The sequence below is a fragment of the Oncorhynchus nerka genome, linkage group LG5, assembly GCF_034236695.1.
Source record: "Oncorhynchus nerka isolate Pitt River linkage group LG5, Oner_Uvic_2.0, whole genome shotgun sequence".
Lineage (NCBI taxonomy): Eukaryota > Metazoa > Chordata > Actinopteri > Salmoniformes > Salmonidae > Oncorhynchus > Oncorhynchus nerka.
Window position 1 is genome coordinate 62,711,681 of NC_088400.1, and position 126,084 is coordinate 62,837,764.

At 44.7% G+C, this 126,084-nt stretch overlaps 6 protein-coding genes and 2 gene segments (V, D, J or C); 3 read left to right on the plus strand and 5 right to left on the minus strand.

Moving 5' to 3' along the window:
- Positions 1 to 5,985: 5,985 nt before the first annotated feature.
- Positions 5,986 to 7,156, minus strand: LOC115129883 (Ig lambda-2 chain C region-like; the record flags this gene model as incomplete). The annotated part of the segment is given in 2 exon segments: positions 5,986 to 6,490; positions 7,015 to 7,156. Coding segments are annotated over 2 exon segments (462 nt in total), but the record flags the coding sequence as incomplete, so codon positions are not given.
- Positions 7,157 to 20,956: 13,800 nt separating this feature from the next.
- Positions 20,957 to 21,508, plus strand: LOC135571706 (immunoglobulin kappa variable 3-15-like). The segment is given in 2 exon segments: positions 20,957 to 21,008; positions 21,174 to 21,508. Coding segments are annotated over 2 exon segments (387 nt in total).
- Positions 21,509 to 32,910: 11,402 nt separating this feature from the next.
- On the plus strand, positions 32,911 to 52,282 carry LOC115129816 (excitatory amino acid transporter 5-like). The gene is made up of 9 exons (XM_029660552.2): positions 32,911 to 34,986; positions 36,377 to 36,456; positions 39,493 to 39,708; positions 43,483 to 43,736; positions 43,957 to 44,056; positions 44,416 to 44,844; positions 45,126 to 45,260; positions 45,378 to 45,492; positions 49,446 to 52,282. The coding sequence occupies exons 1-9, from the start codon at positions 34,822 to 34,824 to the stop codon at positions 49,605 to 49,607; spliced, it is 1,656 nt and encodes a 551-aa protein (XP_029516412.1). The 5' UTR covers positions 32,911 to 34,821; the 3' UTR covers positions 49,608 to 52,282.
- A 1,071-nt stretch (positions 52,283 to 53,353) lies between these two features.
- On the minus strand, positions 53,354 to 60,086 carry LOC115129823 (ELAV-like protein 1). 3 transcript variants are annotated; one of them, XM_029660566.2, is made up of 7 exons: positions 59,970 to 60,086; positions 59,011 to 59,222; positions 57,453 to 57,636; positions 56,358 to 56,461; positions 55,306 to 55,459; positions 54,992 to 55,217; positions 53,354 to 54,910 (listed from the first exon to the last, which is right to left on the minus strand). In XM_029660566.2, exons 2-7 carry the CDS (start codon positions 59,044 to 59,046, stop codon positions 54,586 to 54,588), a joined length of 1,029 nt encoding a protein of 342 aa, XP_029516426.1. In that variant the 5' UTR covers positions 59,047 to 59,222; positions 59,970 to 60,086; the 3' UTR covers positions 53,354 to 54,585. The 3 variants fall into 3 exon arrangements, with proteins under 3 accessions (XP_029516426.1, XP_029516425.1, XP_029516427.1); XM_029660565.2 differs by having other exon boundaries at positions 57,420 to 57,636; XM_029660567.2 differs by lacking the exons at positions 56,358 to 56,461; positions 59,011 to 59,222; positions 59,970 to 60,086 and having other exon boundaries at positions 57,453 to 57,540.
- Positions 60,087 to 64,034: 3,948 nt separating this feature from the next.
- tspan37 (tetraspanin 37) lies at positions 64,035 to 68,095 on the minus strand. 5 transcript variants are annotated; one of them, XM_029660573.2, is made up of 8 exons: positions 67,779 to 68,095; positions 67,517 to 67,600; positions 66,771 to 66,962; positions 66,563 to 66,637; positions 65,861 to 65,959; positions 65,628 to 65,780; positions 65,409 to 65,492; positions 64,035 to 65,246 (listed from the first exon to the last, which is right to left on the minus strand). In XM_029660573.2, exons 2-8 carry the CDS (start codon positions 67,577 to 67,579, stop codon positions 65,121 to 65,123), a joined length of 792 nt encoding a protein of 263 aa, XP_029516433.1. In that variant the 5' UTR covers positions 67,580 to 67,600; positions 67,779 to 68,095; the 3' UTR covers positions 64,035 to 65,120. The 5 variants fall into 5 exon arrangements, 4 of the variants coding, with proteins under 4 accessions (XP_029516433.1, XP_029516432.1, XP_029516434.1 ...); XM_029660572.2 differs by having other exon boundaries at positions 65,577 to 65,780; XR_003863691.2 differs by having other exon boundaries at positions 65,157 to 65,246; positions 66,563 to 66,681.
- Positions 68,096 to 68,250: 155 nt separating this feature from the next.
- Positions 68,251 to 84,494, minus strand: LOC115129884 (phospholipase D1-like). Its single transcript, XM_065018863.1, has 26 exons — positions 84,334 to 84,494; positions 80,596 to 80,826; positions 80,338 to 80,507; positions 80,126 to 80,268; positions 78,222 to 78,330; positions 78,034 to 78,099; positions 77,238 to 77,296; positions 77,020 to 77,112; positions 76,716 to 76,868; positions 76,439 to 76,588; positions 75,624 to 75,707; positions 74,168 to 74,253; positions 73,549 to 73,658; positions 73,277 to 73,468; positions 72,931 to 73,153; positions 72,699 to 72,827; positions 72,008 to 72,126; positions 71,798 to 71,911; positions 71,621 to 71,731; positions 71,017 to 71,105; positions 70,764 to 70,877; positions 70,636 to 70,685; positions 70,282 to 70,419; positions 69,807 to 69,960; positions 69,544 to 69,661; positions 68,251 to 69,428 (listed from the first exon to the last, which is right to left on the minus strand). Exons 2-26 carry the CDS (start codon positions 80,792 to 80,794, stop codon positions 69,204 to 69,206), a joined length of 3,198 nt encoding a protein of 1,065 aa, XP_064874935.1. The 5' UTR covers positions 80,795 to 80,826; positions 84,334 to 84,494; the 3' UTR covers positions 68,251 to 69,203.
- Positions 84,495 to 90,847: 6,353 nt separating this feature from the next.
- On the plus strand, positions 90,848 to 95,725 carry LOC115129821 (growth hormone secretagogue receptor type 1-like). The gene is made up of 2 exons (XM_029660562.2): positions 90,848 to 91,770; positions 92,314 to 95,725. Exons 1-2 carry the CDS (start codon positions 90,921 to 90,923, stop codon positions 92,625 to 92,627), a joined length of 1,164 nt encoding a protein of 387 aa, XP_029516422.1. The 5' UTR covers positions 90,848 to 90,920; the 3' UTR covers positions 92,628 to 95,725.
- A 7,535-nt stretch (positions 95,726 to 103,260) lies between these two features.
- The window catches only part of LOC115134167 (fibronectin type III domain-containing protein 3B-like), a 161,905-nt gene continuing 139,081 nt past the window's right edge, over positions 103,261 to 126,084 (minus strand). The window contains 3 exon segments of the mRNA XM_065018861.1: positions 103,261 to 105,471; positions 106,253 to 106,380; positions 112,122 to 112,288. Coding sequence (XP_064874933.1) covers positions 105,160 to 105,471; positions 106,253 to 106,380; positions 112,122 to 112,288 — 607 coding nt within the window. The 3' untranslated portion in view covers positions 103,261 to 105,159.

The window sequence follows — 126,084 nt, forward strand, 5'->3', positions numbered from 1 at the left end:
CTTATTTTCATTCAGGAAAGCGTCATAGTGGTTATGAAGATGGGCAAACATTGTTGTCGTGGCGCCATTTTGAACTTGTTGATTTTCGGCTGTGTAGCCTACACAAACACAAATCAAAATGTATTGTCAAGTAAACCAGCGATAAAACAAGCGTGAAACAAGCTTCACTACAGACCCAGGTTCGATCCCAGGCTGTGACACAACCGACCGGGAGTCCCATAGTGCGGCGCACAATTGGCCTAGCGTCTTCCGGGCTAGCGCTCTATTGACTCCTTGTGGCAGGATGGGCGCCTGCAGGCTGACTTCGTCGTCAGTTGAACGGTGTTTCCACCAACACAACAATGTTTGCCAGAAGCTGGCGGGTGCTAAGGAGTGTGGTTTGTCAGGTCATGTTTCGTAGGACACATGACTCGAACTTCGCCTCCCGAGCCCGTTGGAGAATTGCAGCGATGAGACAAGATTGAGATTGGATATGATGAAATCGGGGAGAAAAAGAGGGGCAACAAGGTACAATATTTATTTTGGTTGAAGTTTGTCATATTATCATTTGCGCGTCTACAAGCTGCTGGGCATATGGTTCCAGGTGAAGAGAAAGAGCGAGTGGGAGGAGTGTGTTTAAGATACAACCAATCAGACAACTCTTTTGTTGTCACCTAGTTTTTTCCTCAAGTTATTATTTCAATTCATAGGATTCATACAATATATTTATAGATATATATTTTTTTTACCCCCCCCCACTCCCCACAGGAGATCTGATAGCATGTCAAATAAATTAATGTTACATAGTAAATCTACTGAACAATACATCATATAGCCTCAGAAATAGTGACAAATTACTGATACAAATTCATGGATGTAAGGTCCTGTAACGATTTTCGTTGGTGGAAGGAGAGGAGGACCAAAATGAAGAGTGGTACGTATCCATAACACCTTTTAATCAGGAATGAATACAAAATACAAAAGAACAACAGAATAAATGAAAACCCAAACAGTCCCGTATGGTGCAAACACTGAAACGGAAAATAATCACCCACACCTCAAAATGGGAAAACAGGCAACCTAAGTATGGCTCTCAATCAGAGACAACGATCGACAGCTGCCTCTGATTGAGAACCATACCAGGCCAAACACATAGAAACAGAAACCTAGACCTACAACATAGAATACCCACCCACATCACACTCTGACCAAACTAAAAACAGAAACATCCAAAGCAATCTACGGTCAGGGCGTGACAGGTCCGTTGGTTAAGGGTTTGGAAATATCCCCTGCTGCTTTTTTCCACGTGTCCAGTGGACACCTTGGCCCTATGGATCCTGACTGTGGAGAGCTCCATAAGTACAATTTCCTTAAATTTGAGCAGCCATTGTTGCAATGGTAACTGATGAGGTGGAATCCACCTTTGTACAATCATTTTCTTAGTGTGGTTCCTGCCAACCACACTCTCTGTTGGTGTTCTGACAAGTGCCAATCAGAGTCATCACAAAGCAACATCCCTATTGGATCTAATGGCAGTATTTTATCTAAGTACAGACAAGACATCGTTGACTTTCCCCCAGAATGCATCGACCCCCGGGCATTTCCACAGCACATGCTGAAAAGTACCAAGGTCCCCTGTGGTACAGAACTCACATAATGGTGATGGAGTCAGACCCATGTGATGTCTTTTTTGAGGTGTTAGATAGGTTATATGGCAAAATAAATATGAATGAATTGGTGATTGGGGTTTCTAGATGATCCAAATATATTTTTTCATACTGTCTCCCAATGAATTTGTCTGTCAGCAAGTCTAAAATCATTTTCCAATACAGTGGATAGACATAATGGTTTTTGTGCTGCAAGAATGAATTGACTATAGATATCAGAAACAACTCCTTTTGAGGGGCGCCTGTCCGTTGGAAGTTTGACCAATGGGTGTACTGCTAGTTCTGCTCCCCAGGGGACCCCATAGGCTCGCGTGGACTGGCGTCGTTGAAGGTAAACACAAAATAATGAACCTGGGACATTAAAACACTTTCCTGGAAACTGAGGAGTCCATTCACATTGAATATGTCTTTGAAAATATAAACACCCTTCTTAGATCAAGATTCTGATATAAATGGTTTCTTACACACTAAACATTCCATGTAAGATTAGAGCTCACGTGCTTCTCTGTAGCTTTCCACACATTTACTAGTATGCTATAATGGGTCCAAACAAGAAGTCCACCTGATGATTTTGTTGTCTGTGGTGTTGCATATTTAATCTGTGGTCTCTGTGGTATAAATTATTGGAGACAGGTGCAGGAATATGTAATCGTTTTTTTTTAATACTCCACCCAAAAATACAACATGCCATGAAAAGGCACGGGGACGAAGCCCAAAACAAACATATACAAAAACACAGGGATGTAACCCAAACAAAAGAGCGAGTTTAAACCTCTGATATATACAGGGGAAGGGAACCGCAATAACAATACACGGTATGAGACCCGTAATAACGATTGCACAATACACACAGCACAATCGCCAAAACAACAAAGCACAGGACCTCACATGACCAACGGACATGGGAACAATAACCCACAAGACAATGGTGAACAGAGGGCACATACATACAATTACTAATCAGGGGAATTGGAATCAGGTGTGTGTAATGAGACAAGACAATGGTGAACAGAGGGCACATACATACAATTACTAATCAGGGGAATTGGAATCAGGTGTGTGTAATGAGACAAGACAATGGTGAACAGAGGGCACATACATACAATTACTAATCAGGGGAATTGGAATCAGGTGTGTGTAATGAGACAGTTCAGTGATGCCTAGAGGCCGGTGACGTAGACCTCGGGAGCTGGTGCACGGAATGGGGAGCTGGTGCACGGAATGGGGAGCTGGTGCACGGAATGGGGAGCTGGTGCACGGAATGAGCAGCAGTACCGGGGGAATCTGAAAGTCTAGGTCTCGCCCAAATTAACTTCTTTATGACAGAGTCAAGTTTAGACCAATAGTGTATAGGAGGAAGCAGTGGTAACATGGAACTCATAAAATTGATACGAGGGAGGACATTCATTTTAATCATTGAGATTCTAGCATACCATGAAGTTGCCATAGCAGACCATCTTTTTATTCTCAAAGGTTTCTAAGTAGTTCTTCCTGAATGTAGTGTCAGTAGATTGGGATATGGTCATGTCTAAGTAGGTGGTTTATTTCTTCCCTGGTATCATGGGTGGTAGTTGAACTCTTCCCATAGCTGAGTTAAGAGGTTGTAGAGCTGATTTAGACCAGTTGATCTTGTAAACAGACCATGTTTAATGTTTAAAGCTGTGAAAATAGACATTATTGGCTGGAGGGAGTTTTGAGCACTTTCAACACAGCTTTCAGTTCAGATAAAGTGGTAGGTTCCTCTAATACAACTGTTTCTTCTTTAGAGAGTCTGGGCAACGTAAGGTTCCCTGAGAACTGCGGACAAGCAGAAGTTTCAAAGCTATGTCGTCTGAATACAGAGAAATTACTTTTTCACTTTATTTGATTTTGATGTGAGGAAGCAGAATGTTGACGTATGCTTTGTGGCAGCGGTTCAAGAGAGAGAGCAAATAGCAAAGGGGATGCGGGACAACCTTGTTCGCATCCTGGTTGCATGGGGAATGGATTAGAATGGGTAGTACCAGTAGATATACATCCTGGTTGTATGGTGAATGGATTAGAATGGGTAGTGCCAGTAGATATACATCCTGGTTGTATGGTAAATGGATTAGAATGGGTAGTACCAGTAGATTTAACAGAAGAAAGATTCATAAACATGGTGAGAATCATTTGTATAAATCTTACCCCGAAACCAAAATGTTCAAGAACAAGCCATAAATATTCCCACTCTAAGCGTTCCAAGGCTTTCTCTGCATCTAATGATAACACAGCACACAGGGTATCCAGATTGGAAGCCTCAGTAACCTCATGAAACATGCAGTTTATGTAATCGGCTGCCTGACAACCCTTAATAAACCCTGTTTGTTCAGGATGTATGGACTTGTTAATAATGTTCTCTAGGCGCATGGCTAGAACTTTGGCATACATCTTCATTTCTGTTCAGATTAAACTGATTGGCTGAACATTTTCACAGTTTGTGAGGTCTTTTCCTTTCTTAGCGGTTAGGGATATAATAGCTGTATTGATGTCTCTGTGGAATTGTCTTTTATCAATAGCAATGTTAAGCGATTCAAGAATAACTGGTCCTAGGTCATCCCAAAAGTTGAGAATGAGTTCAGGAGGTATTCCATCAATACCAGGCACTTTATCTTTCTTCATATTTAAAAGAGCAGCTTTCAGTTCACATAAAGTGGTAGGTTCCCCTAATACAACTGTTTCTTCTTTAGAGAGTCTGGGCAACGTAAGGTTCTCCCGGAACTGCCGACAAGCAGAAGTATCAAAGCTGTATGAGGAACTGAATGAATCTGAATAATATGCTCTAAAAGTAGTATTTCTTTCTGTAGGATCAGATATCCGTCTGATCAACTGTATTGATGATCTTGTTTCAGCATGTTTAAACTGCAGTGCCAGTAAGTGTCTAGGCTTCTCGATTGAAAATAGTATTGTTGTCCCACGTATCTAGATATGAATGTCAAAAAGCGATAATAGTATTGTTGTCCCACCTATCTAGATATGAATGTCAAAAAGCGATAAAACAGCTGGCAGACTCAGTCTGTAGTTCCACCAACAGCTGAACCTGATACTGTTTGACTAATAACTCTTTATTTTCTGTCTGAAACATAGACTTAGATAGACCACGTCGTTATTCTATATGTCCCATTATGGTGTGTGTGAGAGCACAGGCAGTGCCATTGAGGCCATCTCCATTTTGAAGTATTCTATTTTCTTCTGCTACTACTCCTACTGGTAAACAAACTGACAGGGTGCAAACTGTCACCTAGACTGTGTTGTTTAACAGGTATAGAGCCAAGGTTGGCGAGTTACTGCCACCTGCTGTAATGTAATGTTTCCTCATGAGTATAATTCATTGGCTGATCCCTCCTGATGACCTGGATGGAATTATGTGATCATTCCTTAACCCATAGGAAGTACCACTCAGTTGACTACTTCAAAATGGTGGAATACTTCAAAGGCAATATCCATGCAAAAACAGTTATATCCATCTTAGGCCTCGATTATTCTTTATGGCCTGAATTGAACATCAGCATGACGCCATTTTAGCAAAAAGGCTAGAAAAGCCAGTATAGAATAGCTAAACAATAGTATTGAATTAATACACTAACATGTAACCAAATGCTATGGTAAATTACTGGGACTGCTGTTGAAAATTAGCCGGCTGGCTAAAACCGGCACTTTTACTGAAACGTTGATTAATGTGCACTGTCCCTGTAAAAACAAAATAAACTCAAACTCAAAATTACAGGCCTTCCCACAGATTTAGGTCAGGTATTTCCTTCCATGCTTAAGATTATTGTGTTTATGTCATTCCATTAACAGTTTCATTGTCTGTCCTGAGGTCGGGTATTTCCATAGAGCAGGTGCTTTGCATTGGCAGCTCATGCTTCAGTGCTCTGAGAGTGTTTATAGCCCTGTGAGTTTCAGACTGTGGCACTGAGATCTGTCCTGACACTTTAAGACTTCAGTGTTATCATTGTTGTGTCCAGTCTGTTGTCTTCTCAGAGCCACAGATGATGAAAATGAGGAAGATGATACCACTGATTCCCCTGCTGACCACTCTGGGGTTCCTGACTCAGGGTGAGAAAGTCTCAGCATCTCTCTCTACTGGTTCTAATAGGTTTGAATGGGAAAGTCTTCTCTCTGAGCTGTTGCTTCAGACAAGATCTGTCGTATGTCGATAATGGTCAGATAATGTGGCTCTGCTCCTGTCCCCAGATATTTACTGCCCCAAGGTGGTCTTCCCACTACCCACCCTCCCTCACCCCCTACCAACCTTCTAATGTCCATTTTGTCACAGATATTCACTTCTATTTATTTTCTAATACAAATCAGGGACACCTTGTTTGACATGAATACAAAGTATTTTATTTTGTTAACATCTCCAATCTAAAATTAGAAGCGATGAAACACACGTACAGATTTCATGATGCAGAATCCCAGATTGATGACCAGAGCTGAAGCTCTAGATAGATATTTAGAATGATAGAATGACAGATAGGTAGGTGTTCTCTGTGTACAGGGTGTCTACTGGGAGCAGTGGTGTGGCTCCAGTGTGTGAGTGACGGGGGTCTGGTCCTTTAGGGTGGCCTCACAGGTGACTGAGCCAGCCTTCCTCCACTGGTCAGTGGGGAGGGTGAGGCTGCTGCTCCAGCTGTAGTGACCGTCCTTCTCCAGGACCTCCAGGCTCTGGCTGCCCTGCAAGGCCCCCCCGGCCCCCAGCCTCCAACCCAGCTTCCAGCCCTCCGGGAAGCCCCTGTTGGCCAGGCACACTAGAGCCACATTCCCCTGGTCCTTCTCCTCACTGGAGGGAAGTAGGACGGTCAGGGAGGGAGGTACCACACCCACTAGGAGAGAAGATGAGATGGAGAGATGACATGTAAGGGTTAAACTGGACAAGACCCTTGAGGAACTTTCAGCAACTTGAATATAAAGAAACAAATATGTTATTTGTGTTGTATAAAATAGTCTGTAAAATGGCAGGTTATCTATAAACATATGTTACACACTATTTAACTTCCCTCCAATAACATCTATGAAGTGTGACCACAAACTACAATCAGTGATGTGTTAAAGTACAGAAAGAAAACGTACATGTCTACAATATAACATGTTTAATAATGCTGCTGAACTGGTTTTGTGTATTTAAAGACATCGAACATGTCAACCTATTATTTTCTATTTGAGGATATTTCGTATATGAAGTTTTTGTCCTTGAATGATCATTAGAGTATATGGAAACACCTCAAATGATCGAAAATCAAATAAATTAAACATTCAAATTTAGAACTATTTCTCAATAATGACTTTATGTGACTTTATAAATGTTCAACTGAATGTATTATAATAAGGATAAATCTCTTGTACTTACAGTCAACGATGAGTTTGGTGCCGCCACCGAAAGTCCACCACAATGATACAGACTCATTAAACAGCCGTACAAAAACCTCCTGCACTTTACACACCAGTAACTCTCTACACAACACACATTCAACCCTACCACTGATTGTCTGTCAAAACACCCTACATACGTAGGTCATAACTTTCAAATGAATTTACTTTGTTGTTTTAGATTTTTCATTTTAGCTGATTTCCCCCCTGACTATAAAATATAAATGTTGTAGATGTCAAATATCTCTGACAAACTCACTAAGTAACTAAGTACAAGAAGGCAGCAATATAGAATAGCAATACAGTATTACTGAATGAAAACCCTTACATGTAACTAAATACTATGGTCAAGTCCTTCCACAGACTTAGTCAGCTATTTCCTTCCATGTTTAATATTATTATTGTGTTGCAGTAACAGTTTCATCATCTGTCCTGAGGAAGGGTATTTCCATAGAGAAGGTACTTTGCATTGGCAGCTCATGCTTCAGTGCTCTGAGAGTGTTTATAACCCTGTGAGTTTCAGACTGCAGGACTGAGATCTGTCCTGACACTTTAAGACTGCAGTGTTATCATTGTTGTGTCCAGTCTGTTGTCTTCTCAGAGCCACAAATGATGATGATATCACTGATTCCCCTGCTGACCACTCTGGGGTTCCTGACTCAGGGTGAGAAAGTCTGCTCTCCGACCTTTCTGAACTGCCGTCTTCAGAGAGCATCAGTTAAGAACCAGAAAAGTTTTGAGAACAGGAGTTTGAGAAGCCTCTATGATACTGCTTGTACATGGTGCGAGAATACAGTTATTTTATTTACGATTATTATGACTTATCCTCCACCTCTCATTTCCAGAATCATCTGGGGCTGGAGTTGTGACTCAGTTAGTCTGGGAGAGACTGTGTATCTGAGCTGCACAGCCAGTGAGGGGGTGGATGATGACCTGAGCTGGTACCTGCAGAATTCAAGAATAACTGGTCCTAGGTCATCCCAAAAGTTGAGAATGAGTTCAGGAGGTATTCCATCAATACCAGGCACTTTATCTTTCTCCATATTTAAAAGAGCAGCTTTCAGTTCAGATAAAGTGGTAGGTTCCTCTAATACAACGGTTTCTTCTTTAGAGAGTCTGGGCAACGCAAGGTTCTCCAGGAACTGCCGACAAGCAGAAGTATCAAAGCTGTATGAGGGACTGAATGAATCTGAATAATATGCTGTAAAAGTAGTATTTCTTTCTGTAGGATCAGATATCCGTCTGATCAACTGTATTGATGATCTTGTTTCAGCATGTTTAAACTGCAGTGCCAGTAAGTGTCTAGGCTTCTCGATTGAAAATAGTATTGTTGTCCCACCTATCTAGATAAGAATGTCAAAAAGCGATAAAACAGCTGGCAGACTCAGTCTGTAGTTCCACCAACAGCTGAACCTGATACTGTTTGACTAATAACTCTTTATTTTCTGTCTGAAACATAGACTTAGATAGACCACGTCGTTATTGTATCTGTCCCATAATGGTGTGTGTGAGAGCACAGGCAGTGCCATTGAGGCCATCTCCATTTTGAAGTATTCTATTTTCTTCTGCTACTACTCCTACTGGTAAACAAACTGACAGGGTGCAAACTGTCACCTAGACTGTGTTGTTTAACAGGTATAGAGCCAAGGTTGGTGAGTTACTGCCACCTGCTGTAATGTAATGTTTCCTCACGAGTATAATTCATTGGCTGATCCCTCCTGATGACCTGGATGGAATTATGTGATCATTCCTTAACCCATAGGAAGTACCACTCAGTTGACGACTTCAAAATGGTGGAATACCTCAAAGGCAATGTCCATGCAAAAACAGTTCTTGCACCCCAGTATCTCTACATCCATATTCATCTTCTGTACATCTACCATTCCAGTGTTTAATTGCTATATTGTAATTACTTCGTCACCATGGCCTATTTATTGCCTTAACTCCCTTATCTTACCTCATTTGCACTCACTGTATATAGACTTTTTGTTTTATTTTGTTCTACTGTATTATTGACTATGTTTTTTTTATTCCATGTGTAACTCTGTGTTGTTGTATGTGTCGAATTGCTATGCTTTATCTTGGCCAGGTCGCAGTTGCAAATGAGTACTTGTTCTCAACTAGCCTACCTGGTTAAATAAAGGTGAAATTAAAAATAAAAATAAAAAGTTATATCCATCTTAGGCCTCAATCTTTCTTTATGGCCTGAACTGAACTTCAGCATGATGCCATTTTACAACTTCTTATGGCTGCAGTATTGAGTAGCTTGGATGAAAGGTGCCCAGAAGGGCCCAGAGTAAACGGCCTGCTCCTCAGTCTCAGTTGCTAATATATGCATATTATTAGTAGTATTGGATAGAAAACACTCTGAAGTTTCTACAACTGTTTAAATGATGTCTGTGAGTATAACAGAACTCATATGGCAGGCAAAAACCTGAGAAGAAATCAAAACAGGAAGTGAGAAATCTGAGGTTGGTATATTTTCAACCCATTCCCTATTGAAATCCCATTGAGATATGAATGAAGATTCACTTCCTATGGCTTCCACTAGATGTCAACCGTCTATAGAAATTTGAATGAGGCTTCTACTGTGTTGTGGGACTGAATAAGAGGGGAATGAGTCAGACTACTGGCAGTCAGCCATTTCCCGGTCACACGCATACCACATGATATCTTCCTGCGTTCCGTTCCTCCTCAAGACACAAAGGAATTCTCTGGTTGGAACTTTATTGAAGATTTATGATAAAAGCATCTTAATGATTGATTCTGTACTTAGTTTGAAATGTTTCTTTGACCTGTAATATAACTTTTTGAAGTTTTGTCCGAAGATATGGTCGACCAGTACCAGCGTTTTGATAGGTGTACCAAACGCGCTAACAAAAGTAGCTAATTGGACATAAATAACGGACATTATCGAACAAATCAAGCATTTATTGTGGCCCTGGGATTCCTGGGAGTGCATTCTGATGAAGATCATCAAAGATAAGGGAATATTTATCATGTAATTTCTGTTTTCTGTTGACTCCAACATGGCGGCTAATTTGACTATTGTTCTGTGCGCCGTCTCAGATTATTGCATGGTTTACTTTTTCCTTAAAGTTTTTTTAAATCTGACACAGCGGTTGCATTCATAGGGAGAGGTATATCTATAATTCCAAGTGTATAACTTGTATTATCATCTACATTTATGATGAGTATTTCTGTTGAATCGATGTGGCTATGCAAAATCACTGGATGTTTTTGGAACTAGTGAACGTAACGCGCCAATGTAAACTCAGATTTTTGTATATAAATATGAACTTTATCAAACAAAACATATATGTATTGTGTTTATTTTTTAAATTTTTTTATTTCACCTTTATTTAACCAGGTAGGCTAGTTGAGAACAAGTTCTCATTTGCAACTGCGACCTGGCCAAGATAAAGCATAGCAGTGTGAACAGACAACACAGAGTTACACATGGAGTAAACAATTAACAAGTCAATAACACAGTAGGGAAAAAACGGGAGTCTATATACATTGTGTGCAAAAGGCATGAGGAGGTAGGCGAATAATTACAATTTTGCAGATTAACACTGGAGTGATAAATGATCAGATGGTCATGTACAGGTAGAGATATTGGTGTGCAAAAGAGCAGAAAAGTAAATAAATAAAAACAGTATGGGGATGAGGTAGGTAAAAATGGGTGGGCTATTTACCGATAGACTATGTACAGCTGCAGCGATCGGTTAGCTGCTCAGATAGCAGATGTTTGAAGTTGGTGAGGGAGATAAAAGTCTCCAACTTCAGCGATTTTTGCAATTCGTTCCAGTCACAGGCAGCAGAGAACTGGAACGAAAGGCGGCCAAATGAGGTGTTGGCTTTAGGGATGATCAGTGAGATACACCTGCTGGAGCGCGTGCTACGGATGGTTGTTGCCATCGTGACCAGTGAACTGAGATAAGGCGGAGCTTTACCTAGAATGGACTTGTAGATGACCTGGAGCCAGTGGGTCTGGCGACGAATATGTAGCGAGGGCCAGCCGACTAGAGCCTACAAGTCGCAGTAACATGAAGTCCTATGAGTGTCATCTGATGAAGACCATCAAAGGTTAGTGATTAATTTGATCTCTATTTGTGCTTTTTGTGACTCCTATCTTTGGCTGGAAAAATGGCTGTGTTTTTTCTGTGGCTTGGTGGTGACCTAACATAATCGTTTGTGGTGCTTTCACTGAAAAGCATATTTGAATTCGGACACTGTGGTGGGATTAACAACAAGATTACCTTTAAAACGGGATAAGTATTTAAAACATGTATGTTTGAGGAATTTTAATTCTGAGATTTCTGTTGTTTTGAATTTGGCGCCCTGCACTTTCACTGGCTGTTGTCATATCATCCCGTTAACAGGATTGCAGCCCAAAGAGGATTATTAAATAAAGGTGAAATAAAATATATCCATTTTAGGCCTTGATCATTCTTTATGGCCTGAACTGAACTTCAGCATGGAGCCATTTTAGAAAAAAGGCTAGAATAGCCAGTATAGAATATCAATACATTAGCATTGAATGAATACACTTTCATGTAACTAAATTCTATGGTCAATTACAGGTCTTCACAGATTTAGGTCAGCTATTTCCTTCCATGCTTAACCACAAGTTCACAGATATTCACAATGATTTATTTTCTTAATAAAAAGCTGGGACACCTTGTTTGACATTAATATGAAGTATTTTATTTGGTTAACATTTCCAGTCTTAAATCAATAAAACCACACGTACAGATTTAAAGATGCAGAATCCCAGATTGATGACCAGAGCTGAAGCTCTAGATATTTTGAATTTAAAAATCTTGTCACCCCCTATTATTTCACATAGAGTGAGTGTATGTATCTTATTATGTGACTTATTTAGCCACATTTTACTGCTGAACTCATTTGGGCTTGACTAAACTATTATATTTTAGTGCAAGGCATTGTGTTGCCATGGGGCAGAGAGAAAAATGTGCAGTTCTATAGATAATCGCTGTTTTGTAATAAGGCTGGAATTGTCACGACTTCCACTGAAGGTGGCTCCGCTCCCTCCTCGTTAGTTCATGTTTAACAGGTGGTTTTTCCCTGGACTGTGTCTGAGTGGGGTTTCATGGCTACTGCTGTAGTCCGATGTCCTGTGATTTTTGAGCTGGTTTAATAAACGCCCTTTTCATTCGGAACTTGTTTCTCCTGCGCCTGACTCCACACCCACATCTCCTTGGGGAGTTCTGACAGAATCCCGCACCGCAAATCATGGAGTCAGCAGGCGTGGATGCGCCCAACCCCGTCCATGGAGGAGTGTGTTCAACAACATACAGCGGTATTACACCGTTTGGGGACAGCTATGGATCAGATGTTGGTGAGAATGGAGAGATGGGAAAGGAACGGCCGCCCTATCCCGTCTTCAGCCACTCTCCACCTTCTCCGGCGGCGTCCGGCCCCAGCGGGATTTGGCTCGCTCTCCCGAAGGACTACGATGGGACGGCTGCCTGGTGTAAGGGGTTCCTGCTCCAGCTGGAGCTTTACCTGGAGACCGTTCACCTGACTCCCTCGGGAGAGGAGAGTGTCAACGTCCATGCCTCGCGCCTTTTGGGTAAGGCCCTGGAGTGGGCCAACGTGGTCTGGGAGGGCCCGGACTTGGCGAGGGACCATTAATCAGAGTTCACCCGCCGCTTCCGGGCGGTGTTCGATCACCCACAGAGCGGCGGGTGAACGGGCAGAGCGGCGGGTGAAAGGCTGTTTCACTTAAGACAGGAGACGAGGAGCGCACAGGATTTCGCAGTGGAGTTCTGGACCCTGGCCGCAGGCGCGGGGTGGTATGACAGGGCCCTGATGGACCATTATAGGTGTAGCCTGCGGGAGGACGTCCACAGGGAGCTAGCCTGTCGTGACACCACTCTCACACTGGACCAGCTAATAGACATGTCCATCAGGCTGGACCCTGCGCCCCTGCTCCGACACCCATGGAGTTAGGGGGTGCTGCTGCTAGGGCCACCGGAGGAGGAGCCTTCTCCTGCACCAGTTGTGGTTGGAGAGGACACACTGCTGACCGGTGCTGGAGGAGCTCGTCTGGGAGTCGAGAGGGCAGGCAGATCACGGCTCGAACACCTCAGGTGAGTCAGCATCCGGCTCACCCAGAGCCCACTGTTGGTCATATGTATGTGTTGATTTCCTTTCCTGAGTTTTCCCCTTATTCCCAGCATATGGCACTAGTCGATTCAGGTGCAGCGGGGAGTTTTATGGACCATGGTTTCACGTGTAAGTTAGGGATTCCCTTGGTTCAGATAGACCAACCTTTCCCTGTGCACGCCCTAGATAGTCGACCGTTAGGGTCAGGGCTGATCAGGGAGGCCACGGTTCCACTAGACATGGTGACGCAGGGGGGTCCTGAGGACCGGATTAGTCTCTTCCTCATTGATTCTCCTGCGTTTCCAGTGGTGCTGGGTATTCCCTGGTTGGCTTATCACAATCCTAAAATTTTGTGGAAACAAGGGGCTCTTAAGGGTTGGTCAGAGGAGTGCTCAGGTAGGTGTGTGGGAGTGCAACGACGGTGGAGAGTCCAGACCAAGTCTCCACCGTGTGCATCCCCCCCGAATATGCCAATTTGGCAATCGCCTTGTGTAAAAAGAGAGCGACCCAATTACCACCAAATCGACGTGGGGATTGTGCGATAAACCTCGAGGTAAACGCCGCACTTCCCAGGAGTCACGTGTATCCCCTGTCACAGGAGGAGACGGTGGCTATGGAGACATATGTCACCGAATCTCTGGGACAGGGGGTACATTCGGCCCTCCACATCACCTGACTCCCCGAGTTTCTTTTTTGTGAAGAATAAGGAGGGAGGTCTGCGTCCAGGCATTGACTATAGAGGTCTAAATTCCACCACAGTGGGGTTCAGTTACCCGCTACCTCTCTTTGCCATGGCGGTGGAGTCATTCCACAGAGTACGCTTCTTCTCAAAACTTAGGAGTGAGTATAACTTGGTGCAAATCCGGGATGGAGATGATCGGAAAACCGTGTTTAGTTTGGGGGGGGTGGGGGTTGCGGTTGCGGTGGTCGGCAGAGGCGGACAGAGCTTTTGGTCGTCTGTAGGCATTGTTTACCGGCTCTCCCGTATTGGCGCATTCGGACCCGTCTTTGCCATTCATGGTGGAGGTGGACGCATCCGAGGCTGGTGTTGGAGCCGTGCTATCACAGCGCTCGGGCACGCCCCTGAAGCTTCGCCCCTGCGCTTTCTTTTCGAGGCTATGACGTGGGGGATCGGGAGTTTCTGGCTGTGGTAAAAGCTCTGAAGGTGTGGAAACATTGGCTTGGGGAGGCGAAACACTCTTTTCTCATCTGAACTGACCACCGTAATCTGGAGTACATCCGGGCGGTGAGGAGACTGAATCCTCGTCAGGCAAGGTGGGCACTGTCCTGTCTCTATGATACCGAGGAGCGGCCCATCGATCCCACCCCAATACTTCCGGCCTCTTGTCTGGTGGCACCGGTGTTATGGGAGGTGGACGCGGACATCGACTGACTCCTTGGGGAGTTCTGACAGGAATAATGTTTAATTTTTTTAAGCTAGTTTCCTGCTATCCTACACATATTTCCATGGGGCAGAGAATAACATTTACAGGTTATAGATAATCTCATGCTATTCTACACATTTTGCAATGAGGCTGAGAGAATTTTGCAATTTAAAGCTAATTTCCTTTTTCTAAAGATTTTTGCCACGGGTGTGATGTGTATATATCCTATCTGAGGAGGGTGGGGTGACCAAAGAGCTTGGTTAAAAAATATAATGGTTTAGACAAGAGGATTCTAATATCCCATAACTCTTTGCAATTCATGGGACCATCGTTGCTAGTTAGCAACGGTGCTAGTAGTTATCAATGGTCGCACAATTTTTTTTTTAATTATGCCTCCCCATGGAATTACTTCATTGTCTTAAACTTCCCATATTCAACCTAGCCATTGAAAGTCCGTACAAAAACCTCCTGCACTTCACACACCAGTAACTCTCTACACAACACACATTCAACCCTACCACTGATTGTCTGTCAAAAACACCATATATACATTTACATTTACATTTAAGTCATTTAGCAGACGCTCTTATCCAGAGCGACTTACAAATTGGTGCTTTCACCTTATGACATCCAGTGGAACAGCCACTTTACAATAGTGCATCTAAGTCTTTTAAGGGGGGGGTGAGAAGGATTACTTTATCCTATCCTAGGTATTCCTTAAAGAGGTGGGGTTTCAGGTGTCTCCGGAAGGTGGTGATTGACTCCGCTGTCCTGGCGTCGTGAGGGAGTTTGTTCCACCATTGGGGGGCCAGAGCAGCGAACAGTTTTGACTGGGCTGAGCGGGAACTGTACTTCCTCAGTGGTAGGGAGGCGAGCAGGCCAGAGGTGGATGAACGCAGTGCCCTTGTTTGGGTGTAGGGCCTGATCAGAGCCTGGAGGTAGTGAGGTGCCGTTCCCCTCACAGCTCCGTAGGCAAGCACCATGGTCTTGTAGCGGATGCGAGCTTCAACTGGAAGCCAGTGGAGAGAGCGGAGGAGCGGGGTGACGTGAGAGAACTTGGGAAGGTTGAACACCAGACGGGCTGCGGCGTTCTGGATGAGTTGTAGGGGTTTAATGGCACAGGCAGGGAGCCCAGCCAACTGCGAGTTGCAGTAATCCAGACGGGAGATGACAAGTGCCTGGATTAGGACCTGCGCCGCTTCCTGTGTGAGGCAGGGTCGTACTCTGCGGATGTTGTAGAGCATGAACCTACAGGAACGGGCCACCGCCTTGATGTTAGTTGAGAACGACAGGGTGTTGTCCAGGATCACGCCAAGGTTCTTAGCGCTCTGGGAGGAGGACACGATGGAGTTGTCAACCGTGATGGCGAGATCATGGAACGGGCAGTCCTTCCCCGGGAGGAAGAGCAGCTCCGTCTTGCCGAGGTTCAGCTTGAGGTGGTGATCCGTCACCCACACTGATATGTCTGCCAGACATGCAGAGATGCGATTCGCCACCTGGTCATCAGAGGGGGGAAAGGAGAAGATTAATTGTGTGTCGTCTGCATAGCAATGATAGGAGAGACCATGTGAGGTTATGACAGAGCCAAGTGACTTGGTGTATAGCGAGAATAGGAGAGGGCCTAGAACAGAGCCCTGGGGACACCAGTGGTGAGAGCGCGTGGTGAGGAGACAGATTCTCGCCACGCCACCTGGTAGGAGCGACCTGTCAGGTAGGACGCAATCCAAGCATGGGCCGCGCCGGAGATGCCCAACTCGGAGAGGGTGGAGAGGAGGATCTGATGGTTCACAGTATCGAAGGCAGCCGATAGGTCTAGAAGGATGAGAGCAGAGGAGAGAGAGTTAGCTTTAGCAGTGCGGAGTGCCTCCGTGATACAGAGAAGAGCAGTCTCAGTTGAATGACTAGTCTTGAAACCTGACTGATTTGGATCAAGAAGGTCATTCTGAGAGAGATAGCGGGAGAGCTGGCCAAGGACGGCACGTTCAAGAGTTTTGGAGAGAAAAGAAAGAAGGGATACTGGTCTGTAGTTGTTGACATCGGAGGGATCGAGTGTAGGTTTTTTCAGAAGGGGTGCAACTCTCGCTCTCTTGAAGACGGGAGGGACGTAGCCAGCGGTCAGGGATGAGTTGATGAGCGAGGTGAGGTAAGGGAGAAGGTCACCGGTCTGGAGAAGAGAGGAGGGGATAGGGTCAAGCGGGCAGGTTGTTGGGCGGCCGGCCGTCACAAGACGCGAGATGTCATCTGGAGAGAGAGGGGAGAAAGAGGTCAGAGCACAGGGTAGGGCAGTGTGAGCAGAACCAGCGGTGTTGTTTGACTTAGCAAACGAGGATCGGATGTCGTCGACCTTCTTTTCAAAATGGTTGACGAAGTCATCTGCAGAGAGGGAGGAGGGGGAGGAGGATTCAGGAGGGAGGAGAAGGTGGCAAAGAGCTTCCTAGGGTTAGAGGCAGATGCTTGGAATTTAGAGTGGTAGAAAGTGGCTTTAGCAGCAGAGACAGAGGAGGAAAATGTAGAGAGGAGGGAGTGAAAGGGCAGTGTGGGAAGTGTTGGATGAGAGCGAGAGGGAAAAGGATACAAGGTAGTGGTCGGAGACTTGGAGGGGAGTTGCAATGAGGTTAGTAGAAGAACAGCATCTAGTAAAGATGAGGTCGAGCGTATTGCCTGCCTTGTGAGTAGGGGGGGAAGGTGAGAGGGTGAGGTCAAAAGAGGAGAGGAGTGGAAAGAAGGAGGCAGAGAGGAATGAGTCAAAGGTAGACGTGGGGAGGTTAAAGTCGCCCAGAACTGTGAGAGGTGAGCCGTCCTCAGGAAAGGAGCTTATCAAGGCATCAAGCTCATTGATGAACTCTCCGAGGGAACCTGGAGGGCGATAAATGATAAGGATGTTAAGCTTGAAAGGGCTGGTAACTGTGACAGCATGGAATTCAAAGGAGGCGATAGACAGATGGGTAAGGGGAGAAAGAGAGAATGACCACTTGGGAGAGATGAGGATCCCGGTGCCACCACCCCGCTGACCAGAAGCTCTCGGGGTGTGCGAGAACACGTGGGCGGACGAAGAGAGAGCAGTAGGAGTAGCGGTGTTGTCTGTGGTGATCCATGTTTCCGTCAGTGCCAAGAAGTCGAGGGACTGGAGGGAGGCATAGGCTGAGATGAACTCTGCCTTGTTGGCCGCAGATCGGCAGTTCCAGAGGCTACCGGAGACCTGGACCTCCACGTGGGTCGTGCGCGCTGGGACCACCAGATTAGGGTGGCCGCGGCCACGCGGTGTGGAGCGTTTGTATGGTCTGTGCAGAGAGTAGAGAACAGGGATAGACAGACACATAGTTGACAGGCTAGAGAAGAGGCTACGCTAATGCAAAGGAGATTGGAATGACAAGTGGACTACACGTCTCGAATGTTCAGAAAGTTAAGCTTACGTAGCAAGAATCTAATTGACTAAAATGATTAAAATGATACAGTACTGCTGAGGTAGGCTAGCTGGCAGTGGCTGCGTTGTTGACTTTGTAGGCTAGCTGGCAGTGGCTGCGTTGTTGACATTACACTAATCAAGTCGTTCCGTTGAGTGTAAAGTTTCTACAATGCTGCTATTCGGGGGCTAGCTGGCTAGCTAGCAGTGTTGATTACGTTACGTTGCGTTAAAAGAACGACAATAGCTGGCTAGCTAACCTAGAAAATCGCTCTAGACTACACAATTATCTTTGAAACAAAGACGGCTATGTAGCTAGCTATGTAGCTAGCTACGATCAAACAAATCACACCGTTGGGACTGTAATGAAATGAAATGAAAATGTGATACTACCTGTGGAGCGAAGCGGAATGCGACCGGAATGCGAAAGTTCTATTCAGTAGACGTTGGCTAGCTGTTGGCTAGCTAGGAGTGACTCCTACGTTAAGGACGACAAATAGCTGGCTAGCTAACCTCGGTAAATTAAGATAATCACTCTAAGACCACACACTCTAAACTACACAATTATCTTGGATACGAAGACAGCAATTTGTCTCATTGTTAACCTACAGACGTACGAGCTACCGGACCCGGGCTCAGGGATGGCCAACTCTTACGGGTGGAACGATCTACAATACACTTTCAAAATGGAGGAATGTGTGCCTCTAGCGCATTTCAGATTGTTAGGGGGCCTTTTCACTGAAGATTGTGTCTGTTTCTATTGATTGTGTTTGGCTTTTCGTGTACGGTAATGTGTAGTTGAATGTGTTTATTGTATTGTGCATGGTGGTGCTATACAGGCCTCATCTGGAAAAAGAGACCTTGGTCTCAGCATCGACTCCCTGTCAAATTAATATAAATGTGGGATGCATTTGGGATGCAGAATTGCAGTACAGATCCTAACAGTGACGTCTAAACAGCCCGTCTTCCAGAGGAGTAAGGGACCTCTCTGGAGCGTTGGTGACACAGACAGACAGCTAGGGGTGTTTGATCATAGGTAACGACTGGCCTGGTCGGACACCCAGAGGAGAGAGTCTGACGGGAACACGACATGTGGCCTCTCTGCTGTGGAGGGAAAGGGACGGAGGAGGAATCCACAGACATATGGTCAACTAGAATGCCTTCTCTTATTTAAAGCAAAGCCATGACAGCACAGAGCGGAAAAGCGAGCTCACAGACTGCAGCACTGCTCAACATCAAATGGGATCCCATGTGTTGCGAATGTGATGAGGGAATGGTGCATAGCAGTGGTGGCACTGCAGAATAGCACATGGCAGCTAGAGGCAGTCGGGCTGGTGGGTGGATACAGTGTCTGTATCCCAAATGTCACCCTGTTGCGTATATAGCGCACTACTGGTCAAAAGCAGTGTACTATATAGGGAATAGGGTGCCGTGTGGGATACACACAGTATGTGCAGAGCACCCGTGCGACAGGGTAGAAGAGCTAGAGCCTAGCCCTAAAACCACTTGGCCTGGTGTTAAGTGGTGGATTTGGCTTTTCAGGAAGTCACGGATGCCAGTTGAGAGTTTGATGGTTTTAACCCGGGGCTTACATCACCCGGCCAAACCATGTTACCCAGGAGATGGCAACAAACAGCAGCAAACAGAAGTTTGCCTTACAGATCTCCTCTCTAGCTTCCGAAAAAACCCTCTCCTTTGCCCTCGCTCAAAACGCAGCATCACATGATGCAAAATGCAGCATACCGACGTTATGTATCTTGACAACTTGATTGCTGACATGCAAAGCGTTCTGGGACTATATCAACAATGGACTAAGCACCCAAAATACAGTTTTTGGGCGGTTTTCCTTTAGCTCACTAGCCATCAATGTGTCCTCTCTGCTTCATTCAAAGATGTCTGATGGCACAGTACAGTATCATCTGTCAATATCCCACTGTCTAACTTTCACATCAATCTATGTCTTAAGGGGCAAGGCACAACCAGTCTTTGGAGGGGGATCCCATTGGTACCGTGGTGCAGTTCACTGCAGGTGAGAATGCAGTCCGGACCAAACACAGGAAAAGAACCAGAGTATTATTGGCTGTTTGACTGAGAGCATTTCATGAAATGCACGCAGTGTCTCAACTTGGCACCTCTGAAACATTCTGTGAGTAGCAGCACATTTATGATTGCATCTGATGCGGATTAAGGGAGAGGGGAGGGGGCTATACCCGGGGATATAGGCTATGGAATATAGTTAGTGACTATTGCTCTGTTTAGTCCCGCATGTTGCTGGAAGACCAAAGCGAAAGTAATGTGAAGTTTGGGACACACAGGTTATGCGCCTTGACATTTGGCGACCAAAAGGAAAAAAATACCACATATAATGGAACTCTAATTCGAACTATAACTCAGAACTGTGTGATAACGCCCTAAATGGTGTGTGTGTTTGCTACCAGTACAGACTCACAATACTGCGTAGCGTTCTGCCCCCACTACTGAAGGTGACAGCCAACATGGAGGCACACTCCTCAGCATAGAAGGGCATCTTCCCTTCCTCATTTACTGCTCCAATGGTAACAGTATACGTAGGTCATAACTTTCAAATGAATTTACTTTGTTGTTTTAGATTTTTCATTTTAGCTGATTTCCCCCCTGACTATAAAATATAAATGTTGGAGATGTCAAATATCTCTGACAAACTCACTAAGTAACTAAGTACAAGAAGGCAGCAATATAGAATAGCAATACAGTATTACTGAATGAAAACACTTACATGTAACTAAATACTATGGTCAAGTCCTTCCACAGATTTAGTCAGCTATTTCCTTCCATGTTTAATATTATTATTGTGTTGCAGTAACAGTTTCATCATCTGTCCTGAGGAAGGGTATTTCCATAGAGGAGTTGCTTTGCATTGGCAGCTCATGCTTCAGTGCTCTGAGAGTGTTTATAACCCTGTGAGTTTCAGACTGCAGGACTGAGATCTGTCCTTCAACACAACAGAAACCACGACAACCATGACTCTGATCACCATCTTCATCTGGACACTGGTCTGCTGCTGCCTCAAAGGTCTGTTGGTTTCTAACTCTTACAATGGAAAAATACATATTGTTGTTTACCTTGTATAATCATTGAAATGGATCTCAATTAATAAATGTCCATGGATAAAATTTTATGAAATATAATTTATCTATTATTTCTACTCGTTGATCACTTTATATTTTTCCTCTTCAGGAACCAGAGGTCAGGTGACTGTGACTCAGCCTCCTGTAGTGACATTTTCTCCAGGAGACCCCGTCACTCTGACCTGTACAACCAACCCTAAAGTGCACAAATGGGATAGCGGAAATGAGGGTGCGTTCTGGTATCAACAGAGACCTGGAGAAACTCCCAAACTCCTTATAAAATACGTAAAGACACGGTTAGATGGGATTCCTGCTAGATTCAGTGGCAGTGGGTCTGAGAGTGACTTCACTCTGACCATCAGTGGAGTCCAGGCTGAAGATGCAGCAGTTTACTACTGTAAGAGTTACCACTATCTCAACAGTAGAAGTATCTTCACACAGTGATTTAGAGCCGTACAAAAACCTCCTGCTCGAAATGACACACATCACTGGTCCTCTGAACACAGAACTAAGGGTCTTGTTATATGACATCACCAAGTATAAACACTTTACTAAAATAATGGTTACAACCTAAATCTTCCAACCTCCAATATCTACAAATCCTCATCCTTATCAGAAAGATACAGGTGAAATAGTCCCATTGAGGATGAATAATCCATATCATGTCAACATAAAATCATGTGTGGAGCTAAATGTTCCTAAACGTTGGTGTGTCTCAATGCTCGGTTGACCAACCAGACACACAGAGCTGGCCAACACTTCACGGGAGCAGTGTGTGTGTGTGTGTGTGTGTGTGTGTGTGTGTGTGTGTGTGTGTGTGTGTGTGTGTGTGTGTGTGTGTGTGTGTGTGTGTGTGTGTGTGTGTGTGTGTGTGTGTGTGTGTGTGTGTGTGTGTGTGTGTGTGTGTGTGTGTGTGTGTGTGTGTGTGAGTGTGTGTGTGTGTGTGTGTGTGTGTGTGTGTGTGTGTGTGTGTGTGTGTGTGTGTGTGTGTGTGTGTGTGTGTGTGTGTGTGTGTGTGTGTGTGTGTGTGTGTGTGTGTGTGTGTGTGTGTGTGTGTGTGTGTGTGTGTGTGTGTGTGTGTGTGTGAGTGTGTGTGCGTGTCTTTACAGAGAGAGAGCCCTGTGAAACAGAAACTTAGATTTGCATAGCTCCTCTCCCAGAATAGAACAGTACACTCCCCAGATGTTCCCCATCCTCAACATGACACCAGTGGTAGACCAGAGGAGGTTGGCCAGTGGACATCAGCCATACTGGCAGAGGTCAAAGATCAAATTCAGAAGTCAAATATCAGTCACAGGTCATTTCATAAGTCAGTTCACTAGTATTGTGGTGTGGAAAGGGTTCGGCACCGAAAGTCAGCCACACTGGTTGAGTTAAAAGGTCAGAGGCAGTGACATACCGCAGTTTGGCAGGCCCTTGTCAAGGGGGTTACCTTCCTAAAATTCTTTGCCATGGGGCAAAGAGAAAAATGTGCAGTTTTATTGCTTATTTCATGCTACTCTACACATTTTGCCATGAGGAAGAGAGAAAATGTTGCTGTTTTAAAGCTAATTTCCTGCAATTCTACAATACAGTGACAAACAAAAGTATTTAGACCCCTAAGATTGTTTCACATTTAATTGTGTTACAAAGTGGGATTGAAACTATTTATAATTTTTTGTCAACAATCTACACAAAATTCTCTGTAATGTCAGTGGAAGAAAAATGATATTTTCTTTAACTTCTTAGAGATAGCATTTCCAATTTTGGATAAATAGCGTGCACAATTTCAACTACCTGCTACTCATGCCAGGAATATATTATATGCATATGATTAGTATGTGTGGATAGAAAACACTCTGAAGTTTCTAAAACTGGTTCAATCATCTCTGTGACTATAACAGAACTTATGTAGCAGGCAAAACCCCAAGGAAAAACTGTTCAGAATACTTTTTTTTCCCCCTCTGACAGTTCCCTCAGTTGTCTTTGCCAAGGGAAATTAGATAGCGCCCATTTTACAGTTCCTACGACTTCCACAGGATGTCACCAGTCTTTGGAATTAGGTTGAAGTTAATCATTGGTGAAACGAAGAATCCTGGAACAACGTTACACTGTTGATAGTTACGCAAGAGGGAAAATGGTGCATGTTTTGTTTACTTTCTCTATCGAATACAGATTGCCACGTCTACAATTTGATAGATTATTAACGTTTAAAAATACCTAAAGTTGTATTACAAAAGTAGTTTCAAATATTTTGGCAAAGTTTTTAGGCAACTTTTGAAATGTTTTGTAGTGACGTTGTGTTTTGGAAAGCTGTTTTTTTCCGGATCAAACCTGTTTTATAAATGGACATTTTGGGTATACATGGATGGAATTAATCGAAAAAAGGACCAATTGTGATGTTTATGGGACATATTGGAGTGCCAACAAAGAAGCTCGTCAAAGGTAATGCATGTTTTATATTTTATTTCAGCGTTTTGTGTAGCGCCGGCTACGCTAATTATTTTGTTTACAACTCGTTCAGGTGGTTCAGGGGGGGGTGCATGCTATCAGATAATAGCTTCTCATGCTTTCGCCGAAAAGCATTTTTTAAATCTGACATGTTGGCTGGATTCACAACGAGTGTAGCTTTAATTGAGTACCCTGCATGTGTGATTTAACAAAAGTTTGAGTTTTATCGCGTTTTATTTGAATCTGGCGCTATGCATTTCCCGAGGCTATTGGCCACTTGCGTCTCACTATCCCTAAGAGGTGATACATTTTTTTTTCAGAACTAAAATATTATAATTGTTGCATAAGTATTCATCCCGTTTGTTTAGGCAAGCCTAATGTAGTGCAGGAGTAAAATGTGGCTTAACAAATCACATAAAAAGTTACATGGACTCAAACTGTGTGAAGTAATAGAGGTTGACATGATTTTTGAATGACGAACCCTTTTCTAAAGCCTCATCAAGAAGGGCAGTGATTGGAAGACAGGTAATAATAAGAAATCAGACATTGAATATCTCATTAAGCATGATGGTTAATAATTATGCTGTGGATGATGCATTAAACCACCCAGACACATCAAAGATACAGTCGTCCTTCTGAACTGAGCTGCAGGACAGGAATGAAACGGCTCAGGATGTTACCATGAGGACATAGAACATCTACAGAGTTCAGTGGCTGGGATGGAAGAGAACTGACGATGGATCAACAACATTGTTGTGAGTCCACAATAATGACCTAAATGACAGAGTGAAAAGAACAACACAAATAAGCAGAATAAAAATATACCAAAACATGCATCTTGTACACAACAAGGCAATATAGTAATACTGCAACAACAACAAAATACAGCAAAGGAATACACTTTTTGACCAAAATACAAAGCCTTGTGTTTGTGGCAAAGCCAACACAACACATCACTGAGTAACTACCTCCATTTTTTCAAGCATTATGGTGGCTGCATCATGTTATGCGTATGCTTGACATCGGCAAATAATGGGGAATTTTCCAAGATAAAAAGAAACGGAATGGAGCTCAACACAGGGAAAATCCTAGAGGAAAACCTGGTTCAGGATGCTATACACCAGAGACTGGGACAGGAACTCACCTTTCAATAGGACAAGAACCTAAAACCCAAGACCAAATCTACACCAGAATTGCTTACCAAGAAAATAATCAATGTTCCTGAATGGCCAAGTTACAGTTTTTTTTACATAAATCTGCTTGAAAATCTATGGCAAGTTTTGAAAATGGCTGTCTAACCATGATCCCCAACATCTAGACAGAGCTTGAAGAAATGGTTTAGAGTGTTACCCAAGAAGATTCACAGCTGTAATCGATGCCAAAGGTGTTTCTAACATGTATTGACGCAGGGAACTGAATACCTTTGCAACAACTATATTTATATTTTACATTTTTATAATTGTTCAAAATAAAAATATCTGGTACTTTAAAAAAGGTACTTTTAAAAATATCTGGTACTTTAAATCCATTTGAATTCCACTTTGTTATACAATAAAATGTGAAAATATCCAAGGGGTCTGAATACTTTTGCAAGGCACTGTAATGCCGTGGCGCATAGAGACAAATGTGCAGTTTTATAGATAATCTTATGCTATTCTACACATTTTGTAATGAGGCTGAGAGAATGTTTTTTTTTTTTTAACAACCACAAGCCCACAGATATTCACTTCTATTCATTTTCATAATACAAATCAGGGACACCTTGCTCAAAATGAATAAAAAGTATTTTATTTTGTTAACATTTCCAATCTAAAAGCAAAAACAAAACACAGGTACAGATTTCATGATGCAGAATCCCAGATTGATGACCAGAGCTGAAGCTCTAGATAGATATCTAGAATGATAGAATGACAGATAGGTAGGTGTTCTCTGTGTACAGGGTGTCTACTGGGAGCAGTGGTGTGGCTCCAGTGTGTGAGTGACGGGGGTCTGGTCCTTTAGGGTGGCCTCACAGGTGACTGAGTGATAGAGGAATTCTAAATTCCTTTATGCTTTAATTGCCCAAATCAATTAGCACTCATTTCTAATTCATTAATGAATTGTAAGTTCATTAATTATGCATGAAGTAGATCGAGACCAGTCTTAAAAGCCAGGTAAAGAGCGTTTAATTCCAGAGAGTACTGAAGCATACACATTTTTCCACAGGTTATAAACTGAACATGACATCATCAGTTTATCCCCCCTCTCTCCGATTCTCACAAGAGCCCATTGTTCATCAGGCCTGGAACGTCTCCCAGACATTTCTTATCTGTCGGACAAGCTATAGCCTGCTCCCCCGTTAACTTCCCAAGAGGCCCAGACAATTAATTCATTCTGCTTACATTTTCAGTAACAGCTTAACCAATAACTTTTACTTTTCATACCATAACATAATAGTATTAGAATAAATGGTTCTAATCAATAATGTATACATAATTAATCATCTAAACTATAATTTCCTCTAACACTGAGCCAGCCTTCCTCCACTGGTCAGTGGGGAGGGTGAGGCTGCTGCTCCAGCTGTAGTGACCCTCCTTCTCCAGGACCTCCAGACTCTGGCTGCCCTGCAAGGGCCCCCCGGCCCCCAGCCTCCAACCCAGCTTCCAGCCCTCCGGGAAGCCCCTGTTGGCCAGGCACACTAGGGCCACATTCCCCTGGTCCTGCTCCTCGCTGGAGGGAAGTAGGACGGTCAGGGAGGGACGTACCACACCCACTAGGAGAGAAGATGAGGGGGGAGAGATGGAGAGATGACATGTAAGGGTTAAACTGGACAAGACCCTTGAAGAACTTTCAGCAACTTGAATATAAAGAAACAAATATGTTATTTGTGTTGTATAAAATAGTCTGTAAAATGGCAGGTTATCTATAAACATATGTTACACACTATTTAACTTCCCTCCAATAACATCTATGAAGTGTGACCACAAACTACAATCAGTGATGTGTTAAAGTACAGAAAGAAAACGTACATGTCTACAATATAACATGTTTAATAATGCTGCTGAACTGGTTTTGTGTATTTAAAGACATCGAACATGTCAACCTATTATTTTCTATTTGAGGATATTTGGTATATGAAGTTTTTGTGCTTCAATGATCATTAGAGTATATGGAAACACCTCAAATGATCGAAAATCAAATAAATTAAACATTCAAATTTAGAACTATTTCTCAATAATGACTTTATGTGACTTTATAAATGTTCAACTGAATGTATTATAATAAGGATACATCTCTTGTGAATTCATGAATTCATCAGGAATCAGCACTGAGACAGAATCAACATGAATCTATCAGGAATCAGCACTGAGACAGAATCAACATGAATCTATCAGGAATCAGCACTGAGACAGAATCAACATGAATCTATCAGGAATCAGCACTGAGACAGAATCAACATGAATCTATCAGGAATCAGCACTGAGACAGAATCAACATGAATCTATCAGGAATCAGCACTGAGACAGAATCAACATGAATCTATCAGGAATCAGCACTGAGACAGAATCAACATGAATCTATCAGGAATCAGCACTGAGACAGAATCAACATGAATCTATCAGGAATCAGCACTGAGACAGATTCATCACGAATCTATCAGGAATCAGCACTGAGCCAGATGGAAGTCCTTCTTCCCAGTCTAGAATACCTCCATGGTCACTGACAGGTCAGCCAGTGGCAAAGGTCAACACTTCCAAAGTCACATGCTCAGACACACACATACAACCTCCTAATGCCTCCACCAGTACCTGTCCTGTACCACACTGGGGCATCTCCCAGACCCAACCCTGAGTAAAGTAGACTGGACATCAGACAGAGGACAACATTCACCTCCAGGTGATAAGTCTGACCTAGCAAGGTCATCAAATAAAATCAAGCTTTATTTATACTGCACATTTCAGACATGGAATGCAACACAATATGCTTCACAGGAAAAACAAATTAAAAACATGAAATATTTACTACACAACAAATACAAGAGGATAAAAAAAATAATAATAATAACAATAAAAACTGAAGACTGAAAGGGAAAGGTAAACATTGTCCAGATGTGAAAGGTTGGGCCTCTATGCTACTAAGCATTACAGACCATGACCATTCCTTACATCAGTGGAGGGTTTGAACAGGCTCCTGCAGTGGACCGGACAAGGACTTACTGATAATCCTCTTTTCTTAGGAGTCAAGGAAGGAGGTCACAATGAATCACGCGTCTCCTCACCCACACTGTGTGAACGCTAGGGTCAGGAGATACAGGAGGGTCAAGACGTTTGTCTACATACAGGAGGGTCAATACTTTTGTCTATATACAGGAGGGTCAAGATGTTTGTCTACATACAGGAGGGTCAAGACGTTTGTCTATATACAGGAGGGTCAAGACGTTTGTCTATATACAGGAGGGTCAAGACGTTTGTCTATATACAGGAGGGTCAAGACGTTTGTCTATATACAGGAGGGTCAAGACGTTTGTCTATATACAGGAGGGTCAAGACGTTTGTCTATATACAGGAGGGTCAAGACGTTTGTCTATATACAGGAGGGTCAAGACGTTTGTCTATATACAGGAGGGTCAAGATGTTTGTCTATATACAGGAGGGTCAAGACGTTTGTCTACATACAGGAGGGTCAAGATGTTTGTCTATATACAGGAGGGTCAAGATGTTTGTCTATATACAGGAGGGTCAAGACGTTTGTCTACATACAGGAGGGTCAAGATGTTTGTCTATATACAGGAGGGTCAAGACGTTTGTCTATATACAGGAGGGTCAAGACATTTGTCTACATACAGGAGGGTCAAGACGTTTGTCTATATACAGGAGGGTCAAGACTTTTGTCTATATACAGGAGGGTCAAAACGTTTGTCTATATACAGGAGGGTCAAGACGTTTGTCTATATACAGGAGGGTCAAGACGTTTGTCTATATACAGGAGGGTCAAGATGTTTGTCTACATACAGGAGGGTCAAGACGTTTGTCTATATACAGGAGGGTCAAGACATTTGTCTACATACAGGAGGGTCAAGACGTTTGTCTATATACAGGAGGGTCAAGACTTTTGTCTATATACAGGAGGGTCAAAACGTTTGTCTATGTGTGTGTCCTGTTTGTGCAGGTGTGTGTGTGTGTCCTAGCGGTCATCCTGTCCATTGTCCATTTAGCTGATTGAATTGGAGTTAGTGACCATTGCCTGATCAACAGGTCACGTGGAATGGACATGGCATGTCTCTACACGCAGACAGGACACACAGATAGAACATGGCATGTCTCTACACACAGACAGGACACACAGATAGAACATGGCATGTCTCTACACACAGACAGGACACACAGATAGAACATAGGATGCCATGACATAAACATGGGAAAGCACATGGTACAGACAGACATGGGACTGACATGGGATACTCAGATCAGGCTTCACCACCTAAAGCAATTTTTATTGCCATGTGACCACCCAGACGAGGAAAACAATGTCTCTGACCAAAGCCCATTCTAAAGCTCTGACTTAGGAAAATGTCCTGGTTCTAAACCACTGTCTGTAAAGGAAACACGAGGCAGTCATCAAGGTCCTTGGAGAGTACGTGTTAACAGATCCTTAGGAACTTTTACAGCTGCACCATCGAGAGCATCCTTACTGGTTGTATCACTGTCTGGTATGGCAACTACACCGCCCTCAACCGGAAGGCCCTACAGCGCATCACTGGGGGTGAGCTACCAGCCATCCAGGACGTACATGACAGGCCGTGTCTGAGAAAAGGCCTGAAAATTTGCCAAAGACTCCAGCCACCCGAGACATGGACCAATAGACTTCTAAACAGCTTCTATCCCCTGGCCATTAATGTCTAACTACTACTTCTCCCCCTCACACCTACAAATGGTTATTGATTAGATGTCTAACTACTACTTCTCCCCCTCACACCTACAAATGGTTATTGATTAGATGTCTAACTACTACTTCTCCCCCTCACACCTACAAATGGTTATTGATTAGATGTCTAACTACTACTTCTTCCCTCACACCTACAAATGGTTATTGATTAGATGTCTAACTACTACTTCTCCCCCTCACACCTACAAATGGTTATTGATTAGATGTCTAACTACTACTGCTCCCCCTCACACCTACAAATGGTTATTGATTAGATGTCTAACTACTACTTCTCCCCCTCACACCTACAAATGGTTATTGATTAGATGTCTAACTACTACTTCTCCCCCTCACACCTACAAATGATTATTGATTAGATGTCTAACTACTACTTCTCCCCCTCACACCTACAAATGGTTATTGATTAGATGTCTAACTACTGCTTCTCCCCCTCACACCTACAAATGGTTATTGATTAGATGTCTAACTACTACTTCTCCCCTCACACCTACAAATGGTTATTGATTAGATGTCTAACTACTACTTCTCCCCCTCACACCTACAAATGGTTATTGATTAGATGTCTAACTACTACTTCTCCCCCTCACACCTACAAATGGTTATTGATTAGATGTCTAACTACTACTTCTCCCCCTCACACCTACAAATGGTTATTGATTAGATGTCTAACTACTACTGCTCCCCTCACACCTACAAATGGTTATTGATTAGATGTCTAACTACTACTGCTCCCCCTCACACCTACAAATGGTTATTGATTAGATGTCTAACTACTACTTCTCCCCCTCACACCTACAAATGGTTATTGATTAGATGTCTAACTACTACTGCTCCCCCTCACACCTACAAATGGTTATTGATTAGATGTCTAACTACTACTTCTCCCCATCACACCTACAAATGGTTATTGATTAGATGTCTAACTACTACTTCTCCCCTCACACCTACAAATGGTTATTGATTAGATGTCTAACTACTACTTCTCCCCCTCACACCTACAAATGGTTATTGATTAGATGTCTAACTACTACTTCTCCCCCTCACACCTACAAATGGTTATTGATTAGATGTCTAACTACTACTTCTCCCCTCACACCTACAAATGGTTATTGATTAGATGTCTAACTACTACTGCTCCCCCTCACACCTACAAATGGTTATTGATTAGATGTCTAACTACTACTTCTCCCCATCACACCTACAAATGGTTATTGATTAGATGTCTAACTACTACTTCTCCCCCTCACACCTACAAATGGTTATTGATTAGATGTCTAACTACTACTTCTCCCCTCACACCTACAAATGGTTATTGATTAGATGTCTAACTACTACTTCTCCCCCTCACACCTACAAATGGTTATTGATTAGATGTCTAACTACTACTTCTCCCCCTCACACCTACAAATGGTTATTGATTAGATGTCTAACTACTACTTCTCCCCCTCACACCTACAAATGGTTATTGATTAGATGTCTAACTACTACTTCTCCCCCTCACACCTACAAATGGTTATTGATTAGATGTCTAACTACTACTTCTCCCCCTCACACCTACAAATGGTTATTGATTAGATGTCTAACTACTACTTCTCCCCCTCACACCTACAAATGGTTATTGATTAGATGTATTACTACTACTTCTCCCCCTCACACCTACAAATGGTTATTGATTAGATGTCTAACTACTACTTCTCCCCCTCACACCTACAAATGGTTATTGATTAGATGTCTAACTACTACTTCTCCCCCTCACACCTACAAATGGTTATTGATTAGATGTCTAACTACTACTTCTCCCCTCACACCTACAAATGGTTATTGATTAGATGTCTAACTACTACTTCTCCCCCTCACACCTACAAATGGTTATTGATTAGATGTATTACTACTACTTCTCCCCCTCACACCTACAAATGGTTATTGATTAGATGTCTAACTACTACTGCTCCCCCTCACACCTACAAATGGTTATTGATTAGATGTCTAACTACTACTTCTCCCCCTCACACCTACAAATGGTTATTGATTAGATGTCTAACTACTACTGCTCCCCCTCACACCTACAAATGGTTATTGATTAGATGTCTAACTACTACTTCTCCCCCTCACACCTACAAATGGTTATTGATTAGATGTCTAACTACTACTTCTCCCCCTCACACCTACAAATGGTTATTGATTAGATGTATTACTACTACTTCTCCCCCTCACACCTACAAATGGTTATTGATTAGATGTATTACTACCACTGCTCTGCTGCTCAAATGGTTATTGATTGTCATTACCATTATTATCTCTGTTTATCCTGTTACTGGTCACTATTACTCCTGTTTACATGTATACGTTACCATTAGTATTTATCTATTAATCCTGTTACTGGTCACTATTACTCCTGTTTACATGTATACGTTACCATTATTATCTCTGTTTATCCTGTTACTGGTCACTATTACTCCTGTTTACATGTATACGTTACCATTATTATCTCTGTTTATCCTGTTACTGGTCACTATTACTCCTGTTTACATGTATACGTTACCATTAGTATATTACCATAAGTATTTAAATATTCCTGCTCACCATTCAGCCCTGTTTACAGCCCAGGGGCCTCATTTATAAAACGGACTTCCGATCAATTTGGATCTTAAGTATGACTCACGCAGAAAACCACGTATAAGTAGTTATTTATAAAACCTTACTTTGACTTGGATATGATCTTATCTCTACTCAAAGTCTCGACGTGACGTAAGTGATTTTCGTGCTGGTTATGTGCGGATGTTCTTTTTTTTCCCCTTGCAGTTTAAGGTCAGACCATTTCTTCTTCACATCAGACACAGTTCTGTCTTGCTGCCCCACGTCGTTCCCTGCAGCGGCGACACTCCCAAGATCCCCGTTTGGCTCTGTTTGTCAACCCACTGTTTAGTCCACCAAATAATACCTGTTGCCTGTCTTCAATCTCCTCTACCATCGCCGGGATCTCGTCTTCCACAAAGTTAGCTCTTCTCTTTCGGTCCATTGCTATTCCTGACTAAACCCTCATTTGTGCTAACGTTCTATAAGGGGAAATCGCTGATTGTAAGGCACGTTCAGGTGACGTCAATTTCTGGTTAATTTGAGATTTATAGATGCCAGGTGCGTAAGTTACAAATGGGCTTCTTAGAAGCTGCGTAAGCAAGGTCTTTTATGCTCAGTATCTTTTATGAATCTTGAAATGATCTTGTGGTACTGAACACTGACCCTGTATATAGCTTCCTCTCTGTGGTGCTGACACTGACCCTGTATATAGCTTCATCTCTGTGGTACTGGCACTGACCCTGTATATAGCTTCCTCTCTGTGGTACTGAACACTGACCCTGTATATAGCTTCCTCTCTGTGGTACTGGCACTGACTCTGTATATAGCTTCCTGTCTGTGGTACTGGCACTGACCCTGTATATAGCTTCCTGTCTGTGGTACTGGCACTGACCCTGTATATAGCTTCCTGTCTGTGGTACTGGCACTGACCCTGTATATAGCTTCCTGTCTGTGGTACTGGCACTGACCCTGTATATAGCTTCCTGTCTGTGGTACTGGCACTGACCCTGTATATAGCTTCCTCTCTGTGGTACTGAACACTGACCCTGTATATAGCTTCCTCTCTGTGGTGCTGACACTGACCCTGTATATAGCTTCATCTCTGTGGTACTGGCACTGACCCTGTATATAGCTTCCTGTCTGTGGTACTGAACACTGACCCTGTATATAGCTTCCTCTCTGTGGTGCTGACACTGACCCTGTATATAGCTTCCTGTCTGTGGTACTGAACACTGACCCTGTATATAGCTTCCTCTCTGTGGTGCTGACACTGACCCTGTATATAGCTTCATCTCTGTGGTACTGGCACTGACCCTGTATATAGCTTCCTGTCTGTGGTGCTGGCACTGACCCTGTATATAGCTTCCTGTCTGTGGTACTGGCACTGACCCTGTATATAGCTTCCTGTCTGTGGTACTGAACACTGACCCTGTATATAGCTTCCTCTCTGTGGTGCTGACACTGACCCTGTATATAGCTTCCTGTCTGTGGTACTGGCACTGACCCTGTATATAGCTTCCTGTCTGTGGTGCTGGCACTGACCCTGTATATAGCTTCCTGTCTGTGGTGCTGGCACTGACCCTGTATATAGCTTCCTGTCTGTGGTGCTGGCACTGACCCTGTATATAGCTTCCTGTCTGTGGTGCTGGCACTGACCCTGTATATAGCTTCCTGTCTGTGGTGCTGGCACTGACCCTGTATATAGCTTCCTCTCTGTGGTGCTGGCACTGACCCTGTATATAGCTTCCTGTCTGTGGTGCTGGCACTGACCCTGTATATAGCTTCCTCTCTGTGGTGCTGGCACTGACCCTGTATATAGCTTCCTGTCTGTGGTGCTGGCACTGACCCTGTATATAGCTTCCTCTCTGTGGTGCTGGCACTGACCCTGTATATAGCTTCCTGTCTGTGGTGCTGGCACTGACCCTGTATATAGCTTCCTGTCTGTGGTACTGAACACTGACCCTGTATATAGGATCGTCTTTTATATCTTATTTCTCGTGTTTTTTTGTGGTTGTTTTTTTAATAGTTGTTTTACCAATTGGTATTGAATACAGCACTGTTGGGTAGGGATTGCAACTTAAGCACTGTACTTGTTACCAATAAAATAAAATATATATATATTTTTTTGCAAATACTGTAACCAATGGAACTTTCTGAACTAGAAATGTCTCAGTGTAATTCAATACATGTAGAGATACAAATAAGATGGAAGTTAAAAAAGAAAATAAGAACAACACTCTGCTTAATGGGAGTAAGAGCTGAGTGTCAGGGACTGGTACTGACCTAGAACCTGGTAATCCCACGGGGATGTTGTGTGTGTGCCTGAGTCTCCAGGAAGCCTTATTGTCAAGGGCTTAATCTGCTGAAGGAGACGGAGGTTTACAGAGACTTACTCTGTCCACTTCCACCTCCTCTCTAACAGCAGTTTAGATCATCTAGTGTTTGACTGACTGACTCTCTGGCTGGACGCACAGACAGCCAGTCCTGCTGCATCGTCAGCTATCCTTCAGTTTCTGCAGTGGCCCGGGATCGATCCTTAGTGATTTCACTGCCTTGACTCACCACATGAACCTTTTAGATCAGGGATCCACCTGAAGCTCTTGAAGTTTTCTTGTGAACCGTCAAGCAGGACTAGAGACATATTTCAAGCCAGGACAGGATACTGAACAGGGACCTAAAGGGAATCAGGTGGGACCCAACAGTGACTCGCGACCCTCCGGTTTGGGAATCATTCGTTGACTGGACGTAAGGCAGGACCTTGGGCCTCCAGTCCTGTCTCTTCTCTCCTCTCTTTCCTTCAGCCTGTGGAGTAACTGGGCCTCAGGATGGAGTGCATAAAACACATTATAAAGAGCATGGTCTCTGTGACGGTTTGGGCATACATCAAGGGCTACTGTAAACGCAACGGGCTGCTGACGCTCTCGGTCATCGCCGTTGTTTCTGGCTGTGTGCTCGGATTCTCCCTCCGCAGCTTCAACCTCTCCACGCAGGTACGGAGGCGCGCACGCACACGCACACACACACACACACACACACACACACACACACACACACACACACACACACACACACACACACACACACAGCTATTGAGTCATGCAACAAGGTTTTGGCTCTAGTGGGCCTAAGGTGTATAGCACTCAGGCATCCTACAGGGAGCTTTGGGTCTTAGACAGGGTGGTAGTGTTAACACAGAGGGCTCTGGGTCTTAGACAAGGTGATAGTGTTAACATAGAGGGCTCTGGGTCTTAGACAGGGTGATAGTGTTAACACAGGGGGCTCTGGGTCTTAGACAGGGTGATAGTGTTAACACAGGGGGCTCTGGGTCTTAGACAAGGTGATAGTGTTAACACAGAGGGCTCTGGGTCTTAGACAGGGTGGTAGTGTTAACACAGAGGGCTCTGGGTCTTAGACAGGGTGGTAGTGTTAACACAGAGGGCTTTGGGTCTTAGACGGGGGTAGTGGTAACACAGAGGGTTTTGGGTATTAGACGGGGGTAGTGTTAACACAGAGGACTTTGGGTCTTAGACAGGGTGATAGTGTTAACACAGAGGACTTTGGGTCTTAGACAGGGGGATATTGTTGACAAAGAGGGCCTTGGGTCTTAGACAGGGGGATATTGTTGACAAAGAGGGCCTTGGGTCTTAGACAGAGGGATAGTAAACCACTGAGGGGTTGGTTGAGAGGGCCTTACACTGGCATAGTGCAGACGGAGACCAAAGAGAGCGTGACCAGCAAGACACTTTCACAACACATAAAACCCTGTCTCACAAAGCTTGTACCATATTGTTGACATGGGAAACTACTCTGACTGCAGATCGATAACTCCTGTATTGAATTCATAACAGATGCAATACAACAATATCAACTGAACCATAACCTGCACATGCCAGTTATACAGTACTGATTCATCTAGCCACGGTAGAGGCTGGACTTCTCAACTGCTCTACCTGGGTCAATAGTAACCATGGTGATCCAACCCTTGACATCCACTATTTCAGTAGTGGATTAATGGGTCAGCAGCTTTTAATTATCTGAAGCACTGTTGTAATCTGCATCCGCGCTAACCTCAACCTGTCAACAAATACACAGCATCAAGCATAGCCCAATGGGAAAGCACATGATCTGAGAATGATTGATTGAACTTTATTAGTCATGTAAAATCATGTAACACAATGTAAAACAATAAATATATAACATACCAGGCACCATACCAAGAAGTGGGTTTGACTTAGCCTGGTACAATGGAACAAATGGAATAGTCCCTAAAGTTCAAACTTTGCACACCTCATGTATTTTACCTACTGTATGTATTTGCCCCAGGTCTGCCATGTACAGCTTGTCCCCTGACCCAGAGTGTTGTGTCTCTCCCCTTTCCAGGCTAAGATCTACTTCTCGTTCCCTGGAGAACTGCTGATGAGGATGTTGAAGATGCTGATCCTGCCTCTCATCACGTCCAGGTAACACATCATCACTACTGTCTGTTCCCCATGTCCCTACTGCTCTTCTCCCTGGTCTACACCACAACCCATGCTACTTCAATAGAACGCTCTGTACATTTATAATGGAATAAAATGCTAATCGAATACTCTATGGATTCTAATGGAATACAACCCTAAATGAATCCTCTCGGAGTCGTAAAGAAAGAGAATGCGATCAGAATGCTGTACGAATCCTGATGAAATAGAATGCTATGAATGCTCTATGAGTTCTAACGGAATAGAACGCTAAATGAATACTCTAGGGCACATATGTCAGAGTCAAGGCCCGCGGGCCACATCCGCCCGCAAGAAGGTTTTTTACGGCCCCTGGGATGATCTTGATTTATTATTAGAACCGGCCCGCAGCAAGCCGGCAGCCCGCAGATCTTTTACACGCACCAATACTACATTTCCCACAATGCAAAGGTGACGCACCGAGCAGTAGGCTGCTTCATTTCAATATTTATTGGCACAGCAGTCGTCAGCATCACAGTAAAATTAACTTTCAGATACCCATCAAAAATGGCAAAACGGAAGGTGGATACTGAGAACCGGGGGTTTCAAACAAGGTGGGAGTCGGAGTATATGTTCACGAAGGTAGCTGGAAAACCTGTGTGTCTTCTGTGTGGAGAAAGTGTGGCGGTACTGAAAGAGTATAATCTGAGACGACATTATGAAACGAAACACGCGGACAAAAACAAGAATATGGACATGGAACAAAGGCTACAAAAGGCAGAGGAATTAAAACGAGGCCTCAAATCTCGACAGGCTCTGTTCAAAAAAGCCAAATCACAAGGCCAGGCTGCTGTCAAGGCCAGTTTTATTTTGGCAGAAGAGATCGCTAAATCAGCCCGGCCATTTACGGAGGGGATTTCATCAAAAACTGCATGATTAAAGTTTGTGACGAAGTTTGCCCAGAAAAAAAGGCAACTCTTTTTAAATGTGAGTCTGAGCAGAAACACCATTGCCGAGAGAGTAGACCAGTTGTCCATCAATCTAAAAGAGCAGCTTGTGAAAAAGGGAAAAGATTTTATTGCATATTCCTTGGCTGTGGATGAGAGCACCGACATTTCTGACATTGCCCAGTTGTCAATTTTCATCCGCGGAGTGGACTCCAACCTAAGCGTGACAGAGGAGTTTTTGGCTTTACGTCCTATGCATGGCACAACTACGGGGCATGATTTGTATGAAGAGGTGTCAAGATGTGTAAATGAGATGGAGCTGCCTTGGGAAAAACTCGTGGGTTTGACAACCGACGGAGCACCTGCGATGTGTGGACACAGGAGCGGACTGGTGGCGAAGATACGGGAAAAGATGCAAGAGGAAAACGCGACAGGTGAGCTGACAGCTTATCATTGTATCATACACCAGGAAGCGTTGTGCGGTAAAGCCTTGAAAATGGAGCATGTAATGAGCATCATCACGCGCACAGTTAACTTTATCAGAGCCAAAGGTTTGAATCACCGCCAGTTCAAGGCATTTCTGACGGAGTTAGAAACGGAGCATGGTGATTTGCCTTATCACACAGAGGTGCGATGGCTAAGCCAGGGAAAGGTGCTTCAAAGATGTTTCGAGCTTCGTGAGGAGATTTGTCTGTTCTTGGACAGCAAAGGGAAAGACACAACACAACTCCGAGGACGAAATGTTTCTGTGTGAAATGGCTTTTCTGTGTGACATTACGAGTCATCTGAATGCAATAAACTTGCAGCTGCAGGGTCGGGATCGTGTCATCTCTGATATGTACAGTACAGTGAAGGCATTTAAAACCAAACTGACTCTGTGGGAGACGCAGATGCGGAAAGAAAATTTGAGCCACTTTCCCAGCTGCCAGACCATGAAAGAGAAGCTCTCTACCAGTGCGTTCCCGAGCACACAGTTGGCTGATAAAATAGGTATGCTTGCCGCTGACTTTCGACGCCGATTTGCTGACTTTGAAGCACAAAAAAGCAGGTTGGAACTGCTCGGTAACCCATTTGCTGTTGACGTGGAAAGCTCACCACCAAACCTCCAAATGGAGTTGATTGACCTCAATGCAATGATGCACTGAGGGCAAAATATGCGGCAGTGGGTGCTGCGGAGTTCGCCCGTTTCCTCCCGGCACAATGCCCCAGCTGCGCATCCAGGCTGCTCAAACGTTGTCTATGTTTGGCAGCACATACCTGTGTGAACAACTGTTTTCTTTGATGAACCTGAACAAAACATCACACAGAAGTCGACTTACTGCTGAACACCTCCACTCAATTCTGAGGATTTCTTCAGCTCAGAGCCTTACCCGAACATTGATGAACTTGTGGAAAAGATGGGACACCACCAAGTATCACCCTCAACCTCAAACAAGTGAACATTACTGTGCAATCACATATTTAGAGTTTTTACTCAGTTCAAGTTTAAAAGTTAAAATTTAATATTTGTTTTCACTGCATGTTACTTCTCCTTAAACAAAGTGTTGTTTTTGATTAATAGATTTTTGCACTTTATTTTTTTGTATTTCAATCCAATTATATTTTAAAAATATTTCAGTTGAGTGGATGATAGAAAATTGCTATTATTGTTTTTTCTTTGAAGTAAATTTAGCCCACTTTTGCTAAAATAGAAAATATAGTCTACTGATGGTGCCTTGAATACCGGTTTCTTTCATTTAATGTTCATGTTATGGGGATATTTATATAAAGGAAATTTGTCTTTTGTGTCTGTTGAAAATTAAAGATTACTGACAGAGCCATAAGAAAATATTGCTTTATTTATCTGATCATATTGTAATATATTTGTTAGGTTTTCAGTAGGTTCAATTAGGTTCACTAGACTATATGCGTCATTTAAAAAATTTTCAATGAACATTCGAACAGTCCGGCCCTCGTCTTGTAGCTGATTTTTTTATTTGGCCCTCCGTCCATTTGACTTTGACACCCCTGCTCTAGGGGTTCTCATTAGATAGAATGCCATCAAAATACTCTCTGAATTCGAATGGAATACAACACTGACTGAATGCTCTATGAATCCTAACTCCGTGGCCAGTCTGATGTCGGGGCTGTCAGCCATGGACACTAAGGCCAGCGGGCGGCTGGGGGTGCTAACCATCACTTACTACCTGTGGACCACCTTCATCGCTGTCATCGTCGGCATCATCCTGGTGCTGGTCATCCACCCTGGTACGGGCACAGAGAAGGACGGGCACAGAGGAGGGTCAGGGCCCGTTATGACTTCTGCTGACGCTCTGCTGGACCTCATCAGGTACATATGCACACAAGCAAGCATTTACCCACACACGCACGCATGCAAACACGCACGGACAGACACACACACTCACAAATGAGCACATTTGCACATACACATGGTGAGGGATTTTGAGCGGCATATTTGAATAGGGTGGCCCACAGACACATTGCCTCTATCAGTAGTTGGCTGTACCAGATTCCAGAGTTTCCTGTCTTTAGTCAGTCTAAGATGTTTAGCTCCCTCCTCCACAAGACTCAGGCAACAGATTCTGACTGCTCTGCTAATACAGATGTTTGAAAGAATAAAATATTTGATATTCGTATCTTCCTGTCGGGGTTTGTGTGGATTAACCCATAAATAAACCAGCCAATCAGTCAATTTAGTGAACTCCAGTTTACCTCAGCTAAGTATAAACCATAAAGGTTTTGTAGGGCCGGGATTCAACAAAAGGCACGTTGTATACAAGAGCATTGCACTATGGAAAAATGCACCTTGTAAAGGCAATGTTCCTGGCGTTGGTGGATATTGCATTCATGGTGAACGCTGCGGATGTCAGCTCAAAGCGTAATTTACTTTGAAAAGTCAAGGGCAATGGGTTTGTCCACAAAGCGCCTTTGATTGAATCCCCAACCTGGTCTCAGAGCATTTTGAATTATTCTGTACGTAAATAGGTTGTAAATAGCATTTAAAACAACAACACCAGTACAAGGTCATTTAGCTCATGTGGCTTGAGGCATTTGCACGTTTGGGACTATTCTATTGGTTCTATTGTTCACATTCACTTCTGAAACAAGTCAACACTCCAGAGGGCCATGTTAATAATAGGCATCATTAGGGGAGAGTGGGGTAAGTTGAGCCATTTTTCACATTCAGTATCACTCAGTTCAGGGAAATACAGTGTTATCTCTAACAAAGATACTGTATCTACATATATCTCAGCATGTATCCCTGGAAGAACATAGCTTTTCCGAAAAAAAGTGGTCTCTTGGCACAACTTACCCTGGGTATGGGGTAAGTTGAGTCGTGGGACAGGGTAAGTTTAGCCGCCTACACATTTCTCTACTGAATTAAATATTACCACGACTTTTTAAAAACTATGTCTATCTTTATTTCCCAAACACAATTCAACACAATCACTTTTTTTGTATTTGAATAATTTTAAGCATCTTTTAACACAGACCTAATTAACACTGTCCTTTTAAAAACTCTTTTAACATAGACCAGGCCCTGTAGTTACCTCATATCCCAGCAATAATGCCTTCCATTACAACACTTCAATTTGCTCAACTTGCCATGGCTCAACCATTGGTTCGACATACCACAAGGCAAACATTTTGACAGTATTAGCCCACACAGCTACGAGGATGCACTTTCATGCAGGTTCAGGACCTCATATTGAAGCTTATAGAGACCTCAATAAATGTTTTAAATTATCTACTTTGGTTTAGATACAAGCATCATGGAACCTCTAACACAATAAATTCATTTGAAAATCCATTTTTTGGACCTAACATTCTTACCACTTTTCCATGTGGTTTCTTCCTTCACAGGCTCCATAAAATCATGACCTCTTCCTAAATATTTGGTCAAATTATACATTTGGTATGTGGTTTCCAAGAAACAAGGGTGGCTTGACTTACCCCTTTGGCTCAACTTACCCCGGTGACGACTAAGTCTCTATCTTCTCAGAACACACCGTGTCCTAAATGATTTACCCAGAACACACTGCAGGGCGGTCGAGGACCGGCAGTGGCTTAGGCCCTCCGTGTGAAGAATCCTCCAAAGCCCAGAGGATTATGGGTATTTTTAGTGAAAGCTGTGTACGGGTGGGCGGATGTAGGCTGTATGACTGTCAGAGGTGCTTTAGATCATTTGTCACACGTCTGATAGGCTGACTGGCCCTGGGGCAGTGGCCTTAACATGATCCTTTATGAATACAGGCCTCCTATTGATGAGGACTCTTAACCACCAACACAGGCAACCAGCCTGGAGATGTTACCACATTGTGACATCATTCTTACAACTTTATTATTATGTTTTTTTTTAAAGTTTAAAAAAAAATTTACCCCGTTTTTCTCCCCAATTTCGTGGTATCCAATTGTTTTAGTAGCTACTATCTTGTCTCATCGCTACAACTCCCGTACGGGCTCGGGAGAGACGAAGGTTGAAAGTCATGTGTCCTCCGATACACAACCCAACCAAGCCGCACTGCTTCTTAAAACAGCGCCATCCAACCCGGAAGCCAGCCGCACCAATGTGTCGGAGGGTACACCGTGCACCTGGCAACCTTGGTTAGCGCGCACTGCGCCCGGTGCGCGATGAGACAAGGACATCCCTACCTGCCAACCCCTCCCTAACCCGGGCGACGCTCGGCCAATTGGGCGTCGCCCCACGGACCTCCCGGTCGCGGCCGGTTACGACAGAGCCCGGGCGCGAACCCAGAGTCTCTGATGGCACAGCTGGCGCTGCAGTACAGCTTAAAGGGATACTTCTGGATTTTGGAAATGAGGCCCCTTTATCTACTTCCCCATTCAGATGAACTCGTGGGTACCATTTTTAGGTCTCTATGAAGGAAATTATAGGTAGCTTCACAAGCCAATGCTAACCAGCGTTAGCGCAATGACTGGAAGTCTATGAGAATCTGCCAGCATGCTCTCTGTCCAGGGTCTTGTTAAGTCTTTCTGAGACAGAACACCTCTTGGCTTCTGGCCGGACCAGGAGAAATTGACCCTAATCAGGATAAAATTGAGACGATAACAGAAAGCAGATACCCCAACCTTCTGACATGTTATAACCTCAGTGTGACTTCAGGACAGGGCTACCGGACAGGGCTACCGGACAGGGCTACAGGACAGGGCTTACCGGACAGGGCTACAGGACAGGGCTACCGGACAGGGCTACAGGACAGGGCTACAGGACAGGGCTACCGGACAGGGCTACAGGACAGGGCTACAGGACAGGGCTACCGGACAGGGCTACAGGACAGGGCTACAGGACAGGGCTACCGGACAGGGCTACCGGACAGGGCTACAGGACAGGGCTACAGGACAGGGCTACCGGAAGACAGGGTCAGCAGAATAGAATAGATTGGTTTATTATCACCCCCATTACTCAGGGAATAACTCCCATCATATAAACAGTATTATTATCACCCCCATTACTCAGGGAATAACTCCCATCATATAAACAGCTTTATTATCACCCCATTACTCAGGGAATAACTCCCATCATATAAACAGTTTTATTATCAACCCATTACTCAGGGAATAACTCCCATCATATAAACAGTTTTATTATCAACCCCATTACTCAGGGAATAACTCCCATCATATAAACAGTATTATGATCACCCCATTACTCAGGGAATAACTCCCATCATATAAACAGTTTTATTATCAACCCATTACTCAGGGAATAACTTCCATCATATAAACAGTTTTATTATCAACCCCATTACTCAGGGAATAACTCCCATCATATAAACAGTATTATTATCACCCCATTACTCAGGGAATAACTCCCATCATATAAACAGTTTTATTATCACCCCCATTACTCAGGGAATAACTTCCATCATATAAACAGTTTTATTATCAGTATTATTATCACCCCATTACTCAGGGAATAACTCCCATCATATAAACAGTTTTATTATCAACCCCATTACTCAGGGAATAACTTCCATCATATAAACAGTTTTATTATCAACCCATTACTCAGGGAATAACTCCCATCGTATCCAATACTGTGGTAGACTTTATGCTTTACATGTTATTCTCCCTTTGACAGGAACATGATTCCCTCCAATCTGATAGAGGCAACTTTTCAACAGTACCGTACAGACCTGGTGCCCATAGTGGCCTCCAGTTTGGTGGAGTCCCAGGCCAACTACGTCTACGTGATGCCCGACCACAACAACCCTCAGCTGGGCCACCCGGTCTTCCTGGAGATCACCCCAGCTCCAGACATCAAGTACAAGATCATCCCTGGCCACAGCTCTGGCATGAACGTACTGGGGATTGTCATCTTCTCTGCTACTATGGGTGAGAGTGAGAGTGAGAGAGTGAGAGTGAGAGTGAGAGTGAGAGTGAGAGTGAGAGTGAGAGAGAGAGAGAGAGAGAGAGAGAGAGAGAGAGAGAGAGAGACACACACACACAGTATGCATGAATGAACACACACAAATGACATACTGGATACACAAGTACACACACACACCCTTCCAATCACGCCTGTTTCTGACCCTGTGTGTTTTCTCTGTTGCAGGTCTGCTCCTGGGGAAGATGGGCGAGAGAGGCGCTCCATTGGTCAATGTGTGTCAGTGTGTCAACGAGTGTGTTATGAAGATCATCAATGCTGCCATGTGGTGAGTTGTTGAGACACACAGCAGTCACCTGTCTGAACTCTCATTCACATGTAAAGGTCTGGTAATCCTGATCTGGAGGATTGAGAATGGGAGGATTCATTTAGATTGAGATTAGAAGTGGATCTCACCAACACATCTTCCTCCCTCCCCCATAGTCATTAGCTCAGTTTCTGTCTGCATTTCAGGTGTGGCAGGTCATCAAGGTGAGCCAGGTCAACCCAAAGCTGCTTTACTTCGTAGGAAGCCCAAAACACAGGTGGCATGACAACGCCTGGTGAACAGAGACAGAATCACAAGGGCCCGTTGCTTGCTTGCCTCATTTATTTTGAGGTATTTATAATTTATTGATCTTTTTCCAGGTATTTCCCTTTTGGCATTGTGTTCCTGGTAGCAGGGAAGATCCTGGACATGCATGACCCCGCCCACCTGGGAGAGAAGCTGGGGATGTACTTCATCACAGTGTTAGCCGGCCTGTTTGTCCACGGACTCATCCTGCTGCCGCTCTTCTACTTTGTAATCACACGCAAAAACCCCTTCACCTACATCAGAGGCCTGCTACAGGCTCTGGTCATCGCCCTGGCAACCTCCTCCAGTTCTGCCACCCTGCCCATCACCATGAAGTGTCTGTTGGAGAACTGTGGAGTGGACAGACAGATCGCCAGGTTTGTCCTTCCAGTGGGAGCCACCATCAACATGGACGGGACAGCCCTCTACGAGGCCGTGGCAGCCATTTTTATCGCTCAGGTCAACGAGTACGAACTGGACTTTGGTCAGCTGGTCACCATCAGGTCAGGACTGTCTACACAAGCGCTCTCGCTGTCTCTCACACACACACCCTTAGTTACCTCCTGTCACAGCAGCCACACACACACACCCACCCTTAGTTACCTCCTGTCACAGCAGCCACACACACACACCCACCCTTAGTTACCTTCTGTCACATCAGCCACACACACACACCCACCCTTAGTTACCTCCTGTCACAGCAGCCACACACACACACCCACCCTTAGTTACCTCCTGTCACAGCAGCCACACACACACCCTGACCCTACGCTTGTCTCTTCAGTATCACAGCGACAGCGGCCAGTATCGGGGCTGCTGGGATTCCGCAGGCGGGCCTGGTTACCATGGTGATTGTCTTGACCTCTGTGGGGCTTCCTCCCGCTGACATCACACTGATCGTGGCCATCGACTGGGTCCTGTAAGTGTCTGACCGTGAGAGAGTTTGTGGACTGAGTCCTGTGAGCATCTGACAGAAACCCACCATAGATACTTTAAACAGTAAATCTAAGTTCCCTCTGTTGGTTGTGTCTGGCAGGGATCGTTTCAGGACCATGATCAATGTGTTGGGAGACGCTCTGGCTGCAGGCATCATGTGTCACCTCTGTAAGAAGGACTTTGAGAGGAGGGAGTCAAACGCTAACTCTGCCCGGGTAACAGCTCTATACCAGCTTTACACTGACCCCAGCCCTAACCCCTCTACAATACAACTATATACCACCTTTACACTGACCCCAGCCCTAACCTCTCTACAATACAACTATATACCAGCTTTACACTGACCCCAGCCCTAACCCCTCTACAATACAACTATATACCACCTTTACACTGACCCCAGCCCTAACCCCTCTACAATACAACTATATACCACCTTTACACTGACCCCAGCCCTAACCTCTCTACAATACTACTATATACCACCTTTACACTGACCCCAGCCCTAACCCCTCTACAATACAACTCTATACCACCTTTACATTGACCCCAGCCTTAACCCCTCTACAATACAACTATATACTACCTTTAAACTGACCCCATCCCTAACCCCTCTACAATACAACTATATACTACCTTTAAACTGACCCCAGCCCTAACCCCTCTACAATACAACTATATACCACCTTTACCCCAGCCCTAACCCCTCTACAATACAACTATATACCAGCTTTACACTGACCCCAGCCCTAACCCCTCTACAATACAACTATATACCACCTTTACACTGACCCCATCCCTAACCCCTCTACAATACAACTATATACTACCTTTAAACTGACCCCAGCCCTAACCCCTCTACAATACAACTATATACCACCTTCACCCAGCCCTAACCCCTCTACAATACAACTATATACCAGCTTTACACTGACCCCAGCCCTAACCCCTCTACAATACAACTATATACCACCTTTACACTGACCCCAGCCCTCACCCCTCTACAATACAACTATATACCACCTTTACACTGACCCCAGCCCTAACCCCTCTACAATACAACTATATACCACCTTTACACTGACCCCAGCCCTCACCCCTCTACAATACAACTATATACCACCTTTACACTGACCCCAGCCCTCCAACTCTACAATACAACTATATACCACCTTTACACTGACCCCGGCCCTAACCTCTCTACAATACAACTATATACCAGCTTTACACTGACCCCAGCCCTAACCCCTCTACAATACACCCATATACCACCTTTCCACTGACCTCAGTCCTAACCCCTCTAAAATACAACTATATACCACCTTTAAATTGACCCCAGCCCTAACCCCTCTACAATACAACTATATACCACTTTCACACTGACCCCATCCCTAACCCCTCTACAATACACCCATATACCACCTTTCCACTGACCTCAGTCCTAACCCCTCTACAATACAACTATATACCACCTTTACATTGACCCCAGCCCTAACCCCTCTACAATACAACTATATACCACCTTTACATTGACCCCAGCCCTAACCCCTCTACAACACAACTATATACTATATTTACACTGACCCCAGTCCTAAACCCTCTACAATACAACTATATACCAGCTTTACGCTGACCCCATCCCTAACCCCTCTACAATACAACTATATACCACCTTTACACTGACCCCAGTCCTAACCCCTCTACAACACAACTATATACCATATTTACACTGACCCCAGCCCTAACCTCTCTACAATACAACTATATACCATATTTACACTGACCCCAGTCCTAACCCCTCTACAATACAACTATATACCAGCTTTACACTGACCCCAGCCCTAACCCCTCTACAACACAACTATATACCATATTTACACTGACCCCATCCCTAACCCCTCTACAATACAACTATATACCACCTTTACACTGACCCCAGCCCTAACCCCTCTACAACACAACTATATACCAGCTTTACACTGACCCCAGCCCTAACCCCTCTACAATACAACTATATACCACCTTTACACTGACCCCAGCCCTAACCCCTCTACAACACAACTATATACCATATTTACACTGACCCCAGTCCTAACCCCTCTACAACACAACTATATACCATATTTACACTGACCCCAGCCCTAACCTCTCTACAATACAATTATATACCATATTTACACTGACCCCAGTCCTAACCCCTCTACAATACAACTATATACCAGCTTTACACTGACCCCATCCCTAACCCCTCTACAATACAACTATATACCACATTTACACTGACCCCAGCCCTAACCCCTCTACAACACAACTATATACCAGCTTTACACTGACCCCAGCCCTAACCCCTCTACAATACAACTATATACCACCTTTACACTGACCCCAGTCCTAACCCCTCTACAACACAACTATATACCATATTTACACTGACCCCAGCCCTAACCCCTCTACAACACAACTATATACCATATTTACACTGACCCCAGTCCTAACCCCTCTACAATACAACTATATACCAGCTTTACACTGACCCCAGCCCTAACCCCTCTACAATACAACTATATACCACCTTTACACTGACCCCAGTCCTAACCCCTCTACAACACAACTATATACCAGCTTTACACTGACCCCAGCCCTAACCCCTCTACAACACAACTATATACCATATTTACACTGACCCCAGCCCTAACCTCTCTACAATACAACTATATACCATTTTTTACACTGACCCCAGCCCTAACCCCTCTACAACACAACTATATACCAGCTTTACACTGACCCCAGCCCTAACCCCTCTACAATACAACTATATACCACCTTTACACTGACCCCAGTCCTAACCCCTCTACAACACAACTATATACCATATTTACACTGACCCCAGCCCTAACCCCTCTACAACACAACTATATACCATATTTACACTGACCCCAGTCCTAACCCCTCTACAATACAACTATATACCAGCTTTACACTGACCCCATCCCTAACCCCTCTACAATACAACTATATACCACATTTACACTGACCCCAGCCCTAACCCCTCTACAACACAACTATATACCAGCTTTACACTGACCCCAGCCCTAACCCCTCTACAATACAACTATATACCACCTTTACACTGACCCCAGTCCTAACCCCTCTACAACACAACTATATACCATATTTACACTGACCCCAGCCCTAACCCCTCTACAACACAACTATATACCATATTTACACTGACCCCAGTCCTAACCCCTCTACAATACAACTATATACCAGCTTTACACTGACCCCAGCCCTAACCCCTCTACAATACAACTATATACCACCTTTACACTGACCCCAGTCCTAACCCCTCTACAACACAACTATATACCAGCTTTACACTGACCCCAGCCCTAACCCCTCTACAACACAACTATATACCATATTTACACTGACCCCAGCCCTAACCTCTCTACAATACAACTATATACCATATTTACACTGACCCCAGCCCTAACCCCTCTACAACACAACTATATACCAGCTTTACACTGACCCCAGCCCTAACCCCTCTACAATACAACTATATACCACCTTTACACTGACCCCAGTCCTAACCCCTCTACAACACAACTATATACCATATTTACACTGACCCCAGCCCTAACCCCTCTACAACACAACTATATACCATATTTACACTGACCCCAGTCCTAACCCCTCTACAATACAACTATATACCAGCTTTACACTGACCCCAGCCCTAACCCCTCTACAATACAACTATATACCACCTTTACACTGACCCCAGTCCTAACCCCTCTACAACACAACTATATACCAGCTTTACACTGACCCCAGCCCTAACCCCTCTACAACACAACTATATACCATATTTACACTGACCCCAGTCCTAACCCCTCTACAATACAACTATATACCAGCTTTACACTGACCCCAGCCCTAACCCCTCTACAATACAACTATATACCACCTTTACACTGACCCCAGCCCTAACCCCTCTACAATACAACTATATCATACCATGTTTAAGTGTGTTTGAATCTGCTCTTTGACTAACTGTGTTCTCTCTGTGTGTGTGTGTGTGTGTGTGTGTGTGTGTGTGTGTGTGTGTGTGTGTGTGTGTGTGTGTGTGTGTGTGTGTGTGTGTGTGTGTGTGTGTTCTGTGCAGAGGGACACAGTGATCTCCTTCGGTGGCCAGAGTGTCCAGAGTTGTGCCCTGTCCGAGGCTCCTCTCATGGACTATGCCCATCGCTGTGACTATGTCTACGAGGTGGAAGGCGACTGTGTCACAGAGAAATCTGGCCCCACCTACAACCTGTGTCAGGTTTAGGAGAAACCCGTTCCCTGTTACAATCTTTGTAACCTTTGTAACAAAGAAACCGGTCCCCTTCTACATGCAGTGTCACAAACAAACCCGTCCCCTGCTACAACCTGCGTCACAGACAAACTCTGTTTGGTCTGAGACACTTTCCCTGGACAGACAGCAGGGGGCGCTGCCCGCCTTCAACAGAGACCTTTCTATTCACATGAATATACAGAGTTGTCCTGATATCAATGGCTTTGGACTGGGGAATTACAATGGGACTGGGAAACAACCCTGCACTGAAACAGAGTTCGCACTTTTCTGATGTGCATTTATCAGGAGTTGACTATAATGTCCTCTGATGGATCAGTTGGCTGATGGTGTGCTCACACCACTAAGTCACTTTGGTTAGTGTCTGGTAAATGTTCAACATTTTACTGTCTGATGATCACACCTGTGCCATGATGAGGAAGCAGGTTTTCCTCATCGTTTTGTGACTGGCTAGGCTACTGTAACCTACCAGTGACAGGGACTTATACAGTAGGTCCACTAGGGTGCACGTTATGTCCGAGTCAGTTTTCCTTCTTTAGCTCAATGCAGAGTCTGCTCAGGACACCATTTTGCTTCCATAATGTACTGCAGTGCAGCACATTTTCTAGGCAACCAGGTGGCATTATGGACACCATTTTGGTTCAATATACTGGGGACTGTAAAGATAGATGGCAATAACTTTCACAGAGTTTTTTGAAACCTTGTTTGGTATCAGAATGGCTATGGATACTTGCATGAAGATACAATGTTTTAGGGCAGGAGTATTCAACTCTGACCCCATGAGGTCCAGAGCCAGCTGGTTTTCTGTTCTACCTGATCATTAATTACACCCACCTGGTGTCCCAGGTCTAAATCAGTCCCTGATTAGAGGGGAACAACGAAGAAAATGCAGTGGAACTGACTTCGAGATCCAGAGTTGAGTTTGAGGGTTCTAGAGATATAGAACGGTAGTTTAACACACAACTGTGAGTATGAATATTGTTTATTTAGTAATAGTTTTTTTTATATGGTTTAAACTTAAATGTTGCACTTGCACATTTTTCATTTTTATTTTGCAGTCAGGTTTTGGAGTTGCCTTAAAATGTTCTCAATAACCAGTCACCGTTGCTGAGAATGTTGCAACCATGAAAGTGCTGAAATTGATAGGATTTTATACTGAAAATGAGTTTAAACATAGTGACTATGGGTAAAACCCCTCATTGCTACCTCTTGTCAACTGAACTATAACAAATACAGAACGGATAACTGATATTTCAATGTCTTATTGGTAGATTTACAGTAGATTTCACTGTGATGTACATCTTTCAACACCTAGGATCTTGAAGAAACTCCTCAAAACGTTTTTTATAGAAATGAAACATTTGTGTACATGCAAGATACTTGTACAGTTATTTTCTAATCCAATTTGAAGTGTAATGATTTGAGCATAACATTTCCCCCACCCCTTCCTCACAGTACACACAATAAGCCAAAAGGATGATCCTGCTGAGCCTTAAAGCTTTCAGATATTTTATTCAATGTAATTGTGTGCTAGACAGGTTCTGAACAGGCCTTCCTTCAAAACCAAACAGGAAATCAAAATGAATCCATTCATAAAGTCAAAAGGAAAAAAAACTCCCAACACGAAGAATTTACAAACATGTAAAACTACATAAGTCAAATAAATTACATCTTTGTGCCTCTGCTGTTGCAACGTTCTTCCATCTCTCCCACATAAATTAAGGCTAAAAACAGAGGTTAATCATAATCCAGTTATTCTTGTAACCTCACTAGCATTTCAACATAGTAGCACTCTGAGAAGCAAGAGCTGATTAGTAGAACTCAATAGAAAAATATCAAAAGGATGAGAACAAAAAGTCAAGCAAGTGAACCACTCCCCCTCTAGTGCCGTTTCCAGTTCAGAATAACCACTCTCTGGTAACGTTTCCAGTTCAGAATAACCACTCTCTCTCTAGTGCCGTTTCCAGTTCAGAATAACCACTCCCCCTCTAGTGCAGTTTCCAGTTCAGAATAACCACTCTCTGGTAACGTTTCCAGTTCAGAATAACCACTCTCTGGTAACGTTTCCAGTTCAGAATAACCACTCTCTCTCTAGTGCAGTTTCCAGTTCAGAATAACCACTCTCTGGTAACGTTTCCAGTTCAGAATAACCACTCTCTCTGGTAACGTTTCCAGTTCAGAATAACCACTCTCTCTGGTAACGTTTCCAGTTCAGAATAACCACTCTCTCTGGTAACGTTTCCAGTTCAGAATAACCACTCTCTAGTACCGTTTCCAGTTCAGAATAACCACTCTCTCTCTGGTAACGTTTCCAGTTCAGAATAACCACTCTCTCTCTGGTAACGTTTCCAGTTTAGAATAACCACTCTCTAGTACCGTTTCCAGTTCAGAATAACCACTCTCTCTCTGGTAACGTTTCCAGTTCAGAATAACCACTCTCTCTCTGGTAACGTTTCCAGTTTAGAATAACCACTCTCTAGTACCGTTTCCAGTTCAGAATAACCCCTCGCTAGTAACGTTTCCAGTTCAGAATAACCACTCTCTAGTAACGTTTCCAGTTCAGAATAACCACTCTCTAGTAACATTTCCAGTTCAGAATAACCACTCTCTCTAATACCGTTTCAGTCTGGTTTCTAGGCTGTTCCCAGAACCCAGATGAAGCCTACTCCTGGACATAAAATCATGCTCAATGGAGAATCTCTATTGAAAGTCCAGGAGACAAGGCCCTAATTTTCTAAGACAACCGTCACCCATTATGGTGAAGGTTAGGACTGTGTAAGGGTAAACTGATCCTAGATCTGCTGCAGCAGGAAACTAACTAAAGCCAGTTGTCTGATCCTGTGTTGTGGTGCTGCTGTGGTCAGTTATTTTCTCTCCAACAGACTACATTCTCAAACCTACATAGGAAAGGCCTTGGTGATGAAAAGTGCACAACCAAGATATGTTAAAAACAGATGTAGGAATATTCGCTTAATGTCAAACCCAACCGCCAGTCTTCTTCCCGATTACAGAGTCCTCTTATTTTAAGTCTAAAAACGTCACTTGAAAATGCCTGGGTTTAGCTGTTTTTTTGGGGGGGGGGGAGGGGGGGGGGTTACCCGCTTTTAGGTTATTGCACATTTCTAAAAAAAAAAAAATGGCTCACTTTCTCAGGGTGAATGTGTGTTTGTTGGCTGCAAGGCAGATCAAAGAAGGTCCATAAGTGACAAACTGCCTCCTGCAGTACCTGTATTAGAAGACTCCTTATGGGTTTCATCACTTACCTACACACGCACCTTTTTTCCCCCGCACCATTGGTTAGAGCCTGTAAGTAAGCATTTCACTGTAAGGTCGACACCTGTTGTATTCGGCGCAAGTGACAAAAACTTTGATTTGATCAGTAACTCCTAGATCCTATTAACATGAAGAAGGACTCCCATCTTTGAAAGCCCTCTGCCTCATGTTTCACACATAAGTTTGAATGAAAATAAGGCCAACGTCTGAGGTGTTTTATACTGGAGACTGCATCCTCTTGACCTTCAGACCATCTTGGAGTCTAGCTAAACCTTATGTTGACCATTCAAACGTCCTGTAATATCTCAATGGGAGTGCGGTGAGTAGTGTCATACTGTAGTGTCATCATATTAGCAGTCTGGTGTCTGTAGCTCTACAATCTAAACAGAAGACCCCAACGAAAAATCCCAAACCAAATCTGAAGAAATAAAAGAAACAAAACCAAAATGTTGAGTCAAATCTAACTAAAATTTAATGATTGCATATGCAAAGTAAAACAATCAAAACAAATCTATACCAACAAAAATAAATCACAAAGGCCATAAATTCTTCTTTAGCTTGAGATGAGCATAAAAACTTAAATAAAAACTCTTCCAACTCTCCGATCAGTAATCTACGCTTCAACGAAAAAAGAAAAGTTAGTCTCTCCGAAAGAAAATTCAAGAAAAACATCAAAAGATTGACAACTTTTTCTCTCTTTTTTTTTTTACAAAAACAGAAAACTGGATGAGAGTGAGCAGTGTTGCTCCACTTTGTGTTAGATTCAGCCTTCGTACCGGTTATTCAGATGCCCAAACTATTACTGGTGAGGGGAAATGAGTCATAACAGTAAGCATCTTTCCCTATTCACAAAAGCTTCTCAGAGGACTGAATGCTGATCTAGGATCGACAAGGCCAAACTGATCCTAGATCAGCATGTGAATACGGGCCCTGGGGCAGTTAGAGCATATCCTTCCATTTCTTTGGTCCTTCTTAAACACTTTCCTACTTTAAAATCTCCAGACCTTTTTACATGGCCTCTCAGAGATTCAACTGTTAAAAGACCCCCAAAAACGGGACACGCGCTGCTATGTAATGGTACCATTCAGTACCTAACTTGCTGTGTATAAAACGGATTCTGCAAGGTGAGAGAAGACCAATGCATGGTTTACATCAAAACGGCTGACATTATACAATAAGGATTTAAAAAGGGCTTTTCTTTTAGAATGGCTGGAGACAGTGGATGGCTTGACAGGGTAGGTAACTTAAGGCATCTATTTCTACACTGGAACCAGAGTCTAAGACCGCATGCTTCCTCCTACAGTGGGGGACTAGACGTATGACTGTAGCGCATCCTTCTCCAAGTCCCTACCGTGGTCCTACCATTCATATGGCACATAGTGACACTAGTTTAGTCTCACAGGAAAAACAATCTAGTCTTGAATTGTGAAATTGGTCACCATATCAGGATGGACATTGATAACTGCGTTTGGAACATCCCAAATCATGAGTAAAAAAACAAAAAAAACAAGAGATATCAAACTCAGCCTAGACTCTGTTAGACTAGTACAAAGATGCAGAGTGAGAATGGGCTTAGTGAGAACGCTAAAAACAAGTTTGTTTTGTCAAACGGTGGCAATTTACCCTCCATATTAGAAGCCTGGCGTGAGGTTTCTCCCCCCCCACCCCCCACTATTTCTCTCTACTTGTGGCCTTTGCTGGTCTTGAACGACACCTGTAGGATCTTGTCCCCGAGGCGGTAACCATTGAGGCTGCCGATCGCCATTGCGGCCTCCTCGTAGTTCGTCATGGTAACAAAGCCGAAGCCTTTGCACTTGTTGGTGTTGAAGTCGCGGATGACCTTGACGTTGGTGACGGCGCCGAAGGGCCCAAACATCTGCCACAGGATGCCCTCATCGGCGTCCTGGCCCAGGTTGTAGATGAAGATGCACCAGCCAGCGGTGGCGTTCCCCGGCACACTCACCCCAGACATACCGCTCATATGGTCCACAGACATCGGAGAAAACCTGGGGGAGGACAGAGGGGGCTAGGGTTACTCATTTTAGAGAACCTGAGAGGGGACAACACTTCCAGTGTGTGTGTGTTACCTGAATCTCTGAGCCTGGTGGTGAACTGGCCCTCCAAAGCGGCGTCCCTGGTTGTGGTAGAGCTGCGATATGAGCTGAGTGTTCTTGGCCTGGTTGGGACTGGCAGCAAACTTCACTGTGATTGGCTCAGCAGATCCGGGGGGTTTCTGTCCGTTAAGGTCTTTGATGGCGTCCTCGGCCTCCGCTCGCTTGTCAAACCGGATGAACGCCACCCCCCGAGACAGGCCTGGGAAAAGAAATGAACAGGACAGGTTCAGCTGAGAGACAGGGAACACAGCGGGGCCTGGTTCTAGAGTGTGTCTGTGTGGTCCTACCTGAGGCCTGGTCGACCAGCACACGGGAGTTGATGATGCGTCCGTAGCGAGCGAACATGTCCTCCACGTCTTTCTGGGTCATGGTCTTGGGCAGGCCACTGATGTACAGGTTGGCGTCTTTAATGGTGTCAGAGCTCGGCCGCGCATATGAAACCTAACACCAGAGGGCAGCACATAGCACATTAAACACCACTGACAATATCAGTGTGTACTACTGAGGATTACACACAACCCCCAATTATATCTAGCCAGAAATTACTTCAAAAGTGGATGTTGGAAGGTTGTTTTTATTATGTTTGTATATCTTTATGCAATCCTGGTGAATTCATGTTTTGTAATTGCCCTATGTTTTGAATTTACAAAAACGTGAGTTTACTTTTAGAATGAGTAATGTTTTATCATGAGTAATGTCTCCAAAACTAGAAAATTAAATAGTGAAAATGTGATTTTTACATAGAAAAACTATTCCCGTAGTAAGCTGTGGTGGGAAATAGCGAAGTAGCACTTTCCGAGTGTTCAAAATTACGTAGACAACAATTATAGTAACAAAATCAACATCGGGAAAAACATTCTCTCTCGTACAAAACCAAATAAAAAGTTCCAAACTTAAATGATAAATTAACGTGTAAAAATTTGAACCTGAAGTAGTGGTGCCGAATAAAGAAATTAAAATAAAGTTTAATCTTCAATAAGGCTGAAAATACGGTTGCACTTCTCTACTCCATCCGTCAGAAGCGGGGCCAGTGATCTATCAGATATAGTCCTGTCTAACATAGACCCACACTAACGCCGATTCCCAAATCCAACCCTAAACCACTGGCACTACATGCCCTTCTGAAACTAAATGGGATGGTATCAGCAAAGGGCAAAGAAAGGCTAACATAACACCATATTGCTAACACCCACACAATCCTTTCAGATCCATAGGAGGGCCTAGGAGGAAGCGTCTAGGGGTGGATTTGACAGTCAGCCTCAGTAGAGAAGGGCTAGTTTAAATGACACGACATGGTTGGGTTGACACAGTACTGTAGGAACACCTTATTGCACGTTACCTTGATAGTTTTAGACTGTAGCCTTAGTCCATTCAGAGTATTGATAGCTCTTTCTGCATCGCTAGGGGTAAGATAGTTAACAAATCCGTACCCTAAACTGTGGCCTAGAGAAAAAAAAAAGGAAAACAATAAAATAAAATAAAAAAACGTTGTATAGTTTCAAATAAATCGGCACACTGGTCAAATAAATGATTAAACAAAACAAATCTACACAATGCATGCTAGTCGTAAAACAAGCAGATAAAAAAACATGAGCTGGCGCACACCCAGAATAATAGTGTGTGGAGGTGCTGACTAACGGCAAATAAACTATCAAAAATAAAGAGAGTTGCACACTCCATGTGTAATCTCCCAGCAATTTAATGGGTATTTACCAACGTTTCCAGCACCCTGAAGAAGGCACATTGATGCCTAAAAGTTGGTAAATACCCATTAAATTGCTGGGAGATTACACATGGAGTGTGCGACTCACTTTATTTTGATGGTTTATAGTCGTAAAACAAGTAACAAAGAAATAGGCTTCAACCAAACTGGACTGTTTTCCTGGAATAAGGAAAGCCGAGCCCATCACGGACAGATCGAGAGCATGGGTAAATATCTACACCAACAGCCTTATACAAAACAACTATGTGGAATACCTCATATCAAGTTTAGGAGGACAAATGTTCAAATTGCAGCGAGACATAGTCCTAAACAGAACATATGACATAAAGTTGTTTGCATAGATACTACAAACATCTCACCACAAAGTTACTAGTGAGTATGTCAAAGATGTCTCATCAGCAGTTCTCATACACCTACAAGAGGCAGACAGGGCAGTATACCAGTTACTGTACACACTGACTGGTTGGCTTGAACAAACATGTTATGGAGGTGCCCTTTGTAATAGATCAACAATTATGGGGGGTCCCCACGGTTTGTTAAAGGTACCCACCCCTGAGTCGTGTTCAGTAGGACGCAACATAGCAAAATGTTCACCGAACACACCCCTGTAAATGTGAGCCCTACACGCAGCAGACTAACTCCTCCATCCATTCTACTCCAAGGTCAGAGGTCACACACCTGTAGTGAATTGTGGGACAAGGTGTTCCGTACCTGCCACTTTGTCCCGTATGAGCTTGGCGGACTCCACCTCGCCAATGCTGCTGAAGAGGCTGCGTAGCTCGTCCTGGCTCATGCTCTGGGGAAGGTAGTTGACTATCAGGTTGGTCTTGGCATCCGTCACCTCATCTCCTCCTCCCATGTGATCCTCGTAGCCGTTGGACATGTCATACACCTCCTGGGGAGGGAGGGGAGAGCAAGGGCACAGTTAAGGAAGATAAACAGGCATTCAGAAGTAAACCAGCATGGCTGAAACGTCAACGGGATGCAGATTTTAAATCATAAAAGGAAAACAAAACGTTTCTACAATTCTACATGCAACATTGTAAACATAGTATCCTAATCTACAGAGCTGAATTACGCCCCAGATGTAGGAGCACCATGGTGGATGGCAGCAGTGACTGTAGCTCCTCTTACCCACAAGTTAATCACCTGCAGTGCTTTCACAGCCAGACTCAACTCTCAGCTACTCTCTACATAATCATGGACCAGGCATTATCTTAAAACACGCCTATACCCAGCCAGCCCAGACACTGCTCTGGTATAAGAAGTTGAGATCCAGAGACCACAAAAGTCACAGAACATTGAGATGATTCTATTGTGTAGAATGGAGAAACTCCACCTGTCAGCCCCACCACATTTCACTTATTTCTGCAGTGTTCGAATCACTTCATCCCACTGACCAAGCCTGGTTGTGGTCTGACAGAGTTCTAAACCAGGGGTAACCAACCATTCCTCCCAGAGAGCTACTGGGTGTGCAGGCTTTTGCTCAAGCCCTGCTTTGAGGTGTTGATTAGTAGAATCAGCCATCATGGATGTTAGATCCTGCCTTGTGAGCAAACACCTGCTTACCCAGAAGTGTTGTCATCTGATGAAAATTAAGCTATTTTCTGCTGAATGTGTTGCACTAACGTGTGTTCTGTGAAGCAGAACTATAGTAGCAAACCCCTCAATCACTCAACTGAAGCAACAACAAAAAACAACTTTCAATATAAAAAAACTCAGGTGAAATGGTTTAAAACAGATTTTTTTAATGGTCTGCGTTTTGAAAATGCAGATTGAACTCTAACACAGTGGGAAGAGGGTTAGCTAGCTGCTACCCCTGTTCTGAATATTGCATCCCCTTGACCAGGCCTCAGTGCTGTGTTCTGACAGAGCTCCATTCATTCAGAGGGGCTTATCTGATTGTGTATTCTGTGGGGTAAGACAGTTAGCCATCCAGCAGGCCCTTGGATGAATGAAACTCCTGTATTTCACTAATAAACATGGATGACCAATACTGATGGGTCTGACTATGAGGATAATTTCTATGCCTTTTTCTCTACTTGCGAGCAATAATAAATATTTATACCAGTATGTTAATAAGCGTAGGAGTGTATATAGAGTGATATTGAAGCCCCAGTGTTTATCAATACATTTGAAAACCATGGGCCAACACACAACATATTCATGCAATCTGATTAAATAGTTAGCTAGCTAGATTACGATTGTTACAATATAATTACTTTAGGACTGATCTAGATCCTCCCCTAATGGGAAAATTTATACTCACTTTTAGGTACCTGATGTGGCCTCTTCGAACAGCCATGAAGACCCCTCACTGCTCCCAAAGCTGGAGGAGGTATCACAAACAAAATAATGTATATGGGACAAACAAACAAAAAAAATAGGGGTGAGGAGGGGGTAGGGTTTGTTTTCAAATAAAATTAATAATGAGCTAAACAAAAACGAAACGATAAATTGGGCCTCCCCCTTCTGACGCACCTGTGAAGAAGAGCAGAGCATTATTTTGTTAGTCCCTGAGTGGCTAACTAGCCTACGACCACTGAGCTATTACGACTGTTATCTTGATGACGTATGATTTGTGGCATGTTTCATTAGCAACCAGACTATACACAGTAGCTAGCTAGCACGTTGGCGAACTAACATATTAGCCAACTACTGTAACTAGATTTGGCCTGTTTGTGGCTAACGTTGCCTCATCGAGCACTACGGTAGACAAATGAGAGCAAAACATTCATACCGCAACGTTATAGTTGCTAGTTTGTGTGAGCTAGCTAACGTTAGTACCTAGCGAGTTGTATAAATATCTAGCAACTTTACGCCAGGGGGCGTGAACACTTTGGTTGCTTACTAGCTGGCTAGTTAATAACTAGCTAGTTTGCTAAATGCAAAAGGAAGAAAACAACATTTCCTGACGCAAAGCAAATGGACATTGCCCTGCTAATTAACGTTAGCGAACACATTGCTGCAGGAAAACGTTAACTAGGCCATATGCCCACCGTTCCCTTATTTTCGCGAGCATGTGTTGAATGCGGTCCCTCTCTCCCACCTAAAACTCCGACACCTTGTTCAGGGCCTTGTTATCTACAGTTAGCCACCTAGCTAGATTACTGGTGGGGCCTCCAAACCCGCATTGCTGGCATTCAGCTTTGTTGTAAGCAGAGCGAAATGGTAAATCAACTGGATTACTACAACATAGCTAGTTCGACAACCATATAGCTAATTTACCAGCTTTTTGTCGTTGGTGCTTTCGCTGTTCTTGTCTGTCAATCGTTCCGTGTTTTTTTTAGCTAGCTAACGTTAGCTGACAGCTCCTTCTTGCAGGCACCAAAACCAAGAGGACCGCTGACGAAAGCAGATCCACGCCCACCTCTGCAGATGATTTGTTACTGCCCTTGTCAATTACAGATGTGGCAACTACGGGCACTTTGTGTCCTCAGGGTCAATTTGGGGGATTTTATTTAAACATATATGTTAAATTCACAGTACAATCACCCCAGATATTTTGAACACCTCTCTATCAGGTATTTTAGCAACTTTTCAGATGCATTTTATACCTCAATTTCACTGTTTTGTCCTTTTGAGCTTCTACTATGTTTTTCTATGAGAACACGTTAATAATTACACATGTCATGTTATCTACTAGAGAAAGAGTCAATTAAATAAAATCTGTATCAATATTTAGTGAGTGTGCCCTTTATATTGTTTTTTAAAATAAAAAATATACCTGTCCTTTGGTAGTGGTGAGAATGTTAATTTAGTTACCATGGAAACTTGTGACACTGAAGCACATGGCTGCAGCAGACAGTTGTTCCAAATGTAATGTAAATATTGTTTGTGTAGAGAATATATTTTTATTGTCATTATTTCCAAACAGGTTAAAATTTCTTTAATTTGTGGTATAATTTTTTTATAAACAATGACTACTAAAATATTGTTTTATTGTTGTGTATTATTATTATTAATAATAATAATAGGGGATGTAGTTCAAAAATGAATCTCAAAATGTTATTCAAAAGGCTCTTAGAACCCCTCTTAATGGATCCTCTTTGATGAACCCTTTCAAAGGGTTCTTCAAAGAGCTTATAGGGGTTCCCCCACAGTTTCAATCTGAAGAACCCCTAAAGGATACTCCAGGAACCTTTTCTTTTAAAAGTGTAGAGCAACAACAGGGGGAAAAGGACAAACTAACGAGGAACAAGAAAAGCAAAAGCAAAAGGCGCTTCTTGAATGGCACAAATCAGATCCTTTATCAGAAGTTTAAGAGGGAATATTCAGAGATTAAAATGTCCTACTAGGAATTCTGCAAAATACGTGCTTTTTAAGTTCTAAAGCCAACAGTCCAGGACAGGGACCCACGCCAACCTCAGTTCATGGTGGAGCAATTACAGTATCAAAGTGATCAGCTGCAACAACATTGAGAACCTCATTGAGTCTTTGCAGAGAACTACCTGTGTAAATACACCAGTGAAATCCAGGCAATTCACTTTGGCGATTCTCACAAGTAGGTGACTCTCCACACCTGTGTTGGATTTATTATTTTATTTCTCCTTTATTTAACCAGGTAGGCCAGTTGAGAACAAGTTCTCTTTTACAACTGCGATCTGGCCAAGATAAAGCAAAGCAGTGTGACAAAAACAACACAGAGTTACACATAAACAAACGTACAGTCAATAACACAATAGAAAAGCCTATGTACAGTGTATGCAAATGTAGTAAGAATTAGGGAGGAATAATGCAATAAATAGGACATAGAGGCGAAATAATTATGACGATGTGCAAGTAGAGATACTGGGGTGCAAAAAAGCAAAAAATTAAAATAACAATATGGGGATGAGGAAGTTGGATGTGCTATTTACAGATGGGCTGTATACAGGTACAGTGATCGGTAAGCTGATGCTTAAAGTTAGAGAGGGAGATAGGTCTCCAGCTTCAGTGATTTTTACAATTCGATTCTGTCATTGGCAGCAGAAAACTGGAAGGAAAGGCGGCCAAAGGAGGAGTTGGCTTTGGGGATGACCAGTGAAATATACCTGCTGGAGCACATGCTATGAATGGGTGCTGCTATGGTGACCAGTGACCTGAGATAAGGCGGGGCTTTACCTAGCAAAGACTTATAGACGACCTGGAGCCAGTGGGTTTGGCGAAGAATATGTAGTGAGGGCCAGCCATCGAGAGCATACAGGTTGCAGCGGTGGGTAGTATATGGGGCTTTGGTGACAAAACAGATGGCACTGTGATAGACCACATCCAATTTGCTGAGTAGAGTGTTGGAGGCTATTTTGTAAATGACGTGGTCAGTTTTACAAGGGGATGTTTGGCAGCATGAGTGAAGGAGGCTTTGTTTTGTGAAATAGGAAGCCGATTCTATTTTTAATTTTGGATTGGAGATGCTTAATGTGAGTCTGGAAGGAGAGTTTACAGTCTATGCAGACACCTAGGTATTTGTAGTTGTCCACATATTCTAAGTCAGAACCATCCAGAGTAGTGATGCTAGGCGGGCAGCAATCGGTTGAAGAGCATGCATTTAGTTTTACTAGCATTTTAAAGTAGTTGGTCGCCACGGAAGGAGAGTTGTATGGCATTGAAGCTCGTCTGTAGGTTAGTTAACAGTGTCCAAAAAAGGGCCATATGTATACAGAATGGTGTCGTTTGCGTAGAGGTGGATCAGAGAATCACCAGCAGCAAGAGCGACATCATTGATATATACAAAGAAAAGAGTCGGCCCAGAATTGAACCCTGTGGCACCCCCATAGAGACCGCCAGAGGTACGCACAACAGGCCCTAAGAAATGTAACATACTGAACTCTGAGAAGTAGTTAGTGATCCAGGTGAGGCAGTCATTAGAGAAACCAAGGCTATTGAGTCTGCCGATAAGAATGCAGTGATTGACACAGTTGAAAGCCTTGGCCAGGTCGATGAAGACGGCGGCACAGTACTGTCTCTTATCGATGGCGGTTATGATATCGTTTAGGACCTTGAGCGTGGCTGAGGTGCACCCATGACCAGCTCGAGTATCCAGATTGCATAGTGGAGAAGGTACGGTGGGAATTGAAATGACCGGTAATCTGTTAACTTGGCTTTCGAAGATTTTAGAAAAGCAGGGCAGGATGGATATAGGTCTATAACAGTTTGGGTCTAGAGTGTCTCCCCCTTTGAAGAGGGGGATGACCGTGGCAGCTTTCCAATCTTTGGGGATCTCAGACGATACAAAAGAGAGGTTGAACAGGCTTGTAATAGGTGTTGCAACAATTTCAGCTGATCATTTTAGAAAGAGGGTCCAGATTGTCTAGCCCCGCTGATTTGTAGGGATCCAGATCTTGCAGCTCTTTCAGAATGTCAGCTGTCTGGATTTGGGTGAAGGAGAAGTGTGTGGGGGTGGGGGGGGGGCTTGGGCAAGTTTTTGCAGGGGGTGCAAAGCTGTTGACCAGGGTAGGGGTAGCCAGGTAGAAAGCATGGACAGTCGTAGAGAAATGCTTATTTAAATTATCGGATATCGTTGATGTAACGGTGGTGTCAGTGTTTCCTAGCCTCATTGCAGTGGGCAGCTGGGAGGACATGCTCTTATTCTCTATGGAATTTAGTGTCCCAAATCTTTTGGAAATAGTGCTACAGGATGCACATTTCTGTTTGAAAAAGCTAGCCTTAGCTTTCCTAACTGACTGTGTATATTGGTTCCTGACTTCCCTGAAAAGTTGCATATCTTGGGGGCTTTCGATGCTAATGCTGTACACCACAGGATGTTTTTGTGCTGGTCAAGGACAGTCAAGTCTGGGGTGAACCAAGGCCTATATCTGTTCTTAGTTGTACATTTTTTGAATGGGGCATGCTTATTTAAGATGGTGAGGAAAGCACTTTTAAAGAGCAACCAGGCATCCTCTACTGACGGGATGAGGTCAATATCCTTCCAGGATACCCGGGCCAGGTCCATTAGAAATATACCACAAATGATAGTTTCACTTTGCTCACTGAGCTCTTCTGTGCAGATGACCCCTTTGCTATCCGGGCCCATCTCTCAAATCCACTGGCCTACTTCCTTGAGCTCTGCCCATCGGCTACTTTTGGAATGTTACTGTGTCTTATAAAATGTTTAACAATGGTTGTTATTCAAAATGTTTTCAATAATATATTAGTTTTTAAATCCGTTTTTTGGGGTTTTTACTTATATGTCCACCACACCTTGTCATTCCCCCCACACCCATATATTTTTAGGTACATTAGTATATTATGTATAACTTACATTGATTTGTTTTATATAGGGAAATTATCATCATTTAAAAAATTAAAAAAAGGTTGGGGGGGTATCTTATTTTTATTATCTTTTTCCAGCTGTCACAAAGGCAAGTCTATAAATTCAGGCGTCATGTTGAATTATTCATATCAGGATAACCGTAAATCTCTTAAAATACTCAATACACAAATGTATAAGAAATGTGTTAAATTAATTACTTCATTTTTAACAAAAATGTATGTTTAATGACGTGATGGAAATAAAATGTGTCCATGGCTGTCTGAGAAAAATATGTACATTCCTGAATAGGACGATAGCAGCCATTATCAGATATTTTCTAGACAAATCAAAGAATTATACTGGTAAAATGGTGTTTCAATAACATATCATTTCTGAAAGCTTGCAGGGCCAAAATGCCCTAAATTGCAGAATTACCCAGCTACATACAGGTAAGTTACAATCAAACAATAGCCACACAACATAGTTTCAACAAGTTAATTACTCAAGACATGCAGGGCAGTGTAAACATGTCATTAATATGTCATCTGCAGGACATGTGACATGTTGACAATTGTTTTTGATAGAGTGGCTTCTTTAACAAGCATGCATCTACATCAGTGAACAAAAACAAAACATTGTGGCCATGACATATTCCAGTTGATCCTTATGAAACGAAGGAAGTGTATGCAGAAGTGTAGGACACTTTTAGAGCACATCTTCCTTCACAGATGTGTATACATTAGTTTAGTGAAAGCAAGATAATCACTCTTTTAAAGTAGCTTCACCAACAAGATCGGGGATGATTACGTCAATTACCTGTAATGGTACCCTAGGGGCCCTGGAGCTGCCCAGACAACTAGAACCACACACACACACACACACACAACACCACTAGAGAGCAGTCTTCAAACAGCGCTTACACTAAAAGGGCATTATCAGCATTTTCACAATTTCGTAGTATTCTTCCAACCTGTGTGGAAATATGATATAAAACACTGGAGGAAAAAAAAAAACACAAAAAAAACACAAAAAAAACACACAAAAAAACAAAACAAATGTTTGACTGCACTGGGGCTTTAAGGTCCACAGCATCATGAACTTTACCAAGGTTCAGGACATAGTATATCTAAAGTAGATGAGACTCTGGTTCAGGCCCACTCCCTGTCCAGTATTCCATACTCCCTGTCCAGTATTCCATACTCCCTGTCCAGTATTCCATACTCCAACAGAGGCTGGTCCCTCATCAGCTGAGCCACACTCACAAACCCTACAGTCTGAGAGAGAGAGAGAGAGAGAGAGAGAGACTAGTATGGCACTACTGTACCTGATCTTGTCCAATAAGAAACACACATTTTTATTTTCTGTTGTAAAATGTTCTTCAACGTGACCCTTATGTTGTTCCACTATACCCCACAGTGCCCTCTAGTGGTTCCCACCTCCACTAGCGCCACTGCCAGAGATGACCAGATGATGAGATGCAGAACAAAAAGCAAGGCCTCCTCCAGCTTCACCTGGCAGCCCTGAGGGAGAGGACACACACACACAGGGTAAGGGGAGTGACATCTCTCTGGAATTAAATGCTGTCCAGATGTGTATCTACATACCTTTGGATCACCACAGAGGGCTAGGGCTGGTGTGTGTGTGTGTGTGTATACCTTTGGATATAGTAGCCCGGGCAGCTCCAGGGTACCGTTGCAGGTGTGGTAGGTGTAATTACAGCAGCTGTGAGGTACACTGCCCCGCCCACTGTGGTTAAACCAGGGCGTGGCCAACCAGTCACGGTAGTCATAGATTCCACAGCACTGCAACTGGAGAGGATTCACGTCACAGAGTCATTAGATCAGTTCAGATCCCCCCCCCCCTCTCTCACACACACACACACACACACCTCTTTCTGTGTGGCGTCCACAGCATCGGAGTATGGGTCCTGACATCTTCCTGTGTATCTTTGAAAAACACTACTGAAGGGAGCCAGCTCTGAGTCCACCTGAAAGCAGGTCAGTCACATGTTATTTATCATAAGTATAACATACAGTGAGTGTACAAAACATTAAGGACACCTTCCTAATTTTGAGTTGCACCCCGCACTTTTGCCCTCAGAACAGCCTCCATTCCTCAGGGCATGGACTCTACAAGGTGTCGAAAGTGTTCCACAGGGATGCTGGCCCATGTTGACTCCCATGATTCCCACAAGTTGGCTGGATATCCTTTGGGTGGTGGACCATTCTTGATACACACAGGAAACTGGTGTGAATAAAAACAGCAGCGTTGCAATTCTTGACACAAACCGGTATCAAAGGCACTTAGATCTTTTGTCTCACCCATTCATCCTCTGAATGGCACACTTACACAATACATGTCTCAATGGTCTCAAGACTTTAAAAATCCTTCTTCAACCGGTCTCCTCCCCTTCATCTACACTGATTGAAGTGGATTTAACAAGTGGCATATATAAGGGATCATAGACTGACCAGGTGAAAGCTGTGTCATGGAAAGAGTTGTCCTTGTTGTTTTGTACACTCAGTGTAGAATGTCATATGGTGATGTGTGCTCTTTCTGTAGTTTTGTAAAGCCATATATATCTAAGTACCTTTCCTGCGTTGACATAGGCCAGAGCAGCAGCAGTTGCCTCCAGGCAGAAAACCACAACCAGCAGATAGACAAACTGAAATGCCCAAAACCATGGCAACATATAAGCTGTATCCCAAACTGTAGAGGAAGCATGAGCTATGAAAAGCAAAAATACATACATGTTATTATATTCAGACACACGCAAGTACACACAAACACTCACTCACCACGCCCTGCAGCAAGGCTGACTTTCTGAGGGACACCCAGATGCCCAGTCCTCCACTGGCCAATAGGAGAGTAGCGCTGGCCAGAGCTAGGCATGCTGGGAGGATGATGTATGTGTGGGTGAAGAAGATGCCATTGTGTCTGTAGTTCAACAACAGGTACATACCACTCAGACCTACCACCAGACCTGCCACCTAGAGATGGAGGGAGACAGTGTTTATCATATCATTCAGTAATAAATCATTCGTGAAGGTGCAGTGCAGAAATAACTCATTCAGAAAAAAATCTTAATGTATATCTTTCTGAAAATATGTATGTGTGTGCTCTTGTAAAATAATGAAATCCCACTAGCTCTGAGGCTTCCTTAGTTCTCACGGAATTACACACACACACAACCTTTTCAGTTAGTCAAGTGGATTCAACAGCATCTAGGCAATTAATCTGTAAACATGTAGCAAGAATGAATAGAAGCGAGACAGAGTGGCAGAAACTGTTGGCTAGACAATACGAAGCACATTCTGTCTTTTAATGATATACATTATATAGTTTTTTCAGTGGGCAAGATGAACAATACATATCAAAAGTGCATAGAAATATGAAATAGGCTGAAGTTAAATAAATATTACAATACGTATAAATGATGCCATTCCTTGACGTCTGTTAGCTTAAACAGTCTCACAGGACGCACAAAGCAGAAGCACATTACGGTCAGCGGTGTCGGAATTTGCTTAATGTTGTAAGATCTTACCCATAGAAGTTGGCAAGTTATCTGAATAACTATTTTTAAAGCTCGTCGTCTTGTTTCGCCCATTTTATCTCAAACAGCAGTGCTCTGTGTATTTGAAGAAGTTATATATTTACTTAGTCACGGGGTTTACTCCATACAGCACAGACATTCCACCACAGCAGAATGTCAAGTTGTAATATCAAGAAACAAAACAAGGTGGAAAAATAACGTTTTTCCAATTCAACATCAAATTCAACATCAAAAGTGTGCACGCATAACTTGCCGTTTTTCTCCAACCGCATCAAATTATTCAGGCATTTCTCAGAAGAGAGAGAAGCAGCAGCATGACAGCGATAAGGAAGTAGCGGAAGGATTTTTACATTAACCCCATCGCTCCCACTGGGTGCCTGAGCAGAGCTGGTGTATACAGCTACATGGTACATCATGTATTTTACACTGGAGCCTGCTCCTCCTCTCGCGTTAATCAGCCAATCAATCAATCAATTAATCAATCAGTCATACGTTTTAAGTAGGTAAATGCAGACAGACAGAGATAGATGGGTGTGTGGCGCCCTCTGCTGGCTGGTGTGGACTGACATTGGTAAGAACATCCCATCGGGTTCGTGCTCATCCCATCCTTGCAGTGGAATAGATCTACGCTGACATGACACTGGCAGTTGAGAACCAGAACAGCACTCCAGTCTCTCCAGTAAAGTTGATTTTATTATCAAGTATATTGAAAATGTATTTTGAAATCATGGGATTGATGATTTAATTATATAATAGGCAATATGATACATTATTTATACAACAGGCAATACAAATACATACAAGGTGTGATAGAACAGCAGGTGTATTAAAGGCAGAAGGCTGTAGGTAGTTGTGATTCATGCTGAAATTCAGTGAGTGTTTATAGTGACATTTTGTGCTTCACTTAACATTCGTGACGAGCGTTAAAAGCCTCGTTTTACAATTACGATTTTACAGAACAATTCCATGTTTAGATTGTAAACATTTACATGTCTTCTTCTCAAAGGCAACCTCTATTCTAGAAAAGAAAGAAAAAAACTGAACTTTAGGCCCCACAGCTAAAGACAGTATGTAAGCTTACGTAGTTCTACGACCATACGAACATGCGACAGGCATAGGAGAGTGTCCAGGGTCGCGTTCAGAAGGCACAAAACAGGACAAAACATTTAGAAATGAAGGAGGTTCTACTTGAACTGAAGTGCTCATTTTCTTCACCCATTTTCAGGTGTATTCAGTCAGGTGAAACATTCTAAACCTATACATTTGCAGATAGAAATATATTCATGTGGAGCTAACCAGGTTCCTATCCTACATGATGAGAGGTGATGATCTGTTCTACACAATATATTTCTATCTGAATATCCTGTAGCGTTGTGTCCTCCTGATTACTTCCTCACTAGTCCGCGTGGCAATCAGTCTCATTGGCTGAGTTGTGGATGTGACAGGCCAAGCGGCATCATGGTCCTCCATGTTTGTGGTTTAAGTTGTCAGCTATCAGCTGGAGGTCCAGAGATCAGTCTAAAGATCCACAGTTCAATGCAGTGGTCTGTGTGTGTGTGTGTCTTGTCCTGTGTGTCTGTGTGTGTGTGTGTGTGGCTAGTCCTGAGTGTGTGTGTCTTGTCCTGTGTGTGTGTGTGTGTGTGTGGCTAGTCCTGAGTGTGTGTGTGTATCTAGTCCTCTAGGTCCAGATCTCAGTAGGCACCATGCCCTCCTTGGTCCCAACAGAAGGCATTAGGTTCTGTTCTGAGAGGAAGTCCAGAGGGAATTGAACCAGGAACCCTCTGATCCTCCTTAGCTCCTCCTGGGCTTTACCTGGGTCAGACTGGGCCAGGCCTGGGTTCGTCTGGTAACTCTCTAACTCAGACATGTTACGAACCAGGGAGGACGGCAGGCACCGGAACACCTGGAGAGAGAGGAGGGAGGGAGAATGAGAGAGAAAGAGAGAGTAAAGTTACTTAAACATCTCTTTCATAAAGCAGGTTACACACACACACACACACACACACATACACACACACCTTCTCATAGATGGTTGCGTTGCGTCCAGCGGTGGTCATCCAGACATCCTTATAGAAGTGGTCAGAGATAGGGTCAGACACATCTATGGTCGTGTCCATATGGGCTCCAAGGACAGTTCTGACAGGAGAGAACACACACACACAATGAGATGCGATGTGGTCTTAGTGATTAGATGAGGACCAAAAGGACCAAGTTACACACTCCCAAACCACCCAAGGCGTAACTGTAGTGTGTGTGCATGTGTGTGTGTGTGTGTGTGTACCTGAAGCACTCTAGACGAAGCGCCAGTGCGTAGCGTCCAGCCTGGTACTCATGTCCGTCCATCACCGCGGTAATGGTCTCAGAGTCCTCAATGATCACCGCCACCTCGCTGTCACGCTTCCCCAACATGCTGCGGTCGTTGATGTTGGCCGAACCTAACACAGACACACACACACACACACAGAAAACGCATCAGATTGCAGCCAACACCAATGGGATGAACACATAGGCTGCAGTTCACCCATTCACCAGCAGGCTGGTTAAATCGGTAAGCTGCTCTGACAACTGATGCTTAAAGTTAGAGAGGGAGATATACGACTCCAGTCTAACTCTAAGCATCACAATTCTTAGTCATGCTTGTTATATGAATATGAAACATGTTGAATACTTTTTGTGTCTCACTCCCTGAAATCACTTAATGAAAACATACGCACTCACACAAGACCGCCTTCTCCCCACCCCCAACACACACCTACCGATGATGACGGTGTTGTCGTCTGCGATGAGCATCTTGCTGTGGACGTAGACGAGCTCTGTGACCAGGCGTCCCTCCAGCTCAGCGTGGGTCCTCAGACCACAGAACGAGATGTAGTTCATCCACTGTAGTTCATCCACTGGAACACACACACACACACACACACACGGTTAGTTCTCAGACCACAGAACGAGATGTAGTTCATCCACTGTAGTTCATCCACTGGAACACACACACACACACACAGTTCTCAGACCACAGAACCATATGGAGTTCACCCACTGGAGGTGTGTGTGTGTGTGTGTGTGTGTGTGTGTGTGTGTGTGTGTGTGTGTGTGTGTGTGAATATCCTTACTTTCTTTCTTCAGCTGGGAGATGATGGAGTATTCACCTCTGATCATGGTCCTGAAGAGGATAGGAGAGTTCAGTTAATAATGAAAACACTGCATGTTGTGTGTGTGTGTGTGTGTGTGTGTGTGTCACCTGTAGTTGAAGTGCATGACGGCCTGAAGGGCGTTTCCTCCCCCTGTTGTGATGTCACCTTCAAACCCAGGAAGTAGTGGAGTCACCACGTACACACGGAACTTCTTGCCCTCCCTACAGAGAGATAAAAACTCATCAAATACTGCACCTCGCACACCTATACCTTACACATCAACACACACACACACCAACAAACACACACACACACCAACACACACACACACACACCTTACACACCAACACACACACATACTTGTGAGCTCTGAGGATCCTCTCGATGAGCGCTTCTCCGATCTTGTTGTAGACCATCTTGTTGTCAGAACAACTGATGAAAAACTGGTTCTGATGAGAGAGAGAGTGAGAGAGAGAGAGAGAGAGAGAGAGAGTGTGAGTGAGTGAGTGAGTGAGAGAGAGAGAGAGAGAGAGAGAGAGAGAGAGAGAGAAAAAAGAATGAGAGAGAGAGAGAGAAAAGAATGAGAGAGAGAGTGAGTGAGTGAGTGAGTGAGTGAGTGAGTGAGTGAGTGAGTGAGTGAGTGAGTGAGTGAGTGAGTGAGTGAGTGAGTGAGTGAGTGAGTGTGTGAGAGAGAGAGAGAGAGAAAAGAATGAGAGAGAGGAGAGAGAGAGAGAGATGAGGTGAGGTGAAGTGAAGAGTGCTAAAGTGGAAGAAGGTAGGGTCACTCACTAGAATTGTTATGTAGTGATCTGTAGGGTATGTAGTGTTGTGTCGTGTTATAAGGTGTATATGCACCTATACGTAGTTGAGGTGCTGTGGATTGCTAGTACTTCGGAGTGCTATGTAGAGTGTACTGGATGCAGTGCTACACAGTGTAATGTAGTAGTATGTACAGTGTATGTACCTCTATGTAGATGAAGTGCTTGCTCCTGGCGATAGTCTGGAGGTAGGCGTTGTGGATGGACTCCTCATGATACTTAATACCTGCTGACCAGTCAGCTGCTGACCGCAACACCTGGACAGGACAACACACGTTAGTGTGTCAGCAGTGTGTGTGTGTGTGTGTGTGTGTGTGTCTTACCTGTACTCTAGTGGGAACACAGTCGGGCACCTGGTACCTCAGCTCGCTGGCACTGCTGTGAGACTTGGGCAGGAGGTACGGGTAGGAGAGAGAATGATACTTAGGCTTCATTATCTACAGAGAGAAAGAGAGAATAGACAGACGTGGGAAAGCGGCTCTCAGTTCAACGAGGCACTTGAGGTACGGTAACGGGTGTGTGCTGTGTCTGACCTTACAGAAGTTCCAGCGCTGTATGAAGTGTCTGGCCACGTCCCTGGCAGCTTTCCCATGGACCACAGAGGAGATGTCATGCCACGGCATCCTGGGAGTGGTGTACCTGTCAATGAAGTCTGGAGAGAGAGAAGGAGGGAGGGAGTGAGGGAGGGAGGGAGGGGGGAGAGAGAGAAGGAGGGAGGGAGGGAGGGAGGGATGGAGAGGGGAGAGAGAGAAGGATGGAGAGGGAGGGAGGGAGGGAGGGAGGGAGGGAGGGAGAGGAGGGAGGGAGGGAGGGGGAGAGGGAGAGAGAGAAGGAGGGAGGGAGGGAGGGAGAGAAGGAGGGAGGGAGGGAGGAAGGGAGAGAAGGAGGGAGGGAGGGAGGGAGGGAGGGAGGGAGGGAGGGAGGGAGGGAGGGAGGGAGGGAAGGATGGAGAGGGAGAGAGAGAGAAGGATGGAGAGGGAGAGAGAGAGGGAGAGAAACACATCAACAGTTGATCTCATAAATGAGGTGTTATCACCATTATTAGAGGAAAACTACAGTCAAAGAATGTAGTGTGTGCGCTAGGATGTGTGAGTGTGTGTGTGTGTGTGTGTGTGTTTGTGTGTGGTAGGGAGGGGTTGTGTGTGTGTGTAACTGTTCTGATCCCCCTCTCTGTCTTTCTCTGTTAAATTCTCTCTCTCTCTCGTGTGTGTGTGTGTGTCCTACCATCAAAGGGTTTCTCCAGCTGTATCCAGTCCTTGTAGACAAAGTTGCAGTAGTCTTTTCCATGCCAAAACCTGGTGTTACCCCTCAGCTCTCCTACACCTGTCTGGAGGCTCCGCACTGAACCACTGCCTGCACACACACACACACACAGGGGGGTCAGATCAGTGACACACATATACGCAGCCCTTTCACACACACACACACAAACACACACACACACACACAAACGTACCAGCGCTGTCCAAGGAGCTGATGCTGTCTGCATGCTGCAGAGTGTGTTTGTGGAGGTGTTTGACCAGGGAGAAGTGCATCCTCCTGGTTCGACCAATCCCCTTCAGCCGCGGAAGCTCCACCCCTGGGTTGCCAGGCAGTGATTGGTTGCCTCCGTTGCTATTGGCAGCACCATCAGTAGAGGACACTCCCCTACTGGAGGGATGGTGGGCAGAGCTCTGAGACTGAAGGTGAGGATAAAGGAAAGGGTCACTTATTTTTGTGGTTTTATGTCAGCTCAAAAGGTTTTTGCTATTCAAAGTTTGTGTGTGTTAGTGTGTGTGTGACTGCGTGTGTGTGTGTCTGACCTGCTCCATCTCCAGGGCAACAGAGCGTGTCACACTCCCCACATCTGTCAGGCGATGCTCTCGGTCGTCCCAGCGACCATACGCCAGGTCGATCCCGCCAACGAAGGCCACCGATTGGTCGATGATGATGATCTTCTCGTGATGCGCCCACAGGTAGACAGACGACGACACATGGTCCGGGTGGCGCATCACCTGAAGGAAAAACACACACACATTTAATACACACACAGACACAGACGCACACACACACACACACACAGACACACTCCTACCTTAATGTTGGGGTGCAGGTGCATTAGTGTTCTCTTGCTGTATTCACTGTTGATGCCCAGAGCTAGCTCCACCTCCTTATAGAGCATCACAAAGATATGAACCCCTGTTGCTGTAGAGAGAGAGAGAGAGAGACAGAGAGAGACAGAGAGAGCGAGAGACAGAGAGAGACAGAGAGAGAGAGAGAGAGATGGTGTATGGGCCAATTCCAACGTTCCTATTATATTAGCTAACGTGATATTGCAGCTATGACAGAGAGACAGAGAGAGATACAGAGAGAGAGAGAGAGAGCGACAGAGAGAGCGACAGAGAGAGAGAGCGACAGAGAGAGCGACAGAGAGAGCGAGAGAGAGAGAGAGAGAGAGAGAGACAGAGAGAGAGATAGCGAGAGAGAAAGAGAGAGAGATAGCGAGAGAGAGAGAGAGAGAGAGCGACAGAGAGAGAGAGAGAGACAGAGAGAGAGATAGCGAGAGAGAAAGAGAGAGAGAGAGCGAGAGAGAGAGAGAGAGAGAGAGAGAGAGATGGTGAATGGGCCAATTACTACGTTCCTATTATATTAGCTAACATGTGATATTGCAGTATCAGTGGGTAGAAATGTCATCTGGAAAAACAATTCTAAACTCACCGCTTTGCGTTTGAGGATGCAGTCCAGTCTCCATTTGTTTCCCTCCACAACTGGCCTCTTCAGGAAGATCTCTGGACTCAACCTACACACACAAATACACACACACACACACGCACACACACACACGCACGCACACACACACACACACACACACACACACACACACACACACACACACACACACACACACACACACACATACACACCAAAACCTATTAGTGAAATGTGGTAAGCTGTTCAACCAGTTTGATGAGCAAACTACTTTGCATATTACAGTGTCTGTTTAGCTCCAGGAATGAGTATTTAGCCAAAATATTTGAAAAGAAGTCGACTTCAGTTGACCTCATGTTACTCCCCCCTACTAGTGTAGTGAGAGGTGAGCCAGGTCCTGTAAGGTTACAGATACTCTGTAGGACCCTCTGCCAACAGGCAGCGGTGGAATAAGTACTACATTGTCATACTTGAGTAAAGGTAAAGATATCTTAATAGAAAATGACTCAAGTAAAAGTGAAAGTCACCCAGTAAAATACTACTTGAGTGAAAGTCTGAAAGGATTTGGTTTTAAATATACTTAAGTATCAAAAGTAAATATAATTGCTAAAATATACTTAAGTATTCAAATAAATCATTTCAACTTCCTTATATTAAACAAACCAGATGGCACAATATTCATATTTTTTAAATTGACGGATAGCCAGGGGCACGCTCCAACACTCCGACATCATTTACAAAAGAAGCATCTGTGTTTAGTGAGTCCGCCAGATCAGAGGCAGTAGGGATGACCAGGGATGTTCTCTTGATAAGTGTGTGAATTGGACCATTTTCCTGCCAAAATGTAACGAGTACTTTTGGGTGTCAGGGAAAATGTATGAAGTAAAAAGTACATTATTTTCATTAGGAATGCAGTGAAGTAAAAGTCAAATTTGCCTAAAACATAAATAGTTAAGTCAAGTACAAATACACAAAAAAACGACTAGTATTTTTACTTAAGTACTTTACACCACTGCCAACAGGTGTACAGATAGCATTACATTACACTACCACACATTTAGCATTACATTACACTACCACACATTTAGCATTACATTACACTACCACACATTTAGCATTACATTACACTACCACACATTTAGCATTACATTACACTACCACACATTTAGCATTACATTACACTACCACACATTTATACAATCTCACTTATCAGGAGTTGACAGTAAGAATACTGTACAGGTTTTCGATCTGGGACTGGTAAACTATACCACATATATAGACTGCATTTACAGTCTGCTTGGGTGATGACATGTAGCTGTGTTATGTTGTGGTGAGTATTCACACTCTAACGGCTGACGGCAATGTCCATTTCCCTACACACATACACACACACACAAACACACAGGCATGCACACATACACACACACACACATACACATAAACACACAGGCATGCACATACCACCAGTCAGTGATGAAGATCTCTTCTTTAGCTTCTTCCAGAGCATCAGCTACATCCTCCATGTAGGTCTTCCCATTCACATACCTACACACACACACACACACACACACACACACACACACACAGGCATGCACACATACACACACGCACGCACGCACGCACGCACGCACGCACACACACACACACACACACACACACACACACACACACACACACACACACACGCACGCAAGCACACATGCACACACACACACACACACACACACACTCAGTGGTTGACACCTCCTAGTTCCTCATTGATCATAACAGAGTATTTTAGATGCAGACACCAGTTGACAGTTCCAGTCAACCAAACCCACATGATGTTGGCTACAAAAGCACATTCTCCACAGACAGACGGGCATAGAGAGAAGCTCACAGACACACACACTTAACATAGACTAAAGTTACATCTAACTACTGAACTTAACATAGACTAAAGTTACATCTAACTACTGAACTTAACATGGACTAAAGTTACATCTAACTACTGAACTTAACATGGACTAAACTTACATCTAACTACTAAACTTAACATTGACTAAACTTACATCTAACTACTAAACTTAACATTGACTAAACTTACATCTAACTACTGAACTTAACATGGACTAAACTTACATCTAACTACTGAACTTAACATGGACTAAACTTACAACTAACTACTGAACTTAACATAGACTAAAGTTACATCTAACTACTAAACTTTACTTTAGTAATTTTTTTTTTTGCGGGGGGGGGGGGGTCGATTGTATTTTCCCAGTTTCCATAGTTACCATTTGGCAGGGATGTTCTGCTCCTCCTGAGCAAAGGAACCAAATCGATGGTCTCGTAGAAACGCCCTCCCGTGTTTACGGACAAAGTCTTCTATCGCCTGGCCCCACCACCGAGCATGTCTGTAGCTGTTCAACTTCAGTACAAGGCACCTACATGCACGCATGAACACACACACACACACACACACACACACACACACACACACACACACACACACACAGTTAACTCCTTAATCTCCTGGCCCCACCTCCTAGCATGTCTGTACACACATCACACCTGGAGAGGCTGTCGATGCGTACTCCGTATTTGGTCTCGGTGTCTTTGGAGTCCATTTTGACGCTGAACTCTTTGTCCAACAGGAGAACAAAGGAAATGGCTCCTGAGTCTGGCTTCATGTAGAAGAGGAACGAATCCTTCATCACCAACCAGCTGTGCGCGCACACACACACACACACACACACACACACACACACACACACACACACACACACACACACACACACACACACAGGGAGAGATACATCAGTGTGTGTGCGTGAATGTTTGTGCGTGCATTGTGTTTGTACGTGTGTGTACTAACCGTTTAGACCAGCGGTAGCAGACTTCACTGTGACCACAGCAGTTCAAGCCTGGGATACGATGACCTCCGGAACGCTTGTGTATCATCCCCTCCCTGAAACATGTTTAAATGATGAATACACAAAATAAAACAAATCCATTTTCAGCTATTCCAATAACAATGGGCATGACGGCGCAGTCATAAAGACAGGATCTGTTAATGAATCTGTTGTTCCTCACAGTCCTTTAGGTCCCAGGTCATGGATGAAGGACATCTGGCTGACGTCTATAAACTCCATCTGAGGAGAGAGAGGAACCGTATTAATGGGTATTAGATAAAGAGAGAAGTAGTAGTTGTTCCAGCTCCGGTCGCCTATAGTCTAGTCTAGTCTAGTTTAGTAGTAGAGGGGCTATGTCATCAACCCTCAACCCTCAAAGTTCCATAATGGGGCCAAAATGGCAGCCATCTTGTTCAGGGAGAAATTCAAAACCAGTCTAATTGCAATGAATGGCAGTAGAGGCCTAATCCTGGTTTTACTTATGCAGGAAAATAAAAGTAAGGCATGTGGTGTATCAGAAATTGTGTAATGGAATTATTGTCAACCTAGAATATTGTCATATCATTTTAAATACAGTTTAGACAGGTTTTATACACATTTTCTGTATAAATAGCCTCTAAATATATGTAAACAGACCGTACATGTCTCAGATTTCTTGGAAAGCTGAAAGTGCCATTACATGATACAATATCAGAAGTCCTATCATCAACTGATTTGAGACAGTATATGGCTGTGGATTGACTGTATTGTTTGAATAGAATGTTGGCATATTGGCAGTTAATTTGAAAAAATCTATCCTCTAAAAGTGTCTGGCTGGTTAACACAAATCCAGTCCAGACAAATTCTTCAAATTCTGTATTTTACACAATATCTTATCACAGCACTGGAACACCATGGTTGACCAACACCCTGACCATCATAAGAAGGTTCATGTCCATTCTAGTATTGCAATTCATAATTCTATGAGTAGTACTCACAGTGTGGTAGTATTTCCTGTACATGGCCATCCTTAGCAGCTTGTTCAGATAATCTTCCAGCTGTTTCTGTACAGGGAACATAATACATGCAGTATTACTACAGTAGATCTACTGTGCAGTGTTTATATGAAGTATATACTGTATTCTTCTATAAAGTTAATACGACAAGCACACTCAAACACACCTACCCTTCTGCTGTAGACCTGTTCGTCTTGTGCCAACTCATCTCCGCCACGGGGTAGCTCCGGCATATGTCTGGCTTCACTCTTCTTCATTGTCCTCCTCCTCGTTGTGTGGCTGAGAGAGAGTGAGAGAGAGAGAGAGAGAGAGAGAGAGAGAGAGAGAGAGAAAGAGGTAAGGAGTGGTAAAGACTGGTAAAGAAGTAGAAGGTAGGGTCACTCACTGGTATTGGGGAGAAATAATATGTACATATCTACTGTATCGTGAAAAAATATTTCTGTGTACGTACGGTGCCTTGCAAAAGTATTCATCCCCTTGGTGTTTTTCCTGTGCACATTTCTAATTGGATTTCATGTAAATGGACATACACAAAATAATCAAAATTGGTGAAGTGAAGTTTAAAAAATAACTTGTTTCAAAAAAAGTATAAAAAGGCAAAAAAACAAAAGTGGTGCATGCATATGTATTCACACCCTTCGCTATGAAACCCCTAAATAAGATCTGGTGCCTTCAGATGTCACATAATTAGCTAAATAAAGTCCACCTGTGTGCAATCTAAGTGTCACATGATCCCAGTATATATACACCTGTTCTGAAAGGCCCCAGAGTCTACAACACCACTAAGCAAGGGGCAACACCAAGCAAGCAGTACTGTGAAGACCAAGGAGCTCTCCAAACAGGTCAGGGAGAAAGTTGTGGAGAAATACAGATCGGTGTTGAGTTGTAAAAAAATATCAGAAACTTTGAACATCCCATGGAGCACCGTTAAATCCATTATTTAAAAAATGAATATGGCACCATAACAAACCTGACAAGAGATGGCCGCCCACCAAAACTCATGGACCAGGCAAGGAGGGCATTAATCAGAGAGGCAACAAAGAGACCAAAGATAACCCTGCAGGAGCTGAAAAGCTCCACAGCGGAGATTGGAGTATCTGTCCATAGGACCACTTTAAGCCTTACAGTCCAAAGAGCTGGGCTTTACGGAAGAGTGGCCAGAAAAAAAGCCATTGCTTAAAGAGAAAAATAAGCAAACACGCTTGGCTTTTACCACAAGGCATGTGGGAGACTCCCCAAACATATGGAAGAAGGGTGGTCAGATGAGACTAAACTTGAGCTTTTTGTCTTTTAAGGAAAATGCTATGTCTGACGCAAACCCAACACCTTCCATCACCCCGAGAACACATCCCCACAGTGAAACATGGTGGTGGCAGCATCATGCTGTGGGGATGTTTTTCATCGGCAGGGACTGGGAAACTGGTCAGAATTGAAGGGATGATGGATGGGGCTAAATACAGGGAAATTCTTGAGGGAAACCTTTCAGTCTTCCAGAGATTTGAGACTGGGACGTAGGTTCACCTTCCAGCAGGACAATGACCCTAAGTATACTGCTAAAGCAACACTCGAGTCGTTTAAGAGGAAACATTTAAATGTCTTGGAATGGCCTAGTCAAAGTCCAGACCTCAATCCATTTGAGAATCTGTGGTACGACTTAAAGATTGCTGTACACCAGCGGAACCCATCCAACTTGAAGGAGCTGGAGCAGTTTTGCCTTGAAGAATGGGCAAAAATCCCAGTGGCTAGATGTGCCAAGCTTATAGAGACATATGCCAAGAGACTTTCAGCAGTAATTGCTGAAAAAGGTGGCTCTACAAAGTATTGACTTCGGGGGAGGTGAATAGTTATGCACGCTCAAGTTTTCTGTTTTTTTTTTGTCTTATTTCTTGTTTGTCTCACAAGAAAAATATTTGGCATCTTCAAAGTGATAGGCATGTTGTGTAAATCAAATGATACAAACCCCCCCAAAAAAATCTATTTTACTTCCAGGTTGTAAGGCAACAAAATAGGAAAAAGGGGGGTGAATACTTTCACAAGCCACTGTATATGTGTGTGTGTCTGTGTGTGAGTGTACCTGCGGGAGGGTAGCGGCACCCTCATGAACATCTTGTATCGGACCAGTTCTCTGTGGAGGTCCATGAAGTGTTTCTCCTTTCTCTTGACCACCCAGCTGAACTCTCCATGTCTCAGCTCAATCTTAAACACTGCAGGCTGACTCTACACAGACAGAGATCAAGTGTGAATGTGTGTGTGTGTGAGCGTGAGCGTGCATGTGTGTGTGGGTACCTTGTTGACACTCCTCTGTGCCGTGATGTTGAACCTGTCCTGGGCTGTGTTGAACCTCTCCACCTCCAGTATCTTAGCAGTGATGGGGACAGTAGGGAGATAGACCCTGGCTTCAGACTCCTTAAAACCCACGGTGTGATACACAGCACTGAACCCTATACGACTGTCCCCTGGAGAGGTAGCGAAAAAGCCAATTGGATACATCTCTCATCATATCATTCATATCAAGAGCTTTCACACACACACACATACACACACCTATGGTGATAGGGTCATTGTCAGTCTCCTCTCCATCTCCCATGTCCAACTCTCTGGTGTCCAAACTCTCAACTACGTCCGACATCTTCCTGCTGATGCCGAGGCCGTCTGTGATGTCACCGGGTTCCACAGCAATGTCAGAGGGGTCAGAGGTCGTCAGTTGAAGGCTGCTGGTGGTGGCGGGGTCTTTATCCAGCATGCCTAGCTCTCAGCCCTCAGAACAGGGCACACCTGGATGAGGAGAGGAGGAGAAGAGAGGAGAACTTGAACCGTTGAATAGTCATAACGTTGTCTGCTTTGTAGAGAAGTTGTTTCTGTCCAAGAGTAAGAGACAGCTGTATGTTGCGCTGCATGTATTATCACTTTCTACTGCAGTGCAGATCATCCCTGCAGCAGTGTGTGTCGGTGTGTGGGTGGGTGGGTGTGTGTATGTACGTGCTTGCCTGTGTGTGAACTTGCATTTGAGGGAGAAACACACATACCTGACATCCTTCCCCTCAAATTCAAGACTCCCACACACACATCCCAGAATAGAACCAATGGTTGTCCACTAACAGTAGAGGGCCATTGGTTAGAGATGCTGCTACCTCATTGGCTGACGCTGGCCCTGCAGAGAGCTACAGGAAGTCAATGGAAGCTGTCTTCCAAAATAGTAGAGTATAGAACAGTGTGTGTGTATAATGGGTAGGACTGGACCAGTACTATAATTAATGTCTTACTGGAGACTATAATGCCAGTCATTAAAGCTCTGCTTGTACTCTACAGTAAGACTCTCAGCACACAGAGTAGACTACGTATCACTGCCAGGGTCAGAGAGAAATAATCATCTTAACAGGCACTGGGCCTTTCCAAACACACCACATTAAAGACAGAACCCAAGTGTGTGTGTCCTTAGTGCAACGCCAAGCCAGACAGACAGACAGGCGGGGCTCCATGGCAACAAGAGGGATGTGATGTCATTTCTGGTCAGAAGCCTAGAAAGTTCTCTGAGGAAAGTCAAGGCCGGCGTGCGCACACCCTCACACACACACATTTGACTGTAAAACTCTGTTGGCTTACGACAGTGTCTGGCTCTTTGTGTGTGGTAGCATGTTGAGTCTTGTTTTGTGTGTGTTACGCTGTCATGATGACGTCTGTGTGTGTCAGTGAGTTCTGTCTGGCCTCAAAAGACCTTCAGATAATCTTCTAGACTAGTGTGTTGTATTTGGTGTCCTATTTGTATTTTATATTTATGAGGGATCCCCGCTACTTCCTGTCAAGGCAGCAGCTACTCTTCCTGGGGTACAAACAAGTTAAGGCACTTACATTACACATAAAACAAAAGACAAAACAGTCCATCATATAACGTTATTACATCACTGCATATCTACAATACAAATCCTTTTTTTTTTTGCTTATTACGCATGCTCAGAATGATAGCAGACACAGTGTGTGAAGCTGTGTGTTTGTGATCTATGTCAGTGGGGCATCGCCCACCCTAGTGTCTTGGGTTTCCGCCCACTATGCCGATGACCTAGAAGTCAGCCGTAGCACGGCACAGTGTGTGTGTGTGGGGGTTTGAATTCTCTCTCCCTCTTTCCGTCGCTCACTCTCTGTGACACACACACACACGGACAAAAACACACACGGACACAAACACACACACACCGCTTTACGTCTCGCTCGAGGCCTCTGTCATGTCCCAGTGGAATGGAATTGTTAATCTTCAGTCAGTACTGGAATGAATGGGATCAGAGAAAGAGAGGGGGTGATAGAGAGAGAGAGAAGGGGTTGAAGAAGAGGGGAAGAGAGAGAGAGAGAGAGAGAGAGAGAGAGGTAGGAAGAGAGAGGGATGACAGATGGAGAGTTGCTTTTATCTACTTCCTGTTTCCTGTCCAGGGTTGTCATGATGATGTTTTTTGTCAAATAGGAGAAAACTATAAATACCAGCTACTCTATGTCACCAAACATTATCCTTCCTTATTTTTCTATTCATTTTTGATAAATTGTTATCTACACATGCACAAAGACACACACACACACACGCACGCACATACCAGAAAGATAAGTGAGAAGAGATTTGTGGACACAACATGGCATTTACAGTCAATGTGGTGCCAACCTCCGCCTAGCACAGATGACAGAGAGAGAGCAACAGAGTGAGAGAGTGGTCTGTGACACCTCTGTCTCTGCCTACACTAAAGCTGTTTATTATCTAATCATGGGAGAGAGAGAGAGAGAGAGAGAGAGAGAGAGAGAGAGAGAGAGAGAGAGAAAGAGAGAGAGAGAGAAAGAGAGGGGTAATTATTATCACCAGAGCTGAGTCCTGCTGGCTGTAATACAAGGCTTCATTGTACACATCTTTCTAACACAATCACACACACACACACACACACACACACACACACACACACACACACACACACACACACACACACACACACACACACACACACACTGTATTCTACTTTCCAGCAGGTGGTTTGAGTTTACATGTTGGCTTGATCTCTCTGAGCTGAAACCACCTGTGTGTGAGGACAATGACTATGTTAATCTTAGGGGTTAGGTTTAGAATTAGGGATAGGGTTAGAGTTAGGGATTAGGGGTAAGGGTTAGGTTTAGGGTTAGAATTAGGGATAGGGTTAGAGTTAGGGATTAGGGTTAGGGGTGAGGGAAAATAGGATTTTGAATGCAAAAATAAATTTGGTTCCCACAAGGATAGAATAACAAGTGTGTGTGTGTGTGTGTGTGTGTGTGTGTGTGTGTGTGTGTGTGTGTGTGTGTGTGTGTGTGTGTGTGTGTGTGTGTGTGGAATGAGAGTGTGCACCGTTTCACAAATGTTGACAATGACTGTTACAGTTATCCTGGATGAATGACTGATCAAACATAATGACTGATCAAACATAATGACTGATCAAACATAATGACTGATCAAAAATAATGACTGATCAAACATAATGACTGATCAAACATAATGACTGATCAAACATAATGACTGATCAAACATACTGACTGATCAAACATACTGACTGATCAAACATAATGACTGATCAAACATACTGACTGATCAAACATACTGACTGATCAAACATACTGACTGATCAAACATAATGACTGATCAAACATACTGACTGATCAAATATAATGACTGATCAAACTAGACAGAATGACAAGACAGAGAGCTAGTCAGTACAGTCAGACTAAACCTCGTCATCCAGCCAGAGGCTTCTAACTGCCCCACCATAGTTAATATGTATTCAGGAACAGGATGTGTAGAGCAGAGAGAGGGAGACAAGAGGTCATGAAACTCAGCTATGATTGTTTTGTTAGGAGAGGAGCCCCACAGAACTGTGTAATGTCTTATATCACCTACAACAACAAAGAGACTTGGTGTAGTCTTTGAAACGTTGAATCTGTTCTACAAATGTGGCAAGTAACAACGTTACCAATAAAGACGGCACATGTACTGGTGAGGAGAAACTAAGAGGGAGGAAAGGCGAGAAGGAGAGGGAGAGTGAGGAGAAGGGGATATGAACGAGGGAGTGAGTTGAAGGAAATGGAGAGGGAGGAAAAGGAGAGAGAACAGTAACTGTTGAGCTAGCGAGGGACAGTCAGTCAGACATATCAAAAGCAGCAACAAGCTTTCACAACATGGTGGGAGAGAGAGAGAGAGATAAGGTACACACACACACACTACTTCTCCATTGGAACAAATATAGAACAGGGTGACAGAGAGAGAGAAAGAAAAACTTCACTGACCTGCTCCTGCTCCTGTCCTCATTTTGATTTGTCCCTCTTCTAGACTACTGAGTAGACTAAACACACACATGTGCACACACTACAAACATACACACACTCTACACACCCTATACACACTCAGTGTACCGTTCCTCTTGTATAACAGAGTGTATGTGAACGAATGTACTGTGGAAACAACTCCTCTAAGAAAATTCCTCAAGAGAGGAGGGGCTACCAAACTCTAAACCAATCAGCTGCATTGAAACAGTCATACCCTCCCCCTGGGTTCTCTCATTGGGGGAATCTGCAGGAATCTGAGCTGAGTTGGAGGGCTTTGGGTAAGGGGAGGGATTAGAGGAGAGATCAAAAAATTATAAGACTGACAGCCTACAGGAAGGAGGTCAGAGACCTGACATTGTGCTACCAGGACAACAACCTCTGCCTCAACGTCAGCAAGACAAAGGAGCTGATCGTGGACTACAGGAAACGGAGGGCCGAGCACACCCCCATCCACATCGATTGGGCTGTAGTGGAGCAGGTCGAGAGCTTCAAATTCCTTGGTGTCCACATCACTAAGGAATTATCATGGTCCACACACACTAACACAGTCATGGTGAGGGCACAACAACACCTCTTCCCCCTCAGGAGGTTGAAAAGATTCGACATGGGCCCTCAGATCTTCAAAAATCTATACAGCTGCACCATTGAGAACATCTTGACTGGCTGCATCACCACTTGTTTTGATATGACAACTGCTTGGCATCCGACCGCAAGGCTTGAGAAAATCTTATAGGAAGAATGGGAAAAAAATACCAAATTCAGAAGTGCAAAGCTAATACAGACATATACCCAAGATGACTCAAAACTGTAATCGCCGCCAAAGGTGCTTCTACAAAGTCTTGAATCAGGGGTGTGTGTACTTATGGAAATTAGATATTTCGGTATTTAATTTTCAATAACTTTTCTACAATTTCTAAAAACATGCTTTCACTTTGTCATTATGGGGTATTGTGTGTAGATGGGTGTATCACTTTTCAGGTAAGACCCAGATGCAGACACTGTCGAAGTAACAAAACTAGTACAGGGGCAGGCAAAACGACAGGTCAAGGGCAGGCAGAGGTCAGTAATCCAGATAGGGTGCAAAAGGTCCAGAACGGCAGGCAGTCTCAGGGTCAGAGCAGGCAGGGGTCAATAATTCAGTTTGGTGTGCAAGGTACAGAACGGCAGGCAGGCTCAGGGTCAGGTCAGGCAGAATGGTCAAAACTGGAAAGAACTAGAACAGACAGGAGCAAGGGGGAAAACGCTGGTAGATTTCGCTAAACAAAACAAACTGGCAACAGACAAACAGAGAACACAGGTATAAATACACTAGGGATAATGGGGAAGATTAGAGACACCTAAAACATGAGACAAAGGTCTATGGGAGATGTGTTTAATTCTGGAAACATGAAAAGTGGGATGTATACAGAGGGAGATGGGCAACAGAAGATGAACAACAGATGGGCTAATGACCTTGGAAATGGGGAAAGGGCCTATAATCTAATCCGGGTGGAGAGTTTGCGGGAGGCTTTGGAAAACCGATCCACTACGGTCAGAATGGCGGTGTTGCCTTCAGACAGGGGGAGACCCGTGACAAAGTCCAGGGATATATGCGAGACCAGGTACGGTGAGGGACAGGCAGTGGTTGAAGGAGAGCTTGCCGAGGAGTCTTGTTCTGTGCACAGATCGTGCATGCGGTGATGAACATGGAGAAGTCTGGAACCATGGTAGGCCACCAAAAGCGTTGTCGCACAAAGGCCGGGGTCCGCCGTGAGCCCAGGTGGCAGGTTCGCAATTCTCTGCTTTTACAAAAAGCTGGTTCTCCAGGAGGTGTTGGAGAACCTGTCGGACATGGAGCACATGGTCTTGGGTGGAGCGGGAGAAGACGAGGATGTCATCGAGGTAGACGATGATGAACCAGTTCAGTTTATGTCACGGAGAACATTATTAACCAGAGCCTGGAACACAGCAGGGCGTTGGTAAAGCCAAATGGCATGATCAGATACTCGTGTTGAAGGCAGTCTTCCACTCATCCCCTTCCCGTATCCGCACCAGGTGGTAGGCTTTCCGTAGGTCCAGCTTGGAGAACACGGAGGCCCCCTGGAGCAGCTCGATGGCCGAGGAGATGAGGGGTAGCAGGTAGCGATTCTTCACCGTGATGTCGTTGAGACCCGAGTAGTTTCTGCACAGGTGCAGAGTATTGTCCATCTTCTCCACAAAGAAGAACCCTGCGCCGACGGGGAGGCAGAAGGATGGATGAACCCTGCAGCTAGGGAGTCCTCAGTGTAGGTCTACGGATCCGACAGAGAGTACAGTCGTCGCTGGGGCGGAGTGGTGCCTGGGAGAAGGTCAATCCCGCAGTCATATGGTCAGTGCGGCGGAAGCGAAGTGGTCCGGGCCTTACTGAACACCTCCTGGTACTCCGCGGGAATGTCAAAGAGGTCCAGGGAAACATCCGAGCCCCCAGGAAGATGTCCCGAGGCAGGCTGTGCTGACTTCAGGCAATAGGCGTAGCAGAACGAGCTCCAGCCCATGACAGCACCAGCAGAGCAGTCACTGAGGGGATTGTGTCACTGGAGCCAGGAGAATCCCAATACCACAGGAACCTGTATAGCCGTTCAGCTGGAGACAGCCTAGCTCTGCCTAGTTGCATCAGCTCGGGAAGAGGTGAATTGAGAGTCTTCGGAGACTCTTGGGGAACTCGGGTAGCCTCGGGTTCTCTCGGCAACAGAGCCGTCTGGGACTTCCGGGATGCCTCGGAGGCGAGGTGGAATCCTTGGAGGGCGAGTGAAACCGAATCTCCTCTACTTTCTACGTTCCTGTAGTCGCCCATCAATTCGAATGGACAAGGCGATGAGCGAGTTAAGATCCGTCAGTAGTTCCCGGGCTGCAAGCTCGTCCTTTACGTCCTCATGCAGGGACATGTCGAACAGCGCTTCCGGGTTCTAGGCACTCTCAGCAGCCAACGTGCGGAAATCCACCGCGTAGTCTGCCACACTGTGGGAGTCTTGCCACACCTGGAGTAACTTCCGGGCAGCCTCTCTCTCGGACAATGGAGCATCGAAAACTTTCTTTACCTCCATCACGAACTCCTCCAGACTGAAGCATACGGCCGACTGTTGTTCCCATTCTGCCGTAGCCCAGGCGAGAGCCCTCCCAGACATCAGTGTGATGAGGTGCGCTATCTTAGAGTGGTCCGAGGGGAAGGAGGAGGGCTGCAGCTCGAGGGTCCAGAACGGCAGGCAGTCTCAGTGTCAGAGCAGGCAAGGACAATAATCCAGTGTGGTGTGGCAAAATACAGAACGGCAGGCAGGCTCAAGGTCAGGGCAGGCAGAATGGTCAAATCCGTGAAAAACTAGAAAACAGGAACTAGAACAGGCAGGAGCAAGGGGGAAAATGCTGGTAGGTTTCACAAAACAAAACGAACTGGCAACAGACAAAGAGAGAACACGGGTATAAATACACTGAGGATAATGGGGAAGATTGGAGACACCTGGAGGGGGATGGAGACAAGCACAAAGACAGGTGAAACAGAACCGGGTGTAACAAGGTGAGAAAAAAAAAATATTTAATCCATTTTGAATTCAGGCTGTAACACAACAAAATGTGGAATAAGTTAAGGGGTATGAATACTTACTGAAGGAACTGCTTGTCTCCACCTCCTTCCAGGTGTCGCCCATTTTCCCCATTATCTCCTGCGCATTTATTCCTGTGTTTTCTGTTTGTCTTTTGCCAGTTCGCCTTGTCTCGTCAGCGTGTTTTTTCCCATACTCCTGTTCTCTCTAGTCCCTGTTGTCTTGTTCTTCCGGATTTGGCCTATTCTACCTTTCCTGACCCAGAGACTGGCTGCCGTCCTGAGGGTATGACGGTCCACTTGGGATCTGCCCCTCCGGGTGGAGTCCCGCAAACTTTCCCCCTGTTTAATCGGACCTTTCCCCATCTCTAAGATTCATAGCCCCTCTGCTGTTTGTCTTCTGCTGCCCGCACCCTCTGTATACATCCTGCGTTTCATGTATCAAGAATTAAACCTCTGTCTCACAGCCCTCTGTCTCCTCCTTCCCATACTCCTGTTCTCTCTAATCCCTGTTTTCTAGTTCTTCTGGTTCTGACCTATTCTGCCTGCCCTGACCCCAAGCCTGCAGATGCGCTCGCCATAGGCCTAAAGCCAGCCAACCACAGCCTTCACTCACTCCAAGGCGTCCGCATGGCTCTAAAGCCAGCATGCTGAACTGCCAGAACAAATGCACCGTCTTTTCTCTCCAATATGTGCCAGATTGGCAGCGCTCTGACCCAATGAGAATTGGGGGGACCAAGGGTGCATATGTTTTTGTGTGTGTGTGTGTGTGTGTTTTTCTAACGCTTGTCGTTGGGAGATAGAGAGGAGGACCAAGGTGCAGCGTGGTAAGTATTCATATTCTCTTTTAATGAAAACGAATACTCGAACAAAAACAACAAAACACGAGAACGAAACGAAAACAGTCCTGAATGGTGAAATACAAACACAGAACAGAAAATAAACATCCACGAAACACAGGTGGGAAAAGGCTACCTAAGTATGATTCTCAATCAGAGACAACTAACGACACCTGCCTCTGATTGAGAACCATACCAGGCCAAACTCAAAACACAACATAGAAAAACGAACATAGCCAACCCACCCAACTCACGCCCTGACCATATTAAAACAAAGACATAACAAAAGAACTAAGGTCAGAACGTGACAGTTTTAGTGTCCTTGTTGGGACCAGAAGTCACAACGATAGCAAAACAAGGACAATTTTGCTATTTTGCAGGTTTTGGAAAAAGGCTATTTTAGGCTAGGTTAGGTTCAGGGTTAGGGTTTCAATTAGGGTTAGGGTTAAAATTAGGCATAAAGGTTTAGGGTTAAGAGTTCGTTCGGGTTAGGGAAAATAGGATTGTTTGGTCCCCACAAGGATGTGTGTGTGTGTGTGTGTGTGCAAACGTATGTGTGTGTTTATGACTGAGACTTTGACCTGGACGCTACACCACACCCACACACACATACGAGAATGATGCTTGAGGAAGACTTACATTTTACATTTTCACATTTGAATAATTTTGCAGATGCTCTTATCCAGAGCAACATACAATTAATGCATACAGCTAAAGTAGTAAAGCAGTAAAACCACATATCACGATCATTGCTAGCCTTTGTTGGTTAATGTAGCTACTAGAGAAGTAGAAAAGTGATAGAAAGAGGTGAGACACACACATCCACGCATACACACACACAGACTGAGTACCTGTTGCAGTGAAAAGTTGATAGGTCACTGACTGTTGCTGTGATCAGACCTCTGGACTTCTGTCATCTGAGGTGGCTTCTCTCTCTCTACTGCTCTTTATGTCGACTTACTCGTTCTCTCTCTTTTTGCGTATGTGTGTGTGTGTGTGTGTGTGCGGTCATAAATGTCCTGGTGTAGGTAAACAGCACAGAGCAAAGGGCAGAGTAATAATCTCCCCAAAGAACTTCCATCATAGATCCTAATCTGGCCATACTGTTGGCCACACACAAACACACGCACACAAACACCCACATGAACACACACACATGCAGGGTTTGCTTTAACCATTAGGTGGCGTGCTAGGTCTATGCTCGGGCTGCCAGTAAGACCCCCTCCCTCCCTCCCTCTCTTGAGTTTTTCTGTTGTGACAGTTGTTTCTGCTCCATTCAATTATGCGAAAAACTAGAGCATGTGTGTAATGTGTGAATGTGCCATATTTAAAAACGTTGTTTTTTTCTCTTTAGAGATTTCTCATCAAATCACAGAGGAGGACATGATCGATTGATCTTATGAGGAGGCTCCAGAGAGAGAGAGAGAGAGACATTTGGGCTGCGTTTCTGAAACCATAATATTCAATGTCACAGACTCATAGAGGATGTTGATGTTGTTTGGATGTTTTTGTTGTTTACCCATTTCTCTTGGCTGAGTGGTTGGAGGAGCTTTCCAGAGTCACATCACCAAACCCTGACTGTGACTCACCTTCAGTCTAGGTTACTGTGTTTTCATCTGACACATAAGAGCACATGAAGGGGACAGAGCAAGAGAGGGTCACTTTTTGGAGGATGTTGTTTTAGAAGGTCGTCTTTGCTCCTTCATCAAAAGTATATCTATGTGATTTAGACCAATATATATACCTATCAATACCAGAGGAAAGGGAATATCAGGTCCTATTCATATTTGTTTAATACTTTTGTACAATGCGCTCAAAGGATGCTAGTATTATTTTCTTTCTTCAGACATGTATTTTAGCTTGTGATACATTTAATAACATTCAAAGGCTATACTTTATTTCTTACAAGTCTAATCATTTTGTAAATGGAAGACAAGATGGGAAGGTGTGTTGTATTGCTCCAGTGCAAGACTGTTCTAAAATAGAGGAGGACTCGGAGCTTAACTGCTGTTGGTAAAACCATACGATCCTTTACGCATCACGCGGCGCGCACGCACACACACGCACTCAGAGGAATAGAGGACATGCGGAGACAAGAGGAGCGCGCCAGCCGCCCCAAGGAGAACCGCCAGCCGCGTGAATGACCCGCTGGCAGCATGCGCTCCTGGCCCAACCGAACTGACTGTCTCTCTCCCGTTAACTGCAGCTGGGAAGATAACTACTGGAACTACTACTTTAACGGGAGCTACCGGGGTCCCGTGCCCCCCGAAAACCTATTCCCCATCCCCGTTCTAATGGGAATCACCATCACCTGTACTCTCCTGTTCCTAGCGGGAGTGGCCGGGAATGTTATGACTATACTGGTCGTGTCTAAGTACAGAGACATGAGAACAACCACTAACCTCTACTTATGTAGCATGGCTGTCTCAGACTTGTTGATATTCCTCTGTATGCCCCCTGATGTGTATCGGTTATGGAAGTACAGGCCATGGATATTTGGAGATACATTCTGTAAGCTGTTTCAGTTCGTTAGTGAGTGCTGTACTTATTCAACGATTTTGAATATAACCGCTCTGTCCGTGGAGCGGTACCTGGCCATCTGCTTCCCACTTCGCGCCAAACGCCTGGTCACCAAGCGACGCGTCCGTGCGCTCATCCTCTTTCTCTGGCTCGTTTCGCTGTTGAGCGCGGGACCTGTCTTCGTTCTGGTGGGAGTGGAGCACGAGACTCGCCCAGCGGCGGGAAATTCTGTGACTGCTGGTGGGGCGGAAGGACAGACAGAGATAGACACTAGCGAGTGTAAACCCACCCAGTACGCGGTTGAGTCTGGGCTTCTAGCCGCCATGGCGTTGGTTAGCTCTGTGTTTTTCTTCCTGCCGGTGTTTTGTTTGACTGTGGTGTACAGTTTGATTGGACGAAGGTTGTGGAAGAGACGGAGAGAGAACAATATTGGAGCTAACGTAGCACACAGGGACAAGAGCAACAGACAGACCGTCAAGATGTTAGGTAGGGTGCAATACATGTTGCTCATATTCAAAACTATTTTAACCACTGCATAATTGAGATATGGATGTTTATAATATTTTTAAAAGGCACAGAATTGGAGACATTTAAAATATATATATATATATATATATATATATATATATATATATTGCTTTTGATACGCATTAAATAAATCAAACATTGTAATAAGACAAGGATAATGCAGCTACTGTAGATACAGGCTGTGTATATGTTTCAACACTCAGCAAAGTAACCTAATAACCATGATAACAGCCAGTAGTGTAAAGCTTTACCAAGGTCATTTAATTAGGCATAACTATAGTTTCCCCATCATACCCCTGTCTTCTCTCTCTGAAAAAAATTATATGACTGATGTTTGCATTTAATGTTTTATGGTTGGAATTAATTGTATGTGCCTCCCCTCCTCCCTCAATTCCCCCTTCCCACTCCCCCCTCTCTATTATTATTAGCATAAAAGGAGAAATCCAATATTACAAACATTTATTATCTGTCTCCCCTCTCCCTCTCTCTCTCTCTCTCCAGCTGTAGTGGTCTTTGCCTTCGTCCTGTGCTGGCTGCCTTTCCACTTGCATCGTTACCTTATGTCCCATTCCTCCGAGGGCTCCTCTCCTCTCTGGTCTCTCTTCACCCAGTACTGCTCCCTTGTTTCCACTGTCCTCTTCTATCTCTCGGCTGCCATCAACCCTGTCCTCTATAACACCATGTCTAGGAAGTACCGGTCAGCTGCTGCCCAACTGTTTGGTCTACAGGAGACTCAACCACCCAGAGGGAGAACAGCAAGCACTGTCAAAGGAGAGAGTTCACCTGCCTGGACAGAGTCCACTGTTAGCCTGTGACTGTAGCCAATTTGGAGGGTGAATGGGCGCTAGATATATACTTCTCTGATTTTGATATGTAGTTGTTGTGATCAACGTCTTCTTGTGTGTTTTTCATCAGTGACCACTGCTTTCCCTGGTTGATCAAACTCAAACAGGCACCATTATGGACCATCAAGGATTCATTGGTCTTTAATCCAAGAGAGCACCAGCTTACGCATAACGTCCATGAACGTTGATTATTGATTGAAATTTGATCAGTCCGCCCTGGCCTTGCGTTGAACATATTAATTATATTAGCCTCAAGGACTCTGAACGAGACTGTTGCTTTGATGTCACAACCCGCCCGGCAAAGGCATTTGAGAAGATGTTTTATAAAATATTTATAAAACAAGGCGTTTCTGTCACCCAAAAAGAAGCACACCATTAGCAACAACAACTATTAAACAGCTTTTGAAATGGACACCTATGTATTTTCTACAAATCACACATGCAACACACACGAGCACACACACAAACCGAAAGAGTTATAATACTTGCCTTAATTAATATGTGAACTGTATTCTGGATGACAAAGAAAAGCACTGTAGACTGTGATGCACTTCTCTGTACCCTGAGAGAGAGGGACTGAAGTGCTGTGTGTTTGTTTGTTTATGTTGAGTGACTGGGTGTGTTGGGGTGGTGTGTTTATGGTGAGTGACGGTGTGTGTTGGGGTGTGTGTGTTTACGGTGAGTGACTGTGTGTGTGTCTGTGTGTGTAGATATAGGTAACAGTGTTTTGCTATGATAGCATGTACAGTAGGCTAATTATACCGCCAGCCTTACTCTGTAAATAGCAGCTTAGTAACAGTTCAATCTGATTGGTATTAGTCTTGGCTTATCCTTTAAGTACTTACAAAGCAGCCACTGCCTTGGACTCCAGAATTCTGATATGGCAACCTGGTCTCAGAGCATTTCGTATTATTCTGTAAATAAATCCGAGACACTCCATTTAGTATAATATGTTACGTTTCATATGGTATGTATTAATTTGTGGATGTCCATCATCCATTTGATATGATATGTTATGAACTAGAATTCGTATTATATGTTACAAATTTGCTAAATGTACAATATGTTACGAATCTGCAACACGTACAATATGTTATGAATTTGCAAAACGTATAATACATAATGAATTGTAGCTAGGGGGCTAACATTAGCTAGGCAAGGGGTTAAGGTCAGGGTTACGTTTAGGAGTTAGGTTAAAGGGTTAGGGGAAGGGTTAGCTAAAACGGGTAAGGTTAGAGGAAGGGTTAAGGTTAGGCTTAGGAGAAGGGTTAGCTAAAATGCTAAGTAGTTGCATAGTACCTAAAAAGTACTAAGTAGTTGAAAAGTTGCTAATATGCTAAAGTTGTCCATCATGAGATTTGAACTCGCAACCTTTGGGTTACTAGACATCTGCATTATACACCTACCTATCCACCTACAGTGCATTTGGAAAGTATTCAGACCCCTTGACTTTTTCCACATTTTGTTACATTACCGCCTTATTCTAAAATGTATTAAATCATTTTTTTCCCATCATCAACCTACACAAACCATACGATCCTTTACGCATCACGCGGCGCGCATGCACACACACGCACTCAGAGGAATAGAGGACATGCAGAGACAAGAGGAGCGCGCAACCCCATAATGACAAATCAAAAGCAGGTTTTTAGACATTTTTGCTAATTTATTACAAATAAAAAACTTAAATATTGCATTTCCATAAGTTTTCAGACCCTTTACTCAGTACTTTGTTGAAGCACCTTTGGCAGCGATTACATTCTCACACAAGCTTGGCACACCTGTATTTGGGGAGTTTCACCCATTTTGTTCTGCAGGTTGGATGGGGAACGTCGCTACACAGCTATTTTCAGGTCTCTCCAGAGATGTTCGATCCGGTTCAAGTCTGGGCTCTGGCTGGGCCACGCAAGGACATTCAGAGACTTGTCCCTAGGTCACTCCTGCGTTGTCTTGGCTGTGTACTTAGGGTCGTTATCCTGTTGGAAGGTGAACCTTCACCCCAGTCTGAGGTCCTGAGTGCTCTGGAGCAGGTTTTCATCAAGGATCTCTCTATACTTTGCTCCGTTCATCTTTCCCTCGATCCTGACTAGTCTCCCAGTCCCTGCCGCTGAAAAACATTCCCACAGCATGCTGCTACCACCATGCTTCACCGTAGGGATGGTGCCAGGTTTCCTCCAGACGTGAAGCTTGGCATTCAGGCCAAAGAGTTCAATCTTGGTTTCATCAGACCAGAGAATCTTGTTTCTCATGGTCTGAGAGTCCTTTAGGTGCCTTTTGGCAAACTCCAAGCAGGCTGTCATGTGCCTTTTACTGAGGAGTGACTTCCGCCTGGTCACTCTACCACAAAGGCCCGATTGGTGGAGTGCTGCATAGATGGTGTTCCTTCTGGAAGTTTCTCCCATCTCGACAGAGGAGCTCTGGAGCTCATTCAGAGTGACCATCGGGCTCTTGGTCACCTCCCTGACCAAGGCCCTTCTATGAAAAGTCTTAATGGTTCTAAACTTATTCCATTTAAGAATGATTGAGGCCAATGTTTGTGGGGACCTTCAATGCTGCAGAAATATAATTTAAAAAACATTTAATAAATCCATTTTAGAATAAGGCTGTAAAGTATTTTTTGGGGGGGGAGAAGTCAAGGGAACTGAATATTTTCTGAATGCAATGTATTTCATTTTTGTCTTGAGTAACCATAAAAACTTAACATATCATAATAATTTGAGTGTCCCAGATTTGTATTTACAATGTTACGTCTAGTCTATGAGACCAGGCTGGATATGGACATAAAGACTACAAGTAAGGACTACAGAAACAATCCGCAAATATGAACTACAAACATTGCCTGGAATAATACTTAAAACGTGGAATTGTAACTACAGACATGGCACTTCAGCCCAAATTAATGTAACGCTTAAATATGTATACATGTTTGTACCGCTATAATAATCTGTACTATGCCTGTACAAACTATAATGGAACAAAACACTGTATGTATTTTAATATTGATCCATATCATCAGGTTGCCAACTTGGTCTGAACTCATTCCGGGAGATAAAAAGGATTCAACATTGTTTACGTGTCATTTTTTTATTTCAGACATAAGCAGTTTAATTCCGTCATGACTGAGAAGTGCACACACAGGTAGCCTACAAACACACAGATGTCGTCCTCACCTCTCCCCCATCTTCTCTCACCTCCTCTGCTTTCTTCTTGTCTCAGTCCCTTGAAGTTCAGGCAGCCTCAAAGCCACCCATCCTCAAGGGTCGTCACTAGTTCCCACAGCCACAAAGTCATAATTATGGCTACACCCCACCTATTTCTACAATTTCTCTTCTTAAAATCGAGTTTTAAACATAACTGTAACCTTTACCACACTGCTAACCTTATGCCTAACCCTAACCTTAATTTAAGACTGAAAAGTACATTTGTGTTTTCATGAATTTTTACAACATAGACAATTTTGACATTGTAGTAGTGGTAACAAGTGACAACCATCTTCAAGCTACGTTCAAAGGATCCTTCTGTCACATCTGAGGCTTTCTGAGTTGCCTGATAAAAAAGTCCTATAAGACAAGAGTGAGGAATGGAAAGTGAGAAAGACTGATGGTGGTACATAGGATATGAGGAGTGGAGAAATGAATGAATGAGGTAAGGATGAGTCAGAGAGAGGGGAACTTAGAAGTAAGAGAGCACTTGGGAAAAGATTGATTCAGAAATTATAGATATAGAAAGTCAATGAGTTACTCTGCATCACTTGTGAGATGCAGTGTGTGTGTCTCAGAGACAGGAGGGAGAATTGTATTTCTCTGTGATTTAATCCCTCCTGTTATCCAGTGAGATGCTATCGAGGCCGCTGGGGAGTAAATCACAAGCTATTGCTGGACACAGGCACGTGCACACACACTCAAACAAACACACACTGAGAGACGGAGGGGAGCAAGAGAGGGAGAGACAGAACGTGAGAGAGAAGAGAAAGGTAAAGAGAGATAGAAAGACAAAGAGAGTGAGAGAGGATCGATGGCAATGTTCCTGCACAAATCAGTGAGTGTCGAAGAAGAGGCTGCATGTGCTTTTGTGCATCTCCCCTCCCCACTGGTCTCTTCTCCAGACACACACGGTTCAGCCAGGGTTATAGTGCCCATTAAATAGGAGATTCGCCCTAAAACTGAATGTGAAGGTTGCATTTTTTCACAGCGTCGGCTGGATTATAGATGTGATTTATGTCTGGCTGTACCTCAAATGATACCTTATTCCCTACAGTGCCTTCAGAAAGTATTCAGACCCCATGACTTTTCCTAATTTTGTTAGGTTATAGCCTTAACTTAAAATTGATTGAATTGTTATTTTTCCTCTCTTCAATCTACACACAATAACCCCATGACAAAACAAAAAATGTTTTTTAGAAATGTTTATTACATTAATTCAAAATAAATAAATGTGAAATATCACATTTACATAACTATTCAGACCCTTTACTAAGTACATTGTTTAAGCACCTTTGGCAGCGATTACAGCCTCGAGACTTCTTGGGTATGACGCTACAAGCTTGGCACACCTGTATTTGGGGAGATTCTCCCATTCTTCTCTGCAGATCCTCTCAAGCTCTGTCAGGTTGTATGGGGAGCGTTGCTGCACAGCTATTTTCAGGTCTCTACAGAGATGTTTGATCGGATTCAAGTCCGGGCTCAGGCTGGGCCACTCAAGGACATTCAGGTTTCCTCCAGATGTGACTCTTGGCATTCAGGCTGAAGAGTTCAATCTTGGTTTCATCAGACCAGAAAATCTTGTTTCTCATGGTCTGAGAGTCTTTAGGTGCCTTTTGGCAAACTCCAAGCGGGCTGTCATGTGCCTTTTACTGAGGAGTGGCTTCCGTCGGGCAGCTAGCTCTAGAAAGAGTCTTGGTGATTCCAAACTTCTTCCATTTAAGGTTGATGGAGGCCACTGTGTTCTTGGGGACATTCAATGTTGCAGAAATGTTATGGTACTCTTCCCCAGATCTGTGCCTCGACACAATCCTGTCTCGGAGCTCGATGGACAATTCTTTCGACCTTATGGCTTGGTTTTTGCTCTGATATGCACTGTCAACTGTGGGGCCTTATATAGACAGGTGTGTGCCTTTCCAAATCATGTCCAGTCAACTGAATTTACCACAGGTGGATTCCAATCAAGTTGTAGAAACATCTCAAGGATGATCAATGGAAACAGGATGCACCTGAGCTCAATTTCGAGACTCATAGCTAAAGGTCTTAATACTTAAGTAAATAAGGTATTTCAGTTTTTTATATTTAATACATTTCTAAAAACCATTATGGGGTTTTGTGTGTAGATTGCTGAGGATTTTCTATATATTTAATCCATTTTAGAATAAGGCTGTAACGTAACAAAATGTGGAAAAAGTCAAGCGGTCTGAATACTTTCCGAAGGCACTGTATATTGTGCACTACAGTGACCAGAGCCAAATGACACTATTCCATATGGATTCCTGTCTGTTTAACTCTTTATTGGTTACATTTATCATGATACAACATCCAACCTTTTTTATTTGGAGAAAAATGATGTTGCAGCGAGCCCATTGCTAATAGTTTACTATAATGAGTGTATATCTGATACGTCTATCTACAGATAAACCAAACCTCGAGTAAATATCCTCTAGCTCTCAGTCAGATATGAACTCACATCGACGTTACATGGGACATGAATTCAAATGAACATTGAAGACACCAGTGTGCCTTTGAGCTAAATTGCTCCAGGGGTGCCGTACTGTGGCCGACCCGGTGCGCCAACCTCTCAGAGTATGTCCCTGATGGGGAATGGACACATTTGTGGTTTCCTGTGGACAATGGACAATAAAGTTACCTTCTATAATGTTCTTCTCTTATTCCTTATTCAGACAGTGTTGTGACGACGGTGATAAATACCAGTCCCCCTGTTGAGTCTGACTGCCTGACTATCTCATCATCACAGACACTTTCCTCCATGCACACACGGCACGCAAGCAAGCACGCACCCGCATCACACACACATTGACAGGCACAAGGTCAGTCCCAGTTCTGCTGCCTTGCAAAGGGACTAACTGCAAGAAATGGCACTTGGGAACTAGCCAGCAGCCCTGCGGTTGCTAATTCACTTTTTAATTGCCCGGGATTTGAACAAGCAAACCTAGTCCGCCTTTCTAACCTTTATATAGACTACCACAAAGCATATCACATAACCAATGTATGAATAGGAAATCAAACAATAAACGATGACACACAAAACAAGGATTTCAGTCAAGGTCAGAAAAAATTTAACATTTATTGGGCATAAATATATTATATAACACAGGCTACCGATACAGTTAGGTCTTACATACAGAGGGTAGTATTTGCAAAATCTATACATTAAAATTGATATGGCGGTTTATTTTATATAATGCATATGAAATAGTCTAACATTTACAATACAAAGTAGTAGAAATGTATGATTTTCTTTTTTTCTTTCAAATCGCAGCCCACGACAACATTGGAATGTTTGTTTTGATAAGTGTGAGGTACAAATATGTTGTTGGTTTGTTTTTGTTCCAGACTAATAAAAAAATGTTTAATACATACAAGTCTTCATACATTAATCTGGGACTGTTACCCATTCAATATCCAATCTCTCATATTCAAAATCCGTATGAATCCGTATTTTCCGTTTCATTTTTCTATTTTTATTAATCTGACAAAAAAAAGTAACCAATCAGAAGGCACAGATGCTGGGTTGGTGGGCAGAAGTATCTGTTTTGTTCAGGACCCACTAGATCAGCAGGGCCAGAAGGGTCTAAAGATTTGCCTAAATACAAATCTTACAGGGTGTACCCTGCTCACACAGACAAGTAGCTACTGGGCCAAGCCCTGGAAAAACACGAGCCAAATATTAGCCAAAAACCTTTAGGGAACATTGGGTCAGCATTGGTGATATCACAGGCCTACTATTATCCTAACCGTAGCCTATAACATTAGGCATTATTAGGGAGTATGGACAGGAGTATTTCGTGACCATGTGTCCTAACCATCCTGGTCAATTCACATGGTTAAGGAAAACTCCTGATCCTAGGCATGAGGAATGACTTGGCTGTAAAAGGCTTGGGGCAGATTTAACACAACTTCGGGAATTACTTGGCTGTAAAAGGCTTGGGGCAGATTTAACACATCAGGAATGATTTGGCTGTAAAAGGCTTGGGTGAGATTTAACACATCAGGAATGATTTTGCTGTAAAAGGCTTGGGTGAGATTTAACACATCAGGAATGATTTTGCTGTAAAAGGCTTGGGGCAGATTTAACACATCAGGAATGATTTGGCTGTAAAAGGCTTGGAGGAGATTTAACACAACTTCGGGAATGATTTGGCTGTAAAAGGCTTGGAGGAGATTTAACACAACTTCGGGAATGATTTGGCTGTATAAAAGGCTTGGAGGAGATTTAACACAACAGGACATATCAACAGTCTTCTTTCTAACTGAGACAGGTAAACAGGAATGACGGACACAACATGACAAAGTCACGTCAGTTGACAGAGTAACGCTGTATGACACAGCAACACCAAATGACCCAACAGTGCCAGACGACTCAGTCACAACAATGACGTGGTCCAAACTCCGGACGACATAGTAATGCCAATGTAACAGAGTGCCCGGCGGGCAGCTGTGGGTCTGGTATCAAAACAAGAAGCTGTCTGATGAAAAGCATCACGGTTCTCGCAGGACAGACACTTACCCTGTGGGCTAAGGGTCTACTGCTTTAAAAGTGTTCCATATAATCTGTTAGTGTACTTGCCTCATTTTAGAGTCAATACTACATCTCTTATACGTATAATAACTCTGCACTGACTATCAATTCTAAGGAAAATACTGGACAGAAAATAATCACCAAGGCTCTTTATACGACGACAAGCTGGGAAAAGTATTCCTCATCATCCTCATCCTCATCGGTCTGACTGACATCCCGATTTGATTGTTGTAGTCTTTTTGACCTTTTTTCAGTGTGAAATCAGCGTGTTAAGACTCAATAAAGGGGTAGTATATTTAACAATGGAACATTTAATACATTTAGCTTTCCCCAAAAACGAAACATTTAAAAATAGTAAAAATATGAACGAAGCGTGAATCACAGATCAAGTTATGTCTTTCCTTTTTCAGAGGATAACAATGTGACAGGAATAATAATGCTGTGTGGTCACAGAGGGAACATCAAGGAACCCTTTAGAGCGAGGATAACGTTGAAAGGAACGTGTGTGTGTGTGTCACACACACGCGCAAAGTAAAATGGCATGACACAAGCCTCGATTTTGGCAGAAATAATCCAAACAGATATGACATCAAACATGTCCTAACCTATAACATTAGGCAGTATAAACGACAAATTAAGGCAACTATTGTTCTGACTCCCCGAGACACCACACACCTTCCCACTGAGGGGGCACTGTACAGTGTCCCAAGACTGTGTTAGCCCCTGGAACTGAAGCCTAGGGCATTAGCCATGCGGAGCTAACCTGAGTCTTCAAGTCTCGTCATACTGTCTGAATAATGGAAACTCTTACAGGATCCCGGCTCAAACGGTAGAATTAAAGTCAGTCCCGCCACCCTCTGCCGTCCTCTTCAAGCACTGGTTACAGTAACTGTAAAGAGTACCTTCATACCTTATTTAACCTTCAGAGTACCTTCATAAACTCTCCGGGAAAAAAGCTGCTACCTAGAGCATTTAAGGGTTCTTCGACTGTCCCCCGTTGGAGGGTTCTACGTGGAACCCAAAAGAGTTCTCCTATGGGGACAGCCAAAGAACCCGTTTGGAACCCTTTTCTCTAAGAGTGTACATTATTTAACCACCAGTGCCCCCTCAGAGTTGTACGGTACGTCGTGCTTCAGCTTAAATCCTAATACAGACGCCAACATAACCTTAATATCAGAAAAGGTAACGTTTCTGAAGACACTTTTGTGTGTTTGCTCCAGCTGTCTAAAATCTTTACCAATATAACCTGGCTAACGGGTTTGCTACATCTCTTAATGCATACAGAAAACCACACAGGCTGGTCATAACCGTGAAATCATGACATAACAATTCTAAAGCCACCATTATTGGTGTTATGACGTGACGGTCACGTGGTTATGGATAAGAGCCAGTTCTGTGTGTCAGAGACGAGATGACAAGGACAGACATTTGGTTACCATGTTAAAAACGGCACTGACTCCGACATACAGAATAATGAAACAACTACAGGTTTTCCCAACAACTGTAAGAGAATACATGAGATATGTAATTGGCTACTGAGAGTACGAAATGCTGGCCTTAAATCAAACATCTAAAATAACATCCAACAAAAAACAAAAAACAGAAAAATTATCATAATAACAATATAACATGCTACGAGAGAAAAAACAATTAGTACATTTATAACTACACTTACATTTGTCTCTTAATTTTTATTTTTTAAACAATAAATAACTGAAAAGATTGCACTGTAATTGGCTTGTAAAGTACTGTATGCAAATATTCTATTGTATATAAATAAAGGTATAGAACCAATAGAGAAATTGTAGCGTAACTTTCCCATCGACTTTGGCAAAGGTGTTGGAGCAGTTAAAGGCTCTGCTAACTGACGAGTAGGAGCGAAGCACAGCTTAGAGAGAGAGAGAGAGAGAGAGTGGGATGATAACAGTAGGAGCGAAGCCCAGCTTAGAGAGAGAGAGAGAGAGAGAGAGTGGGATGATAACAGTAGGAGTGAAGCACAGCTTAGAGAGAGAGAGAGAGAGAGTGGGATGATAACAGTAGGAGTGAAGCACAGCTTAGAGAGAGAGAGAGTGGGATGATAACAGTAGGAGTGAAGCACAGCTTAGAGAGAGAGAGAGAGAGAGTGGGATGATAACAGTAGGAGTGAAGCACAGCTTAGAGAGAGAGAGAGAGAGAGAGTGGGATGATAACAGTAGGAGTGAAGCACAGCTTAGAGAGAGAGAGAGAGAGTGGGATGATAACAGTAGGAGCGAAGCACAGCTTAGAGAGAGAGAGAGAGAGAGAGAGTGGGATGATAACAGTAGGAGAGAAGCACAGCTTAGAGAGAGAGAGAGAGAGAGAGGGATGATAACAGTAGGAGTGAAACACAGCTTAGAGAGAGAGAGTGGGATGATAACAGTAGGAGTGAAGCACAGCTTAGAGAGAGAGAGTGGGATGATAACAGTAGGAGCGAAGCACAGCTTAGAGAGTGAGAGAGAGTGGGATGATAACAGTAGGAGAGAAGCACAGCTTAGAGAGAGAGAGAGTGGGATGATAACAGTAGGAGTGAAGCACAGCTTAGAGAGAGAGAGTGGGATGATAACAGTAGGAGCGAAGCACCGCTTAGAGAGAGAGAGAGAGAGAGAGAGAGTGGGATGATAACAGTAGGAGAGAAACACAGCTTAGAGAGTGAGAGAGTGGGATGATAACAGTAGGAGCGAAGCACAGCTTAGAGAGAGAGAGAGAGAGAGAGTGGGATGATAACAGTAGGAGAGAAGCACAGCTTAGAGAGAGAGAGAGAGAGAGTGGGATGATAACAGTAGGAGCGAAGCACCGCTTAGAGAGAGAGAGAGAGAGAGTGGGATGATAACAGTAGAGAAGCACAGAGAGAGAGAGTGGGATGATAACAGTAGGAGCGAAGCACAGCTTAGAGAGAGAGAGAGAGAGTGGGATGATAACAGTAGGAGTGAAACACAGCTTAGAAAGAGAGAGAGAGTGGGATGATAACAGTAGGAGTGAAACACAGCTTAGAGAGAGAGAGAGAGAGAGTGGGATGATAACAGTAGGAGTGAAGCACGGCTTAGAGAGAGAGAGTGGGATGATAACAGTAGGAGTGAAACACAGCTTAGAGAGAGAGAGAGAGTGGGATGATAACAGTAGGAGTGAAACACAGCTTAGAGAGAGAGAGTGGGATGATAACAGCATTAATTAGAGAGATGGAGGGAGAGGGAGGGAGGTTAGGAATGAGGAGGGGAGGGAGGTTAGGAATGAGGAGGGGAGGGAGATGTACTGAGAATGGCGGAGGGATAGAAAAAGAGAGAGGGGGCAGAGAAAAAAGAAGGGTATGAATAGGTATGAGGGTTGAGTGGGGGTGGGGGGCGGATAAAAGGTTACTTCAGTAACCTCTACATTCGACAGCGGGGACTGGCTACTGAACTGACCTCAGATCTGCAGGTGAGCACCTAGAATACATATTATAATTCACTAAACCACTCCCAGTGGAATATACCAGGTTATCCCTAGACCAGGGGTGTCAGGTCCAGTTCTCACAGGTCAAAGTGTCATCATGTTTTTATCAACCTCAAACTAAATTGATCAACTGTTGTTGCTGATTGGCTAGATATGGCCAGGTGTGTGGCCCTCCAGGAGCCTGGTTTTACACCCTTGCCCTAAACTGATCTAAAGTCAGCTTTGCATTTCCCACTCCTAAGGGTTTAGGTTAGCTTCAGGGGAGAGAAAGCTGGTCCTAGATCTGTGGTTAAAAGGCAACATCTACCTGGATCCCTCCTCTTTCTCTCTGTCATTCAGACCTCTACACTTCTTATATTACATCATAGCATCGCCCCCTACAAATATAGATAGGTAGATCTATCTTAGATATATTTGATATAGATTGTATATATTAGGTAACTAAATCCATTCTTTCTCAGATATAACGAAACAGGATAGCAGCATTTTTTAACAATGGCATCGCTTTGGTAGCTGAATAAAGAACACAGAAGAGAAGGCATCTGAGTGAGTGTGTGTTTCTGTCTCTCTGTGCATGTGTGTGTGTGTGTGTGTGTGTTTGTCTCGCTGTGCATCTGCATGTGTTTCTGTGTGTCTGTGTCTATGTGTCTGTGTGTGCATCTGTGCATCAAGATTGCATGATTTGGCCTATAATAGACAAGGTAACAGATAGTGATGAATACATGGCTAAAGCTTGAGAACTACATTTCAAAACATTTCAACGGAAAAAAACTACTAAAGACTGCAGCGAACAGCGCAAATAGGACACAGACACAGTAAAGTAAGGAATTGAAAGGAAAGAAATATAAAGAAAAGCACACTTTGTCTATTAGGTTTAAAAAGATACAAAATAATGTCATGCGGGTCATTGAGGAGCTTGCTGGGCTCCTGGCTGGCTAATGGTTATCAGTTTGTTTGTTCTGGCCACGAACAGCTTCCCTCCAAAATACATCCATTACATAAGATAGAGAGACCAAACTAACAATGACAAGAGAAACAGAGAGAGCGAGCGAGCGAGAGGGAAAGAGAGAGAGGAGAGAGGGGAGAGAGAAAAGGAAAGAGATACGTGGACTACAACGTCGCGGTAGAATAACTGAAGTACAGCTCAGGTCTGTTTCGTTTGAAGTCTGTTTCCTCTCTCGGTTTTTTTCTCTTTCTATCCTGCACTTGATTCTCAAGTGTTTGTTTTCTTTCCTTTCTTTAGTAGATGCTAGTATTCTTTCGCTATCGTTTTGTTTTCTCTTTTCTATCCTGTTGCCGATTCATTCCCTCACTTCATGAAGAAGTATTGTAGCAGACAGGCCATGAGGATGGAGACACCGGCGAACACACATACCACGACCGCCGCAAAGCGCTCATCGCTGGATATTATCCCCGCCCCTTTCACCGTCTCCACGGCGCTGGTCTCCCCCAGGCACTGTTGCTCCTGACGACGCAGGGTGAACGGGGAGGAGGGGCTTAGAGGGCCACAGAGTTCCTGGTTGGTATCCTGGCAACGGCGGCAGGCGCATACACGGAAACGGTAGTCGGTGTTGCCTTGGAGTCCGGTGATTTGGAAGGCACTCTCTTCTCCCTTAAACACCTAGAGAGAGAGAGAGAGAGAGAGAGAGAGAGAGAGAAAGAAAGAAAGAAAGAAAAAGAGAGAACGTTGATTTAGAAAGTACATTGTGACCTCATCAACAACAACAAATTGATTCAGCCCAAACAGGTTAATGCTCAGTGTGTGTGTGTGTGTGTGTGTGTGTGTGTGTGTTAGTATTGGCTCTTAACAGTCCCCCTGCTGCTATTCTACATTAGTGAAATCCAATGAGTGCATGAAAGAGGCTATAGAAGCTGTTATCTGGTTAACATTATCAACGCTGCCTCTGTACAGAAGGGATTTAACTACCTCAAGAACCACTTAGGACACACACACAAGTCTTCTGCCTCCAACTGCTCGCTAGATCAATAAGTTCAAAACTTAACCGGAGATAAGGACCACAAAACTCTTCACTAACACATCAGATATCTGTGTGTCTGCGTGCGTTTTTTAATGTGCTTTTCAATAGTCATTCACCTGAAGAGCTGTTCGACTGCCAAAAGGGCAAGTGTGATTGTGTGTGTGTGTGTGTGTGTGTGTATATTGACAGCCATATTGAGTTTCCATAAAGTTCCATTGGCAGCAGACACTGTTAAATGTCAGTGGTCTCGGACCTGTAATAGTCATTAATACACTGTCTTCACTCTGCTGTCACCACATGAAAGGGTACATGGAAGATCAGGGAAACGGGATAGCTGGTCAGTTGCACAACTGAATGCATTCAACCCAAATGTTTCTATACAGCTATCCTCACATGAACTGTGTGTGTGTGTGTGTGTGTTACCTGTTTGTACTCTGACTCTCGTCCAACCAGCACCTGCAGGATGTAGTTGACACGGTCGCCTCTCATTGGTGGAATGGTCTCCCAGGTGACCTCACACACATTCCCTTCCAGTTGGTGCACTCTGGGAGCTGTAGGCAGACAGGACACATTGTCACAAACAATGTCATAAACACATGGAAACCAGCTGATGACACCTTCATTTGAGGATGACTCATAAACTCAAAAAAAGAAACATCCTCTCACTGTCAACTGCGTTTATTTTCAGCAAACTCAACATGTGTAAATATTTGTATGAACAAAACAAGATTCAACAACTGAGACATAAACTGAACACCACCCCCGGGCTACTAACTTTAAACGCTGTGTCGTAGCGTTGTGGCTGCTTCCCTGTTCCATCTACTGCTGCCCCCTGGACACTGTGATCACTTGGCTACATAGCTGATGCTTGCTGGACTGTCCATTAATCACGGTACTCCATTCTGTTTATTTATGTTTTATCTGTTGGCCCCAGCCGCGAACTCAGGCTCTGTGTGTAGTTAATCCGACCCTCTCTGCCTAGTCATCGCCATTTTAACTGCTGTTGTTGTGTTAGCTGACTAGCTGTTGTCTCACCTGTTGTTTTAGCTAGCTCTCCCAATCAACACCTGCAATTACTTTATGCCTCGCTGTATGTCTCTCTCAAATATCAATATGCCTTGTATACTGTTGTTCAGGTTAGTTATCATTGTTTTAGTTTACAATGGAGCCCCTAGTTCCGCTCCTCACACCCCTGATACCTCCTTTGTCCCACCTCCCACACATGCGGTGACCTCACCCATTATAACCAGCATGTCCAGAGATACAACCTCTCGTATCATCACCCAGTACCTGGGCTTATCTCCGCTGTACCCGCACCCCACCATACCCCTGTCTGCACATTATGCCCTGAATCTATTCTACCACGCCCAGAAATCTGCTCCTTTTATTCCTTGTCCCCAACGCTCTAGGCGACCAGTTTTGATAGCCTTTAGCCGCACCCTCATCCTACTCCTCCTCTGTTCCTCGGGTGATGTGGAGGTAAACCCAGGCCCCGCGTGTCCCCAGACACCCTCATTTGTTGACTTCTGTGATCGGAAAAGCCTTGGTTTCATTCATGTCAACATCAGAAGCCTCCTCCCTAAGTTTGTTTTACTCACTGCTTTAGCACACTCTGCCAACCCTGATGTCCTTGCCGTGTCTGAATCCTGGTTTAGGAAGGCCACCAAAAATTCTGAGATTTCCATACCCAACTATAACACTTTCCGTCAAGATAGAACTGCCAAAGGGGGAGGAGTTGCAATCTACTGCAGAGATAGCCTGCAAAGTTCTGTCATACTTTCCAGGTCTATGCCCAAACAGTTCGAACTTCTAATTTTAAAAATGAATCTCTCCAGAAATAAGTCTCTCACTGTTGCCGCCTGCTACTGACCCCCCTCAGCTCCCAGCTGTGCCCTGGACACCATCTGTGAATTGATCGCCCTCCATCTAGCTTCAGAGTTTGATCTGTTAGGTGACCTAAACTGGGATATGCTTAACACCCCGGCAGTCCTACAATCTAAGCTAGATGCCCTCAATCTCACACAAATCATCAAGGAACCCACCAGGTACAACCCTAAATCCATAAACATGTGCAGCCTAATAGACATTATCCTGACCAACGTGCCCTCCAAATACACCTCTGCTGTCTTCAATCAGGATCTCAGCGATCACTGCCTCATTGCCTGTATCCGCTACGGGTCCGCGGTCAAACAACCACCCCTCATCACTGTCAAAAGCTCCCTAAAACACTTCTGCGAGCAGGCCTTTCTAATCGACCTGGCCCGGGTATCCTGGAAGGATATTGACCTCATCCCGTCAGTTGAGGATGCCTGGTCATTCTTTAAAAGTAACTTCCTCACCATCTTAGACAAGCATGCTCCGTTCAAAAAATGCAGAACTAAGAACAGATATAGCCATTGGTTCACCCCAGACCTGACTGCCCTCGACCAGCACAAAAACATCCTGTGGCGGACTGCAATAGCATCGAATAGTCCCCGCGATATGCAACTGTTCAGGGAAGTCAGGAACCAATACACACAGTCAGTCAGGAAAGCAAAGGCCAGCTTTTTCAAGCAGAAATTTGCATCCTGTAGCTCTAACTCCAAAAAGTTCTGGGACACTGTAAAGTCCATGGAGAACAAGAGCACCTCCTCCCAGCTGCCCACTGCACTGAGGCTAGGTAACACGGTCACCACCGATAAATCCGTGATAATCGAAAACTTCAACAAGCATTTCTCAACGGCTGGCCATGCCTTCCTCCTGGCTACTCCAACCTCGGCCAACAGCTCCGCCCCTCCCCGCAGATACTCGCCCACGCCTCCCCAGCTTCTCCTTTACCCAAATCCAGATAGCAGATGTTCTGAAAGAGCTGCAAAACCTGGACCCATACAAATCAGCTGGGCTTGACAATCTGGACCCTCTATTTCTGAAACTGTCCGCCGCCATTGTCGCAACCCCTATTACCAGCCTGTTCAACCCCTATTACCAGCCTGTTCAACCTCTCCTTCGTATCATCTGAGATCCCCAAGGATTGGAAAGCTGCCGCGGTCATCCCCCTCTTCAAAGGGGGAGACACCTTGGACACAAACTGTTACAGACCCATATCCATCCTGCCCTGCCTATCTAAGGTCTTCGAAAGCCAAGTCAACAAACAGATCACTGACCATCTCGAATCCCACCGTACCTTCTCCGCTGTGCAATCTGGTTTCCGAGCCAATCACGGGTGCACCTCAGCCACGCTCAAGGTACTAAACGATATCATAACAGTCATCGATAAAAGACAGTACTGTGCAGTCGTCTTCATCAACCTGGCCAAGGCTTTCGACTCTGTCAATCACCATATTCTTATCGGCAGACTCAGTAGCCTCGGTTTTTCTAATGACTGCCTTGCCTGGTTCACCAACTACTTTGCAGACAGAGTTCAGTGTGTCAAATCGGAGGGCATGTTGTCCGGTCCTCTGGCAGTCACTATGGGGGTGCCACAGGGTTCAATTCTCGGGCCGACTCTTTTCTCTGTATATATCAATGATGTTGCTCTTGCTGCGGGCGATTCCCTGATCCACCTCTACGCAGACGACACCATTCTGTATACTTCTGGCCCTTCCTTGGACACTGTGCTATCTAACCTCCAAACGAGATTCAATGCCATACACTCCTTCCGTGGCCTCCAACTGCTCTTAAACGCTAGTAAAACCAAATGCATGCTTTTCAACCGTTCGCTGCCTGCACCCGCATGCCCGACTAGCATCACCACCCTGGATGGTTCCGACCTAGAATATGTGGACATCTATAAGTACCTAGGTGTCTGGCTAGACTGTAAACTATCCTTCCAGACTCATATCAAACATATCCAATCTAAAATCAAATCTAGAGTCGGCTTTCTATTCCGCAACAAAGCCTCCTTCACTCACGCCGCCAAACTTACCCTAGTAAAACTGACTTTCCTACCGATCCTCGACTTCGGCGATGTCATCTACAAAATTGCTTCCAATACTCTACTCAGCAAACTGGATGCAGTTTATCACAGTGCCATCCGTTTTGTTACTAAAGCACCTTATACCACCCACCACTGCGAACTGTATGCTCTAGTTGACTGGCCCTCGCTACATATTCGTCGCCAGACCCACTGGCTCCAGGTCATCTACAAGTCCATGCTAGGTAAAGCTCCGCCTTATCTTAGTTCGCTGGTCACGATGGCAACACCCACCCGTAGCACGCGCTCCAGCAGGTGTATCTCACTGATCATCCCTAAAGCCAAAACCTCATTTGGCCGCCTTTCCTTCCAGTTCTCTGCTGCTTGCGACTGGAATGAAGTTGGAGACGTTTATCTCCCTCACCAACTTTAAACATCTGCTATCTGAGCAGCTAACCGATTGCTGCAGCTGTACATAGTCCATCGGTATATAGCCCACCCAATCTACCTATCTCATCCCCATACTGTTTTTATTTTATTTACTTTTCTGCTCTTTTGCACACAAGTATCTCTACCTGCACCTGATCATTTATCACTCCAGTGTTAATCTGCTAAATTGTAATTATTCGCTCCTATGGCCTATTTATTGCCTACCTCCTCATGCCTTTTGCGCACAATGTATATAGAATATTTTTTTCTACTGTTATTGACTTGTTGATTGTTTATTGTTCACTCCATGTGTAACTCTGTGTTGTTGTCTGTTCACACTGCTATGCTTTATCTTGGCCAGGTCGCAGTTGCAAATGAGAACTTGTTTTCAACTAGCATACCTGGTTAAATAAAGGTGAAATTAAATAAAAGTTCCACAGACATGTGACTAACAGAAATGGAATAATGTGTCCCTGAACAAAGGGGTGTCAAAATCAAAAGTAAGAGTCAGTATCTGGTGTTGCCACCAGCTGCATTAAGTACTGCAGTGCATCTCCTCCTCATGGACTGCACCAGATTTGCCAGTTCTTACTGTGAGATGTTACCCCACTCTTCCACCAAAGCACCTGCAAATTCCCAGACATTTCTGGGGGGAATGGCCCTAGCCCTCACCCTCCGATCCAACAGGTCCCAGACCTGCTCAATGGGATTGAGATCCGGGGCCTTCGCTTGCCATGGCAGAACATTGACATTCCTGTCTTGTAGGAAATCACGCACAGAACGAGCAGTACGGCTGGTGGCATTGTCATGCTGGAGGGTCATGTCAGGATGAGCCTGCAGGAAGGGTACCACATGAGGGAGGAGGATGTCTTCCCTGTAACGCACAGCATTGAGATTGCCTGCAATGACAACAAGCTCAGTCCGATGTTGATGTAACACATCGCCCCAGACCATGACGGACCCTCCACCTCAATCGATCCAGAGTACAGTCCTTAGTTTAATGCTCATTCCCGCGAAGATAAACGTGAATCCAACCATCACCCCTGGTGAGGCAAAACCGCAACTCGTCAGATAAGAGCACTTTTTGCCAGTCTTGTCTGGTCTGGCGACGGTGGGTTTGTGCCCATAGGCGACATTGTTGCCGGTGATGTCTGGTGAGGACCTACCTTACAACAGGCCTACAAGCCCTCAGTCCAGCCTCTCTCAGCCTATTGCAGACAGTCTGAGCACTGATGGAGGGATTGTGCATTCCTGGTGTAACTCGGGCGGCTGTTGTTGTCATCCTGTACCTGTCCCGCAGGTGTGATGTTCGGATGTACCAATCCTGTGCAGGTGTTGTTACACGGGGTCTGCCACTGCGAGGACGATCAGCTGTCCATCCTGTCTCCCTGTAGGGCTGTCTTAGGCGTCTCACAGTACGGACATTGCAATTTATTGCCCTGGCCACATCTGCAGTCCTCATGCCTCCTTGCAGCATGCTTAAGGCACATTCAAGCAGATGAGCAAGAACCCTGGGAATATTTCTTTAGGTGTTTTTCAGAGTCAGTAGAAAGGCCTCTTTAGTGTCCTAATTTTTCATAACCGTGACCTTAATTGCCTACCGTCTGTAAGCTGTTAGTGTCTTAACGATCGTTCCACGGGTGCATGTTCATTAATTGTTTATGGTTCATTGAACAAGCATGGGAAACAATGTTAGAACCCTTTACAATGAAGATCTGTGAAGTTATTTAGATTTTTATGAATTATCTTTGAAAGACAGGGTCCTGAAAAAGGGATGTTTCTTTTTTTGCTGAATTTAGTAGTGGTTGCAACGGAATAAATGGAATGGTATCAAACCCATCACACATGCTTTCCATGTGGTTGATATATCAGTCCACTCACTCCATTCCAGCCATTATTATGAGCCTTCCTCCCCTCAGCAGCCTCCTGTGACGGAAACACACGCACCGTCAGACAGACACACACCCTTACCTTTGAGTGCGGAGGGTACAGTCTTGGTGGTAGAGAAGGTATGTGTGTCTGAGAACGGTCCCTCCCCTGCGTCACTACATGCCTGGATCCTGAACCGGTAACTGGTGGACTCGGTCAGGCGCTGCACCTTGTAAGTATGACTGGGACCTCTGTAGATACACACAAACCTGGACAGAAAGACAAGATTGAGAGGTTAGGAGAGAGAGAGAGGAAGAGAAAGAAAGAGAGAGAGAGAAAGGGAGTGATAGAGAGAGAGGAAGAGAAAGAAAGAGAGAGAGAAAGGGAGCGATAGAGAGAGAGGAAGAGAAAGAAAGAGAGAGAGAAAGGGAGCGATAGAGAGAGAGGAAGAGAAAGAAAGAGAGAGAAAGGGAGCGATAGAGAGAGAGTAAGAGAAAGAAAGAGAGAGAAAGGGAGCGATAGAGAGAGAGGAAGAGAAAGAAAGAGAGAGAGAAAGGGAGTGATAGAGAGAGAGGAAGAGAGAAAGAGAGAGGAAAAGAGAACAATAAGGAGTCCAATAAAATGATGAAAGCAGGCTCTCATAAAGAGAGAAGGCAGTGGAAAGAGGTAGATGGGTAAGGAGGGAGGGAGGGGGCGGGGGGGGGTGGGGGGAGGGAGGAAGGGCGATAGAGAGCTTCAGCTAAGCGTCTGATAGTGACAGAGACATAACTTCACGTGAAGCCTTTATTGTAGGGAAGAGATGCGCATGCACGCACACGCACGTCTTTCACTCATCATTCTCACACACACACACACACACACACACACACACACACACACACACACACACACACACACACACACACACACACACACACACACACACACACACACACGTCTTTTAGGGTATATCATCTGTTGTTATGTTTTCTTTATTGCATATGTGCAGTAGGACCAGTTAATCCGGTAAACAGGACAAGTCCATCTCTGCCCAACGAAATTCTGTTTTTACTCTCAGGACATTTCCATAATCATGAGTGCTGGCAGACTGTGTGTGTGTGTGTGTGTGTGTGTGTGTGTGTGTGTGTGTGTGTGTGTGTGTGTGTGTGTGTGTGTGAATGATGAGTTATGACCCAGGGTAGTTTTGGCAAGGCAGTTTGGCACAACCAGGGCCAAACAATTAACACACCACTTAGCCTGAAATAAATAACACACACTCTGAGAACATTACATAGCAGGTACACAACACGCACTCTGAGAACATATTACATAGCAGGTACACAACACACACTCTGAGAACATATTACATAGCAGGTACACAACACACACTCTGAGAACATATTACATAGCAGGTACACAACACACACTCTGAGAACATATTACATAGCAGGTACACAACACACACTCTGAGAACATATTACATAGCAGGTACACAACACACACTCTGAGAACATATTACATAGCAGGTACACAACACACACTCTGAGAACATTACCTAGCAGGTACACAACACACACTCTGAGAACATTACATAGCAGGTACACAACACACACTCTGAGAACATTACATAGCAGGTACACAACACACACTCTGAGAACATTACATAGCAGGTACACAACACACACTCTGAGAACATTACATAGCAGGTACACAACACACACTCTGAGAACATTACATAGCAGGTACACAACACACACTCTGAGAACATTACATAGCCGGTATACCCCCGTCAAAAGCCTAACAAAACACCAGCACCGGCTATGATGGGCTACAAAAGACAGAACAACTCCCTCTGTGTATGTAGGAGGAAGGGTGGCTACGCGCTCCGAGCTTCAAATGGACACAAATAAAGGCAGCGAGACAGGCCTGGAAACATGACGATAAGAAGAGAGAGGGGGAGGCAGAGGTGGGGGTGTAGTTCTTTCACTGCATCTTTATTTATTTCATTTTTATTTCACCTTTCTTTAACCAGGTAGGCTAGTTGAGAACAAGTTCTCATTTACAACTGCCACCTGGCCAAGATAAAGCATAGCAATTCAAGTGAAGTAATTACAATATAGCAATTAAACACTGGAGTGAAAGATGTGCGGAAGATGAATGTGCAAGTAGAGATACTGGGGTGCAAAGGAGCAAGATAAAGAAATAAATACAGTATGGGGATGAGGATGAGGTAGTTGGGTGGGCTATTTACATATGGGCTATGTACAGGTGCAGTAATCTGTGAGCTGCTCTGACAGCTGGTGCTTAAAGTTAGTGAGGGAGATATGAGTCTCCAGCTTCAGTGATTTTTGCAATTTGTTCCAGTCATTTGCAGCAGAGAACTGCAAGGAAAGGCAGCCAAAGGAGGAATAGGCTTTGGGGGTAATCAGTGAGATATACCTGCTGGAGCGCATGCTACGAGTGGGTGCTGCTATGGTGACCAGTGAGCTGAGATAAGGCGGGGCTTTACCTAGCAGACTTGTAGGTGACCTGGAGCCAGTGGGTTTGGTGACGAGTATGAAGCGAGTGCCAGCCAACAAGAGCGTACAGGTTGCAGTGGTTGTCACGAATATTACTGAAGGTGGCTCCAATGCTGTCTGGAACGGGCCCGACTCAGCAAGGGGCAACTACCCGGAGTTCACCCGCCGTTTCCGGGCCGTGTTCAATCACCCTCCGGAGGGCCGAGCGGCGGGTGAGAGGTTGTTCCATCTCCGGCAGGGGACGAAGAACGCGCGGGACTTCGCGCTGGATTTCCGGACCTTGGCCGCTGGAGCAGGGTGGAACGACAGGGCCCTGATAGACCATTACAGGTGTAGCCTGAGAGAGGACGTCCGCAGGGAGCTGGCTTGTCGGGACACTACGCTCAGCCTGGATGAACTGATAGACCTGTCGATCCGGTTAGACCATCTGCTAGCTGCTCGCGGACGTTCTGAAAGGGTCCTGTTAGTTCCACCTCCTGACCCTCCCGCTCCTATCCCGATGGAGCTCGGAGGGGCCGCATCTAGGAGGATCGGAGGAGGAGGCTCCTCCTGTACCAGTTGCGGCCGGAGAGGGCACACTTCAGGTCGGTGCTGGAGGAGTTCATCTGGGAATCGAGAGGGCAGGCAGAACACTCCTCGGTTACCCCAGTTGAGTCAACACCACACTCTCCCAGAGTTTCCTGTTGGTCACATGTTTTTATTAATTTGTTTCCTTAAATGTGTTCCCTCTCTCCAGCATAAGGCGCTAGTCTATTCAGGCGCAGCTGGGAACTTTATAGATCGCGGACTCGCTCAGAGGTTGAGGATTCCGTTAGTTAAGGTAGAACCCCCTTTCCCCGTGCACTCTTTAGATAGTCGACCGTTAGGGTCAGGGAGGCCACAATTCCTTTGGAGATGATTACGCAGGGGAATCATAAGGAGCGGATTAGTCTGTTCCTTATCGATTCACCTGCGTTTCCGGTGGTGCTGGGGATTCCCTGGCTGGCTATTCACAATCCGAATATTTTGTGGAAACAGGGAGCTCTCCAGGGGTGGTCTGATGAGTGTTCAGGCAGGTGTGTTTCCATCGGTGCGACAACGGTGGAGAGTCCAGACCAGGTTTCCACCGTGCGCATTCCCGCTGAGTATGCCGATTTGGCTATCGCTTTCAGTAAAAAGAAAGTGACCCAATTACCACCCCATCGACAGGGGGATTGCGTGATAAACCTCCAGGTAAACGCTGCACTCCCCAGGAGTCATGTGTATTCTTTATCCCAGGAGGAGACGTTGGCTATGGAGACATATGTCACTGAAGCTCTGAGACAGGGGTACATTCGGCCCTCCATGTCACCCGTCTCCTCGAGTTTCTTTTTTGTGAAGAAAAAGGATGGTGGTTTGCGTCCGTGCATTGATTATTGAGGTCTCAATTCCATCATGGTGGGTTTTAGTTACCCACTACCTCTCATCGCTACGGCAGTGGAATCATTTCTTCTTCTTCACGAAACTGGATCTCTGGAGCGCGTATAATCTGGTGCGTATTTGGGAGGGAGATGAGTGCAAAACCGCGTTTAGTACCACATCTGGCCATTATGAGTATCTCGTCATGCCGTACGGGTTAAAGAATGCTCCAGCTATCTTTCAATCTTTCGTTGACGAGATTCTCAGAGACCTGCACGGACAGTGTGTCGTGGTGTAAATTGATGATATTTTGATCTACTCCGCTACACGCACCGCGCATGTGTCTCTGGTACGCAAGGTTCTTGGGCGACTGCTGGAGCATGACCTGTACGTGAAGGCGGAGAAATGTGAGTTTTCCAAACGAGCCGTTTCCTTCCTGGGTTATCGCATTTCCAGCTCGGGGGTGGTAATGGAGGGTGACCGCGTCAAGGCCGTGCGTAATTGGCCGACTCCGACCACGGTAAAGGAGGTGCAGCGGTTCTTAGGGTTTGCCAATTACTACCGGAGGTTTATCCGGGGCTTTGGTCAGGTAGCAGCTCCTATTACCTCACTGCTGAAGGGGGGTCGGTGCGTTTGTAGTGGTCAGCAGAGGCGGACGGAGCTTTCCGTAGGTTGAAGGCGCTGTTCACCGAGGCGCCGGTGTTGGCGCATCCGGACCCTTCTTTGGCGTTCATAGTAGAGGTGGACGCATCCGAGGCTGGGGTTGGAGCGGTGCTCTCACAGCGCTCGGGTACGCCACCGAAGCTCCGCCCCTGTGCTTTTTTTCCGAAGAAGCTCGGGCCAGCGGAGCGGAATTATGATGTTGGGGACAGGGAGTTGTTGGCTATGGTTAAGGCCCTGAAGGTGTGGAGACACTGGCTTGAAGGGGCTAAGCACCCTTTCCTCATCTGGACTGACCACCGTAACCTGGAGTATATCCGATCAGCTAGGAGACTGAATCCTCGTCAGGCAAGGTGGGCCATGTATTTCACCAGATTTCGTTTTACGATCTTGTATCGACCAGGTTCCCTCAACACTAAGGCCGACGCGCTGTCCCGCCTCTATGACACTGAGGACCGGTCCATCGATCCTACTCCCATCATTCCGGCGGCTAAGCTGGTGGCACCAGTAGTATGGGAGGTGGACGCGGACATCGAGTGGGCACTAAGGGAGGAACCTGCGCCCCCACAGTGTCCGGAGGGTCGTAGGTACGTGCCGCTCGCTGTTCGTGATCAATTGATTCGATGGGCTCATAGTCTACCCTCGTCGGGTCACCCGGGTATTTCAAGGACAGTGCAAGGTCTTAGGGGGAAGTACTTGTGGCCCACCTTGGTGAGGGATGTGCGATTCTATGTCTCCTCCTGTTCGGTGTGCGCCCAGAGTAAGGCTCCTAGGCACCTGCCACGAGGGAAGTTACAACCCCTCCCCGTTCCACAACGGCCGTGGACCCATCTATCGGTGGATTTTCTTACTGACCTTCCCCCCTCTCAGGGAAACATGACGATCATAGTCCTGCCGTCTTATCCCGTTGCCCGGTCTCCCTACAGCCCTGCAGACTGCGGAGGCTCTTTTCACCCATGTCTTCCGGCACTACGGGGTGCCCGAGGATATTGTTTCTGATCGGGGTCCCCAGTTTCCCTCACGAGTGTGGAGGGCATTTATGGAACGTCTGGGGGTCTCGGTCAGCCTGACCTTGGGGTATCACCCGGAGAGTAATGGGCAAGTGGAGAGAGTGAACCAGGAGGTGGGTAGGTTTCTGCGGTCGTATTGCCAGGAACGACCAGGGGAGTGGGCGAGATACATCCCCTGGGCTGAAATGGCCCAGAATTCACTAAGCCACTCCTCTACCAACATGTCACCGTTTCAGTGCGTGTTGGGGTACCAGCCGGTCCTGGCACCATGGCATCAGAGCCAGACCGAGGCTCCTGCGGTGGAGGAGTGGGTGCAGCGCTCTAAGGAGACCTGGAGGGCCGTCCAGGAGTCATTACGTCAGGCGAGTGGATGGCAGAAGAAGAGCGCTGACCGTCACCGCAGTGAGGCCCCCGTGTTTGCACCGGGGGACAGAGTCTGGCTCTCAACCCGAAACCTGCCCCTCCGCTTGCCCTGCCGGAAGCTGGGTCCGCAGTGTGTAGTACCATTTAACCTCTTCCTTCTACCCTCTACTTTTTTGAACATTCTGTTAAAAATCGCGCAACATTTCAGCGCCCTGCTACTCATGCCAGGAATATAGTATATGCATTTGCTTAGTCTGTGTGGATAGAAAACACTCAGACGTTTATAAAACTGGTTAAATCACTGCTGTGGCTTTACCAGAACGTCATTTACATCGAAAAGCACAGGAAAAACTGATCACTGAAAATGGGAAAATATATCCATGCGCTACTTGAACCCATTGATAAAGGTGAACCACAATTAATTGACTGAGGTTGCAGTACCTACAGCTTCCACACGGTGTCTAGAGTCTTGTCATTTCCCTTCGAGTTTTTTCTTGGTCAAACACATGCAGGGCACCGTATTTCCTCAGGTCTAGGACCGGATATTTTCGTTGAGTTTCTAGCCGGACATTTTTCCAGACGGACAGCTAATGATCTTTACATCGCCTCCTGATGAATTTTATCGCTTATTAACGTTTACTAATACCTAAAGTTGCATTACAAACGTATTTCGAAGTGTTTTGTGAAAGTTTATCGTCGACTTTTTGAATTTAAAAAAATGACGTTACGTTTTGAAACGATGGTTTTTTCGTTTATCACACAGTCTACATATAACGATATCTAGGCTTTATATGGACCGATTTAATCAAAATAAAGACCCAATAGTGTTTATGGGACATCTAGGAGTGCCAACAAAGAAGATGGTGAAAGGTAATGAATGTTTTCTATTTTATTGTGCGGTTTGTGTAACGCCGAAATGCTAATTATTTTGTTTACGTCCCCTGCGGGACTTTTGGGGTGTTACATGCTATCAGATAATAGCTTCTCATGCTTTCGCCGAAAAGCATTTTAAAAATCTGACTTGTTGCCTGGATTCACAACGAGTGTAGCTTTAATTCGATACCCTGCATGTGTATTTTAATGAACGTTTGAGTTTTAACTAATACTATTAGCATTTAGCGTAGCGCATTTGCATTTCCAGAGCTCTAGTTGGGACGCAAGCGTCCCGAGTAGAAGCAAGAGGTTAAAGTCCTGAGGAGAATAAACGAGGTTTGTTATCGATTATTACTTCCTTCGTATTATCGCATTAACCCCTCGTTTCATGTGTCTCTCCTCAGGCCGGTGGTAGCTGGTCCCATGCAGGAAGGTGAAGTTCCGGAGGTCCCTCCGCCCCCTCTGGACATAGAGGGGTCCCCGGCGTACACGATACGAGCTATTCTGGACTCAAGACGCCGGGTGAGGGGCCTGCAGTACCTCGTTGACTGGGAGGGGTACGGTCCGGAGGAGAGGTGCTGGGTCCCGGTGGGGGATATTCTGGATCCATCTATGTTGAGAGAGTTCCATCGCCTCCATCCGGATCGCCCTGCGCCTCAGCCCCCGGGTCGTCCCCGAGGCCGGCGTCGGCGCGTCAGGGAGCTGCGCGTCGGGGGGGTGGGGGGGGGGGGGTACTGTCACGAATATTACCGAAGGTGGCTCCCCTTCTTGTTCGGGTGGCGCTCGGCGGTCGTGGTCGCCTGTCTACTAGCTGCCATTGATCCTTTGTTCAGTGTTCGTTTGGTTTTGTCTAATTGTTTGCACCTGTTCATTGTTTGGTTATTAGGGTGGTGTTATTTAAGTTCGATTAGCCCGCTTGTTTGTGCGGGCTTGTTCTTCTGTATTTTGTGAGAGGTGTTAGTGTTTTGTTGGGTTTTCTCGCTGTCCTGATATTTTACCTAAGGAAGGAGAGTTTACAGTCTAGCCAGACACCTAGGTATTTGTAGTTGTCCACATATTCTAAGTCAGAACCGTCCAGAGTAGTGATGCTGGACGGGCGGGCAGATGCGGGCAGCGATCGGTTGAAGAGCATGCATTTAGTTTTACTTGCATTTAAGAGCAGTTGGAGGCCACGGAAGGAGAGTTGTATGGCATTGAAGCTAGTCTGGAGGTTAGTTAACACAGTGTCCTAAGAAGGGCGAGAAGTATACAGAATGGTGTCGTCTGCGTAGAGGTGGATTAGAGATTCACCAGCAGCAAGAGCGACATCATTGATGTATACAGAGAAGAGTCGGCCCGAGAATTGAACCCTGTGGCACCCCCATAGAGACTGCCAGAGGTCCAGACAACAGGCCCTCCGATTTGACACACTGAACTCAGAGAAGTATCAGAGAAGTAGTTGGTAAACCAGGCACGGCAGTCATTAGAGAAACCAAGGCTGTTGAGTCTGCCGATAAAAATGTGTTGCTTGACAGAGTCAAAAGCCTTAGCCAGGTCAATGAATACAGCTACACAGTATTGTCTCTTATCGATGGCGGTTATGATATCGTTTAGGACCTTGAGTGTGGCTGAGGTGCACCCATGACCAGCTCGGAAACCAGATTGCATAGCGGAGAAGGAACGTTGGGATTTGAAATGGTTGTAATCTGTTTAACTTGGCTTTCGAAGACCTTAGAAAGGCAGGGTAGGATAGATACAGGTCTGTAGCAGTTTGGGTCTAGAGTGTCTCCCCCTTTGAAGAAGGGGATGATCGTGGCAGCTTTCCAATCTTTGGGGATCTCAGACGATACGAAAGAGAGGTTGAACAGGCTAGTAATAGAGCTTGCAACAATTTCAGCAGATAATTTTAGAAAGAGTGTCACGCCCTGACCGTAGAGATCTTTTTATTCTCTATGTTTGGTTGGTCAAGGTGTGACTCAGGTGGGGAAACTCTGTTCTTTATTTCTATGTTTTAGCCGGGTATGGTTATCAATCAGGGACAGCTGTCTATCGTTGTCTCTGATCGGGATTCATACTTAAGCAGCCTGTTTTGCCCTTAGTTTTGTGGGATGTTGTTTTTGTACAGCTCTTGGTGTTCATTTTTAATAAAGATAAAATGTACACCTACCACGCTGCACGTTGGTCCGATCATTTCGACGAGCGTAACAAAGAGAGAATCCAGATTGTCTAGCCCGGCTGATTTGTAGGGGTCCAGATTGTCTAGCCCGGCTGATTTGTAGGGGTCCAGATTGTCTAGCCCGGCTGATTTGTAGGGGTCCAGATTGTCTAGCCCGGCTGATTTGTAGGGGTCCAGATTTTGCAACTCTTTCAGAACATCAGCTATCTGGATTTGTGTGAAGGAGAAATGGGGGAGGTTTGGGCAAGTTGTTCTGGAGGGTGCAGGGATGCTGTGGAGGGTGCAGGGCTGTTGACCGGGGTAGGGGTAGCCAGGTGGAAAGCATGGCCAGTCACAGAAAAATGCTTATTGAAATTCTCAATTATAGTGGATTTATCGGTGGTAACAGTGTTTCCTAGCCTCAGTGCAGTGGGCAGCTGGGAAGAGGTGCTCTTATTCTCCATGGACTTTACAGTGTCCCAGAACTTTTTGAGTTTGTGCTACAGGATACAAATTTCTGTTTGAAAAAGCTAGCCTTAGCTTTCCTAATTGCCTGTGTATATTAGTTCCTAACTTCCCTGAAAAGTTGCATATCACGGGGGCTATTCGATGCTAATGCAGAACCCACAGGATGCGTTTGTGCTCGTCAAGTGCAGTCACGTCTGGAGTGAACCAAGGGCTATATCTCTATCTCTCTACATTTTTTTGAATGGGGCATGCTTATTTAAGACGGTGAGGAAGGCACTTTTAAAGAATAACCAGGCATCCTCTACTGAAGGGGTGAGGTCAATATCCTTCCAGGATACCTGGGCCAGGTCGATTAGAAAGGCCTGCTCGCTGAAGTGTTTAAGTGAGCGTTTGACAGTGATGAGGGGTGGTCGTTTGACCGCAGACCCATTACGGATGCAGGCAATGAGGCGGTGGTCGCTGAGATCTTGGTTGAAAGCAGCAGAGGTATATTTGGAGGGCAATTGGTTAGGATGATATCTATAAGGGTGCCCGTGTTTACGGATTTGGGGTTGTACTTGGTAGGTTCATTGATAACTTGTGTGAGATTGAGGGCATCAAGCTTAGATTGTAGGGTGGCCGGGGTGTTAAGCATGTCCCAGTTTAGGTCACCTAGCAGCACGAGCTCTGAAGATAGATGGGGGGGCAATCAATTCACATATGGTGTCCAGGGCACAGCTGGGGGCTGAGGGGCGTCTATAACAAGCGGCAATGGTGAGAGACTTATTTCTGGAAAGGTGGATTTTTTAAAGTTGAAGCTTGAATTGTTTGGGAACAGACCTGGATAGTATGACATAACTCTGCAGGCTGTCTCTGCAGTAGATTGCAACTACGCCCCCTTTGGCAGTTCTATCTTGTCGGAAAATGTTATAGATAGGGATGGAAATGTCAGGGTTTTTGGTGGTCTTCTTAAGCCAGGATTCAGACACGGCTAGGACATCTTACAGAGAGAGAGGGGAGGGGACAGACAGACAGGTGTCGGGACACCACATGAGTTTGATAGGGTCATTGTAGAAATGAAAACAATATTTGCTGTTTGGTCATTTCATATGTCTTTGTTCACTGCCAATAATTCTCTCTCTCTCTCGTTACCATAGCAATCTGTCAATTACAGAGATTCCAGGTAATTCAGCCCTAATACTGTCTGTTTAGGAGCGGCAGGGGAGAATAGGGACTGGGAAAATGTGAGGAGGGTAGAGGAGAGGGGGTCTCCAAAACTGCTAGTTACTGCCAGTTAAATCCATATAGCTCTGATGATCCCCTTTCTACCCTGCAGAGACACATGCAGAGAGAGATAGATAGAGAGAGTGATAGGGGGATAGAGAGGAGGGAGAGAGATAGATAGAGGGGGGATAGAGAGGAGGGAGAGGGGGAGGGGAGAGAGATTGAGAGGGGTATAGAGAGGAGGTAGAAGGGAGAGAGATAGAGAGGAGGTAGAGAGGGAGAGGGGGTAGAGAGGAGGTAGAGGGGGAGAGAGGTAGAGGGGGAGAGAGGAGGTAGAAGGGGAGAGAGATAAAGGGGAGAGATAGAGAGGAAGTAGAGGGGGAGAGAGATAGAGAGGAGGTAGAAGGGGAGAGAGGTAAAGAGGAGGTAGAGGGGGCGAGACTGGGGGGTAGAGAGGAGGTAGAGGGGGAGAGAGGTAGAGAGGAGGTAGAGGGGGCGAGACTGGGGGGTAGAGAGTAGGTAGAGGGGGAGAGAGGTAGAGGGGAGAGAGATAGAGAGGAGGTAGAAGGGGAGAGAGATAGAGAGGAGGTAGAAGGGAGAGAGATAGAGAGGAGGTAGAGGGGAGAGAGATAGAGAGGAGGTAGAAGGGGAGAGAGATAAAGAGGAGAGATAGAGAGGAGGTAGAGGGGGAGAGAGATAGAGAGGATGTAGAAGGGGAGAGAGATAGAGAGGAGGTAGAGGGGGAGGGAGATAGAGAGGAGGTAGAGGGGGAGAGAGATAGAGAGGAGGCAGAAGGGGAGAGAGATAGAGAGGAGGTAGAGAGGGAGAGGGGGTAGAGAGGAGGTAGAGGGGAGAGAGGTAGAGGGGGAGAGAGGAGGTAGAAGGGGAGATAGATAGAGAGGAGGTAGAAGGGGAGAGAGATAAAGGGGAGAGAGATAGAGAGGAAGTAGAGGGGGAGAGAGATAGAGAGGAGGTAGAAGGGGAGAGAGGTAAAGAGGAGGTAGAGGGGCGAGACTGGGGGTAGAGAGGAGGTAGAGGGGGAGAGAGGTAGAGAGGAGGTAGAGGGGGCGAGACTGGGGGGGGGTAGAGAGGAGGTAGAGGGGGAGAGAGATAGAGAGGAGGTAGAAGGGGAGAGAGATAGAGAGGAGGTAGAAGGGGAGAGAGATAGAGAGGAGGTAGAGGGGGAGAGAGATAGAGAGGAGGTAGAAGGGAGAGAGATAAAGAGGAGAGATAGAGAGGAGGTAGAGGGGAGAGAGATAGAGAGGAGGTAGAAGGGGAGAGAGATAGAGAGGAGGTAGAAGGGGGAGAGATAGAGAGGAGGTAGAGGGGGAGGAGATAGAGAGGAGGTAGGGGGAGAGAGATAGAGAGGAGGCAGAGGGGAGAGAGATAGAGAGGAGGTAGAAGGGAGAGAGATAGAGAGGAGGTAGAGGGGGAGAGAGATAGACAGGAGGTAGAGGGGAGAGAGATAGAGAGGAGGTAGAGGGGGAGAGAGATAGAGAGGAGGCAGAGGGGGAGAGAGATAGAGAGGAGGTAGAGGGGGAGAGAGATAGAGAGGAGGTAGAGGGGGAGAGAGATAGAGAGGAGGTAGAAGGGGGAGAGAGAGATAGAGAGGAGGTAGAAGGGGAGAGAGAGAGATAGAGAGGAGGTAGAAGGGGAGAGAGAGATAGAGAGGAGGTAGAGGGGGAGAGAGATAGAGAGGAGATAGAGGGGAGAGAGATAGAGGAGGTAGAGGGGGAGAGAGATAGAGAGGAGGTAGAGGGGGAGAGAGATAGAGAGGAGGTAGAGGGGGAGAGAGATAGAGAGGAGGTAGAAGGGGAGAGAGATAGACTGCTAAATGTAGCTAAACTCCTCATAATGACATGTTCTTAACAGAAGTAATGAGTCAATATTCATCAGTCTGAGATGTGTCAGGAACCACACTGATCCATTAAATGCATTACAGACTTGTTTAAGGGCACTTGCTAGGACCCTATGGGCCCTGGTCAGAAGTAGTGCACTATACAGGGAATAGAGTGCCATTTGAGATGCAGTTCTAGCCTGCATTTATTTTCCTACTCCGGCTTGGTGAATACAAGCAAACGTCACGTTCGAGTGATGCGCGCACGCTCGCGGCAAAAACCCCTGTAGCCGATAGCTATACACGGACACCAGGACCTTGACAAACCTAGCTGAGTGAGTGATGACAATGACAGCACACCAGTCTGATGGCTATAGCTGTGTTCAACAAGATCTCTTTGGGAGGTTTTCCCTTGGCTCGCTGGCCTGCTCGGTAATCAATCCCTCCGAACGTAGACGATAACCATCTGATTACGTGCTTGCTAACGTGCACGAGCTGCGCCTGAGGGCGGACGTGGTCGTATTTACTTCCGTGTAAACAAACCAATGTTTTGATTGAGAACTGCGCATGAGACTTTGGATAATGGTGCATAGATCAATAGGGGGAGGAGGTTTTCCTGACCACAAGACAAGGTCAGCTTGTAACTAGAACCCTGAGTTTTTCCTGACCACAAGACAAGGTCAGCTTGTAACTAGAACCCTGAGTTTTTCCCTGGGCACAAGACAAGGTCAGCTTGTAACGAGAACCCTGAGTTTTTCCCTGGGTAGTTCAAAAAACAAAACAAAAAACTATATACAGGGGGGTGCCGGTACAGAGTCAATGTGTGGGGGCACCGGTTAGTTGAGGTAGTATGTACATGTAGGTAGAGTTCATTAAAGTGACTATGCATAGATGACAACAGAGAGTGGCAGTGGTGTGGAGAGGGGAGGGGGGGGGCAATGTGAATAGTCTGGGTAGCCATTTGATTAGATGTTCAGTAGTCTTATGGCTTGGGGGTAGAAGCTGTTCGGAAGCCTCTTGGACCTAGACTTGGCGCTCCGGTACCGCTTGCTGTGCGGTAGCAGAGAGAACAGTCTATGACTAGGGTGGCTGGAGTCTTTGACAATTTTTCTGGCCTTCCTCTGACACCGCCTGGTATAGAGGTCCTTGATGGCAGGAAGCTTGGCCCCAGTGATGTACTGGGCCGTACGCACTACCCTCTGTAGTGTCTTACGGGCGGATGCCGAGCAGTTGCCGTACCAGGCGGTGATGCTCTTGATGGTTCAGCTGTAAAACCTTTGGAGTATCTGAGGACTCATGCCAAATCTTTTCAGTCTCCTGAGGGGGAATAGGTTTTGTCGTGCCCTCTTTACGACTATCTTGGTGTGTTTGGACCATTCTAGTTTGTTGGTGATGTGGAGGCCAAGGAACTTGACGCTCTCAACCTGCTCCACTGCAGACCAGTCGATGAGAATGGGGGCGTGTTCGGTCCTCCTTTTCCTGTAGTCCACAATCATCTCCTTTGTCACGTGACCAGCTATATTTCATGGCCCAATAGGGGTACAGTATGTAATTCAATGAGAGCTGTCTGGTGGGGGGTGACCGTATGGGTATGAAGGAGGAGATGGGGAGGGGTATGTACTCACCAAGCTGTGAAAGCAGT

Excerpts from the sequence above, each read along its gene's own strand:
- LOC115129816 (XM_029660552.2), top strand. The coding sequence starts at position 34,822 with ATGGAGTGCATAAAACACATTATAAAGAGCATGGTCTCTGTGACGGTT. Across the intron at positions 43,737-43,956 it reads CATCTTCTCTGCTACTATGG|GTCTGCTCCTGGGGAAGATG; the intron begins GTGAGAGTGAGA and ends TCTCTGTTGCAG. Across the intron at positions 45,493-49,445 it reads CAAACGCTAACTCTGCCCGG|AGGGACACAGTGATCTCCTT; the intron begins GTAACAGCTCTA and ends TGTTCTGTGCAG.
- LOC115129823 (XM_029660565.2), bottom strand. The coding sequence starts at position 59,046 with ATGGCTGTTCGAAGAGGCCACATCAGGTACCTAAAA. Across the intron at positions 57,637-59,010 it reads GCCACATCAGGTACCTAAAA|GAGGTGTATGACATGTCCAA; the intron begins GTGAGTATAAAT and ends CTCCCTCCCCAG. Across the intron at positions 55,218-55,305 it reads GCTGGTCGACCAGGCCTCAG|GCCTGTCTCGGGGGGTGGCG; the intron begins GTAGGACCACAC and ends TTCTTTTCCCAG.
- tspan37 (XM_029660572.2), bottom strand. The coding sequence starts at position 67,579 with ATGGGCGAAACAAGACGACGAGCTTTAAAAATAGTTATTCAGATAACT. Across the intron at positions 66,638-66,770 it reads CAGCCTTGCTGCAGGGCGTG|TTTGTCTATCTGCTGGTTGT; the intron begins GTGAGTGAGTGT and ends TGGGCATTTCAG. Across the intron at positions 65,781-65,860 it reads TGGACGCCACACAGAAAGAG|TTGCAGTGCTGTGGAATCTA; the intron begins GTGTGTGTGTGT and ends AATCCTCTCCAG.
- LOC115129884 (XM_065018863.1), bottom strand. The coding sequence starts at position 80,794 with ATGCTGGATAAAGACCCCGCCACCACCAGCAGCCTTCAACTGACGACC. Across the intron at positions 77,297-78,033 it reads ACAGGAAATACTACCACACT|ATGGAGTTTATAGACGTCAG; the intron begins GTGAGTACTACT and ends CTCTCTCCTCAG. Across the intron at positions 70,420-70,635 it reads CTCCCAGCTGAAGAAAGAAA|TGGATGAACTACAGTGGATG; the intron begins GTAAGGATATTC and ends TGTGTGTTCCAG.
- LOC115129821 (XM_029660562.2), top strand. The coding sequence starts at position 90,921 with ATGCGCTCCTGGCCCAACCGAACTGACTGTCTCTCTCCCGTTAACTGC. Across the intron at positions 91,771-92,313 it reads ACAGACCGTCAAGATGTTAG|CTGTAGTGGTCTTTGCCTTC; the intron begins GTAGGGTGCAAT and ends CTCTCTCTCCAG.